At 53.4% G+C, this 136,752-nt stretch overlaps 5 protein-coding genes across 23 annotated transcripts in view; 4 read left to right on the forward strand and 1 right to left on the reverse strand.

Annotated features, from left to right (window-relative positions):
• Positions 1-6,926: 6,926 nt before the first annotated feature.
• Positions 6,927-8,469, reverse strand: LOC309398359 (C2 calcium-dependent domain-containing protein 4C-like). The gene has a single exon (XM_081965180.1). The coding sequence runs from the start codon at positions 8,328-8,330 to the stop codon at positions 7,071-7,073; it is 1,260 nt and encodes a 419-aa protein (XP_081821306.1). The 5' UTR covers positions 8,331-8,469; the 3' UTR covers positions 6,927-7,070.
• A 30,580-nt stretch (positions 8,470-39,049) lies between these two features.
• Positions 39,050-79,221, forward strand: TLN2 (talin 2). The gene is made up of 56 exons (XM_081964881.1): positions 39,050-39,218; positions 39,892-39,989; positions 40,341-40,470; positions 41,260-41,412; positions 41,890-42,032; positions 42,730-42,857; positions 43,702-43,765; positions 45,552-45,656; positions 47,521-47,676; positions 47,762-47,863; positions 48,339-48,415; positions 48,844-49,024; positions 49,146-49,259; positions 49,857-49,965; positions 50,258-50,466; positions 50,582-50,680; positions 50,787-50,954; positions 51,164-51,458; positions 51,798-51,964; positions 52,148-52,276; positions 52,721-52,834; positions 53,292-53,405; positions 53,517-53,651; positions 53,781-53,909; positions 54,470-54,572; positions 56,061-56,269; positions 56,780-56,899; positions 57,262-57,459; positions 58,181-58,320; positions 58,945-59,038; positions 59,305-59,394; positions 59,615-59,737; positions 60,215-60,358; positions 60,815-60,976; positions 61,551-61,691; positions 61,802-61,983; positions 62,225-62,357; positions 63,202-63,303; positions 63,511-63,681; positions 65,148-65,294; positions 66,169-66,270; positions 66,584-66,703; positions 67,332-67,478; positions 67,573-67,739; positions 68,732-68,915; positions 69,453-69,578; positions 70,235-70,351; positions 70,753-70,938; positions 71,965-72,072; positions 72,285-72,390; positions 73,551-73,675; positions 74,924-75,049; positions 75,647-75,709; positions 75,914-76,096; positions 76,241-76,366; positions 76,638-79,221. Exons 1-56 carry the CDS (start codon positions 39,083-39,085, stop codon positions 76,764-76,766), a joined length of 7,629 nt encoding a protein of 2,542 aa, XP_081821007.1. The 5' UTR covers positions 39,050-39,082; the 3' UTR covers positions 76,767-79,221.
• Positions 79,222-95,618: 16,397 nt separating this feature from the next.
• Positions 95,619-114,653, forward strand: TPM1 (tropomyosin 1; the record flags this gene model as incomplete). Of its 19 annotated transcripts, none has more annotated exons than XM_081965167.1 (10): positions 95,625-95,871; positions 96,822-96,947; positions 103,088-103,221; positions 103,937-104,054; positions 104,650-104,720; positions 105,006-105,081; positions 107,175-107,237; positions 107,947-108,016; positions 109,277-109,355; positions 111,709-111,952. In XM_081965167.1, the coding sequence occupies exons 1-10, from the start codon at positions 95,758-95,760 to the stop codon at positions 111,710-111,712; spliced, it is 855 nt and encodes a 284-aa protein (XP_081821293.1). In that variant the 5' UTR covers positions 95,625-95,757. The 19 variants fall into 19 exon arrangements, with proteins under 19 accessions (XP_081821286.1, XP_081821277.1, XP_081821293.1 ...); XM_081965163.1 differs by lacking the exon at positions 105,006-105,081 and adding an exon at positions 105,701-105,776 and having other exon boundaries at positions 95,629-95,871; XM_081965165.1 differs by lacking the exon at positions 96,822-96,947 and adding an exon at positions 97,126-97,251 and having other exon boundaries at positions 95,629-95,871.
• A 2,733-nt stretch (positions 114,654-117,386) lies between these two features.
• LACTB (lactamase beta) lies at positions 117,387-124,138 on the forward strand. The gene is made up of 6 exons (XM_081964882.1): positions 117,387-117,700; positions 118,090-118,156; positions 119,135-119,325; positions 119,469-119,775; positions 120,974-121,139; positions 122,150-124,138. The coding sequence occupies exons 1-6, from the start codon at positions 117,455-117,457 to the stop codon at positions 122,691-122,693; spliced, it is 1,521 nt and encodes a 506-aa protein (XP_081821008.1). The 5' UTR covers positions 117,387-117,454; the 3' UTR covers positions 122,694-124,138.
• Positions 124,139-125,634: 1,496 nt separating this feature from the next.
• The window catches only part of RAB8B (RAB8B, member RAS oncogene family), a 17,791-nt gene continuing 6,673 nt past the window's right edge, over positions 125,635-136,752 (forward strand). The window contains exons 1-3 of the mRNA XM_081964883.1: positions 125,635-125,834; positions 135,972-136,032; positions 136,565-136,625. Of these exons, the coding sequence (XP_081821009.1) occupies positions 125,711-125,834; positions 135,972-136,032; positions 136,565-136,625 (246 nt within the window). The 5' untranslated portion in view covers positions 125,635-125,710. The remainder of the gene's footprint in view (positions 125,835-135,971; positions 136,033-136,564; positions 136,626-136,752) is intronic.

The following is a 136,752-nucleotide window of genomic DNA, read 5'->3' on the forward strand; positions in this document are numbered from 1 at the left end:
AACTTGGTTCCTGTGGCAGAGCAACTAGCAACGGCTTTTAATTATGGATCAAACCTCTCTAACCGGGTGCCCTTCAGATCAGTTGGAGGCTCCTAATCTCAGCCAGGAGATCAATGGGTAGTGAGAGGTGGAGGGGCAGAGTGAGATTTAAAAAGAGAGGCTAAAAGAGGAGAACGGCCTCATTAGTCTTTGTGTATTTTTATAGCTATCGGAGTATCTGGAATGAGCCCGCCTGTTTTGGAAAAGGCGAGGGGGGGGCAGTCCAGTGTTTGTTTACAAATCCTATTGATTGGGGTCATCACGGATCTCTGTTTCCCAAGATCAATGGTATTCACCTTTGCTGGCTTGGTAGTTGGCATTGACAAATTAATAGGCTTGTAGACACACAGTCTACAGAGGAATTGTAAACACTAGGTCAGATATCGAGAATACAAATAGTTACAATAATGTACCCCTTGTTACACCTACAGCCAAATGTGTCTACAAGACACGATAACGAGGGAATCGTATACTTAGCCATTCCTATCAGATCCTCCAGGCCTCAGCAACTCCCTTTCTCCTAGTTGACCTCTATGCTTTGACCCTAGTTCAATGTCCAAGCCTGGCGGTTATGAGCGCCAATTCTCACCCTCATTAAACTGTTGCTTATTTCTCCGAGTCTGGTGCCTGCATTTGATTTCTGGTCTCCCTGGGCCCACAGCTGGTGCTGAGCCATCAGTTGTACCAAGATGTGTCTGATTCCACCTCATGCTGAGCCTTGGATTTTGCTTAGCCAGGTTGGCTTTAAAAACAGCCAATGAGATTTGCCCAAGATGTTAAATCACAAATGGTGGATAAGCGTGGCAGGCTCCCAGGGTGCAGTAAATTATAGTTCATTGGCTACCGATCCGAATGGCTGGATTTTTATGTAAACAAGAGAATAGGTTAAAACCTATTGAACCCAGACAACGTGCCCAGTGTAAAATAGGGAGAACAGAGAGAAAGGAGAGCATTCCACAGCCCTCACTCCAGTGCAAGGGAGCATCGTAGACCATAGCCAACTCTCGCCCGGATGAAGAGGAGCAGCACCAGGCACACTAGAATAGAATAGAATTCTTGATTGGCAAGTGTGATTGGACACACAAGGAATTTGTCTTTGGTGTAGATGCTCTCAGTGTACATAAAAAGACAAGATACATCCGTCAAGAATCATAAGGTATAACACTTAATGATAGTCATAGGGTAAGGATACAAGCAACAAAGTTATAGTCATGCAGTTATAAATGGGAGGAGACGGGTGATGGGAACGATGAGAAGACTAATAGTAGTAATGCAGACTTGGTAAATAGTTTGACAGTGTTGAGGGAATTATTTGTTTAGCAGAAAGATGGCGTTCGGGAAAAAACTGTCCTTGTGTCCAGTTGTTCTGGTGTGCAGTGCCCTATAGCGTCGTTCTGAGGGTAGGAGTTGAAACAATTTATGTCCAGGATGCGAGGGGTCTGTAGATATATTCACGACCCTCTTTTTGACTCGCGCAGTGTACGGGTCTTCAGTGGAAGGCAGGTTGGTAGCCTTTGTTTTTTCTGCAGTTCAGCTCCTGAGGTTGGGGCTGCTGCTTTCTAGCCCCCTCCCCCGGCACAGAAGCATGGGAGCTGTCACAGCGGCTAGAGAGATGCAGGAACTGTCTCACAATTGGAACTTATCAGACGAGGCAAAGCAGTTTTGCCCACTGAAGGGAAGAGCAGGCTCAGGTCTGGTTTATTGCAGCCACAAATGGGCCAATTGGATATTAGCCACAGGGCTTTTCCAGGAAATCTGCTCTTTTGGAAGGGAGGGGGAGAGCTTATTTTTAAAGTATTCATTTGACAAAGAAAACCTGGTGGGGTCTTGTTTGTGGGAACACACAAATCCTTAACTGATTTTCCTGTCTTAGGAACAGACAATATGCTCCAGGGCTCCAGTCTTCAGTGGGTGAGTTGACCTCCTTCTTTGAACCTGGGAGCGGAGAAAGGCAGTGCCTGGTCCCCATCTTTGCCTTCCAGTGTTTCATACTGAGAATATTTTCCATTCAGGAGTTCAAGCACCAACTTGACTGGCCGACAAGAACACTCTTTTGGTGACTCTCTGACCCTGGTGGCCCTTCAGTTGTTCTTAGAAAACATGGGCTGAAACACGTGAGGAAGGCCTGGCCATCTGGATCCCTCCCCTTGTTGGACAGCAAGCAACGATTTGACTCAAAAGACTTAGAAGATAAAGTACTATAATGCAAATATTAACCAGTATTTTCAAAGGATCTTAATATTTCTGTATGAACTGGCATCTCAGGAGGGTAGCTGATAACTCTGCTATTCAAAAACCCCTTTAATCAAGAGTCAAGTACTTAAACAAAAACCTCAACCATGTGCTCAGAAATCGACCTGTACAAAGGTGATGTTTGTTTACAGCAAGAACATTTAGTGGAAATATAAATAAGGAGGGCTAGCTGGAGTCTTGGTGTGCTCAGCGTCCCATTGTTAGGCTGGTCCCTTATCAACCACGGCAGTGGCTGCCCTCAAGCAGAGCTCCCTCCTGCACGTGGTTACGGTTGGTGAAGTGATTGAAACAGAGCCTTGAATGACTGTTGGAGCTCCACAGGCAGCAGGCAGAGGTCAACCGAGAGCTCCAAGGCTGCCCTTTGTTCAAGGTTGAAGGGTAGAGCCCAAGTCTGGACTTAAGCTTAAGAAGCATCTCAAGCTCAAGAAGGAGGCAATTGCCAGAGAAGCCCTCCAATGCTCCTTGGACAAGGGCCCTCCCCGAGCATCTTCTGATCCAGGTCTCTACAGGCCCCTTCCCAGTTAACTGAGATGGTCTGAGGATTGTGAGAGTCTTGGTCTTCTGAAGTCCTGCTTTGATGGCTGTTCCATGAGGGCGGTTATGGCGCTCAGGTACCTCAAATCAGGGCCATCCTGGAGCGAAGGACCAGTGAGCCTGTCTGATTCCTAACTGGGCACGTTTGCCCAGCGGATGCCCCTGAGAGGCTCAGCTGGCTGGGCTCTGTGGGATCTGAGGGGGTCTGGAGGGCAGCAGCTGCAGAGGGTCTTGTAGGAAGTGGAAATGGAGCATGCCAACCCGACGCTTCTGACTTCATCCGCTTCAGGTGAACCCGTGAACTTGGCGCTGTAACGTCTCCCTGCGAAACCGAGTTAAGTAGTCAGCAGGTCCCAGAGGCAGAGTAATTAGATTTCTGCAAGGGATACGTGCGGGATTAGCATAAGCCAGTGCAGCCATTTTTGACTCTGCACATGAGTGCAGCCCCCGTCTTATCTCGGTGTTCCGCCTGCCAGGCTCTGGGCCACAGCAGCCAGCAGCGCCCGGCCTAATTATATTAAGTGGAAACACAAAGAATCAAGATAGATTAGGCATCCCTTGAATAGTTCACATGCAGATCGCTTGGGCAACCCAGGAGGAGATGTTTTTTTTTCCACCCGGATCTTATCAGCCCAGCCTTCCATTTATTTAATGTCTCTGTGTTATGAGTCCATGATTGAGAAATGCAAATGTCCACTTCTGGAAAGGCCGCCTTGTTTTCCTTCCTCCCCCGCCTCACTGAAATCTAATGAGGATCAGAGGGTGGGAAGAGTCACGGGGATTTTCCCAGGAAATGTTGCCCAACGGGGACCGTGGTTTCCGGGAAGCTCTTCCGATGGAGAGGGCCGATGGGGAGAAAAAGGGGGCCGGATGTTCCTATGTTGCTTGGAAAAAGAAGGGGCCCCTCTTGAGGGCCTACTCTAAAGCATGTCTCCCCCCCCCCCCTTTGGGACTTCCCTTTGCCAGGAAGAACGCGCGCAAAGAGCAACAGGTTGTGAAAGACTAGACGCTGCCACCCACAACCACAGCAGCGTTTCTGACTTCTCCTTTCTTGCTCAAAGCTCAATGAAAGGATGGATGTGAGAGCTGGGGGGGGAGCTATTCCCCAACCCACCACGAGGGTCCTCCTGCCAGGGAATCTGAGCCGGTACACGAGAGGTTCTGAATTGGAGCCCGCCTTCCTGCCTGGTGCCACTGCATACGGGGGGGTCATTTGTGGAGCCCCCTGTTATTGCTGCTACCCCGTCCTCTTTCTACTCGTCTCCTTGCTTCAGTAGCCGCTAGGGTTGATGTGCTTTTGAACCAAGAATGAAGACCTCTAGTTTTGCAGGCTGCTTTTTTACTGGCTCTGCTCCCTCCGATCCTGAATACGCAGCCTCGTTTCAAACTGGTCTGCATCTTCCAAGGCAGCTCGCTATAAGGACGGATCCTGCAGGAGCAAAACTAGGCAAACCTCGGGAGCCCTTGGAAGCAGAATCCCTCTAGATAACCACCTCCACCAACCTTCGGTACAGTTGAACGTCTCTTGAGGGAAATCTCATTGTATTTATTTTGCACAAGGGCAATAAAGGCTGTACTATAAATTGGCTTTTGAGGCTTTCTTTAAAGCACCAGTGAGGCCTTAGCAGCCGGTCATCTTACTTCCCCTGGAGAAAATCTATGCTGCTTTCTAGAGCCTTCCAAACTGCCATTTCTAGAGATCAATCAGAAGCTTTTTTACATTAAAGACTGGGACAAGCCTGTCTGGAAGCCATTCTCATGCCTTGAGACCCATTAAGGAAAAACTGGATGGATATCATAATCATTCTCAGCCCGATAAAAGTTGAGGCGAGATTGATGCCAGCCACCTGCTCGCAAGCTTTCCTCTTATCAGGGAAAGGACCGAATCTTTGCCAGGTTCCAGGAAGGTCGCCGGAAGCCAAGAAAGTCCGCAGACCAATGTAAACTGGTTTGAAATAGAAAATAATTGGGTCGCTGAAATTCCTGGCGCCCCACCCGCTTCCTCCCAATTAATGCTGCTAGTGGGAATTGTGTGAGGATTTTCCTTGGAAAGAACGACTTCCTTTTGAAGCAGCTGCCAAAAAGAAATCTGGCATTGGAAAGGAGGCAGGGAAGCCTTGCCAAAAGGCAGCAGCTTTAGAAAGAAGGGCCTGAAGTGGGCCTGGACCTTGGAGGGGATGAATGAGGAGGTGGGCCCTTGGACCACCCTTTCCCACCCGGTCACTGCTTGTCAGCTGGGAATAAAAAGCTGGGATCCTGGAAATCAAGATTGCCCAACATCTGCAAGGAAGCTCCTATGGAAAGGCTGTTCCTGGGGGGCTCCTGGGCCCAGCCGGACTTGGTCCCCTTGGCCTTCCCCCCCTCCCCCAGAGAAAGGAGATGCTCCTTGCGTGTGTCGGGGGAAGCACCTCTGCTCTGTATGAGGCTGAGGCATCCTTCTTCCCAGGCATGATTTCTCTTGGCTCCCCCAACACTCACACACACACACACACACACACACACACACACACACACACACAAACAGACATTTGCTTCTTTTCCTCTGCTAGGTTGTAATTAGTAGCCTGGCAACTGCCTGCATGAGCTTTCTTACCCTGGAGTCTTTGTTTGTCAAGCTGCCCTTTTCCAGAGCTTTTTCTAGGAAAGGTCCCAGACCTTCGCACCCTTTCCTTCAAGATCCTCTGAGGTTCATGCTGGGCAGTTTAGAGCTCCATGGAGTCAAACAGCTGGATCAGCCCAAAGCCTGTCCCCTCCCTGAGCAACCCATTCCCGATTGACACCTCAGGGCTGGCCCCCCCATGCCACTCCTGCCCTCTTGGAAGCTGCCAGGCCTTCCATTTTCCAGCCTCAACTTTGGATCCCCTCACTTGCACACCTGGCTGCTGTTTATCAACACAACAACACCCCCCCCCCCGAGTTATTCGGCCAGTCCTACCTTTTCTGATCCCCACATAGCTCCCCCTGGATGCGCCCCCTCCCACGAGCTATGAAGAGCTGCATGGATGGAATCCACACCGCAGGGCTAATGTTCTCAGAGAGACCCAGGGCCTGCCCAGGACCACTGGCACCATGCTGGCCCAAGGAAGGAGACGGCCAGGAAGCTGGGAAGGAGCCCTCTCGGGCAGCTGCGTGTGGCCAAGGAGATGGAGGCAGGCCCCTCAATTGATCTCCACCTACAGACCTCAGCACCTTAACAGCTCTTTCTGGGGGGCTTTCAGAGCTCTGTTGCTCCCCACAAAGCAGTTGCCTTGGGCCATTGAGCACCTGTTCCTTTCTCCAAGGTGGGGGAGAGGAGGGGGGGGACTCTCCACCAGGTGAATTCCATCCGTTTACCCAGCTTTGCCCAGCCCAAGGTACCTTCTCTGGGAGTCAAGCAGGCAGCCGGGGGAATTGCTGCGGCTTCCATGCTTGCCTTCCAGACTTTTGTCTCTAGGGAGAAGATCTTGGGGGGGGGGGCTCTGGAAGGCCTCAGGCCTCTTCATTTGGGGGGGGGGCGCTCTGGGGCTTTCCAGGAGAGAGTGCCCAGGAGGAGCCTGGGTCCAAGGAGTTTCCCTGGGATTGTTGGCTACCTCATCAAGGGGAGAGTGAGCTGCTCTGGGGTTGGGAGAAGCCCCTCCACCTTTTTTGAGAGCATTTCAGGAAGAGCGGTTTCCTTTGCTGAGAAGGGCAGAAGCACAGTTGGGTCCCCAGGGAGCTCCGGAAAATGAGGCTATTCAGAAGACAGATTTATGCCTCCGCCTCGCCCTCAGTAAGACGGCAGTCTCCGGGCTGATGGATTACTTCCTCTGCTCCTCCTTGAGGCCATCGAGGAAGGAAACAAGGCCTCCTCCTGCTCGCAGGATGAGGCCATTCAGAGACCCAGCTGAGATGGGAGGAAGCCTGGGGAACCACCCCCGAGGTCTTCCCTTCTGCTCCACCCACAGGCCTGAAGGGGCAACTTCCCCACCTTACGCAGATGCGCCAAAACCTCCCACTTTAGAATGAGGTAGATGATTTTACGTTTTCTCATTTTGGGGACTCTTCGCCAGTCCTGGGTGGGCAACTCTGGAATCAGCCAAAGCAGCCCGGTTAGAGTTGAACTCAGGCCTGGGATCCCAAAGGATTCTCCTCTGTGATTTAGGAACCAGAGACATCAGGTGTGCGTATTTAAATAAAATTCCACTTTATTAAAAAAAAAAAAACCCCACAGAGAATAAATAAATAAATAGATCTGGGGGTGGTGGGGGTGTTTGTCCGTGAGTTTCTCAGGTGGCTAAAATCTGCATCAGGGGCACTTCGCTCTCCCCCAGAACCAGGTCCCTCTTCATGTTGCCCCCTTTGTTCAGGGCCTTCATGCGGACGGAGAGCCGGCCCAGGTGCTCCTCGGAGACGCCCAGGAAGAAGAAGTCCTCGTTGAAGATGGGGTTGCGACTCCTCTTGATGACGGTGCTGCGCTGCTTCTGGAGCTTCCCCGGCAGGAGCGAGAAGCTGATGCAGCAGTTGATGCCCTTGGGCTCCAGGGGGGCCTCCCGGTAGAGACCCTCCACGCTGATCAGACGGATGCGCAGGCGCTGGTTGGCGGCGCAGTGCTCGCAGGAGAGGCGCAGCAGCCCCCCCTTGTCCATCACCACGGTGGTTTCCCTGCCCAGCCGCTCCGGCCCGCAGGGGTAGTCCAGGGGGAAGGCAGGCAGCGGTAGGAGTCCGGAGGCCGGCGGGGGCAGGGGGCTCTCCGAAGAGCGACGGGGAGACCCAGGGCTGCTGTCTGTGGAGCTGCCCTCGTCCAAAGACAGGGAGCCGGCCCGCGTGGGGCCGGACAGCCTGCGGGCGCTCCAGGGTTTGCCCAGCAGCCGCTCCTGGCTCCGGGCTTTTAGAAGGCAGCTGGGCCGGGTGGGAGACCTGCCCAGCAGGGGTGAGCCAAAGGGCGAGGACTCGCTGGAGGAGGCCGTGTCGCTGTCCCAGGCGCCTTGCCTGCTGAAGAGGTGCCGGCGGATGGCAACCGGGCTGGAGGCCGGCTCCCTGCCACCGTAGCTGCTGGAGCGAGAGCGGGGCAAGGCCAGGGAGTTGCCGGAGCCCTCGCTGTGGAAGATGGACTCTTTCCTGCGGGTGTGGGGGCTCTCCAGCAGCACGCAGAAGCCGTAGGAGGTCTGGGTCCTGGGCACGTGGGGCAGAGAGAGGGCCGCCTGCGACTGGGGGTCCGAGTTGGTGCCGCCCTGCTCCGACTCCTGGAGCTCCTCCACGCTCTCCACCTGGATGAGGTGGGGCGGGAAGGGGCCGGGGGAGGCCGCTTCCTGCAGGCCCGGCTCCGTCAGGCTGTGGCGGGGCTGGAAGGCAGGGCCGGGGCTCTTGGCCGGCGGAGGGCTGCTCAGCCGTGGAGGGATGCAGAACTCCGGGATGCGGTCCGGGGTCAGGATGTTAGGGAAGGCGAGGGCGGCCGCCTGGCCCTTCTCGGAGGGCAGCGCCAGGAACCAGGGGCCCAGCAGACCGGCTTCTCCGGGGGACGCCCGCATCTTCTCCAGGAACCACATCGGCGCCGGGAAACGCTGCTGCTGCCTGCGCGGAGGCGGCGGAGTTAAGGCTGCCGGGAAGCGCTTCCGAGCGCCTCTTCCCCGGCTTCCCTCCACAGTCCGCAGGGGCGCAGCTACCCGGCTCGCTCTCACAGGCGCTGGAGCGGTTTCCTCGGGGCTGCCGGCGGCTCTGCAGTGGCCGCCTCCGTCGCGGGCTCCACCTTTTATGCCCGGCCCGCCAGCCGCAGCCCAATCGCGGCGCTGGGACGGAGCGGGGGCGTCTCCCGGGGGCGCGCGCGGCGGCGGGGCGGCGCGAGGGAGGCCGGGGCCGGAGCGCTTCCGCGGCGGTGAGTCCTTCTCCGGGCGGCGGTCCGCTGGCGCTGCGCGTCCTCCGACCAAGCGGCGGGTGAAGTCGGGGCGCTCCCGGATGCTGGCCTGGTGCGAGGAATCCTCTTTGGGGGGCGCCCTCCTTCGCCCGTCCTCACCTTGCGGGGCGAAGGGCTGGAGGAGAGCCCCGGAGCCGCCTTTCCTTTCTCCCTGGACGGGACCCGGCGGGAAGTCCGAGCAGAGAGGCTGAAAAGAAGGTCTTGGGATCTGACAGTGGCCAATGACCTCGGGGGTGGGGGGGCGCCCTGTCCTGGACGGCACAGCTAGGGAGGCCCGAGGGAAACCGGAGCCTGTCCAGAGAGACTCCGGGAGGGAAGGAGGGCCTTGTGGGGGAGGGGAGTTGGCAAGACTGCTTAGCCTGAAGAAGAGAAGGGGGCACAAAAAGGCAAAGGGGGCGTTCAGAGACCCTCCCAAAGGACAGCAGTGGGCATAAAGGGCAAGGGGAGAGGCTGCCTTGGGAGGTGAGGGGCTTTTTCAGCGGGGATGATGAAGCAGAGGCTGAGGATGGATCACTCCGCTCTTTAAAAAGACCCCCGTTGGGTGGGCTGCAACACCCTCCTTTCTTAGGGGAGACGTTGCCATTTTTTCGTCAGCAGCCCCATTACCTGGGCAAGGGCTCCGCTGCCTGGGACAGCCACAAGGTCCTTCCCGAGGAGCCTCTGCTACTCCCAATAGTGATGGCTGGCAGCAGAGGCAGGTGGGCTCAGGAGGAAGACCCCAGGCAGGCTCCGTTCCTCTCTTCCAGCTCTGTCCGATGGGCTGCTTTTATTTCCAGCTCCCGAGCTGGAAGAGGGCCGAGATGGTTGGCAAGGAGAGGCATCTTAGCAAGAGAGGAGATTCCTTGGAAAAGCCCAAGAAGCAGGAAATGGTGCCCTCTTTTTTTCCTCCTTTGTGGCAGAGACAGCAGGCAGGCAAGGATGGGGCAGATCTTTGCTTGGGTCAACAGCGCCACCTGCTGGCAGCTGTAGAAAAATGCCACTTGCTGCACCCAAAGTCCGCAGACACCTTCAGCTGAGAGTCAGAGGAACCACAAACGCATCTCGGCATAACAGGGTGCAGGCAGAGAAAATGAAAAGAATTGAATGCATTGTGTCTCCCTTGGGCATCCTGTCAAGCAAGCGCAGCCACAACACTGTGAATTACCTGGCCTTTGTAAGAGTCCTTCTAAGAACGAAACTCCTGCACATTGTCACAAATGCAAAACTCCGCTTACAGAAATTCCAGGTGCAGCTTTGCCCCCAGCTGAGGAACCGACAAGTGGGGGACGTCTTGAAGCCACGTGGCCCATTAGGCTGGGAAAGGCCACTGGAGCTCATTGCCTGCTCCGCATAAAGAAGGCAGGTGCTCTGAGTGGGCAGCAGCACCACCTCCAGGGGTCACAAAAGCCCCCTCCCCATCTTAAAACTGCCAAGATAGAGGAGCCCCAGAACTCCCCACTGGGATTGCAGAAGCAGAGGAACACCGGCTGCCTCTGTTCAAGTCTTCCCCTCTTTCACGTTTTTGCTCTCTCCTCAGCCGAGTATTTTCAATCTCCGGAGCCTGGTGATTTGGGGGGTCTGAGGATACCTGCCTGGGAATTTGGGGAGGGAAACCATTTCCTGCTTGAGAGGCCAGGGCTGGATCTAGGATCCTTGACCCACAGGAATCCCATCCAAACAGAGCTTGGAAAGGTACCAAATTGGAATCAGCAGCCCCGTCTTCATGCCTCAAGAATTTTGTAATTGGGAATGGCCAGGTTCCAGCTGTATTCATTCACAGCATTGGACCGAAAGTTGCAGACCTATAAAATTGATTCATCATCCCTTTCAGTTCTAGATACGGGTGAATTTCCACTCTGGAATCCCATCCAAGGAGCGTCATGGTTTTAATGTCTTCAACAGCCAGGGGAGCAAGGCATCTCTTAATCTCGTGGTAGGGCTGAGTCTGGGTGGTGGCCCTGCGTTCCTTGCAGGAAGTGGTGAGAGCACAAAAGGAGGAACCATCTCGGTGTGATATAAAGAAGTTCAGGGAGTTCAGTCTTGAAAGGGAGACCAATGATATTGTTTATATATTAAGAAGAAACTAAGTTTAAGAGGGAAATAGGGGGAAAGAACAGAATTGTTAAGCTAAATGTTTTCTGTGTAAAAACTGAAATTGAGGATGTATGTGGTTTATAGCAAAAGAGGTTAATAGATGAAAGAGGAAAGGATAATCTGGTTTAAGCTTACAGGGTAATTGGTGATATTGTTTAGATACTAAGAAGTTTAAGATGAAAAAATTGAAAGAGAATAAATTGGGTTGGAGATGGAAACAGAACTATGATGAAAAAAATGTTAATTTGTCAAATTGGTATCATGGATGTGTAATGAACTATTTGAGATGTTAAAAAGTGTGTGTGAAACTTTGGAAGGCAAAGATAAGCTAGAAATGTAGATGGAGCACTCGGACCAGGAAATGGAAGAGAAGAGAGTAAAAGAGGGCTCAATTGAAGAACAAGAATAAAAGAAAAGGAACTAAAAATAAGAAGTCCAGGGAGGAGGAGGAGGAGGAGGAGGAGAGCTTTGGTGTTGGAGAAGACTCCTGGGAATGCTGTGGACAGCCAAGCAAACCAATAAACTGATCATTGAGCAAAGCAACCCAAAATTCTCTCTCGAGGCACGGAGGACCCGGCTCAAGCCAGAAGGAAGGAGGAGAAGAGGCTGAACAGGAACAAGTGACAAGGGGTACCCTGTTGGGAGACCTGAAGACCATGTTGGGGACAGACCCTCCTGGAGAACATTTATCTCTGCGGTCACCAAGAGCATCAGCCTGACAACATGGGGTCAGTCAGTGTAGAGTTCTGGCTTCTTTGAGAAGTCTATATTGCTGGGGAAAGAGAAGGAAAGTGGAAAAGAGGATGACCAACAGAGAGTGGCGGGACTCAATCCCAGGCATGACCAGTGAGGAAGCCACTAAAAGTCTCTTGCTGAACCTTGTTGTCCACTGCATTATTTCTGAGAGAGACATCCTCTTCCTTCCTTTGGTCCTGTGGCCGGTACATACCGAGAGGCAGAAATAAGAATTCCCATAGAATTCAAAGCCAAGGGGCTGAAGTTGGAGTTGACAGCTGTGAGCTGCACACCAGTTGAGGCAGGAGCCTTGTGGAGTACAGCCTGGCTCTGCCGTGCGGTGGAGCTGGGCAGAGAGATGGGAAGCAGCTTCTTTTTAGCACGGCAGTCTCCAAGTATCTCTATGGAGAGAAGACGCCAGTTGCGCAAGGGGTGGGGTGCCATGTCTAACCACTTCTTCTGAGTGTCAGAAGAAGCTCTTTGTGGCTCAGATTTTCAGATGCCTGCTAAAAACATTCTGCATGGAATATGCAAAAGTATCTAAGAGGGAAGGGAGGAAATCAGCAAGGAGCTTGGAGTGAGTGGGGAGAAAGCATAAAACACATGAGCTTGCACTGCTGGGCTATCAGGAATATTTCCCCATCGCCTTGGAGGAGCTAAAGCCGAGGGTGGGGTCTTTCGAAGAGACCCCCGAGGCTCCAGGCCTAAGGTTCAGGCCTTCTCCAGAAAAACCACAAGCCATTTTGCCCCCTCAGTAAATAAAGTTGGTATTGCAATAAGAAAGGTTCCGAGAATGGCATCCTTCCTGGCCTTTAGAAAGAGAATTTAATTTGTTTTCCCTGAATAATAAATAAAGTATGTCAGTCTGTGTAAACGGAATCTTTTCCCCTCCTGCACATAACGATGGGATCAACCGGAATGTGCAAGGTTTGTGCAAAGAGTGTGCAACGCTGGGGCCTCCTTGGCCATCTTGGAAGCAGATGTTCCAACTTTATTAAAGTTAGCAGTACAACAAGACTAATCATAATGGGCTTTGCTGGGGAAACCAATTAGTTTTTGGCAGCTCTCCCAGACAGGAAATGCACTTTGGGGACTGCGAGACTCTCCTTCACAGCTCCTCCGCAGGATCTCGGCATTCAGAGAGAGAGAGTGTGTGTGTATGTGTGTGTGTCTGTGTCCAGCCCAGGGCAGCCACGGCCACCATTTGTCTTGCCAAAACTTCAAAGGCACACAATGGTGTGAATCTCAAGCAGGAGCTGCAGAGAATTCAAATAAAACTGCAGGACAAAAGGCCACCCTACAGATGTTGGCACCACAAAGAGGTATGCCCACGCTGGCACTGATCTGCAGTGTTTTCTCTGAAATCAGTTCAAATGCCACGGGATCGGGGTGGGCAACCTTTGCGACCTCTGGGTTTCAACTCCATGCTGGCTCGGAGGGTCCGAGAATTGAAGTCCAAGAGCCTCAAAGGGCCATAGTTGCCCGGCCCTGCCAAGATCTCCGTGGCTGGCTGGGGGATTCTGGGAGTTGAAGTCCACAGGTCTTAAAGTGGGCAAGGTTGAACATTCCTACTCCAGATTGTTCGGATCTGAATATCTATTCTGGATCCTGTGCAACACCGGGAAAGTTTGCTTGGATTTTCTGCCGTTGATCTAGTATCATGGGTGGATATATTACCCAATTACATTGGACGTAAGTTTTCCAGCACCAAGAATGGGCCCTTTCTGACTCACTAGAAGGGCCGGGGAGGTTTATGACCAGACAGGCAAAGGCCTTTAAGGGTGTAAAAGTGCTTTGTGAGTAAACATTCTGTCTCCTCCAGGGCCCACCCCACCTCCCATTGTTTTGCTGTCTGATTTGCAAAGGTTTCTAGGTGGCAGCTGTGCCCCTGGCCTTAAAACAGGTAAAGATAACAAAGGTCTTTTCTGACCACTGGATGCCCTTCAAAAGCCCAGATGGTTCTCTCTCTGCTTCCCCAACTGCCCTTCCTGCATGGAAGGTTTGTGCGATGCTGGCTGGCAATTCCATCGCAACTTTCTTTCTTTGCAAGGATCGTTTTGTTTTGTATAACTGTTTTTTTTTAATAAAGATTTTTAAAAAGCAAGAAAACAGTAGGACGTCTATAAAATCACAAAAGTCACATAGGACCTTTTCTAATGTATTTAACACCTGGGTGTTTAGGGGAGTCAGAGCCCCATAACCGAAAGGGCTGTGGAGGTCATTGGCCCTTGCAGGATGGCTGGACAGGCTCCGTAGCTGAAACACTGGCTCTCTTTTTTAAAAGGTTTATTATTTTTCCATTTTCATAACATATAAACCACATGCATACTGTTACATAACCAACATTATTTTATATTGTTAAATGTTTACCATCAATTTGTCTTACCATCAACCCCCAAAAACGATTATTGGCTCTTCTGCTCTCCATACACCATATCTGTACCCTATCCATCACTTTCCTCTCTGCTGGCGCTCTCCAGGACCCCAGGTGAAGGAGGCCAGTCTGGTAGCAACTCTTCCAACTAATTAAATGCATCAAAAGGCATCCATTTTTTCTAAACTGCCACTTAAGAAAAGAAGCTACCAGTTAGTGCTGATTTCTTACCATAAACCAGAGTTTACCAAGCTGGGCAAAAATTCTGGGAGTTGAAGTCAATGAAGCTGATGTGTGAATAAAACCAACAGGCCTCCAGGAGAATCCCGGGTGGTCCTGACGAGAGCAGGGGCTTCAGCCACGGTTCCAGCCCCCAGGTGCCTCTGCTCCAGCCTGCTCCCTCCTTCCAGGGTCCTCCTTCAGGTGGGCTGAGCAGAGAGGGAGGAACCTGCGCGCTCCTTCTTCCCTGACCAGGACCCGGCTCCTCTTCCTTTACCTGCCAGCAGGGGGCAGCCTGGTCTTATTTTCCAACCCTCTCCCTGGAGAAAAGGCTTCGGGCGGAGGGAATGCCAGCTTTCTCACCCAGCACCCGGCACAGAGTAGAAGGTCTGCGGTTCCAGACGTAGAAGAGCCTCGGCTTAATATGTCCACAGGCCTTTCCCAGAGACGGACTTACTCCGGGGCTGTGTAGGAGAGCGGAGGCTTTTTGCGCCTCTGAAAGGGCGAGCGAGGTCTTATTCCCACGTCCGCGGGCTCCCCGGGGCTGCGCTCCCACGCGCCCTGCCCGAGATGGAGCCGCATCGCTCAGGCTCTCCTGCTCGCCACTAGTTCCGCTCTGCGCCTCCTCCCCCCCGCCTCGGTGAGAGCGGACTAGCGCCTTGACACTCGGGAAGGCAAGTCGCCCCCCCCCCTCGACCCTCAAATTGCTTCCAGCTGAGCCTGCCGCGCAACGCCGGTTCTGTGCGCGGACGCCCTGGGCGGCCGCCTCGCCTCGCCTCGCCGCAGCTCCCGCCTGGCCGCCGGACGCGGGGAAGGCTTCGCAGGGAGCCGCCGATGCCGGGAAGCCGTGCCCGCCGCCGCCCGGTAAGGAGAAGGGCCTCCATCGCCCCGCACCCTGCTTCCCGCGTCGCCCTCCCCAGGGACCGGGCAGGAGCCCCTGGGCGGCAGCGGAGGCAGAGGGGGGGGCGGGCGGGGAGGCAGGGGGGGCGGGGGTCGCCGGGGGGGGAGGCCAGCTGGCCGGCCGGTTGGTCCCGGGCTGATGACGCGCTTCCTGCCCTCCCTGGGCCGGGGGTCGCCGCCGCCTCCTGCCCAAAGCCCGCCCGCCGCCGTGCGCCGGCTCCCAGTGGCGCTGGAGGCGGCGGAGGCGGCGGCGGCGCGGAAAGGCTCTCGCCCGCTTGGCCCTGCTAGCCGGTAAGGCTGCGGCGGGCGGCGGGGCTGCGCTGGCGGGCCGGCGGGGGCGAGGCGGGCGGCGGCGGGGCTGCTGAGGCTGCAGCGCGTTGGGCGACACCTGCCTCGGGCACCGCCGGCATCCACGCGGCTGGCCGGGCGGGCGAGGGCGGCGGGCGCGGAGCGGGTGTTTCTGAGGGGGCCACGCCGTTCGCTCTCCGGGAGGCTGCCGGTGGGCGCGGAGGATTCAGCCGCCCCGAGGGGGCCCCTTCCGGCTGGCCGCCCCTCCTCCGCCCCGCTGGGGACCAGGACTGGAGCCCCCCCCCCAATGCCTCCCGCGTGGGAGCCCGGAGGAGCCCTGAGTCCCCCGGAGGGAAAGGCCGGGAGCGCTTGAAACCAGCCTGTTGGGGGGGGCTGTGTTGGGGGGGGCTCGGGGCGGCCTCAGGGGGCAACCTGCCCGTCGCCCGCCCCACCGGGGAGCCTGGGGGGGTGGCGCCTTCCCCCTGGGCAGTTGCACTTCTTCACCCCCCCCCCTCAGCCACAGATGGGGGTCTTGGACTCCCAGAGGGCCCCAAGCGGACTGTGGGATTCTGGGAATGGAAGTCCACGCGGCTTAAAGTGGCCAAACGCTGATTTACCAGACAGAATGCTCCATTGTGAGGGGTTGCAATGCAGAGGAGGGGGGGGGGGGTTCTCCTGATTTCCGTGTTCCTGGGGGCAAATAATGCAAAGACACCCCCCCCCCATGGCTTGCTCTTTGTGGACGTGCTGGGAGGAATGGTGGGTGCCCCAATGAGAGAGGCTGTACCAGGAAGAGCTAGCCACCTTTGGGGGAGGGGGCTGGAGAGACCCTCCCCCGCACTGCCCTTGGGTGTCTTGTCCGTCCTCTTGGTGCGATTGGGGACCTTTGATGGACGCCTTATTTAAAAGTTCACAGGGTTGAACTCGTATTAGGAAGAGTCCTCGAGTGGCAAAGCACTGGGCACATCTTCTGCCATTCCTCTGGGGGAAACCTGGGGCTGTGCCCGATGCCGGCCGAGTGGTTGGCAGGTAGCAGCTGTTCTGCAGCCGATGGGCCCGTGTGGGCGCTCCGATCCGGGTTAGCCTTGGGTGGAGGAAGCCGTTTTGTTTGCCTCGATCAGCCCTTCAGGCGCTCGGCCACGTGTCTGGCTTCGTTATTCCGGTCAAAGAGAGCGAACGGTCTTGGCACCAGGAGGATCAGCCAAAGCAACCGGACGTCTGCTCTTCCTCTGCATGTTTTGAATTCTTCAGGTTCAAAAGAGGGAGATTGCTAGATTAAAGGGGTTGTTTTGAGTTGATGTGAGGATGTTAATTGGGTGCTTAATGCAAGTTGAATCTCTGTTGAGGATGGAGCAGGTACTCTTGAAGACATTTTCCTCCCCCCCCCAAAGGCAGGTCCGACTCAGTCCCCCCAAGGGGTCAGGTGGTTCTTGATAGCTCAGCCTCCCCATCTGCCCTCCTGCGCCCCAGAGGATCCACCTGGAGTGTCTCCTTGGCCTCTGCAGAGGCATCCAAGCCCCCCCCCTGGTGGGTTTTCCTTGCCTACCTTGCTGGGGCTCTTGGTGGTGTCTGTGAAGATGTGACTTTTGTGGTGAGGGTTGGGGAGGGGGGGAAACTCTGCAAGACTTGGCAGCTGCCAGTCACTTTCTGCATCCTGGATTTTCATTTAATCGTTCCTGGGGAACATCGGTTCACATCTTGTTAACTGTGTCTTGACTTAATTGGCTTGGTCCTCACAGCCTGATAAGCCATGATGATGCCTTGCTTAGACTTGGATTTGCCCAGGGCCTCATGCCCCAAGCCACGTGATGGTTTAGTGGGCAGGCTTTGCCTCCGATAGCGGCTCCCCAAGGTCTCGGGCAGATCCTCATGGCTGGATCTGGACTCTTTGTCCCCAAAGAGAGAGAAATTAATATGTGGAAGAGGTTCCAAAATTCTCAGCCCATTTTTCTGTGGGAGACACGCTTGGGCTGGTGCACATGATGTCCCAAATATTTTCCATGTGATTTTCAAATGCAAGCCCAGCGCTTTTCTGCTGTGAAGTGTGGCCGATGGGCTGGTGAATCCGATGCGTGCACATCCTTCTCTCCTGAGTGGTGCTGCCCGTGCCTGTAGATGCCTTCGGTAAGGACTGTATCGTGTTGGGTGCAGGTTGCCCACTGCCTGGCAGCCCAAAGCAGCTGAGCTCATACCTGAAGCCCCGGAGGCTGCCTTTCATTTGTCTTGCACAAGAAGACAGTTTCTCTCCTAATCAAATAATGCCTGATAATTAAGTGGAGGCTTTGAGCCAGTGCATGAATATGCATCTGAGTGCGGGGAAGTGGATGAACCGAAGGCTGGTTGGTTGGCATGGTGAATCAAGCACGAGCATCCTTCTTGGGCTGGGAGGGGGGAGGGCAGGGCTGGTCTTCCTGCAGGAATATTTATGGCTTTGAGCTGAAATACAGTTGGACATTTCCGCAGATGGACAGGCATGTGACCCAAACAGCCCAGGGTTTCCTCTTTGACCCCCTGTGCGAAGTCACTCGGTGGTTCGTTTCGCCCATCCCTCCTCTCCTAATGGGGTGTGTTGGCGTTTCAGGGAGGGCACCAGGATTGGGGCCCCGAGCTGCCCTATCCAGCCGGACGCAGCTGGGCAGTGGGAAGGGGGCTGTGTTGCAACCTGGAGCTTTTAATGGAGGAGGCGCCTCTCCTGACCAGGAACTTTGGCAGCTCAAAGGGGGCCTTGCGGATGTATTTTTATCTCATTCTTCGCTGCCAGTTGTCGGCCTACATATCACAGCTATTTTCACACCAGTTATAAATGACCAAGGGCCCCGATCCCCTTATTAGGCTCTCGGCGATCTTTCAGAGTTTGGATGTCTTGGACTCCGTGCCCATCATCTCGGCTGCAGGTTGCTGGGGCTTGTAGTCCAGCACATATGCAGGGAAGGTAGCTTGGGTTAATGGTTGATTTCTTGGGCCACTAAGTCTCAGCACAGCCTTTCCTCCATATCTGGTTGCGTCTGGTTCCTTTTAGGCAGGGGCCTCCTGGCATGGGTTCCACAATCCATTTGTGGTGCTTTGGCTTCCCCTCCTTGTGTGTCAGTCGGGGGGGGGGGGGAGAGCCCTCCAGTCTGCCTTTTTTTGGCCTAGAAATTATTTTGGTCTCCGGTAGGGAAGATGGAACCCAACAACGCAGTTCACCTGAGGACAAATAGCTTCCTTTGAAAGTGGGATCCTTGGTTTTCATCCATCCTGGACGTCCCAGCAGGGGAGGGAGATCTGCAGGGTGTGGTGTGCTTAGCTCCCACCACCGCAGTTGCCCCCTTCCACTTGTTTGACCAAATCTTGGGGAGAAAATAGATTGAAAAAAGGGAAAACCCTTCAGCAAAGCCAGATGACATTCCTGTCTAGATCAAATCTTTGAGGGGGGGAGGAATTGCTGATGGAATCCTCATGTTCCCCCCCCTTTTTGCTGATCCCTGAATTGGGGTGACCTCCAGGCACTTCCCAAAACGCCCTTTAGCTTTGAGAATTACTTTTTTGAGGGTGGGGGGTTGTCTGGAGAAGCTGCCCTCTCCTCGTCACCGCATTGACCTTGAGCTGCTGCTGGGGAAGGCCGCCGTGGCCTGTGTGGATAAATATTTCTCCTTTAAACTGCTTGATAAGCAAACGGCTTTTGTTTTTCCAGGGGGGGGTCTTAATCCCTACCAACTCCATCCCGCCCTCCTGTGCCCCCCCTCTTCTTCTCCTCCCCCCTGCGGACTGCCAGGGAACCCCCAAGTTGCAATCTGCAATCAAGCACCAGCCTCCTCCCACTTGTAATTTGGTGGGTGCTGGGGAAATTGTGGCCTCTTAATTATGGGGAGGAGACGAGGGAGGCTGGAGCCTCCCTGGGGTTTGGCTTTGCCTCTTGGGAACCCATAGAGCGGCAGGATTTGTCCCTGCGTAATTGCACTTTTCATACACATGTTGTCGTGTTTTTGTAAGAATAATTAGCTCCTGAATAGCCTGGTGGGTTGTAATTAGAAGACAAAGCACCTCCACTGCTCTGGGTGGGCAAGCGTTTTCTCCTTTTGGGTCTGCTTGGCACAGCAGCCTGGGTTGGTTCCGCTGGGCACGAGGGCAGAATCCGTGCAAGAAGCCGGGCGTGGGTGGCTTGTGCTTCAGAAGTGCCGCCTTGTCCCCGCAGGTGGCAATGATGGTCTCCGTGGGGGAAGGACTCCACTCATGTGCCCTTCAGCCACCAGGCTGGCCTGGGGTCTCTTGAGTGCCCTGCTTGTCCTCCCTTCTCCAATTCTGCAGATGGGGCCAGAGAATTATTTTGCCCACCTGCCTAGATTTGGAAGCCATTGTTTCAGGTGGAAAGCCCAGTTTTTCAGAATGTGAAGAAGATCCAGCCACCCACGAGACCCAGTTGCCCGTTGAGTCGGCCTGCCTCCTAAACCAGCCCTTCTCTCGGGATACTTTGAGCCACAAGCAATTCTGCAACTTATTCCGACAGATTCAGAAAGGCTTCGTGGCCCCAGAAGGTTGATTTCAATTCGGGGGGGGAGGGGGGCTGTAAATGCTGTCTTGAGGTAGCAGATTTTGGAGTCCAGATTCCTAGAGTCTTTGCTAGCTCTCCTCAGTTAGTCCAACTTTAACCCAGTTTATACTAATCTAACATGACCATTCTTTACCTCCTGCCCTCTAAGTGTTTGAGACTACATTTCCCAGCATCCCCAGCCTGTCTGGCCCATGCTGTGCCGTCCAGGACATCTGGAGGTGATTGCATGAAAGCAGCTGGAGCAGCTCCAGGCTCTGTTTTAAATTGTTTGAATGCAGAGAGCGAAAAATCCTCCAAACGGTCAGATATATTTGCCCTGAATCTGATTTACTTATCTTCTTTGGAGGCCACACACGCTCCGGGGGATTGCTCTGGCGTCTCCTCTCCATCCCTGCAGGAGGAGAAGGCCTCTCCCGGGTCTGCTTTAAGGGTGGGCCTTTTTTTAAAAGAGTCTTTATCAGGATCCTTCCCAGCAACTGAAACAAACCGGTTTCCCATCCACAGAAATTCCCCTTGGAAATCAGCTGCCATTCTCTCTCCCCCCCACCCCGCCTTCAAATTCAGTTGAATAGGAAAGAAGACCCAGGAAGCAAGAATAGCTGGTGAGCAGACTAGTTACGTGTTTCCCCCAAAATAAGACAGGGTCCTTAAAATAATGGGATGTGCTGAAATGAGTAAATTGACATTTGAAGTTAGAGAACAAGAAGATAAACAATTTTATAGGATTTGGGATTTATTTTATTCGTGGTTAGATAAAAAAATATGGTAATGAAAGTTTCTAGAGAATATCTTAAATATAAGAACCATTGAATGATATAGAATATAATATAAAAATATCTTACCACTGGAAATACTAGAGATGGTAATACTAAATTGCTATGGTGTGAATAATCCCAATATTTGATATATTTCGTGGAAAATGAAGAAAAAGGGTGATAGTCAAATAAATGAGGTATAATAATAACAATGTATATAAATGTTCTTGATTGGATAATTGGTGACTTTATATGAAGTGTTAAGGGATGAGTGTGGAAGGGAATGCACAGAAACCTAGTAACCAACCGACACTGTTTGTAAATGAAGATGGCTTTATGTTGTTAGTTTGGTTTGTTTATGTTTGCTTAAAAATAAAAACTTAAAAAAAGAAAGGCGGGGTCTTATTTTCTTTTGACCCCCCGAAATAACTGCTTGACCTTATTTTTGGGGAGGTCTTATTAATTTTGAGGTGCAGGAGGCGGCGGCAACCTCATGGATGCTGCTGTGTTGCAATATTTTCAGGAGGGGCTTATTATCCAGGGAGGGTTTATTTTAGTGCAAGCGCTCAGAAGCCCGATTGGGCTTATTAGCCAGGGTGATCTTGTTTTCGGGAAAACGGGGTACCAGTAGAGGCTGTGACTTAGTTCCCAATTATCTAAATTGAGGCTCCTCTTAACCATAGTTTGGGGAACCAGCTGTCATTGGAGAGATACAGAACATACAGCCTGTGGGGACACACCATAAACTACCACCTCCCCAAATTGGGCCACTTTTAAGACTTGTGGACTTCAACTCCCAGAATTATCCAGCCAGCATAGCTGGAGTTGAAGTCCACAAGTCTTAAAGTGGCCAAATTTGAATACCTCTGCCGTAAAACATCAGGATGGTTGAATTCCTGCGCTGGCCAATGCAAACTCCACATAAACTGGCACTGGAGTTGTTGCCCAACTGGCTAATGCAACATCTGGAAGCCAGCAGCCCAGCTCAAAGAAGTACCAAGAAGCTCACCTGCTCAGCCTTGTTTAAAGACCCAGAGAGGCTCCTTCAGTCTGAAAACAGAGCCACCTTCCCTTACACCCACCCCCCCTTTCCCTCCTTTCTCGCACAATGGAGCCTGCAAAGAGAAATCCCCCCCCCCTTGGAGGAGCCATGAGATTTCTCTCCATGCAGATAAGAAGGAAGATGTTCTAATCCACTTTGCCATCTAAGTGGCTCTTCTCTCTGTCTGCCTCCCTGCCAGTCTGGAACATTAAGATCAGGGGTTGTGACAAGTGGGGGGGGGGGGCAGGCAGGCAGCCGAGACCCAGAGTTCATCCCTCTCTCACACTCACCCATGTGGGACACAGATGGGAAAGTTCACAGGCATTCGGTCCGTTGTGTGCCAATCCCCAGGCAACATTCATAGCAGCGGTTGCTAGTTCTCGGCTCTGGTGTGAGTCGTAAGCTTTGTGCTAGCCCAAACCATGGCTAGTGAGCCCAACTTGAGTGCCAAGGGTAGGGATGGCAGTTCCTCCACCAGGCAGGATGAGGGCGTTCCAGATGCAGCACATCTGGGAAAGACCATCCCAAATCGAAACCCAGAGAGGGAATGTGGCCCCTCTTTGGCCAGTGAGGCAAACAGAAGCCACAAGCCTTGGGAAATCAACTTTCGCTGAGCTTCAACAGGTGCTGAGCTTCACAGGCCTTCTGGTGCTCTGGGGAATCTGGGAAGCTGATGGCCGTTGAGGATGGATTACATGCGCCTGACATGTGGGAGGCAGCTGCACTTCCTCGGAGCAGCTTAAGATGGGGGGGGCGACACCCCCACCCCCGTTCTTATTTGCCACCACCCGTTTGTCCATGAACACCAGGCAGAAATTGGCAGCAGTCTTGAGCGCTTGTCTCTTGTGGTAGAGGGATTCACTCTGACCAGGAGAACAGTCTGGTTGTGCCAAGGAAGCCTCAGCCCCACCCCCACCCCGAGAATCAGGGAGATGAAAGGTCCGTCATCAAGAAGACCCCCTCAGGGGGACGTGGAAGATCTCCACTTCTGGCTTCCCCTCACGAGGTTGTTCTTCACTTGTCATCTTCTCTGATGACTTTGCAGTGGTGCATCCTCAGGTGGTAGACCATACTAAAGCAGCCCCCCCCCCCTCCAAAAAAAAACAACTTGGCAACTTTAAGACTTGTGGACTTCAACTCCCAGAATTAAAGTTGCCAAGTTTGAAAACCTCTGTACTAAACCATGATTGACAGATTCTAACTGCCGAGTTCCTGTAGAATGCTACACCGAAACAAAGCAGTTGAGGTTTGGCTTGAGTGTAATATATGATCCAATTTTTAATAAGACAAGATCCAGATTCATCCACGTCTGTCTCTTCGTACATTTATGAGGATTTGGACCTGGTTTTCTGTTTGTATGGCCTGTCTTTCTTTCTTGAAGCTTAAAATGAGTTTATAGAGAGTTTCCATCCAGATTGGCCAAATCCAGCCCTCTCCTGTCCAACTGGACATTGAATGTAGGTTGACCATCGGATGTGTTCCTTCTGGGGCAATTGTCATTTTTAGCAACTTGTTTTCAATCGTCTCAGAGCATCTTGTCTCAAGAAGCAGAGATTCATTATGTGACAATGGGGGGTGTTGGTGTAAATAGGGGGCTATTTTATTGCCTCTCCAAGCTGCAGAAGCCTCTTGCAAGCTTCATTCTGTTCCCATCTTCTCTCTCAGCTCTGTGACTGAGACTCTGTTTGGGGTCACCGGCTAACATACACAATGGGCCTACAGAAGCTTGTTAAACTTATTCTTAAAGCAAAGACAAGGCTGCTTAAGCAAGATTGCCTTTTATGGAGGGAACTGTTGTTGCAGAGCGGGGAGCACGTTCAAAGAGAGTGCGAGGGGGAACAAAGCCCTGCTCCATCGGCATTTTTGGAACTGAAATGTTCAGTTCATCTTCCATCAAAGAAAAGAGCTATTCATATTGCTCCATCACTCTTGGATGGCTACCTTATAAGCGAACAATGTGGGGCTCCCGTTGAACACGGGGCAAGATCCATATTGCTCCCTATTTGCTGATATTAAGGAGGGCTTTTATTTAATTTCAGCTTATTTTCAACAGAAGAGAACATCTGCAGCTCAAGGTCGAACTGTGACGTCCTTGGTGCTCTCAGAGCTTGGTGGTTTGCTGGCCGATGTTTCATTACCCGACTGGGACTGATGCACTCAAGATGTTAGCGAGTTTGGTAATGAAACATCGGCAATCCAGAAAGCACCAAAGAGTCCACGCTTTGCCTTATTTTGCGTCCTCTTTCTTGAGTTGCAGGATGGCCTCTCCCATAGGGATTGACCAGGGTAGAGTTTGGTAGGCATACTCACGGCACAGTTCTCCACTTCAAGTTCAAATTTGTCCTGACCTTAAAGGGAGGTAGAAACAAAGTCATACCATTCCCCCGAATTGAATTATTTAATTGACTACCAAATTATTCTAGTAATCGTTCTTTGTGTTATAACTGGATCTGCTGCCTTGGCTGGGATGGATGGGCATGCAGACCCCACAAGCCTGGAGGGTCCCAGCTGAGGACGGCTTAGATTAAGTTTGCAGTGGGTGCCTCTGCTACTTTCCCCGAGAAACCTGCCTCTTACTCCCTTGTTCAACGGCTTTCTAAAGGCGCACAATGCACAAAGCCATCTCTTTGACACATGGATGGGAGCGTTATGGAAATGGAAAGAAAGATAACATTGTTGGCATTCCGGAAAGCCACACATGGGCTGCTCAAGGCATCGCGATAGGCATCCTCGACGTAGTCCTTAAGTCAACAATGATGTCCTTGTGCAGAGTCGGGTCCCCTCTGGTCCCAGCAGCTGGCCGGGATGAGGCCGATTCTTCTTCATGGGGACATTCCATTCCACGTCCATCTGGGCGCCAGCGGAGGCTTGGATGGGGGCAGAGGGGGGCCATTTCCATTGCCAGGAGAAATGGAGCGCAATGAGGAGCAGGAAAAGGCAGCATCAGGGGTGGTGGGGCAGAGATTTGGGATGGGGAGTTGGACTCCCATTTAGACTCCGTTATTCAACAAGGTGACGACCGAGCATGGCTCTTCTGCGCTGACTGTCGAGTGCTTCTCTACTGATGTTTTCTTGCACTTCTTAGTAGTTTTATTCCACCTTCCTTCATCGTGGCTGGTGCAGAATCCTCTCCAACCAGCAATTAAAAGGCTGCCCATTCGTTCCTCTTCAGAGTCGCCCAGGGCGTCAGTCTCCTTGCCCTGCTCCTTTTGCAGGACTGTTGAATGTGTGAAGTTGCCAGACTGATGGGCTCTGCGTCTTAAGCAATATAAATTTCAATAAGCCCGGCCAAAGTATTCTTTTTTTTCAAATTCAGAATTAGCAGATCAAAGCCGGTGGAGAATAATCTGCTCAAAAGCAGGACGTTTGTGCAACTTGGCTCAAAGTTCTTGCTAATTGAAGGGGGGAGACTTTGAGAGGTTTTTTTTTCCCCACCTTCCTGTTAATGAGTGAATTGCCTGCTGCTCCCTTTGGTTGAATTGCCAACTGGTCTTCCTTGGGCTGGTCGGACCTCCAGTCCCCTCTCCAGCTTCCTGGGTTTATTGATCTTTACCTTGTTGGCTTCTTTCTTCTCCATTTTCCTTGCCAAAGGACCTCACAGGCTTTTGCCATCTCCTCCCAGCCTTCCTGCTTCTGATGCAACCCTCCGGCGCCCATTTCCACTCCAGAGTCCTGTGTTGGTGGAGAGTGGCCACAGAGTGCTGGAGAAACGTGCCTGGTGGGGAGAGGGCAGTGGCCACGTGGGAGATCCAAAGCAGAGGACTTCTCTGCCTGGGCGTTTTCTACCAGCACCAGAGCGAATCCGTCCTCCAGCCCAGAAACGAAGCAAACTTCTACATGGCCTTCTCAAAATTGGCTTTCTGTTTTTGAACTCCTATCACACGCAACTGCAGGAATTCCTGATGCAACTTCATGGAAGTATGTTATTCAATTATTCAACCAAAATAACTGAACGAAATCTTTGCCTACAGCATCCTCCCCCCAAGGGAGTTTCCTCCGAATTGTATTGTACCCAGCCTGCGGAGTTGTGGGCCTAAGTGCTCCAGTGGGGAATTACGCCAGCGTGTTCCCACATGCCAGCGCTGGATGCAGTAGAGTCAGTGGGTGGCTTGCATCTATTCCTTCTTGAAGGGTCTCTTTTCCAATTTGGGCAGCTGCAATGGCGAGAATCCGTTGGCAGGAGCAGCACCAGGCAGAATTCAGATCCCTGGTGCCTTCTGATGCTGAGCAGAAACCGGTTTATTCTTGGCCGTCTCCACCCAAGTTTATTTCCAGCTGCAGTCAAGTTCTTCTGATGCCTCATTGTTTGAAATTGGCCTTGAGTTGTTCTGGAATCGAATTCTGGGTGATCAAGCACGGCGCCTCTACTTGCACAAAAGGCACTCCAGCAGTGAAGAAACTGTGGAGGGAAGATCACGGGGGGAGCTGGGAGAAGGGGAGATGATGCTGCCCAAGTGCCAGGCCCTGGAAGCCAGCCAAGTGCATTAAGGGCACTTCTTATCCAAAGAACTTGGTTGCAAGTTGCAGGTCCTTCGTAGAAGAAACGGACGATCGTCCAAGCCAGTTTTGCAGGACCTTCAAATCAATAATCTGGGCTACCAAAAGTTCAAAAGGAAACGGCTTGTGGTTCAGGCTGTGTCCGTGGATCCACATTTGTGTGCAAGGAGTCTCAGGGACTAGATATTCTGGGAGGGGTGCTTCTCCTCCTCCCCCTCGCAGTTGCGTGTTCTACATAAGAGCTGTTCCGAGTTCCTGCATTGCTGAGCAGACATTAATAGCTCTGCAACCTGAAACCTCCCCGCCTTGCCCTGTATTGTCGCAGCGAAATCTACTTTTGCAGAAGCAGGTCTGAAATCCCCACACTAAAAAAGAGGCTCCCTTTGCAGCCCCAGAGCAGCCGGAGAGAAGATGCTTTGAGCGGGGATAGGAACTCCAGAAAAGAGATGGCTTGGTATCCTGCAGACACGACCTCTTGGTTGGTGTAGCCAGGAAGCCGCTGGCAAAGTTTGCGGCATGGACTGACCCCTCTGATGGCTTGGTGATCTTCGGAAGGGATGCACCGACCTCTGAGATGGTGCTGAGTTACTTTGCTCCTTTTGGAGGAGATTCCAGAGCTCCAGAGGTAGGTGCTGCGAGATCGAGAAGGGAAAATGCCACGGCCACTGAAAATGCCATTCTGCTATGCAAGCAATTGAGGCCTTAGGGCAAGGTGGTTTTTTTTGGGGGGGGGGGGTGTGCCAGAAATACTGCACATGATCTGTATGGCCTGTTGAGCAAATGACAAAATCTCCCTTCTAATTTAATTTATATTTCATGGATTTGAGCTGAAGAGTGTCTGTAATGAAGAAGGCAATCTGTTCTGTAGGATTTTTTTTTATACTAGTTAAGGTTAAAGCAACACAAAGGCACCAAAATAATTAAAAACAACCCCTACCTCTCCATTCCTGGTGCCTCCAGGGCCTTGTGGGTCTTCCTTCTCCCCCTCTGCTTTCTTTTCAAGCTTTGAAGTTTTCTCTTTGAAAGTCTGGAGGTCGCTGATCTGATCAGTAGATAAGCTGAAGATTGGTGTCCCTCAGCCACAGAAGAAAGATTGTGGGGAGGGGGCAGCATCCCGATTCAAGGGGGGTTGCAGGCAGCTTGGATCTTGGAGGGCCATGATTGCAGGAAAGGTTCTTCTGCTGAAGTCCCCATGAGATGACTTCAACCAGGGACCTGCTTGTAGAAGCACTTACATCGTCTCCTGTTTGGGGCTAAAAAAATGCCTTGGCCTGCTCTATGCTGGGCTTACAGCAGCAGCACATGGCCTTCTGAGCAGAACTGGGAAGCCCTTCGGAGACATTTCAAGCTCTTTGGGCCTGACAATTAAAGCCAGAGGCTGCCAGTGGGTGTCCCAGCACCACCTCTTCAGAACATGAGCTGTGCCTGCTGGATGGGACGCCTGTCCCACCTAGTCTAGCCAACAAGAGGCTTTGAATCTCCCAGCAGCCCCATGGCCATCGTGGCAAAAAGATGTTGATTCCCAGAGCTTCCATGAATGGTTCCAATTTGTTGTGAAGCCAAAACAACTCTGCATACAAGGTCAACCGGACGGTTTAAGCAGTTGCCCTGAACATCTGGAGAGCCCCAGACCGAGAGGGGGGGATGTAGTAGGCAATAGTTGAGCATTGTTGATAGTTGGGAACCATTACAAGACTGGAGTTCTTCTTGCAGAATACCTAGACTTCATTTAAGATTTGTGTCCTCTTTTAGTGTCCCGTTGGGCATGACACCTTGCTAGCCTTGTTTCGTTTGAAGAAGCTAAGCAGGGTTGGGCCTGTTTGGTACTTGGATGGGAGACCCCAGGCAACAACTTCCTGGGGTGTCTGTGAATCTTGAGACGCTGAGCTTCTCCTGAGAAGGCTCCTCTGAAGCTTCAGGCAGGAAACCACCCCATCCCTGGGGAGGGACGGTTCTGCTGTAGCCAGCAACACCCCCCCATGTTCAACACCTGATGGAATGCGGTGGCCCAGAAGTTGCATCCCTCCACCTCTTCCAAGGCAATGGAGGCTTTTGGTTGCCTGAGAGCGGTGAACACGGCCTTCAGATGCCAAATTATTGTTCTGGAGGCAGGAAAGAGGCCTCTTGGAGCAGACTCTCATCTGCCAGCGTGACTCACCTGGGCCACCTACGCGGAGCAGAGGCCTTTGCACACACACACACACACACACACGGCCTGGTCAACCCCCAGCATTGGCCATGGTTGCCATGGGGAATTCATCCTTTCAGGGAAAGAAGTAGAAACAGCAGTGCTACATCTCCAAAATTGCAGGGGGAAATCGAGAGAGAGAGAGAGAGAGAGAGAGAGAGAGAGAGAGAGAGAGAGAGAGAGAAAGGGGGGGCAAAGGGGTCCCCTTAGCCTCCCCCCTGCCTCACTGTCCAAACCGCCGAGTGAGGCTCCTGGGTGTCCCTCCTCTCTTGCTTCAAGGGGTCATTTCCTGGGGCCAGAAATAATGACATGATGGGAAAGAAGTCTAAAGAAAGTCCCTCTCCTTGCTGGGAATTGGTCTTTCTTTTGATCTCCTAAATTTCAGATGGGCTGTTTATGTGGTGTTTCTTTTCTGCCCCCTCCCCCTTTCATTCTCTCGTCCGTCCACCCAGGAACCTCTCAGACCAGGGGTCCCCAAACTTGGCTTAAGACTTGTGGACTTCAACTCCCAGGATTCTCCAGTCAGCATAACTTACTCTCTTGTCATCCCTTCCTCTGCAATCTCTCCACTTAGATCAGAGGTCTTCAAACTCGGCCACTTTAAGATTTGTGGACTTCAACTCCCAGAATTCTCTAGCCGGCAGAGCCGGCTTCAAGTTGCCAAGTTTGAAGACCTCTGTCTTAGACCAATCTGCCTAATCCATCATCTTGTGTCCACAGTCGTTCTCTGGTGTTGCTCTTTGAGGCTCTTGGCTTGGCTCAACCCCCAACCCTGCCCGTCCAAGGGTGGTGGAAGGCAGCCAGCCCTGAGCCCGATCAAGACGTTGCCTCACCTCCATTGCCTCTGCTCCGTTCCCAGCCCTTTCCCACTGCAAACTCATTATTCCCAAGAGACGGATTTGGAGTTAATGTTCTGCTCTCTGGCTTCGGTTTAGCAGGAGTAATTATCACATTTCAAGAGTCGATGGCTGTAACTTGTCCTCGGCTGCGGCACGTTTTGGAAATTGTATTTGTCTTCTCGGCCTCCTGGGAAGACGCTTCATAGTTTTTATTGCGTTTTTGGAGCTATGTTCCAAGGTTTTGATGCCCATCCAAGTTTTCCTTGTGGCAGGGGTGTCCTCCTCCTCCTCCTCCTCCTCCTCTCAGTTTTTGCATGAAGGCCTCGTGCCAGATTCTTCTCCAAACCATAAACTCCTCCCTTGCTCTTGTAACTTCGATATGTATTCTGTGGGGCTTTTCATGGAATGATAAACAAGGTGCAGAGTTAAACCTGGTGGTCTCCCGTCCATTCGGGTCAGAGTTGGGGCTTTGGGGCATCCAGTTCAGTTCCGTTGAGCAGAAACTGTTTTCAGTGGAAGGTACTCAAGTTGAATCTTTTCTCCCAGTAAATGTGGTATTTCACCAGACGGTTTGAAGGGCCGTTGCTTGATTACCTCCCGCTAAAATCCCCTGAGATCTTTTTGGGATTTCACATCCAATGGTCAATTTCAGGTGTGGCACAAAGTGCTGTTAAGTTGCAGCCACAGCTGTGCATGCATGCTTGCATCCCGGGTTGGAGGGGGACAGTGATCAAAGGAGACACAAGCTGGTGCAATTTTTGTTGTTGTTGTTGTGATAGGGAAGCGCAGACGAGCTGCCTGTCTCCACTCTCGGCCTCTCCTTTCTCCTCCTGCGGATCCCCTTCTCCTCGGCTTCAAATGCAGCTGCTGGGTGGGGGGCAACCGCCTTTGACAGTTGGGGTTTCTTGTGTAATAGGCAGAGGTTGTCAATGAGCTCATCCTGATCCATTATAAGCCCTCTGGGCAATCCACTTGCTTACTGGAAGTTGCTTCCCATGGGATGCCCCTGCGTGCCAGCCTCCTGCTGGCTGGTCTCCCCTTGTCTGTCCTGGAGTGTACCAGCTGTTGGAGGCGAGGGCTTGCCAGTTCCTGGTTGGCTCTTTACTGTCTCGGGCACACGATGGCCCTTCCCACACGTGCCAGCAGCTTTTGCCTCCTCAACTGGACTAGAAGGAAGCCAGCTTTTCACCAGGAAGAGGGCCAGCTCTGGGGCTGGGCTACCGTGGGCTTGGATGGAGGCTGGAGGTAGGGCAGAGGGAGTATAGCTCTCTCTTCAGAGACAAGACCCTGTTCTCTCTCCTAAATCTTCTGAATTATGGGGGAATTAGGGTGCGTGTGTGTGTGTGAGAGGGAGAGAGACCCCAGCGTGTCCGGGTGATTCCAGAGAGCCCAGGGAGGGAGGGGTTTGGTTCCTTTGGGGTCCTGAAAGGGTGGAAGCTTATTTAGATCAGAACTAAATTTAGGTGAGGCAGAGTGGATGGTGGCCCCAAATGGAGGCTGTGTGCTCTTCCCTTTGCTTGCACCAGTTTTAGCACATAAGGCCACGTGTGGCTCTTCCATCCCTCTGCTGCGGCTCCCTGTCGCCAGTCGGGGCCACAATTGACAGGGCTTTCGGTTAGGACAGGTAGAGGAAAAAGGATGCCGTGCTAGGAGGAAACTCTATGGTGGGAAAATCTGGTCAGCTGCAGAATTGAACCGGGGGCGGGGGGGCTTCCGGTTAGGGCCTTTGTGGCTCTTTGAGTGTTTAAGGTTGCCCACCCAGGGGCTAAGCCATGATTTATTGCAGGAGCTCCATTTCTGTGCCTTGCAGAACACTCTGATCCACGATGGTTAACTAGGTCAAAATACAGCTGTCTCTTTTGTGCTTAAGTGTTTCACTCGAATGTAGCCTCGGTGTGTCAAAAGGGGACCAAGGGTCAGCTTTGTTCATTTTTTCATGAGATCGGAGCCTCCAAACATGGATAGGAGGCAGTTGAATTGCATGGTTAGGGTCTTCACTCATTCTCCATTTCAAATTGATCTGTCTTGCTGCAGAACTCCCTGCCACAAAACACAAAACCGTGAGAGAAGCGTAAGAATTTCCCCTTATTCATGTTGCCTAACCAGGAAGTAGAATTACAGGGCAGAACAGTTGCTTCTGCACATCTGGGCTTCGGGGGGGGGGGGGCTGGAGGAACAGGTCCCACCTGCTGCCCTCTGGCATTCCTTCATTCCCACGGAGATTAATTGTTGACTTGCCATCCTGTCGCCAGGTGGCCAAATGGGTCTCAATTCCTGCTGAAATTCACCCTCTGAATTCGATGGGAAATCCTTGGCTTGAAGCTACTTTCATGCCTTTGCTCAGCTGATAGGTTGAGTTAAAAGTAAGGCAGCATCTCAGGATGTCCACCGAACCCCAGTTGAGCCCAGCTTAAGAGACTTTCTGGGTTCTTTCTAAGTTCTGCCAGGTCTCATTCTCCAGTTTGGGTTTTCATGAAGCCTCCGGATGGAGAAGGACCAGCGCTGTCTAGTGTCTCCCAATCCTCATTTTGGGCAAAGAATAAATATTTATTAGACGTCTGTAGCAGTTTCTTCTGTAGTTCCTTAAAACAAGCATGCACGTCGTTTTTTCACAAAAGATCCAAGGAAGCAGATCAAAACGCCCAGTAAGCTTTTGTAAAATAAATCAATATTTTGGTCATTGTGTTGTTTTCTCCCCACCCTACTGGCGCCTACACAAATATACTTTTTGAAACCCTAACAGATTTTTTTTTGGTGTGTATGCAAAACTCAAGCTGTTTCCCTTTATTAGTTGAAATATTCCCACTCCAGAAAACACACACGAAATGTAATTGATTTGTTTCCCTGCAGTAACCATAATGACTGTGATAGGTTATGCGTTCTGTTCCCCTATTTTGCTTTCTCTGTTTCAACTGGAAGAAAAGCAAAAGAAAATCTAGGATTGTCTTTGCAGAGGCGGAGGGAGGCTTTTATATTTGCATTTATATTTATATTATCTTTGCAAGGAAATAGAAGGAAAAAGAAAGCATTGTAGGATATGTTGCGTGGTTAGGAAGTTGGTAACTGGGATATGATAGGTTACCCATGGTTTAATACAGTGTTTCTCAACCTTGAAGATGGGTGGATTTCAACTCCCAGAATTCCCCAGCCAGGTAAGCTGGGAGTTGCAATCTACCTACCTTCAAGTGGCTACGGTTGAGCAATGTTGCTCTGATTAGGCAGAGTCCCACCATGCTTCACGCGAATATTTTGTGTCTTCCCTTGCACTATCTACACCAGAGGTCTTCAAACTTGGCCACTTTAAGACTTCTGGACTTCAACTCCCAGAATTCCCCAGCCAGCTGGCTGGAGAATTCTGGGAGTTGAAGTCCAGAAGTCTTAAAGTGGCCAAGTTTGGGAACCCCTGATCTATACAATGCTCTCATAGGGCCTGTTTTGCAGCCTCAGCATCTGGAAATCTTCCATAGCAGCCTGTGTCGGCTTTAGCTGTCAGACCTGGTTAAAAAAGGCTCCTTCCAATCTCCAATTACTGAGCTGCTTTCTAGACCACCACATCTCTCAGGCCATAATTTTAAAACTCAATCTACCACCATGTTGTCTGGGGTTCAGTTGGCCCGTGGGCATGGATGTAACCTTTGGGGGAAAGAGGGTTTTCCTTCTCTTTCTCAGTTTGGGTGTCAGGGTGAATTGTCTCTTGCAAAAAGGCTTTGCAAACCACCCGCAACTCCTTCCCTTCTGCACATTGTAGGGAAGTGGCATGAAATATTATTCTTCTCTTTCCAGGGGAAGGAAAGCAGCAGTGATTTTCATCTTGATTTTCAAGGCACCTGCTTAATTTTCTGGCTGACAGAATGCCTTCCCTTTTTCTTTCTTTCTTTCTTTTTGGAGCTTGCAGAATGCTGAAGGAAGGTGGAAATAATGGTTTGACCTGACACAGAGAGGGAGAAGGCCTCATCCTGCCTCAGTGGACCTTCTCGTGACATTCCTTGGGCAGCTGATTGCCCGCTGTGGGGAAATGGGGCTGAGGGTGGACCAGGCAGGTCTCTTGGCTCATTCAATCTGGATGCTCTTAGAACAGAACAGAATAACAGAGTTGGTCCCTCCCTGGAGGTCTTCTAGTCCAACCCCCTGCCTAGACAGGAAACCCTATACCGTTTCAGAGAGATGGCTATCCAACATCTTCTTAAAGACTTCCAGTGTTGGGGCATTCACAACTTCTGGAGGCAAGTTTTTCCACTGATTAATTGTTCTCACTGTCAGGAAATTTCTCCTCAGTTTTAAGTTGCTTCTCTCCTTGATTAGTTTCCACCCATTGCTTCTTTCTATTAAACTAGACATACCCAGTTCCTGCAACCGTTCTTCATATGTTTTAGTCTCCAGTCCCCTCATCATCTTTGTTGCTCTTCTCTGCACTCTTTCTAGAGTCTGCACATCTTTTCTACATTGTGGCGACCAGAACTGAATGCAGGATTCCAAGTGTGGCCTTACCAAGGCCTTATAAAGTGGTATTAACACTTCACGTGGTCTTGATTCGATCCCTCTGTTGATGCAGCCTAGAACTGTGTTGGCTTTTTTGGCAGCTGCTGCCCACGGCTGGCTCCTATTTAAATGGTTGTCCACTAGGACTCCAAGATCCCTCTTGAGGTTGACCTGCTTCCCGTGAGCCCTCTCTCTTGTTAGGATGGGAGCAGTTGGGAAAGCGACATTCTCCTCAGGCATGGTGAATTCTAGCAGTTGAAGTCCACCCATCTTAAAGGGGCCATGTTGGGGAAAGTGTCTTCTTCTGAGGTGTCCTGTGACCTTCAGATTCTATGGAACAAGGCGGTGCCTCAGCTCATGGAGAGCAGACTCAAGAAATTGGATTCACCCTGATCCAAAATTCCTGGGAGATGCTGTGCGTTTGAGCTGATTTTCTTACAACACCGGCTGGGGTGATCCTCTGAGCCACCACTCCCCTCCCAGCTATGCTGAGCATCTTCCGATGGAATTCCCTCCTTCCCTTTGGTGGAAAAGGGAGCATAATTTTTCGCTTCCTGGATTGGAAGCAAGCGGGCTTGATCCAGGTTCAAAACACTCCCAAAGCATCAAATGTTCCCTCGTGTGGGAGCAAAATCTGCTAGCGTTGATGCTCAGCTGTAACATGTAAGTACCGAGTTGTTAATATTTAAGAGCAAACTTTTTAGATAAATCTGTTGCTGAGAAAATTGGGGAAGATCACCAAGTCTGAGCTCATGGTACAAAATGTAGAATTTGGTCCCAGGAGGGCAGTATGTTATTTCTTTCAGAGGAGGAGAATGTCCTGAAGAGAGACTATTATTCATTATAATGACTTTTTTGTTGTTGTTGTTGTTAAATGAAAGGATGTGGAAAATGCTTACCAAAGAATGGGATTTGTGCAAAGGGAGTCCCAAAAGTTAAATCCAAAATTTGCCCCCCTGGAATCTTCACCAATAAGGGGTGTGCGCAGGTGGGTGTGTTGTGCTTGCACATCCACTAAGGAAGTCAGATTGAGACCCTTCTGGACCATATGCAGAATTAAACTTTTTGCATGTTTGTGAGCCAAAGAGTTTGGGCCAAATCTGGTGTTTGGAGCTACGTCTGCTTTTGGCGAGAAACCACTTTTGCTTTGGGTAAAATCCAAGAAACTCAAAGTTTTCCTTTCTCCCCAAACGACATTTTGTTCTCTGCAGAGCGAAGGTGCATGCTTGTTTGCTAGATTTGCACCAGGGGTGTCCAACTTTGGTAACTAAGACTAGTGGACTTCAACACCCAGAATTCCCCAGCTAGCATGGGGATTGTGGGAATTGAAGTCCACAAATCTTAAAGTTGCCAAGGTTGGACACCCCAGCTTTACCTTCTTGTATTTCTTCCAGTGCTCCACAGTCTTATTTCTTTCCATGAGAAAAGACATTTCTTTTTTCTTTTCCTAAGGAAAGGCGCTTTTACTTGTCATGAGGATGTCTTGTAAGCGTTCTTGTAAACTTCTTTTTAACTCCTCTGCTCCCAAACCCCCTTCTTGCACCCTGAAAGAAGGCAGGGGCTCAGGGCCAGAATGGGCCACCTTCAGATTTCTTGCCCCCGGGCCCACTCGGCTCAGCCACTGTCACCAGGGGAGGGCTGAGCTGCAGGCCTGGCACCTGCCGAGAAAGAGCATCAGAGCGGGTTTCTCCAACTGGAGCAGCTCTGGTCCTGACTGAGGCTCGGCTGGATTTATGGCTTCCCACGTCTGCTAAATTCTTGGCTGCTTTGTGGGGCACGAAATTGAACTGCCTGGCCACGAGATGGGAGCCACAGTGCCAGGATGAGAGGCTGTTCCGGGTGATGCTTTTTGGAAGATGAAGTCCCGTCTCGGTTCTGTGCACTGGAAGGGATTTGCTGCTGGCTTATTTTTGAGAAGTCGCTCATAAATAAGGGAAGAAGGAGAAATTCTTGTCAGAGGAAGCTGGTGGGTTCCCTTGGGCACACCGGCAGCTATCCAGCTCGTCTGGGTGCCAACATTGAAATGCAGGCAGTGGTAGAAGCTCTTGATTAGTAAGCCAATTCTAAAACAATTGATTGGTTGGTGAAGTTGTGGGTCCTGCATCACTGGAGGTTTTCCCAAAAAAGGGGCCTGATAGCCCTTTGTCCAGAATGGGATGAGGACTCCCGCAGTAGGCTGGGGGGGTTGGACTAGAAGACCTTCAAGATCCCTTCCAGCCCCATAATTCTGGAATTAGCTCTTTCCCATGCCCATCCTGTTCTGAGTCGTACTCCTTTGGTAGATAAGCAAAGCTCTGGTTCAAGAAAGCAGCCAGCAGGCCAGAAACATTAAATATCATCCGTTGAGGATCCAGAGTTGTGAGGAGGGTGGGTTTATGGACATCTCCGTGTTGCCACTGTGGTAGCAGCCTTTGTGCCTCTTTCAGAAGGATATCACTGCCCTAATTTGTCCAGGGATGCCATTGATTTTCATAGAGTCATCTTCTTCAGATGCTCTGAACGTAGTTTGCAACGTTTGGAAAAAGAACACCGTTGCAAACGGACATGAAGTCTGGAGCATTGATTGATTGTTTCCCTTTTTATCCATAAAGCAGCTGTGTCTTCTCGGGCTCCTTGGCTGCTTCTGGCCTCTCAGAGATCAATAGGGCCTTATTAATTCAGCATTTCTCTGCATTAAGATGCCTCGCAACAGCTGATCTCAAGGAGCTCAAATCCTTGACAAAGACGTCTATTTCCTGACAAGAACTTTCCAGGATAAGCTGACATCACTGCCCTGTTGCAGATGAAAGTTTGACAAGGGGAATAGATTTGCATTTTTAAGTCCTCCTGTGGGGCCAACATCTGCTTCAGCCTGAACAGAATTGACTCTCTTCAGTCAGTCATAAATTGAGCGGCTGAAGGAGCGGCAGTTTTTTGGCCACCGAAGCAGGACCTGTGCGGTGATGTCTCCTCAGGAGCCCTTGAAATCTCCTTCCCTGGGATGCCAGCAGCACCTGCACGGAGGCCAACGGCAATGAAACAGGCTCCACATTGACTTCATAGGGATAGAATCACATGGTGGTTGCAGACGGCTGATTTGTTCAAAACTCTTCCCACCATCCAACCTCTGAAGAAGAAGAAGAAGAAGAAGAAGGGAAATGGGGAGGGGGGATTGTTGTGAGAACCTAGTGTGGTGTTGGAGGGACCAGACGTCCTCCAGGTGTGACTGGCAGATTTCTAGTCCAAGGTTCCAGTTTCCTAGTGCAGGGGACGCCAAACTGGGTGACTTTAAGACTTATGGGCTTCAACTCCCAGAATTCAGCCAGTGCATGCTGGCTGGGGGGGGGGGGTTGCCCAGTTTGGAGACCCCAGAATCTAGTGAGGGGAGAACCCCACAGTCTGGAACTGCCACCCCTCCCTTTTCATCCGATGGCAAAAGCCCTTCCGTGCCCCAAAGGCTTGGGATTGAGAGTTCTGGACGATATTCTTTGCCCCTTTTGGCAGGACGTGTTTCAAGAGCTCAGAAATTAGAGCTGCAACTTTTCTTTTTGCCCAGTGGAGTCTTTGATTTTTTTTTTTTTAAAGCCAGATGTAGAGTGTGGAAATATTTGGGAGAAGTTGCAAGATGCGGAATAAGTGGTAAAAGGGGCATGACAGGGTTGGAATGAGCCTTTTTAAAAGTTTTTGCTAATGGAACGCTTCTGGAGAGTTATCATTTGCTGGCCTCTTGCGCAACTTTGTCCCCTATTTAGCCCTTGGGAAGGTGGTGCACCTTTGCCAGCGCATGGGGAGATGCCAGCAGGCAGCAGCCATGGTCCTCCTTCCTGAGCATGTGAGGCATTCCTGCCTTCCATCCCTGGGTCTCCCTCGCCCATCAGCTGCAGCCTCTTGGAGAGCAGCATGATGTAAATGCCTAAAACTTTCCAAAACTCTGCTGGGTGTTGGGGGGGAGTAATCCCTTTCTCTGCGGGAAGGGCCTCCCTCTGCAGGGACCCCATCTCACACCTCTTCTGTCTGGGTGGGAGGGAGGCTTTGCTAAGCCCCGGAGCTGCTCGTGCCTTCCCTCTCTTGGTGGGCTGCCTCTGGGACCAGGCGTGGTGGCTGCCCATCCTGGGATCGGCCGCTAGAAAGAATGAAGCCGGATCTCTCGGAGAGCCAGCGAAGGGCAGCCTTGACAGTAATCAACTCCAGCTTTTAGAGAGCTGCTTAAGTAATAGGCTGAGTCATATCCTAGAGGGGGAGGTGTGCTTTTGGCTCTCTCTCTCTCACACATGATGAGAAGGTTGGGCTCGTTTTGGGACTCAACTTCCAACGGGTTGGGTCCTGCCGGGCTGAAGGAGGCTTCTGGGCCCTGGTGCTGTTGGACCAAGGGTTGTTTTGGGATGAGGTAGAGCAGGGATGGCCAACCTTTTTCTAAACCTGTGCCAAAACTGTGTGTGCGTGCATATGCTGCATGCACCACACCCACAATGCAATGCGCCCCGCCCACCTGCGCATGTGCACACGACCCCCTGTGCATGCATTCATGACACATACACACCATGTAGGGGGGGGGGGTTCACTCTCTGCAGGCTTCAGGAAAGCCTCTGGAGCCTGAGGAGGGTGAAAAACAGGCCCTTCTCTAGGCTCCGGAGGCTCTCCTGAAGCCTGGGGAGGGTGAAAATGGCCTCCCCCGACCCTCCGGAAGGCCAGAAATCAGCTGGCCATCAGCTGGAGATGACGGCTCTCGTGCCGGCAGATATGGTTGGGCGTGCCACCTGTGGGATGCGTGCCATAGGTTCGTCATCATGGAGTTAGAGCATAAGATGCCATAGGTTCGTCGTCATAGTCCTAGACCTTCCCCCTTCCTCTCCCACCACAGCTGAGGTAGAGGAGGAGGAGGAGGAGGAGGAGGAGGAGGAGGAGATGTCTGCATGAAGCCAATGGAGGAAGCCCCCAGCCTGCTTGGAGAGCTTTCAGTGACTGGTTAGGGCTTCACGTAAATCCTAAAGTAAGACTGAAAGCAAACCGACACGTCCCCATAAAATTCCAACTAATTGTAATCTGGACCGGCTCTGCTACCGCTTGGCATGGAGTTTGACATTTTAGACGGAGAGAATGGATGATGCCAGGGGTCTATCCACATCATAACATCACGAGCGATTATGGTAGAAGTGGAGTTCAGTGGCAGAACATTGGCTTCCCCTGCAAAAGATCCCAAATTACAGATCAAAATGCGCTGAGTAGCAGAGGAGGGAAAAAATGATCTGGAAGCTTTCCGCTCGGCTGTTGCTAGCCAGCGTAGGTACCACTGGCTCGACGGGCAACTAATGTTGACATCTGCTAAGTCGACGTCCCAGAGTGTGAAATGGGGGTGATAGCAGGGGGGGGGAAGCTTCGGAGGCATGAGAAGGTCTTGTAGTTGTGATATTTTTCCTCCATGCTCATCCAGTGTTCTCCTTTGCTTCTTTTGAAGGTGAGATAAGAGCCCCCCGAGGGACCCAGCACCATGGTTGCCTTGTCGCTGAAAATCTGTGTCCGCCAATGCAATGTGGTGAAGACGATGCAGTTTGAACCCTCCACTGCAGTCTACGATGCCTGCCGGGCTATCCGCGAGAGGGTCCCCGAGGCTCAGACAGGGCAAGGTCAGTCCCACGCTGGCCCCCTTGAAGCATCGCCTGCATAGCAATGTTGTAACAAGGAGGGATGCTTGAAAATTGCCCTCCTCAGTCTGTGGGATTAGGGAGGAGATGGTAACCTGTGGCCCCTAAACAGGCAAGTGAGCCTGGAGAGGCTCTGGTTGCGGGTGAGTTGTTAAGATGAAAGCAATGAACAAACCAACCACAGACAACTTCCCATGGCTGAGAGAGAGAGAGACCAAGAAGGTTCTGAGAACATGGCCTCCGTGGCAGCTTAATGGGGCAAGGAAAAGGCAGGTGGGCATAAGGTTCAGAAGACCTTATGCCACAGATCCTAGACGATCCCTAACTGCAGAACAGCAACAAGCCTTCGTTCCCTTTGCAGAAGCAGGACTGAGCCTTCCTTGCTTCCTCCCTCTCTGACCAATCCATTCATTGATCCGGGCATCGCAAACTTTGAAGCCTGCAGAATGAAGGGAGCCAATTGTAGCCAAAGGGAGAGGGAAGGAGACAGGCGTGAGGGAGAAGGGCAAGGGAAGAAGGGGACGAGAAGGGCCAGCAGAAGACCAGGGCTAGAGAAGGAAGCTGAAGGCCCCGACAAACTTCTCTGCTTGACTGGAAGGGGGACACCTAAAAGAGCGGGCTGCTTCTTCAGCTACTCTTCCGTCTCCTTTCACAGCCTCTGACTATGGGCTGTTTCTGTCCGATGAAGACCCACGGAAAGGCATTTGGCTGGAGGCCGGCAGGACCCTGGATTACTACATGCTGCGGAATGGGGTAAGGCTCTTGGTTCCTCCCAGGGAAGGAGAAGGAGGCAAGCAGACCAGCTAGGCCTATTGATGGAATAGCAGTTCAGATAAGCCGATAGTCTTGCTACCTAACTGCCCGTGGCAGCATCCTCCTTGAGTCCACCTTCACTCTTGGTGACCCCGAGGACAAAGGCTTCCCTGACAAGAGGTCGGGAGTGGTTCCTTTCAATTTCCCTCTGGGCCAAAACCCTGGGAATCCCTGGAGGTGCAAGTCCTCGGGGGGGTCTCCTTGACTCTCTCTCCCCCTTGCTTGGGTGTGGTCAGGATCCATTTCCAGGTTTGTCTCGCCTGTGAAATATTTGGGTGGTTTACTCCCTAGGATGTTTTGGAATACAAAAAGAAGCAGAGACCCCAGAAGATCAGGATGTTGGACGGCTCCGTGAAGACGGTGATGGTGGACGATTCCAAAACGGTTGGAGAACTTCTGGTGACCATCTGCAGCCGGATAGGTAGGATAGAGGATGGCCCGCCAAGGAGATTGTCCCCATTTCCCACAGAAGAGCAATCAAATCTCCCCTCCAGACAAAGGGATCTGAGGGGGGCAAACCCCACGGGAAAGAGGGTGAAAAGTCTATGAAGTAGACTTTGTGGCAGGCCGTGGTAATCAACCTTCAAGAGTGGCTTCCAAAAATGACATTCCAGGAAATGTGGGGTTTCCTTTGAGCCAGGCCATAGTTAGTTGGCCTCCAAAAGGGCCTTTTCACGGATTGAGAACCTGTGCTGGGAATCCCTTGCTCTGTCTCTCTTCTGGCGGCTGTCTATTAATTGGGTCTGTAGTGCGATTGGTTATCATCTGGAAGATGGGTAGCCCTTGGTGTGGACTGAAGGAGAAGGCCCTGCCTCTCCTAGGTCTGCCTTGATTTGAAAGTGGGCTGTGAGCGCCGATGTTAAAGTGCAGCCTACTTTCCTGGAGCTCCCAGCCACCAGGTCATCCTCTTAATTAGATGTGATGCTTCAAATTCTCTGCCAGAAGAAAGTCTCATCTTTTTTTGCTGCTGGAGGAGCTGAAGTCCTTGTGCCTGTCCTCTATTGCACAACTCTGTTGTTTGCTGGAAGAGGAGAGGGGCACTTGGAGTTCTGGAAAGGCCAACATTCACCCATGGTAGTTAATGGCAGGGGAAAGGTCCAAAGAACTGCTCTTTCTTGTGGCTTCATCAGGGGGTTCTGACCCACAGACTTCTTTCCAAACCATGCCAGTTCTTGCAGCTCAGAAGAATGACTTTTTTTGCATTTTTTAGGCATAACCAACTATGAAGAGTATTCCTTAATCCAAGAAGGCAGTGAGGAGAAGAAGGAAGAGGGCACGGGGACCCTGAAGAAGGACAGGACGCTGCTACGGGATGAAAAAAAGATGGAGAAGTTAAAAGCCAAGCTGCACACCGATGACGAATGTGAGTGGCTCCCTCGGATGTTGAGTGTTTCCCAGGGACGAAGAAGTCGTCTGTGATAGAATGGGAGTGATTTCATAGTAGCAAAGCTTAAGTAGGAACATCTTAGGTTTGTACATAATCTAAGGTGGAGGCAGATACCTTGAAATGCCCACGCTCTAAATCTAGGGTTAAAATATATATTTTGAAAAATATATTTTTAAATCTTGCTCTGCATTTTCTCCTTCCTAACTTGGCGCTGCCCAGTTCCCGTAATGATTCGTAGCCAAGCCCGGAGGGCAGAGGTCTTCAAACTGGGCAACTTTAAGACTATGCTGGCTGGGGAATTCTGGGAGTTGGAAGTCCACAAGTCTTAAAGTTGCCAAGTTTGGGGACCCCTGCCGGAGGGAATCATGGGAGCTGCAGTCCAATGATCTGAAGGAGGCTAAGCTGGAGAACAGCTGTGAAATGATCTGCCTCCTTCTTCTCTTTCACCCCCAGTGAACTGGTTGGATCACAGCCGAACGTTTCGGGAACAAGGGGTGGATGAGAACGAGACGCTGCTTCTGAGACGGAAGTTCTTCTACTCTGACCAGAATGTGGACTCCAGAGACCCCGTCCAGCTCAACCTGCTCTATGTTCAGGTGTGCCGGGGGGGACAGGACAGGTGACCCTCTTGCTAAGGCACCAGCTGGTCTGGTCAAAGGCAGTTTGACCCTCCTTGATTCAGCAAGCCACACATCTGCACATCATGTTCAACCATGACCTGTGGGCGTGAAGCCATGGACAGTGGGTTCCAACCCCCCAAAAAACTAGGTTCTTGCAGAGTTAGACTAACTAGATCAGAGGTCTTCAAATTTGGCAACATTAAGACTTGTGGACTTCAACTCCCAGAATTCTCCAGCCAGCATAATTTACTCTCATGTAATCCCTTCCTCTGCAAACTCTCCACTTAGATCAGAGGTCTTCAAACTTGGCCATGTTAAGACTTGTGGACGTCAACTCCCAGAATTCTCCAGCCAGCTATGCTGGGAGTTGAAGTCCACAAGTCTTAAATTTGCCAAGTTTGGGGACCCCTGAACTAGATTTATTGAAAGGAAAAGAGGGTTTGGTTTGCAGACTCCTGGAAGCCGGAAAGGGGTATTTTAGCCCCATGTATGAGTAAGTCCATCCAGGTGAGGCTTTTTATTCCCACTGAGGCTGCTTTGAATGACCTCTTACAGGTGCTCCTGCTCATTTCCTTTGGAAAGAAGGGAAGTGCTGAGTTTCTTGGGAAATGTGGCCAAGGAGGAGTCGAGATCTTGGGGCCTGATGTGGACTCTTTCCCCGCTTGCTTTCTAGGCCCGGGACGACATTCTGAATGGTTCCCACCCGGTGTCCTTCGAGAAGGCCTGTGAATTTGGCGCTTTCCAGGCACAGATCCAGTTTGGGCCTCATGTGGAGCACAAGCACAAACCTGGCTTCTTAGAGTAAGTGAGGCTCTTCCCTTGGGGGCTAACCGGAGCTGGGCAACTGCCTGCACAATGGCTTTAGCCCCAGGGCTCTTTGGGGACCACCCCCACCCCTCACTTCCCCCACCCCCAAGATAATTCCAGCATTTGTTGCTGAGAAGGCTGGGGGGGATGTCTGGGCCCTCATTTTTCCAACCTTAGGAGGACAGAAGGCTGAGTGAACCTTTTAGTCAGTCAGGATCGAACTGCTGGCAGTAGGCAGAATTAGCCTGCAATATTGTATTCTAAGGGAAGGGAGGGAGGACTAGCAATAGCACTTGGACGTATATACCGCTTTGCAGTGCTTTGCAGCCATCTCTAAGCGGTTTACAGAGTCGGCAGAGTCTCCCCATCAATTTTGGCTCCTCGTTTTACTGACCTCAGAAGGATGGAAGCCTGAGTCATCCTTTGGCAGCTCCCTTGAAGGGTTCCTGATGCTGCTGATGTTGAATGATGGGGGTGATCTTCATCAGGTTTTGCTAAAGCAGCTCCACGGGATTTAAATAATGAGGCTTAATCATATCTGGAGGTTTCTGCCTCTGCTCAGAGTCCAGCTTCAGAAGGCTTGATGGGGGGGGGGTGAGACCCCCTGGGGCCTCGTCCCCACCATTTGCCCCCAGGGTACTTTCTTTAAGGAGGGAGGATCATTCAGGCGTGTTAATAATGGAATAATCCCAACTGGCCAGCAGCTGGACTTCCCTTCCCAGAATGCCCCAGCCAGCCTGACTCCGTGGATCCTTTCCCCAATGTGTCTCCCCAGCTGAATGTTTTCCAGTCGAGAGAAGGAGGCTCCTTCATTAATTGTGACTTCTTGTTCCTACAGTCTGAAGGAATTTCTCCCCAAAGAATACATCAAGCAAAGAGGAGCCGAAAAGAGGATATTCCAGGTAATTAAAAAGGGACCCTTCTACCCCAAGCGGGGAGACAGCGTGCATCTCAGTGGTCCTTTTCTGTGCGTGTGCGTGTGTGGTTTGTGGCATTCTGTCAAATGTAAAGGAATCAGGTGTGTTCTTCCTCTCTTTTGCTCCCTTTGGCAAACTTCCTGCCCTAAATTATAGTTTTGTGTCTGGTGGGAAGCCCGGTTTGCCTTTCGGTGCCTTCTCTCCAAGGCAGGAGGGGGTTTGATAGCGTTTGACTGCAGTGTAGAAAGCAGAGAAGGAGGAGAAAGTTTTTTTTTGGTTACATATTTGACTTCTTTTATAAACAGAGCGTTGGCTGGGTTTTCCCCCTTAACATCTTCTCATATGCTTCGTTCATTTTACATCATCTTTCCATTTCCAATTTCAGCCCTATTATTTTCTTTCCATGTTTTCCATCTTAGGTTTAATTTCTTTCTTCTTAATAGATAAACAATGTCATTATTTGTCCCTCCAAGTTAATCAAATTTAACATTTCATTTCCATCTTTTATTCTACTTTACTATAGGTAACATATGACCTCAGATTTAATTTTGTATAATAAACATTTCACTTAGTTAATTATCCACAATTAATAGTATTCATCTATTTCCCTCACATCATTTTAACTATATGCCATTAACAATGTTAAGATCTTTCATTTTATTCTACTGGTGAATCCTTTTCCTTCTTTCCTCCTTTCCTAACCGTTTTCTCTTGGTCTCTCAGGAACTGAGGAAAAGGGAGCTTTCTGGGGGTGGAACTGATCACCGGTTTTAGGGGTTTGGGCTTCTGCTTAGTTCTGTGCATCGTGAGGTAAGATGTGGAAGGCCCTCAGAGAGCTAGAAACCCTCGTTCTCCCGAGGCGTCTTCTTTTGACTACTAAAAGCATCCAATGCAGCTTTTCTCACCAAATGCCCTCCAGATGTTTGGAGCTAGAATTTCCCACCATTCTCAGTCAGTGGGAACAGTGGGAACCCTGGAAGTTACGGACTGATACAGCTGGTTGGGAAACAGCTGACGAAAAGCATGGGACTTCATCTGCTCGGTCAGGATCTGCCACCTTCCCCAGGGTGATGCGTTCCAGATGTTTTCGATCTCAATTCCCATCATACCCAGGCAGCTTCTCCTGTGTGCTGCTTGGGGAATCCAAGCATGGGTTAACTTTGCCCATTAGCCTAGAGACTGAGTTATGTAACGCCTCCTCTGACTGGGCTAGTTCAGTTTTTAAACTCAGTTCAGCCTAAAGAGACGGAAAATAATTTGCTCTAGGATAATAGATAAAATTAACTCATTTCTTCACGATTCCTCATTATTTGGACTATTTACTTGTGAAAATTGGTGAAGTACAGTTCGCGTTGTTTGGCTGATTGGGCAGGCGACAGTTTATTGTTAGCCTCGACTCCGCTCGGCACCTCTAACAAGTCCCTTGCGGCTCTCGCGGACGGGGTACTTATTGCCTGCAGAGGGTCGCAGCCGCCAGCTTGACTTGCGTTCGTGTTGCGGTTGAGAGTCGGTTCGCCACTCTTGCGCCGGAGCAGGGCTGAGAAAGGAAGGTCAGACAGGGAGAAGATGGCCAATTCCAGCTCATAACCTTGCTCAGCTGGGGCTGGTCTGAGGAGACATGGCAAGTTATGGATCTTTATAAGCAAATAAATTAAGAAGTTCAGAGGTGACTCTCTCTTTTAGCAGCACCTTGAAAGTCTACCTGTTCCACAACAGCTGAGGCCTTCTCCTAGGAGGTTTCAGTTTGACGAAAATAGTCCTTTTACCACAGGAACACAAGAACTGCGGAGAGATGACAGAAATCGAGGCCAAAGTGAAGTATGTGAAGTTGGCCCGGTCTCTGAGGACCTATGGAGTCTCCTTTTTCCTGGTGAAGGTAGGATTTGGGCTTGAATTAAATTTACTCAATGAGATTCAATGGTTGGTGCTTGCAACGTTGAAGAATATGCTTCATAAGACCTGGCTAAAGAGTTAAAACCTTTTTCAACTCAAAAGGTTTAGAGTTGAGGGAAGAATTGAAAAGACTTTCCTTTCCTCACTTGGTCTTGGGCAAAATCCATTCCCGAGCTGGATCGATACATCGGAATGATTGGACTGGGTTGGTCATCATGTAGCCAGAAGCCAAATTATCATAAAGCCAAATCTTGACTAGTCCAAACACTGAGTAGACTTGGAGTAGGAGTCGGCAACCATGGCAACTTTAGGATCTGTGGACTTCAGCTCCCAGAATCCCTTACGCTGGCTCAGGAATTCTGGGAGTTGAAGTCCACTGGTCCTAAAGTCGCCCACCTCTGACTTAGAGAAATCAAAACATTGGCAAGTCTGATTGACATTTGGGCACCTCGTCATAAAGCCAGATGAGAGGGAAGGAAACCCATCCCTCTTTGCCCTGACATTGAACTGGGACAAATTTGAATTTGCAGTGTGAAGCTGCCTGATTATTCATGATCTTGGACCCCACTGAAAAATTAGTAACCAAGTTCTGCGTTGGCTGAGCCGTTCCCGCTTTGTGTTTCCATCAAATCTTCCCTCTCCTGATTGAGAACGTGGCCTTTTCTGGTGGAGTGGCGCTTTGTGGTCAGCCATTTCCTTTCCGTGTTCCTTTCGGGATCCATTAGCCACCTTGCAAAGGAGCAATTTGTACGCCAGCGGTTTTTCCCAGAATGCTGCCACACAAGCTGTGGTTTTTCTCACACTCAGAGTCCTCCGATGTTCTCCTAACAGGGGACTTCCAAATGGCACCACAGGGCACCAGGGGAAGAAAACAATTCGGATAATTATTTGACGGCAGCGATATGCTGGGGTTCATTCAATTAAAAACACATATTCCATTTCTTTGAAGGCTTTCCTTTTTTTCTTAGGGCTGACTGAAGCAAATGGCAATTAAGTCATTTCGGGAACAGCGGTGTGAAATGTCTGGCTGTGATCGATTTATGAGAGGAGGAAAGCAGAGAATTTAAAAACCTGTTTAACGAATGCTCTGAACGTTTAATCCACTCTGCTTTGAATAAATTATTGTAACTTGGGGAACGGAAATGAATTATAATAGCAGGCCTGGCTTTCTCCTTTTAGACTTGTTTTACTGAAGGTCAACCGCTTGCATTTCCTCAAAATTTAGTTGCTGGACTGTTCACGTTCCAAAGCAGAGCAGTCAAGATCAGAGTCCATATCCCAATTAACTTATTTTTCACTTATTAAGACATGAGCTAGAAGCTCCTTTTCTGGAGCTGTGAGCCAAAGTGAACTGTGCATATAATGCACAAAAGAGCCCACCAATGAACTTGGGACGGGAGCTATGGAGGAAAGGCTGTGCTTTGGGGGCTTAGAGGGAAGGCCTAGAAGGGGAAAGGGGCCGGGGGTCTCGGAGATCATGGGGGATGTAGGGAAGGGGGCTGGGATATGGGCAGTCTTGGCTGCCACTCAAGGCAGGGGGATTCAGCACCAGGAGAAGGAAGGGTTTCTCCACACACATTAATCTATAGCATTTGCTGCTCTCAGATGCAAACATAGGTTTAATTTTTGAGAGCGGTAGGAGGTTCAGGCAGTCCAAAGGGGACCAGGATCAGCGCTTCATGACTGTTTCCTGCCTCCCGTGGGATGGAATTGTGCGGCCCCTTCTTGGGTTCCACCTGCTTGGCTTCTGAGGAACAGCAAAGGTGCCCTAGATAGGCCTTCAGCTGGATCTGTCCTCAGGAGCCTCCTTGCGTTCTTCCAAATTCCCTTTTGGTTTCCCTTCGCAGGAGAAAATGAAAGGAAAGAACAAACTGGTGCCACGCTTGCTAGGAATTACCAAGGAGTCGGTGATGCGGGTGGATGAGAAGACCAAGGAAGTCTTGCAGGAGTGGCCTCTGACCACTGTCAAACGCTGGGCGGCCTCACCCAAAAGCTTCACCCTGGTAATTCGTGGTGGTGACGCCGAAGAAAAGTCTCTCCATCTGGGCGTCCCCATCTTGATGCCAATAGTGCTGTGTCTTCCCTTAGGATTTTGGGGAGTACCAAGAGAGCTACTATTCAGTACAGACCACTGAAGGGGAGCAGATCTCTCAGCTGATCGCTGGGTACATTGACATCATCCTCAAGAAGGTACGACCCTTCGGCTTCCGTTGGGGGGGGGGGCTGCTCCCCCTGACACCTTGGATGTGGAGGAGGAGGGGCAGCCTTGAGCTCTGCATCTAGGCAGCCATCCCAGGCGCCTGCCCCAAAACTGTCCTGCAATGGGGGATGGGGGCATTGGGTTGGGGGTGGGAGGGGCCTTTGGGGCTTCCCCTCTGGCTTCCATTCCACACCTGTGTGAAGGGAAAGGGAGCCTCTGTCCCAGCCAACAGGGCCTTTGAGGGGCTGGAGGTGGGGAATTGCCCCGACCGTGAGCTGAGCCTGGGGCAACTGGCCAGAAGCCTCTCTGGACAGCCAAAGGCCCTGGGATTAGAGCCCCGGGTGGAGCCTGGAGATTCCCGAGTGGGCTGGTGGGTGTTCAGACCCCTTTGCAAAAAGGTGGGGGGGGGGTTGAATTCACAAGACCCAGGAAGGGAGCGAAAGCCTCTCTTGGCCTTTTCTGCAGAAGCAAAGCAAGGATCGCTTTGGGCTGGAAGGAGACGAGGAGTCGACTATGCTGGAAGAATCCATCTCTCCCAAGAAGTAGGTGGAAGGGGGCTGGGCCGCTTCCCCTCCGGCCTTTGTGGCAAAGCCCCCCGAGCTGCCTTGACCCTTTATGCTACTCACCTCCTTTCAATGAAAGCTGCTCTCCTTCCCCCCGCCGAGGCTTTCCTGCCTCCCTTCCTTTTTGCAGTTTGCGTCTCTCAAACACGGGCCTCCTTATTGGGGCGTGTCAGATAGGAAGCCCCCAAGGGGGTGCAGGCTTTTGGGGGCCCTGGAGCAGCTCATCAGGCATAGGTGTGTGTGTGTGTGTGTGTGTGTGTAAGGGTGTCTTTTTGTGGAATGGGAGCTGGTGCACAGCCCTGTTCCCAGTCATGGAGAGGAAGTGTGGGGTTGTGCCCCAATTGCTCCCCACGGAAAGGATCACGGAGAGCTCCCTCCCCAGCCTGCTTCTGCTCTTCCTTTGGCAGGTCAACGATTTTGCAGCAGCAGTTCAACCGCACCGGAAAGGTGGAGCATGGCTCCGTGGCGCTTCCGGCCGTCATGCGCTCAGGCTCCACCGGCCCCGAGACCTTCAACATGGGCAGCATGCCTTCCCCGCAGCAGCAGGTGACGGTTGGGCAGATGCACCGGGCCCACATGCCCCCTCTGGTGAGCCCCTCCCCTCCCCCTCTGAGCAAAGGGGGAGGGGTCCCTGGTTGCAGAGCCCCGCTGGGAAGCCCCCCCCCCCCTTGCAGGAGAAGCTCTGCTGAACCTGGTTGGCTTTCCTCAGACCTCAGCCCAGCAGGCTCTGATGGGCACCATCAACACCAGCCTGCAGGCTGTCCAGCAGACCCAGGCAGACCTCACCCACGTCGATGACCTTCCGCCTTTAGGAAATGACATGGTCAGTTGGCTTCGGGGGAGTGGGAGGGTCGGGCAAGGGGAAGACCCTCTCTCCAAAACCAAGACCGGCCTGGGGCTTCTGTTCTCTTCCTCGCATTCAGGCTCCATCAGGCAGCCCTTCTGTGTCTCAAAATGCTTTCGTGCCTCTGAACATCACGGTCCCTCTTGGCTGTGTTCTGAGCCTCCTGTAGCAAAGTCCTTGGTTCTCCATGTGTGAATCGGCCCCTCCGGGTCCGATAGCTCTTTCTCCCCCCAGGAAGAACAGGCCTGACCCAGGGAAACTGTGTGAAATGGTTGCCCTTGTTTGAGGGGTCCCAGCCATCCTTCTGGGGAGCCCTGGAGGTTTCTTAGCAACCAGAGCGGACCTCTAATCACAATTCCTGCCTGGTGAAGCCTTTTCTGAGCTGCTGATCTCCAGATGTGTGGAACTCAATCCCCAGAATCCTTCACTCACTTGGCAATTGCTAAGGATCCTAGCAATGGATCCTTGATGGCCACCAAGTTGGAGAAGGTTGTCTGAGGATTAGCAAACTAGAAGTTAGAAAAGGATGTCCCACTTTCTTCTAAGTTGGCTTTGGTGGTCTCCCTTTTTCTCCAGGCTTCCAGAGTTTGGGTCCAGAACAAAGTGGACGAGTCAAAACACGAAATACACTCTCAGGTGGATGCCATCACTGCAGGGACAGCTTCCGTGGTGAACCTTACAGCAGGTAAGGGGGCCACATGCTCTGTAATGGTCCTATGAAGTTGGGGAGTGTAACGTGCATCTTTCCAAAGTTCTGAAGGAAGCATCTGTTGACTTTGGTCAGCCTTCCCATCTCAGTGGGGCACTCAGGAATAACCCCATGGCTTGCTATAAAGCCCGAGGGTGCTTGGGGCCAAAGCAGAAGATGCTCTGGAACAGCCACAAAAACCCATCAGCCAGACCCACAAAGACTTTGAAGGGTGGCCTCTGCAATGCATGTAGACGTAGGGCGTCTCCTGGTCTGCTCTGCTTGGCAGGGGACCCGGTCGACACAGACTACACAGCGGTGGGCTGTGCCATCACCACCATCTCCTCCAACCTCACGGAGATGTCCAAGGGGGTCAAGCTGTTGGCGGCTCTCATGGACGACGAGGTCGGAAGTGGGGAGGACCTGCTGAAGGCCGCTCGGACCCTGGCAGGGGCCGTCTCAAACCTGCTCAAAGCGGTGGAACCGACATCGGGAGAGGTGAGGCCACAGCCATCGTTGTGGAAAGGACTTTGCTTTGGCGGAAGGGCAGCAGCTGAGAGAATTTCTCTTCCTTGAGTAAAGCTGCCATTTTCCCTACTTTCCGTCCTTCCAGCCCCGCCAGACTGTTCTGACCGCAGCCGGCAGCATCGGCCAAGCCAGCGGGGAGCTGCTCAGGCAGATCGGGGAGAACGAGGCAGACGAGCGCTTCCAGGTGAAGCTCCCCTGGGCCCCCACAACCGATTTCCCTACCAGGAGGCCCTGGGATGATCCCAGCCTCTCTCCCTCGTGCTCTGAGCCCTCTTTCCCTCCTTCTCCAGGATGTCTTGATGAGCCTGGCCAAAGCTGTGGCCAACGCCGCCGCCATGTTGGTGCTGAAGGCCAAGAATGTGGCTCAGGTGGCCGAGGACACCGTTCTGCAGAACAGGGTGATCGCGGCTGCCACGCAGTGCGCCCTCTCCACCTCGCAGCTGGTGGCTTGTGCAAAGGTGCGTCCAGAGAGGGATGGACAAGGTACTTCTAGCTCCTTGATGCTGCCCAGCTGTGGAGAGCTGGACAGACATCAGTGGCCTGCTGGTCAGTTGGTGGTCAGGTCGAAAGAGCCCCCGCCCTGCTGCGGCGGCCAGACAAGCCTTCACAGACCAGGAGCCCTGCGCCCGGCTGCTCACCCCTCCTGCCTGGATGTGCTTTGCTGCAGGTGGTCAGCCCCACCATTAGCTCCCCGGTGTGTCAGGAGCAGCTGATTGAAGCCGGGAAGCTGGTGGACCGCTCCGTGGAGAACTGTGTACAGGCGTGCCAGGCTGCCACGGATGACACTGAACTGCTCAAGCAAGTCAGCGCGGCAGCCAGCGTGGTCAGCCAGGCCCTGAATGACCTCCTGCAGCACGTCCGCCAGTTTGCCAGCCGGGGAGAGCCCATCGGGCGCTACGATCAGGCCACCGACACCATCATGTATGTCACCGAGAGCATCTTCAGTTCCATGGGGGATGCCGGTAAGCATCTTGGCAGTTTTGGACTCCCTCGGCCCCTCCGTGCGGGAGAAGCAAACCTGCCCACTCAGCCTCTTGGTCACCCAGCTGGGTTGGCTGCCAGATGAGCCCCTTCCTCCCCTGGTAGAGCCAGAAATCGAACCGGCTGCCTCCTGCAGGCAAAAGAAGGCCTCTGGCCCGTGCCCCAGAAATGGGGGAACTGGCTTCTGTGGCCCTTGGAAGGCCTCGGGATGTTGCGCAGAGTATTTCTCTCCAGGCCAATCCCTGGGAGTCATTGGTTGGGAACCATCCGATTTAGAGCCCCAGAGAGATTAAAAAACCAAACTTTTAATCCCGTTGCAGGGGAGATGGTGCGGCAGGCCAGAGTGTTAGCGCAAGCAACTTCAGATCTGGTGAACGCCATGCGCTCAGACGCCGAGGCAGAAATCGACATGGAGAACTCGAAGAAGCTCCTGGCAGCTGCCAAACTTCTCGCCGATTCCACAGCCCGGATGGTAGAAGCTGCAAAGGTACCACAGGAGCCCAAGAGCACCGGGGTGGCTGTCAGGGGCTGCCAGCTAGTGCTTAATTTTGGGAGGTGACGGGATGAAGTCAGTCCCGGGGCTCCCCCTTAGCACGAAGGCTGAGGTGGGCCTGACCCCTCCCAACTTTCCTCCTTGCAATTGGTGTCTCTCCCCCACCCCCCTCCCCAGGGAGCTGCTGCCAACCCCGACAACGAAGACCAGCAGCAGAGGCTGCGGGAAGCGGCCGAAGGGCTCCGAGTGGCCACCAACGCAGCTGCCCAGAACGCCATTAAGAAGAAGATTGTCAACCGACTGGAGGTGAGACCTTCTTCTCCTCCTCTTCCTCCTCCTGGGCTGAGAGCAGACCCAACGTTTCAGGCAGCTGCTTTCTGCCCCCTCCATCGGATGTGGGGGGGGGGAATACACAACTGGGGATGAGAAGGCCTGTTTTATCGGGCCGGTCAGCCTGGAGATTTGGGCCCCCTTGCAAGGAGGCTGCATACCAGCCTAACCCCCCTGCAGAAGGCCAGCTGACGAGGAGGCTTCCGTGAGAGCAAATCTCCAGAATGAGTGCGGGTTCAGAAAGGGAAAGAAAGGTTTTCCTTTCCAGGGTTTCAGGACGGGGTCCATCCTGCCAGCCTTCCAAAGTCTTCCAACCTGGTGGTCCTGCCCCCACCCCTACCCCAGTTCTCCTCTGCTGGTCAGGGACCCTCCCCTTCTCTCCTGCCCCTCCAAGGCATTTCCGGAACCTCCTTCTTGCAGGTGGCAGCGAAACAGGCCGCTGCAGCCGCCACTCAAACCATCGCAGCCTCGCAGAACGCCGCCATTTCGAACAAGAACACCGCGGCCCACCAGCAGCTGGTCCAGAGCTGCAAGGTGAGGCCCCTCAGACAGGGAGGAGGTTAGAAGAGGGAAGAGGAGCTCCAACCTGTCCATGACGAGGTTTGACTTGAGGAGTCCCGAGAAAACGCTCTCTGGACAATCCCAAGAGGCCTCCTGGACAGCCGGATCTTCATGCGTTGGAAGCTGCTCCATTCTGGATGGAGCTGTTTGTCTTCAGCCCTCCAAGGCCTCCTTCACACGACCTCCTTTGACTGGGTCTCACAGGGGTGGAGGCAAAGCGTCTTCTGAAACCTCCACACTGGAACTAAATGAGCAGCCCCTCAACCCTCACCTGGCTAGACTTGCCCCAGCCCCTGTTTCTGGCCCATGTTGTGCCAACTCTGCCCCATTGTCCACTCTGTGATAGGAGGGATTGTCCGGTTGGGCTCGGCCTTCAGCTGTCCTGTTGGAGAGCCAAGTGGGCCGCCTTCTTTTTTTCTCCTCTGGGCAGAACGTGGCTGACCACATCCCGCAGCTGGTGCAAGGTGTGCGAGGGAGCCAAGCGCAGGCGGAGGACTTGGGCGCCCAACTCACCTTGATCAACTCCAGCCAAAGTTTCCTCCAGGTATGCGGGTTGGAGGGAGGGAGGGAGGGAGGGGGCGGGGTGGCGAGGGGCCTCGCTCTGCAAGAGGGAGGGGCCACCAAGGCCACCTGTGGTTGGTCTTCCTTTCCACAGCCAGGGAGCAAAATGGTGGCTTCAGCCAAAGCAGCAGTGCCAACTGTGAGTGACCAGGCGGCTGCCATGCAGTTGAGCCAGTGCGCCAAGAATCTGGCCACCAGCCTGGCGGAGCTGAGGACGGCTTCTCAGAAGGTGGGCAGAAGCCGCAGGAGCCCCCCCCCCCCATGCCTTCCCCATCCGTTTCCCCCCCCTTTTGGAGGGGCTTTGTGCTTGTGGTGAGAGAGTTGTGAGGATGGGCTTGTTCATCCCTCTTGCGCTTAGGCACACGAAGCCTGTGGCCCCATGGAGATCGACTCGGCCCTGAACACTGTCCAGACGCTGAAAAATGAACTGCAGGACGCAAAGATGGCGGCTCTGGATGGGCAGTTGAAGCCTCTTCCGGGGGAAACGGTAAGCAGAGGAAATCACATGTGGCTTAGACTGATTTTTTTTAAAAATGTATCTACTGTAAGAAACAACGGGGTATATAAGGCGTACCAAGATTTCAAAGAGGTAAGTAAGGAAAACAAGAGTTTGTCCTTGGCAGGCTTCAGCAGCGCTGGGGGAAGGCAAGAATGCCCTTCCTTTTGGGGAAAAACGCTTTTTTCAAAAATGGGGTGCAGGGGCTTCGGTAGGCCAACAATGACTGTATTCGTGTATAAGACGCACTAACATTTCCACGCTCTTCTACAGGAGGGAAAGGTGCATCTTATACTCTGAAAAATACGGTACTAACCAAACTAAAATTGGGGGGTTGCATTTGAATGTATGTTCAGTTCCTTCTCTTTGGAAGGAATAATAGAAGCCGTGACTGGCGAGAGAGAGGCGTGGAGAAGGTGCCCTTTTCTGGGGCAGAGTTGAAATATTGGGTGCCACTCTTGTGGGAAGGAAATCTGTGCCAGTCTCAAAGGGCGCCACCAGGGGGCCCTTGCCACATCTGGGAAGGACGCCAGGTTCTTTCTCTCCCGCAGCTGGAAAAATGTGCCCAGGACTTGGGAAGCACCTCCAAAGCTGTGGGCTCCTCCATGGCCCAGCTGCTGACCTGTGCCGCCCAAGGCAACGAAGATTACACAGGTACAAATGCCCTTTGCCCTTTCAGCCATGCCACCCCAGGTGAGGCCAGGGGGGCAGGAATCCCTGCCGTGCCAAGTCATCTCACTTCGGCCCCTTGCGTACAGCCAAAGGGAGTTTTATGGTTGAGAACAATTCATAGACGTTTGCAAACTATTCCTAAAGGTGAGGCCCCCCCATGGCCTTGATAAGTGGGGGGGGGGGCAGCTTTCTCAGGAAAAGAATATCTTGCTGGCCGCCTGTAGTGGGCAGAGGCTGAAGGATCTCTCCAGGATCTCTTGCAAAGGGTCTCATTCCAGCCCTTTCTAACACACAGTTGGAACCAGACTTTGAATCAATGTGCATAAAGTAGCTCTAGGGACCCGGCATGGTGGGGTGCTGTGACCCAATTTCCTCTGGGCCGCACATTTCAATTCAGTGAGCCCCCCCCCCCCCCCCCGCGATGCTGAATCAGCTGTTTATTTCACCTCGAAGTCAAGGATTTGCACGAGGAGATCCTCTTCTGCAGCGGCCTTGGGGGGCTCCTGGCCGGTTAGCAAAAAGATTTGGGCATCAATGAAATGCTTTTGTGTCGCTCGTGTTGCCTCTTGGCCGGCTTGTCCAGGGGAGATTTCAAAGTCGATGAGGCTAATTAGGAGGGGCCTCCCTGAGCGGCCTGGGTCTCTGGGCACTCATTTGAAAGCTGCAGAGAAGCTACAGAGATTTCCAAAGGTGGGTACGAAATGCCCCCTCCTTTCTGGGAAAGGCCTATCCGCCCACTGGTGGGCTTGCGGGAAGAGCTCTTGGCTTTGCAGAAGGCGTTGGACGCATGCTCTGCTTCGGCTTCCTCTCTGCCCTCGGTACCCCTGGAAGTTTGGGGTGATCCGTGAATCGGGAGCAGGTCCGAAGGCTTAGCTGGGAGAAGAGGTGGTGGGCCTGCAACGGCACGACAGGCAGAGACCCAGAGCTGGGAGGGGCTGCTCTGACAGCGCATCCTTAACCAGAGGAACTCACTCCCACTAGAGGTGGGGACAGCTTTGAAAGAGATTCATTGGCAGGAAACTAGCCAAGGGTGGTTGATACGAGATGGCATATTCCCTCCGGGTCTTATTCATGATCTGCTTATTTTATGTGCCCCCCTATTTTAGCCAACTCTTGGCAATTCACGTGAATAAAAGCCGTACTCAATAAAATGCAGAAAGCAGTGGGCAATAAAGGCAGCCATGGGCCTCCTGCCTTGTAAACTCAGCTTTCTGAACAAGGCCGTCCAATCTTGGGGTGGGGAAGAGGCTCCCATGGGGGGGCGGGGGGGATGGGCAGCTCCAGAGAAGCGCTGCCTTCTCGCTTCCCATCTTGTGATTTGGGCTCCAGGACCCTGGAATCTCTCTGCAGAGGAGACTGGCCCTCCAGATGCCCTCTGGCCATGGGGCTCAGCCTCTCTTCTCTTCTCCTTGGGACAGGCAGGGCCGGCCTGGAGGCTGCTGACCGGACTTCCCTGCCTTCTTCCTCCAGGGGTGGCTGCCCGGGAAACGGCCCAGGCGCTGAAGACCTTGGCACAAGCGGCACGGGGTGTGGCCGCATCCACGGGCGACCCAGCCGGGGCCCGCGCGATGCTGGACTCAGCGTGGGATGTGATGGAAGGCTCCGCTCTGCTCATCCAGGAGGCCAAGGAGGCCCTGGTGTCCCCGGGGGATGCCGAGAGTCAGCAGAGGTTGGCCCAGGTGGGCACAGAGCAGCCGAAGAGAGGAGGGGCTGCCGCTCGTTCGCTGCCCCACCCAACTGTCACCCACACCAGAACCACTCCTGGCAAAAGGGGCCGTGTGGCTGTGGCTGCTTGGACTGCCCCCTCATCTGCCTTCCTGGCCCTAAATTCTCCCCGAGTCCAGGAGGGTCTGCAGGCTGTGCACTAGAGGATCAGGCCAGAGTGGAGCCATGGAGGCTCCTCTTCCCATGTTTCTGTGTGTTTGAGATCTGTAATCCCTCCCCAGGCAAGACCCCCTCCTGAATCCCTGGAATTCTCCTTCCCTCTGAGCCCCCGTTGTTCCCCCCTGCAGCCCAGTTGCCTCGGCTTCCTTGCTGGCGAGCCTGCAGCCTGCTTGTCCGTGGCTTCAGAGCGCCTCTGATCCAGCCCAGGGGGCTCACCTGTCAGGGCCTCCGGAAAGGAGGCTGGGGAGTCTTGGGGCTGGTTGCCTCCCTCTGACGCCTCTCGCCTGGCGCTGGGTCTCCTTTAGGTGGCGAAAGCCGTGTCCCATTCGCTGAACAACTGCGTCAACTGCCTCCCTGGCCAGAAGGATGTGGACGTGGCACTGAAGAGCATCGGCGAATCCAGCAAGAAGCTGCTGGTGGAATCGGTGAGCCGTGGCCCCCGTGTTTCAGGAGGCCACCTGCCCCTTCCTTCGCAGAGCCCCTTTGCCGAGGTTGCCAGGGCAAGCGGAGGGCTCCCCGGAGGGGCTTTGCGTGGGTCGGCCGGGCCTTTCAAAACAAGGGTGGAATAAAACATGGGGGTGGGCTTCCGGCCTTTGCGTTGCCCGGGGGCGAGGCTGGTGTCTGCGTGTGCAACCTGGAGCAGAACCCCCAGAGTCTTCCCCTGTTCAGCACCGCCTGTTTCCCTCGGTGGCTTTGTTGAGGGTGAGGGGGCAGGGCAGGGCCCTCGGGTGTTTGGGGACGTTCCAGGGCCCGGCCACGGCTTCCTGACCCCACCCTCGCCTTGCAGCTGCCCCCCACCTCCAAGTCATTCCAGGAAGCGCAGAGCGAGCTCAACCAGGCGGCGGCTGACCTGAACCAGGCGGCTGGAGAAGTGGTGCACTCCACGCGGGGCCAGAGCGGGGAGCTGGCAGCCGCCTCGGGGAAGTTCAGCGAGGACTTTGATGAGTTTCTCGACGCGGGGATTGAAATGGCCGGCCAAGCTCAGGTAGGTGCCCCCCCTCCCTGGCAGAGTGGCTGCTCTCTGGGCTTCTCCTGCTGGACCTTCTGCTGGGAAGGGGTCTCCTGGGGACCTCTCGGCCACACCCGATGCATCCATGCAGCTTCCCAAGGCATTTCATGGCTGATGCTTTCTCTGGGTCTAATCTACCATTGCGGGGTTTCCTAGTGGCCTCCTTCCCAATGCTGCTCAGCTCTCTAGCCATGTTTGACCACTAAACTCCTGCTTAGGGTCCAGAGCGACATGCTGGACCCCAGGGCTCTAGGAGGGTCCCTGCCCCCTTTGCCCTCGCCCCCTCCATCTGAGCCGCTGGAAGCCCAGCCTCTGGGCTGGCTCTCAGCCGCCTCCTCCTCCATCCTGCAGAGGATCGTCCCTGCAGCCTCACTGGCCCATCCTTTGTGCCCGGGACGGATTTGCCGGGCAGGGCAGCCGCTGGAGCAGCTGTGCCTGGTGGTTCTTTGTGCCGGGCAGAGACGGGGCTGCCCAGGGGGTGGGAGGCTCTTTCCCAGTCAAGGCCCCATTGTGGAAGCCTTGTCTGCTCAGCTGGGGGTCCTTGCGGTGATCTGGGTCTCCGTCTGCACCGCCCCATCCAAGGGGGGCTCCCCCCAATGCTGCTGGAGCCAGGAATAGAGTGGGGGGATGGGCTCTCTGGCCAAGCAGTGACACCACCACCACCCCCGCCCTCCCCGGGGCCTTGTCTGCTTCACAGACCAAAGAGGACCAGATCCAAGTCATCGGGAATCTGAAGAACATCTCCATGGCTTCGAGCAAGCTGCTTCTGGCAGCCAAGTCTCTCTCGGTGGACCCCGGCGCCCCCAACGCCAAGAACCTCTTAGCGGCCGCTGCCAGGTGGGGGCTGGGGGGGCTGGGGCAGCAGGGCAGGGAGTTGGCAACCGATGGTGGGGGGCTTCGTTTCTGACTGGCTTCCATTGAGCAGGAGGGGAGGGGAGAATTGGGGAGGTGGCTGGGGGGCACAACTGCCTGCTTCCATCGGTGGGATTGCAAAGACCCCTCCTAGCCTCTTGTTTCTCCAAGACAACTTTGGGGCCTTTCTGTCCATAGTGCAGCCTCCCTTGCAGGGCTTTGGGGGGGGGGGTGAGTAGGGGAGGGAAGGAAAGAAGGATCCTGTGAGGAGCACCTGGGTGGGACAAAAGAAGGACGGGAGAGAGGGACAGACAGGCGGAGGAAGAGAGGGACGGAGGAAGGAAGGAGTGGGGGAGAAGGGAGGAGAGAGGAAAGGAAGGCAGAGGAATGAAGAAGAGAGGAAAGGAAAAAAGTTTGGAAGGAAGGAAGGACAAAAGGAAGGAGGAAAGAGAGAAGGGAGGAGAGGGAGGGAAGGAGGAGGGATGAAGAAGGGAGAAAGGGAAGGAAAGGAAGGGTGACAAGGCTGGAAGACGACTACAAGGCTCCGGGGATGATGGGCAGGGCTGCTCTCGGGAGTCTTCAGCTTCTCCTCCTCCTCTTTGTCCCCAGAGCTGTCACAGAGAGCATCAACCAGCTGATCACCTTGTGCACCCAACAGGCGCCTGGTCAGAAGGAGTGCGACAACGCCCTCCGGGAACTGGAGGTCTGTCCTGGGCTCCCCACTTTGCCCTTCCAGGGGACTTTGGGGGGGGGAGAGCGTGTGAAGCACCCTGTGGCTTTCCCCAGGAAGAGTTTTGCCTTGCGAAGAAAGCCCCTCTGAGCGCTTGGGTGACGGGGGGATTCCTGCCCGTCCAGGGGGCCAGAATTGGGGGGAGGGGTCTGTGGGCCCAGCCATCATCCAGGGAGGCTGTCCGGGGTCAGTTGGAAGGCCTGGTGTTGACTTGGGCTGGGCCGCTGCTCTCCTTCCAGACTGTGAAGGAGATGCTGGAGAACGCCAGTGAGCCCGTGAGTGACCACTCTTACTTCGACTGCATTGAAGGCGTCATGGAGAACTCCAAGGTAGATCTTCCCAACTCCCCCCCTCGGGAATCCACCGCAGGGGGGGCGGGGGGAACATGGTGCAGATGGGGGGGGAGGGGAACTGGAGGGAGGGGCCCAGAGGGAGCTCTTCCCAGAAGCGGGGAAGGGCTGGATGGCTCTTCCGGAGAAAAGAAAGGGGCCTGGAGGTCTTCTCCGGAGAGGCTCAGGCATGGCCTTCTCACACGGGTTCTCTCCGAAGGTGCTGGGGGAAGCGATGGCCGGCATCTCCCAGAACGCCAAGACCGGCGACCTGCCTGTCTTTGGGGAGTGTGTGGGAGTGGCCTCCAAGGCGCTCTGCGGTCTGACCGAAGCGGCAGCTCAGGTGGGTTTGGGTTGGTGCTGAATCCACGGCGGGACCTCCTGATTCCCCTCCGGCCCCTTGTGGGCGCTTTGCAGGGGTTTGGGTCCAGGGCGTCATTGGGGCGGAGGTGGCATTCGGTGAGCCTGCGGATTTTATTTTGCCCTGGTCACTCTGGGCCTTCCGAAGGAACCACAGTCAGCCCAGGTTGCCAGGTTCGTAGTGGGGCAGCAAATGCCAACCTTCCTTGAAGACGGCTCAGGCGGGGACCCTGAAATCCCCCTCCCAAGCAGTCGTGGAATAGGTGGCATCCGGCATGAGGGCAGCTCTTCAAATGGGCTGGCCGAAGACCCGCTGGGCCTTTCCCTGGCCTTTGGGGGCCCTTGGACCTCTGCTTTGCCTCTGGACCGTGACTCCTCTCTGCTTCCTTTCGGCCTCCTTCCTCAAAAGGGGCTTGGCGAACGGCCTGTTTCACACACACCTCTCTTGGTTGTCCCCTAGGCCGCCTACCTGGTGGGCATCTCGGACCCCAACAGCCAGGCTGGTCAACAGGGCCTTGTGGATCCCATCCAGTTTGCCCGCGCCAACCAGGCCATCCAGATGGCATGCCAGAACTTGGTGGATCCAGCCAGCAGTCCATCCCAGGTAAGGCTCACACAGAAACACACATACACGCGCACACACACACAATTGTTAATGCTCCCAAGGTGGTTTTAAGAAGGAAAGAGGCCCCTTGGGCAGCAGAAGGGGAGCCTCTGCAAAGGCCTTTCCGATCAGAGGAAGCTTTGGCTGGACCTGGGACCTTGGCCAAGACCTGGGTCTCTCCTGGGTCACCTCTGCCCTTTGGCATCGCTTTCCACCTGCTGGCTCCTTGCGCGTGGAGTGCCTGGGGGAGGAAAGATTTGACCTTTCCCAAGGCGATGGCCTTGGTCTCTCCTTCGGCCTCCTCTGACCGACAGCTGCTCCGCCTTGGCTGAAGCCGAGATAGACCATTCTGGCCCCCGGATCCTTGAAGAAGAGGGACCTTGGTCAGGGGGTCACTCCCTGGAGTTCAGGATTGTAAAGCCCTGCGCCCCCTCCCTCCCCCTCTGCCCGTTTCAGGTCTTGTCGGCGGCCACCATTGTGGCCAAGCACACCTCCGCCCTGTGCAACGCCTGCCGCATTGCATCGTCCAAAACGGCCAACCCTGTGGCCAAGAGGCACTTCGTCCAGTCGGCCAAGGAGGTGGCCAACAGCACGGCCAACCTGGTGAAGACCATCAAGGTGGGAGAGGCAGGGCAGCTTCAAGCCCTCCAACAGAGACAAGAGCAGGGGGGGGCTATGAAAGAAAAGACCCCCCCCCGAAAGGTGTTTCTGTGAGGGAGGGAGGGAGGGAGGGAGGGAGGGAGGGAGGGAGGGAAGGAGGGAGGGAGGGAGGCAGCAGAGGGCAGGCAGGGAGCAATCCCTTCGTGAAGGGGACATTTTCTGGCCCTCGTCTCCAGGGCCTTCCGGGTCTCCTGTCACAGGAGAGAGAAGCTGGTTTGGGGAAAACCAGAAACCAGGCGTGAAAAGTGGGCGGAGGGGAAACAGCTTCCTTGGGGGGATTTTTTAAATGTTCTGCCTTTATCCTGAGATTCCTTTCAGGCGCCTTATTGGGGTGGGATCCTCCCCATCATTCTGCTGTCGGTGGGTTATTTTTTAGTGCCAACCACTTTCTGAAGGAGGTTTGGCGTAAGTTCAAAACAAATCCTAAAATCCCAAATTGGTCTTCAACAATGAGTTAAAACAAGCCAGTTGTGATAAAAAGAGAAATCTCAAACAAATTGAGCTCTAAACCGCATCTGCTTCTCCTCTTCAGGCTCTGGATGGAGACTTCTCAGAAGAGAACCGGAGCAAGTGCCAGACTGCAGCTGCTCCCCTCATCGAAGCTGTGGAAAACCTGACCGCCTTCGCCTCCAACCCTGAGTTTGCCAGCATTCCTGCTCAGATCAGTGCTGAGGTGAGGGCCCCTCCGACATGGGGGCACCACCCCAGCCATGAATGCGAAGGCCTCCTTTGCAAGCCTAAACACCCGGGAAGGAGCTTGCTCATCAGGTCGCCTCTTTCCAGGGTTCTCGTGCACAGGAGCCCATCCTGGCTTCAGCTCGGACCATGCTGGAGAGCTCGTCTTTCTTGATCAAAACCGCTCGCTCCCTGGCCATCAACCCCAAGGACCCCAACACCTGGTCTGTCCTGGCTGGACATTCGCACACGGTCTCCGAGTCCATCAAGAGCCTCATCACTTCCATCAGGTGGAGCTCCCTCCCTCCCTCCCTCTCCTGCATGATTGGTTCTGTGTCGGCCCCGGCTGCTCTACGTGTCCGAAGGGCCCAGGGGCCCCAGTGGACGTGCAAAGGCAGTTCGGTGTGCAAAGCAGAAAGCCAGACAAGGTGGTAGGAGAGGAATCAAGAACGCGAAATCCTGAAAGCGACCGTTCCCACGCCGGGCATCTTCGCCACAGGCCCAGTTCAGTGATTCTGTTGTTTTCTGCAGGGACAAAGCTCCGGGTCAGCGGGAGTGCGACCACGCCATTGACGGCATTAACAAGTGCATCAGAGACATCGAGCAAGCCTCCCTCGCCGCCGTGAGTCAGAACCTGGCCACCAGGGATGACATTTCTGTGGAGGTAAGGGACACCAGGTCTCCTCCACCAAGGAAACGAATTCCCCACCAGGTGTGAGTGGGGGGGGGGCATCTCCCCTTCCAATGCAAATTGGAAGAGCCATCGACTGAACGGAGGAGGAGGAGGAGGAGGCAGCGCTGTGGTATAAACCAACTTTTTGGGTACCAGGGACCTGTTTCATGGAAGACAATTTTTCCATGGACTGAGGAGGGGGGACCAATGGGGAGGGGAGGGGCACATAACCTAGATCCTTTGCGTGCCCAGTTTTGCTTGCCCATTACTCACCTCCAGCTGAGCGGGCCGCTTCCTTACATGGAATGGGCCCCAACTATGTTTAGTAGAGAAGTAAAGAAGAATTTCCCCGGAAATTCACTACAGATGAGCAGAGTTGGCCCAGGTGAGGTACAGGAACGTTGGTGGATTGCAAATGGGGGAAGGAGGCTCCTTCAGGGCTCGGCTATGGGGTTCACCTTTTGCTTTTTGGTTTATACACACACACACACACACACACACACACACTCTATTGAAAAGACAGTGCCATGTCAGGATAACAATTACAAATAAAGCAAAGCCAAAGAAAAATCGATAATAAATCTTAATATTTTTAACAAGCTAATAACTATAACAATAATATATTTACAGTAATTATAATAATACAACCAATGGAAAAAAGAAGCAAGAGAAAATGAGCTTTAACTAAATTTCTACTTGCATGACGTTCACCTTTTGGTGAGCTGCCCAAGGAGTAGCTAGGAAGCCAGAATCTTCACCCACGGGGCTGTTTTTACCAGCTGTCTAATGGTTTGTGATGAGAAGAGGATGACCGTTGCCGTGGTCTGTCTCTCAGGCCTTGCAGGAGCAGCTGACCTCCGTGGTCCAGGAAATTGGCCATCTCATCGACCCCATTGCGACGGCAGCCCGAGGGGAGGCTGCTCAGCTGGGACACAAGGTAGGAGCTCAAGAGGTGGCCGGGGTCTGTTCTCGGGGTCCCCTGAACTGTAGAAATGGCAGAGTTTCTCAACCTTGGCAAGTTTAAGGTGGGTGGACTTCAACTCCCAGGATTCCCCATGCTTCAAAAGGGGTGGAGGAATCCTGGCACCCGTCTTAGAAAGGGCAGCCTAGCGCGTCTGACTCTGGGGTCTCCTGGCCTCCTCAGGTGACGCAACTCTCCAGCTACTTTGAACCTTTGGTTCTGGCGGCCGTTGGCGTCGTCTCCAAGCTGATGAGTCACCAGCAGCAAATGAACCTGCTGGATCAGACCAAGACCTTGGCGGAGTCGGCCCTCCAGATGCTCTACGCGGCCAAGGAAGGAGGGGGGAACCCAAAGGTGGGTTCTGTGGGTGGCGCTGGGGGGGATGGAGCAGGTACCGGAGGGGGGCAGATCCGTCCCAGCAGGGAAGTGGCCTGAGGGGGCCTCTTTGGCCGTGGCGGCTTCCCAGTGAAAGGTGAATCCTTCTCGGCTCCGCCAATGAAGCCTCGCAACCCTCCTTTGGGGAACACGGTGGAAGCCCCGCAGAGTGGGGGCCTCTGGAGGCGGCCGGGGGGGGGGGGGGTTGGCTTTGGAACGTGGCTCCTTAGAAGAAGAAGAAGAAGAAGAAGAAGCACTGCGGACATTTTAAAAATCAATGGGCAGATGAAGGAGATCAGTTCCGAGCAGCTGTTGTGTTTGCAGGAAGCTTTTAAAACAGAAAGAAACACTTCAAGCTTCAGGATAATCTGGGTGGCTTTTTTCCACTATTAGTCCTCAACTTATGGCTGTAGTGAGAGCTGCCCATCATGCCTGTAATGGTCGTAAGTCGAGGACTATCTTCTTCCTTTGCACAGTATCCTCAACCGACTCTTCACTTGCACACAGATTTGTGCAACGGAGAGCCCGTCGTTTTTCAGCCTTGCCAACCTGAAGATGGGGGGGCCTCCCCCTCCCCAAATTCCCAGCCAGCCTGGGCTAACTCAGGATAACGGGAGGTTCCACTTGACAAGGGGGGAGGGAGCCACTTTATTCCCCGAAACGGCTCTCATTTGTCAGAAGGAAATTTCAGCAAGGAAACATGAATTTGCATGTTTCAAGTCTAAAAATACGCTCCTTGGGAGCAATCTGGTTTCAGACGCCGGTAGGTACACGATGAGCGCTGTGGAGAATTCCTTCCCTGCCTCTCCGGCAAGGGCCTTTAATTAAAAACACAGCAATTCGGTAATCAACTCCGTCTGATTAGGCTCTTCCGTCAGGCACTCGGGCAGAAAGTCTTCTAACTGCTTCTTTTTTTAAAAAAAAAAGGATGCTCAGAATAAACTTTTGAGGATCGGATATTGGGAAGATATTGGGGGATTGAAAACTTTTTCAAGAACCGCTTTGGACTTGAATGTGGGGGTTGAAATTCCAAACGTCACAAAGAGTTTGACACGGTGGAAGCAGTGACCCCCAGAGAGGGGATGGCCTCCCCTTGCTGCTAGGATCCCCCCGATGTGGATTCCCACGTTGTGGAGAGGTTTAGAATGGATGATCTTGGTGGTCCCTTCTGATTCTAAGACCCTGTGACTAAATACTGGGGCCACTCTGGACAGCTGCAGGAAGCTTTTAATTCAGTGTGTACCTGCCCTCCTTTAGGGTGGCAGTGGCAGCAATCTGGAGAGGAGTCTTCTTCTTCCTTGCACCTTCCATGCTCTGCTTCTAGAGGGACACGAAGATCCGTCGGTGTCCCACATCTGTCCCACCGGAGGACGTGAGGGGGCTCCGTGCTCCTGGCTGCATTGGAAAGGAAGGAAAGGCTGATGGGTCTCCGTTCTCCCTCCCAGGCGTCCCACACGCATGATGCCATCCTGGAAGCAGCCCAGCTCATGAAGGAAGCCGTGGATGACATCATGGTGACCTTGAACGAGGCCGCCAGTGAAGTTGGCATGGTGGGGAACATGGTGGATTCCATCGCTGAAGCTATGAGTAAGGTTGGTGAAGGACTTCTCGATCCATTGCTGCTTCTCCTGAGGGGCCCACGCAGCTTTTTCAGGGGCATCCAAGGAGGCTCAGAGCAGGCTGACAGCTATCCAACTTCTTCGCTTCTTTCTCAAGTGTTCTAATAAGCATTTTTTCTCAGCGGTTTCCCTATTAATATGTTACTTGTTCAAATAGAGGAAGGGGCTTTGGGGAAAATGCATCCTTGCCTTGCCGTCCTTCTCCCAGGCAGGTGGAAATTAGTCTTCCAACTGGGTGGCTCTACCCAAAAAAATGAAGTTGCTTCAACTGTTTCTTGCATCTTGGTCATTCTCAGTTGGCTCTTCTAGGTGATGGGCAGTGATGTTGGACCTCAGCTCCCATCACCTGAAGCTGGTGGCTGGGCTGATTGCGAATTATGGGATGTGTAGTCCAGCAGCTCTGGAGTGCCCCAGGTTGAGGTCTTCTCCTCTCCCTCGCTGAGAATCTTCCCTCAAGTATTTTACCAATGGTTGGAGAGAGAGAGAAAGGAGTTTAGAAATGAAGAAAGCTAAAAAAAATAAGTAGAAAATACACTTAAATAAGATGAAAACTGTTAGCATGTGTATGATGAGAATAATGATGTTTAATGTTGATACGATATTATTACTAGAAAACATTAAGAAAGAAAATGGAGAGTTTTATGATGTTTAAATGCTCAATATATTATAATTCTACACGTAGGGAAATCATAATATGAATGTGAAAGATGTGGCAAAAGAGGAACCATGTTGCACAGAGATGTTTGTGCCCAGGCGACACACGGCATAAGGAAAGAGGGAAGGTTTATTTTTGTAACTAAAAAATAATGAAACTCTTAAAAAAATATTCCCCCTCTCTGCCACACAGCTGGACGAAGGGACCCTGTCCGATCCCAAAGGCTCCTTTGTCGACTACCAGACCACTGTTGTCAAATACTGCAGGGCCATCGCAGTCACAGCCCAAGAGATGGTGAGAGAAGGACCTGGGCCTCCCTGACCTCGCTTTTCATTGAAGGCAGACCCGTCCCTTTGCTCAATGTCCAGAAAGGGGGTCTTTTGCAAGGGACAAAGGAGGAACCTGGAGGGGCAGAACCAAACCTTCCACCTGCAAGAAAATCCCTCCATAAAACGGGTCAAAATACTGGAGGAGACCAGCAGAAAGGCAGGGGAGGCAGGGAAATTGGGGGCAGGGTCTTCCAGAGCTCCCATCGGGTCTTCCGGTTGGTGTTGCAAGGCAACGTGGTGGCAAACGAGGATGCTCATCCTTCTCTCCGTCCTTTCAGATGACCAAGGCGGTCACTAATCCAGAGGAACTGGGAGGACTGGCCTCACAGATGACCACCGACTACGGACACCTGGCTTCCCAGGGCCGGATGGCAGCAGCGACTGCGGAACCAGAGGAGGTCTGCCATCTTTGTCTCCCCTTAAGTACACCAGCCCCCCTCCCCCCGAGGGGCTGTGGGAAACAATACGGCCACCGTAGATCTGGGGGGCGGCTGCAGCGGTTGAAAGTGCTGCATCCCCCCCTAGACTGGGAAGCTCCCTTCAGAATGCAGAGAATAAAATCCCCCTTTCGGACTAAAAGCCAACCTTCCTTCTAATTTGGGGGGAAGAGAAAACTGAGCAAGATCAGAAACCTTTGGACTTTTCCCTTTCGTCCATTAGAGAAAGCTTTCCTTGAATGAGGCTTTTCCTTCTTCTCATCTACTTCCTCTCCGTTGTTCAGATAAGCTGTTAGTCCTGGCTTTAATTTGCTTTTTATTCTACAAGAGCCGCAGGCATCGTGATAACAGACAGTAATATAACGCTGGCTCTGTATTAAAGCAGACCAGAGGGGTGTTTTTTAGTATTCCTTAAGCTTGTATGAAGCAGCTGGAAGCCCATCTTCAGCCTGGGCCTTCCAGCACAGCGGCTGATCAGCTTTCCCTGCAGCCCTTCAGCTGCCTTCCCTCCCTCTCTGCTTGGGGGGACACCCACAGCATGAGCCTTTTCACCGGCTGTTCTTCCATCTGCCATCTTTGGGCTCCACAGATAGGGTTCCAGATCAGAACCCGGGTTCAAGAACTTGGACACAGCTGCATCTTCCTGGTCCAAAAAGCTGGGGCTCTGCAGATATATCCAACCGACGCCTACACTAAGCGGGAATTGATCGAATGCACCCGGACGGTCAGCGAAAAGGTGGGTGCTTCACCCGGTGGAACCTCTCCCGCCCTTGCCTCCCTTCCTTCGATGGGCCATCCCTGCAGCCACCTTGGTCCCTTCTCTTGGACAGGTGTCCCTGGTGTTGTCGGCTCTCCAGGCGGGGAACAAGGGCACCCAGGCGTGCATAACCGCTGCCAGCGCCGTCTCCGGCATCATCGCTGACCTGGATACCACCATCTTGTTTGCTGCGGCCGGGACGCTGAACGCCGAGAACAACGAATCCTTTGCCGATCACAGGTGAGGCTGAGTACGTAGTGAGGGAGGGTGGGGGGTTGGGTGTAGGTTTACTCTGAAATTGTTTGTGGGTTTGGAAAGAAGCGACAATGTAGAGGTTCATGAAGAAAGTGCACTCAGTCGTTGGTTTAATAGTAGTAGCAATACCACTTAGACTTATATACCTCTTCACAGTGCTTTACAGCCCTCTCTAAATGGTTTACACAATCAGCATATTTGCCCCCAACAATCTGGGTCCTCATTTTACCAACCTCGGAAGGACGGAAGGCTGCGTCAACCTGGAGCTGGTCAGGATCGAACTGTCGAACTGCTGGCATTCGGCAGAGTCAGCCTGCAGTACTGCATTCTAACCACTGTGCCCCCATTACTATTAGTAGCATTAATGTGATGTTATTCAAGACCCAAATTTCAAGTGAACTGCATTGTTGTATTCCAACTAGGATCCATTTGGACTGCAGAGAACTTGTGTCTTGAATCAGTAAACTCAGAAATAATTTTAATTTCTCATTTGGCCTAAATGAGACACCACCACCACCACCCTTTCGTCTTTAAACTGCAGGCAACTTGGTAAAGATAAATTCTTCGTCTGTAAAGATAAATCTTAAGAAAGACAAACTATCCCAGAACTCAGAACCCTGCACCTGGAGCTAAGAAATAAGATGTGGACCTGCCTCCACTCTTTAGAACTAATTTCAGAGTTAATTACAGTAACAGTTTTTGGAAATTCTGATTGTAGCTGAGCATAAATCAGAATAATTGATCTATTTTTAAAGTTCATATCAGCCACCCAATGTGATTAAAGCTAAAAGGGAGGTAGAACGCAAAAGGAGGATTCAAATGCGAGAGAGGCAATCAGTCGGAAATGCCCTCACGAAACCGGCATAAGCAGCTCCCACTTCTTTGCCCCCCCTTATGCCAAGGGAGGGGAGGGGCTGCCTGATTCGTGCCTGCTCCTACACTCACCCCACTGCCTTCCGCCCTCTTCCTTTTCCCAGGGAAAACATTCTGAAGACGGCAAAGGCTTTGGTTGAGGACACCAAGCTGCTGGTCTCCGGAGCTGCCTCCAGCCAGGAGAGGTTGGCCCAAGCAGCCCACTCTTCGGCCAGCACCATCACGCAACTGGCAGAGGTGGTGAAGCTGGGAGCAGCCAGCCTGGGCTCAGATGATCCTGAAACACAGGTGGGTATGGAGGGGCGTGATGGGATAGACCTACCCCAGGGTTGGAAAGGGGGGTTGGGTCACCCCCAAATGGCCCAGAACCTCTGGGCTTCCATTGGGCTTCTGAAGCCAAGCTGTGTGAACAGAGAGAAGTCCTCTGAGCCAGGGCAAGAGTCCAGAGATCGGGCCAGGAAGTCTGGGAGCCTGCAAGTAGCTAGTATTTGGGTTTTTTATATATATTTATTATATTTTATTATATTTATTTATTTATTTGATTCTTTTTTATTAGTTTTCTTGTTTGAAATGAGGTTTTTATATTCTGTAAGCTACCTTGAGTCGCCTTGTGCGAATAGGCGGCAATATAAATTCAATAAACAAACAAACAAGCAAACTTTTATCAGATTTATGTAGCTGCCCGTCTGACTAAAGATCTGGCTGTTGAAATGATCCCCACCTGCTCTCTAACGCTAGTTGACTTTATAAGCTGACATATCCTCCCACTGAAGGCCAGAAGGTGTGGAGAACGTCTAGAGCCGCTAACAGGCCCCGTTTTGACAGGTTGTGCTCATCAATGCCATTAAGGATGTGGCGAAGGCCTTGTCCGACCTCATCGGGGCCACCAAAGGAGCCGCCAGCAAGCCAGCCGACGACCCGTCCATGTACCAGCTCAAGGGGGCTGCCAAGGTCTGGGAAAAAATGTGCTTTCCTTGTCAAGCCTCAGCCAGGTTGCCCACAGGGGCCTGCCCTGCTGCCTCCTGCCCTGGCTTTCCCCCAAACTCCCACCGCTGGGAAATAATGGCCGGCAGCTGTTTCAGGCGCACGTGGTCGTCTTTCTCATCCCTGGAGCTGCCTTTCCCCCCAGGGGAGAATTGGGCTTTTGGCTTCTCTTGCAAACAACTGTGAGGTCTGCAGATGGCGCTCCGTCTGAGGGAAGTGCGCACTTCTGTTCAGGCTTCGTTCTTTCTTAAGCTCGTGAGGACATAAGACATGTGACACGTTTTATCCCAAGGCTTTTGTGAAACTTCTGCCAGGTTGCTCACTTCCCCCACCCTCGACCAGCCGGGGCCTCCTCTTGCAGCCTCCCAAGAGAGATGTTGGCTCAAGAGATCCCCGTTGTTGGGGGTCCAAATGTTGGTCCCGAGAGAGATTCCCTAGTGGCCCTTTTCTCCATCGGCCATCCCTCCCTCCTCCATAGTGGGGCTGGATTCCCCACATGGTTGCCCAAATCCTGTGGCTGAAGCTCTGCACCCGGGAAGGATCGGCCCTGCCTTGCAGAGGGCCTCCTTGGTGGCCAGGGAGACGCTGCTGCAACGCCTTCCTTCTTCCTTCCTTCCTCCCAGGTGATGGTGACCAACGTCACCTCCCTCTTGAAGACGGTGAAGGCAGTGGAGGACGAGGCCACCCGCGGAACGAGGGCGCTGGAGGCCACCATAGAGTACATCAAGCAGGAGCTCACGGTAGTCCCACTCCCAGGACCCGTCCCCTTGCAACGTTGCAAAAGGGAGATTGATGGGGGTGGGGAGGGCTCTGCTTTCCAGCTGAGCATCGGTTTCTGACCTTCCCTTCGAGGTTGGGGAGCAAAGCAACTTGGATACGATCCTGCCATTCCCGTGGCTTCTTGCTCACGGCCTTGGGGGAGCCTCAGCGTTGCTGCCCTTGTAGAGGAAGGGTCTCAGTTCTCCCCTGGGCTTGCTATCTTCAACGGGGATGGGCACTGTGGTCCTTGCACCAGGACCTCCCTTGGCCCCTTTTGCATTCAGCCTCCCCTCCCCCCTCCCTGGCTCCTTCCAGAGGTTTCCTCAGCATCATCCTTGACCTTCCTCCCCACCTCCCTCCCTCCCTCCCTCCCTCCCTCCAGGTGTTCCAGTCCAGGGGTGTTCCCGAGAAGACCTGCTCCCCCGAAGAATCCATCCGGATGACGAAAGGCATCACCATGGCAACGGCCAAAGCCGTGGCAGCCGGGAATTCCTGCCGGCAAGAGGACGTGATCGCCACGGCCAACCTCAGCCGCAAAGCTGTGGCCGACATGCTGGCCGCCTGCAAGGTAAACTCCCGGTTCAGGGCTCCCGGCTGGGCTGACTTTCAGAGATTATTTTCTCAAAGGGCGGATTTGCATGTGAAAAGTGTTTGTGGGTCTTGCGTGTTGCCTTGGGGGTCGGTTTGTCTTGTTCCCCCCCCCCCCCCGAGTGATTTTCTTTTGAAACGAACATGAGTGGCTTCGCAAAGGGGCTGGATCCGTTCCCAGAGACAGGCCTCTTTGGGGCTGGGGATGGGCAGAGGAGTTCGGGGCACAAGGCAGAAGCGGGGGGGGGGGGGGGATGCGCCATACCCCCCTGGACTCAGTTTAAGTGATGGCAGGAAAGAAATAGGGCTGCACAGTGATTCAGAGGCTGTGTGTGTGTGTGTGTGTGTGTGTGTGTGTGTGTGTGTGTGAGAGAGACAAATAGATTTGCTCACTGCTTGGAGCCGCAGAGCCCCAACAACTGATTCTGGGGGCATCCCAAGGACCAAAGGAGTTTTGTTTGAGGACGGGAATGGGGAGTGAAAGACACCCCCCCCCCTTGGAAGCAGCCCCAGCCCTGGGAAGGGTTGGTATCCCATCCTGGCCAAGAGACGGAGAGTGTGAGCTCAGACCGCAGGTCAAAAGTTACAGGCTGAACTTCCACTTCTGGTCAAGCTTTGTCCCTGGGGGGGGGGGGAATCTCCTCCCACGTGCCCAGAGCATCTCTGTCGCCTGAGGGTCTGGGGTCTCCCCCTGGGGGGAATGGGCACGTGGTTTGGTGTCTCAGAAGCCCAGCGCATTTCGGGTTCGGTTCTCAAAGCTGCTTGCAGGAAATGCCTGGGGAAGGGGCCGGGTGGGGGGCTGAAAGGGGAAGGCTCATTTCTTGGGGAGCGCTCATGCAGGATGGGAAAGCTCCCCCCCCCAATCAGTTGAGCAGGAGGGGCGAAGCATCGACTGCCCCAAAGGCTGTGCCAAGACCCAGCCTGGGCGGGCACCTTTTCGTGTGGCTCCCCCACCTCTCCCAGGAGCTTTGGCTCCCCCTGAAGGGCTCCATGTTCTGCCCCACAGCAAGCCTCCTCCCACCCGGATGTCAGCGAAGACGTGCGGCTGAGAGCACTACATTATGGGAGGGAGTGCACCTTGGCTTACCTGCAGCTCTTGCAACACGTCCTGATGGTAAAGAGAGCTTTGCCCCCCCCTCCTTTGCCCCTTCCTGACCAGGGTCACTGCTCTGCGTTGGCATCAGGGGGCATTTTGTGCCGGCTGCCCGATGCCTGGTTTGGGCCAGGCCAGATGAAGAGAAGGGGGACTTTGTAGGAAAAACAGGGAGATGCTGGGGAGACCCCCTTTTGAGAGCCCTCCTCCTCCCTCCCCTTCAACGCACGCAGATTCTCCAGAAGCCCAGTGCCGAGCTGAAGCACCCTCTGGCTGCCTTGTCCAAGGGGGTCGCGGGGGCCGTGACGGAGCTCATACAATCGGCCGAAGCCATGAAAGGTACGTTTTCTCCCCTGCGGAAATTACGCTGGGAGACGGAGGGCAATGCAAAAAATGCTGAGTCCTTGAGGAAGGGGCTCTGCTTCAGGAGTTGTAGGACTGTCCCGGGGGGGGGGGGGGGGGGCTCCCAACTCAGTCTTCAGTTTTTAAAAGCGGCATTAAAGTGGAGGCCAGAATTCAACGCCTGTTGCGTTGTCCACAGTATAATCAAATCAGTGGCACCGTTCGAAACTCAGGAGGGCTGGAACCACGTTGGCCTCCTGTGGAGATGGAAGGAAGGTGAGGGGGGTCCTTGCCTGGGCAGGGGCTGCCCCCCAAAGACGCCTCCTGTCCTTTATCCCCCTCCTGGCTGGGGACACGCATGGGGAAAACCCCAACCAAGGGCCTTGCATAGAAGTCAGCAGTCTTGGATCTAAATGGAGGAAAAGAATAATCATCTCCTCCTAGAAACTGCCTAAATTTATCTAGATTTAGAAGCTGAGCAGCATAAACCCTCTTCGGCCTTTGGAAGGAGACCGACAGAAAATCCCAGGGCTGCCGGTTTGTGTCGGCCTTACTAAGTGGACTAGATAGGAAACCCACCAGGTGAGCGAATGCTACTACCTGGGCGGAAGGTTTCATGAACAGAATCTTCCAACTGGCAGTCCGGTTCTTCTCCCTTCTCCTTGACAGCCCAGGAAACTAGGGAGGGTCTCTTCGGGGCTTCTTGCCCACCCACCACCCTGCTACAGGCTAAGCTGCCTTTTATCTGGCTGTCCCCTTGGCTGGTCTCATTGCCTTGGTCCCTCCCACGTCCGTCGCCCCTAGGTGGGGAAGCCCAAGAAGCCCGGTTGGGGCTGGGGGCAAATGGGTGGCATCCAGGGGTTGGGTTTGAGTGGAGGGTGTCTCCTGCCATTGCTTCTGTGCCACAACCTTCTCCGGTATCTCCTTGTGACCTGGTGTGGCATCTCTTCACTTGCAAAAGGCCAGTGGGCAGGCGTGGCTGCCCACAGAACTCCAGAGGTGCCAGGAACACAACGGATGAAATAAACAAGACCACGGAGGAGGAGATGTGAAGGCTGCACAAGCTGCACCTGTCTCCCAGCTGAGAAAATCAGATGATGGTTAGTTTAGTTGTGAAACAAGCTAGGATAACCTGTGTTGCTGTCTACCATCCCCAGGGACCGAATGGGTCAACCCCGAGGACCCCACTGTGATTGCCGAGACGGAATTACTCGGAGCGGCGGCTTCCATTGAAGCAGCTGCCAAAAAGCTGGAGCAGCTGAAACCCAGAGCCAAGCCCAAGGTGAGCAAGGGGGGGGGGGGGGCTGCAATCTGGAGACCCTCTTCTGGGGAAGTACCCCCCCCCCAGCAGATGCTCCCCTTTCTAAGGGTGGGGAGATGCAGGTGGTGCCCTTGGATGGTCTTGGCCAAATGGGGTTGAGAAATCAAGGACCCCCAAAGAGTTGCTTGGGGAAAACAAGAGAAGGGGCCTGGCCGGGTCTGTGCCAACTTGTCTGCAAGGGCTGAAGAAGAGGCTCGGCTGAGGGAGGGGGGCACCTGCCCCCACAAGAGAGGCCCACGGTGAGGAAACTCCAGCAGGACATGGTCTGTGGCTGCCATCTCGGGCCTCCCCATGCCATCGGCCAAAGCGGCTGCTTTCCCACGACCGGCCACATCAGAAGAGGCCACACACGAGTGGCTCCTGGCACAGCCCACACTCCTTTTCTCTCCTGTGTGGTCACCCTGTGAGGCTCTTTCGATTGGACTTTCCCGAGGTAGCTTGAGACGGAAGCCGGTGCTCTGCATTGGTCCGGAGGCTTCCAGTCGGTTGAGAGAGAGAGAAAGAAAGAGAGAGAGAGAGAGAGAGAGAGAGAGAGAGAGAATCTGGAGGGGAGCAAATCCTCCCTCCCCTTCTTGCCTGCAGCTCATCACGTGGGATAGGAAACCTTCCGTGTGCTTCCAGCCGAGAAGCTCTTGGGGGCAGCAGGAGACATCTCTTGCAACGGAGACCTTCCTTCCCTGAGGCTCCCCGGCCTGGGCTGGAGGGTGGGCAAGAGGGACCTCCCCCTCCCCCCCCAGCTTCCCCCATTGAGCAGGCCTCTCCTCCTCCTCCTCCTCCGCTTGACCCCTACCCAGGAGCCTTTTTTGTCCTGCAAGGCTCTGTGTGATATGTTTGATATATTAGGTTGTAATTTAGCCCAACTATATATCAAACATTCCTACGGTGTCTGGCTTTGTCTCCGGGGTTGGCGTTGTTTTCCATAGAAGACCCGGCAGGAGGCAATAACAAATTCCACTGAGGGGTTTTGGAGGAATTTTGGCAGATTCTTCTGGTGGTTTTTTTCCCCTCCCTCCCAGACTGGTGTAAAGGTTGCACAGGGGGGAGAGAGAGAGAGATGCAGCCAGGCCCTTGATTTAATGTTTCATCTATTGGCTTTGCCTTCTCTGCTGCTCCGTTCCAAGAGGCTGGATCTCCGCATGGGGGGATGATTTGCACGAGGTGGTCAGTTGTGGGAAGGGCCAGCCTGATGGGCGCCTTCTCTGATTGCAGCAGGCGGACGAGACCCTCGACTTTGAAGAACAGATTCTGGAAGCAGCCAAGTCCATCGCTGCCGCCACCAGCGCCCTGGTCAAGTCGGCCTCTGCTGCCCAGCGAGAGCTGGTCGCCCAAGGCAAGGTGGGTGTCCGAAACCCCCGCCTGTGGGAAGCTCCCTGAGTCCGTTCAGCCTCTCTGTCCGTCTGCCCCGCCTTCTGAGCCTTTCCTATTTTCTATCAAACCCTTTTCTGCCCCACAAATCCTGGCCACATAGATCTCTACATGGTAACCTTTCCCAGCTCTATGGATAAAATCCCCAGGGTGGCCTGGATGGCTTCCTGCACGGGGCTGGCCTGAATTTGCAGCTTCATGTGATCGGTGACCCCAAACCCCGAGCAAACCCAGGGAGCCAGGGAGAGAAAACGAAGGCCAGGGGTGGCTTTGAGGCTGCCGTCTCCTTGGGTTGGGCAGGGTCAAAGTGTGCCGTTGGATCCTCTCTGGAAGACAAAGGATTCCTCAGAGCAGCTTCTCAAGCTTGGAAACTTGAAGACAGGTGGACAGGTCAATTCCCAGAATGGGGAACACTGGAACGGTTGACTTCCACCCATCTTCAAGGAGCCAGCTTGGGAAATGCTGCTTTAGAAAGCAAAGGCAGAAGCAAAAAAGGCTTCCCGTTTTATTCCCCCAACAAGCCCCCTTGGAAGTCTTTTGAAGGGCTTTTTCCATTTGGGCTTCCAGGTGGGGGCCATTCCGGCCAACGCCGCCGATGATGGCCAGTGGTCTCAGGGACTGATCTCTGCGGTGAGTCTCTTCTGACACCTCCATCCATGTTTGAAGCTTTGAGGGTCTTCTTGGGGGGCTGGGGGTGGTTCCCCTCCTCCTCCCAGATTAAAGAAACCCTCCAGGAAGAGTTGAGGAAAGACTCCGGAGAGGGTGCCTGCCCTCCTGTGGCCGGCCCAGTTCCATGCTCAGCTGGGGCCTGCCCTCTTCGCATGCCCCCCACAGGCCCGGATGGTGGCAGCTGCAACCAGCAACCTCTGCGAGGCAGCCAACGCCTCGGTCCAAGGCCACGCCAGCGAGGAGAAGCTCATCTCCTCGGCCAAGCAAGTGGCCGCCTCCACGGCTCAGCTACTGGTGGCCTGCAAAGTGAAGGCTGACCAGGACTCCGAGGCCATGAGGAGGCTGCAGGTGAGCAGGCTCCACAGGCAGGGATGGGGGGCAGGCTTGAATCGGCCCCTTTCCTCACAGGCCAATGCACACAGCGCATAATTAAGGTTACGCACGGCCTGGGTATAGCACACTTTCCGTGCCGTGTCTGCTCTCCGTCCACAGGTGGCGGGTAATGCCGTGAAACGGGCATCGGACAACCTGGTCAGGGCAGCCCAGAAGGCGGCCTTTGGAAAGGCGGATGACGACGACGTGGTGGTGAAGACCAAGTTTGTGGGGGGCATCGCGCAGGTGAGCCTCTCTCTCCACGCAGCTGCTTCCCTGCCGCCCCCCATTTCTTATGGGTGGAGGCCGTAGGAGGAACGATGGCCTGGCTGGGCCCTGGGCAGGAGCTGGGCCTGGGAGACGACAGGGCAGCTTCAGAGGCTCCCTTGGGGTTTTCAGGCACCGCGTGACCTGGACGCCTCCACGGGAAAGCTCCTTCGCGGGGGGGGGGGGGAGGTTAAGTGGGTTTTTCCATCCCTTGGACTTCCGTAGCACCGTCCTTGCCTTCCTTCCCCAGATCATTGCAGCCCAGGAGGAGATGCTGAAGAAGGAACGGGAATTGGAGGAAGCCCGGAAAAAGCTGGCCCAGATCCGCCAGCAGCAGTATAAGTTCCTCCCGAGCGAACTGCGGGAAGAGGAAGGCTAAGTGCCCGCAGGGGTCTCGCTGGGAAGAAAGTGAGCTGAGCACGGGGTGGGGGTGGGGGGCGGGGGAGGAGCCTTGCTGCAGAGAGACACTGCCGAGCCCTTGCCAAAATCTGGGTTTGCTTCGGCCACAGCCTCTTGGCCAGCCCACCCCGTGGAACAGTGTTAGGGTACCCCTGTGGCCCCCACCCCTGTCCCCGGCCTTTGTTTCTTGCATCTCAGGAGAAAAAGAGCTTGTCTCTCACAAGCGGGGAGATCAAGTCAGTATTATAACATATCCTGAAGTCTCGAACTATTTATTATCCTCTCTGACCTGCCTGAAGGACTTGGGGCTCCTGTGGGGAAGCAGGCCGGAGGCGTCTTTGACCTGGAGAAAAGCCCCCCCCCCCTGGAGCTTGGGGGCAGGGGGGGCCTCTGCCGGTGTTGGGAGACGGTTTCGCGAACGGAGGAGCCCTTCGCAAGGAGCCCTTTGCACTAAAAGTCCTCCATTCAGCACATTGTGGGCAGCGGCCCCACCTGCACCCCCCCCCAGGGTTGGACTCATCCTGCTTTCCGAGGGATGCCCGTTCGCCCGTCTTCCTCCGGAGCAGAGGGAGGGCACCAAACACAACGTCTCAGCATTAAACACAACCGTTTTCCTCTCTCGTTTTTGTGGAGGCTTTGTTTTGTGGGATGACTGACCTGGCCCCTCTCTCGATATTTCACCGCTGGGGACATGGACGGGCCCAGGAGATGGATGTGGGCCTGGGACGGCACCGCATTGTGTCCATTAAAGCTGCTCTAGGATTGTGAGTTCAAACTGGAGGAACCCCTGAGGACTAGTAACGTCCATATGGGTCTCTTCCGCCCCCCCGCCCCCTGCAAGTTTTGCTAAGGGTGCCAGACGCCGGTATTAGGAATTGCAAAGACCCCCTCTACATATTTAAGACCTAAACAATAACGCCAGGCTGTATTTTCCCAGTTGGTGATGAGTGAACCATTCGCTCCTCAACTCCAGCTTTTGAGACAAAAAGCCTCCCTCTGAGGGAGAGGCTGCAGTTTCAAAGATGCTGCAATTATTTTTCCTTTAATGTGACATAAAATCTTATTCAGCAAGATGACTGAAAGGAGGGCAATTCCTTCGTATGTTCTGGCTGAGCCCCCTCAGTCACCCAAACGGCTGGGCGTCCAGAAGAGGGGCTGCAATTCGTCTCGGGGGGGGGGGAAGCTTTCTCAAACCATCCTGAATGCCTTGAAGCTTCCTTAAGCATCGTTGCCCACCTGGTAACCAGCCGCTCAGCTCCAGTCATGGGGAAGCCCTAAATGGGACTCGGGCAAAGTCTTCCAGCCTCAGTCTGGCCGAGGGAGTGGGCAAAATGCTCAGGCTGGGCGCTGGAGACTCTCAGCCGGGGATCTTTTGGGTGGGAGGCACCTGCATGCCAAGCCATAGAAGCCGGGGTAAAATCTGCTTATGGACTCTGTACTCCAGCCTATTTATGGTCCATGTGGATAGAAGGTCCGACCACCATGAAATGTGCCACCAACCAACTCAAAGTAGCCACGCCCGGTTTCTGCCCCGCAAGAACCCCTCCCCCCCACTTCCTGCAGGGAGGAATGTCCTTGTTTCGTAAGGGTCCCCATGATTGGCGGCTCCCAATCATGCCACCTGATCACGGGAAACGGATCGCCGGATGGAAAACCCTTTGAAAGAATCTCATGTAGTTTTGGGAAAGGATGCTTCTCTCCATCGAGAACGTTTGAAGGACCGGCTTTTCTGGACAGATCTTGCTTGTGTTCAGCTTTTGTCCATTTCCCACCCCACCCCCATTGTAAAAGTTACACCGAACGTTCTCCTGACCTTGTGCAGGAAATGTGCAGAAAACGGGGTGTGAGGCTTGGGGCCCAGAGGCAGAGAGGCCAAGCAAGGGAACCAGCGACCCAAGGCTGGAGCGAGAGAATTTCCAGGTGGGGCACATTCTGGATGCCGGCGATGTTTCCTCGGGAATCCTCCAGCAAAAGAGCCAAGAGCTTTAAATTGTGGATGGGTTGAATCTCTGGTGCTTCAGTCAAAAAGGGAAACGGCCTTTGAGGAAGGAAACGCTCCCTAAGTTCTTTAATCAGCCCCCTGCTCTTGTCCACTAAAATCCCACCTTGGGGCTCGGCCCTTGGCTTCCTGAAGAAGACACCTGGTCAGCCGTGGTGGAGTGTGAATATGCCCCCCTTGGAAGCAAGAGGGGTGGAGGACTTGCCCATCAATCAACCCAGGAAGCTGTTGCAGGTTGCGTTGCTGGGCAGCCCTGGAGCACCTGAATGCAGCCGACGCTCCTTTCGTGACCCCCAGACTTCTGGGAGAGGGAGAAGAGGAAGATGGCCACTGTCCAAAATGGCTCTCTCTCTCTCTTGATGTTACACTGTATGTTTGCTCTTTATCGGGCCCACAAAGCTCTTTTGTATTTACCCTAAATAAAATTTTGAACCAAGTCGCTCCTCCTCTTCCTTCGTTGCTCTCATGAACCCACCAGCAATTCTGCCTGTTGCGTCTGATCTGGGGTTCTTTTAGAAAATGCTGGGCACCCTCCTTCAGTTGAGCACCTTGGGTCAAGGAACTTACCTTACACAGGAGGAGGAGGAGGAGGAGGGGAGGGTCCCCCTTGTGGAGAACCTTGACACTTGTTGCCTTTGTGTTCATTTGTGTAATGGTGCCGAGGGAAGCAGTGATCCCTGATCCTGGTCAGAGGCTTATTTGTGTCAAAGCGGCTTCCCCTTTTGGCTACTACAGGTGTTCCAATTTGAGCTGCCCTTGAAGGTTAGGTTATTTTGAAGCTAATTAGCAGATCCTTTATTAGGAGAAACGTAAATGCAGCATGTCTTGGGCAGAGTGAGAGCTGCGGAAGCCGGTGTGGACAAGGGAGAAGAGCCACCAATGAGCCCCAGGTTTGTTTATGCACGGCAGCATTGATGCCCTGAAGAGGCCAAATCTTTGCCCCAAAGAGTTTCCAGTCTCAAACTCTGGATCAGCGGAAGAGGAAAGAAAGCCAAGCGGGGTGAGCAGAGTAGAATAGAATATAGAATTCTTTATTGGCCGAGTGTGGTTGGACACACAAGGAGTTTGTCTCTGGTGCAGACGCTCTCGGGGAAGGACAAGGAAAACATTTCGGGGAATGGTCCAAATTCTGAGTTGCCCGTCTGATCCGTTCTTTTAAGCCCCTTCGGAGGAGGGAAAGGGGATATGCTGAAAACGAGGCACTGCATTCCCAGCATATTTGGTGAGGCAACTGCCCTGTGCAGGAAAACTAAGCAGCCTCAGTTGCCGGCCAGTCTTCCAAGCTCAGGAATTCAGAAATGCTCGGCGTTTTTGCGGCTGGCCGAGGGGCATTCCTGAGCCGAGTTGTCACCATCTGTGGTGCTCCAGGTTGGGCTGGTTTGAAAGAGGGAGGGGGAATCGCTTGTCTGGCACTTGCCATTTTCTCTCACAAGAGATTTGCCTGCCTCACTTCCCAGGTTCAGGGCCAAGGTCTTCTGGGTCGTGGGGCTGTTTTTTGTGCTGGCAGAAGGCAGCTGTCCGTCATCCTGCTTGTTCTCCATCCCGGAAGCATCACAGGAGCCAGATCAAAAGGGCCTCTGAAGGGTGGGGCGTTGCGTGTGTGTTGTGGGGGGCAGGGTTAACTGTCGGTCAGCAGCTGGTTCTGCCCAAGCAAAGAGGCCCGGGTGGACTGAGCAGGAGCGGGTTGCTTTGCCTTGGGCTGACCTGATGGCTGAACCAGCCGTTATGGCTTAGAGCTGTGATGACCAACCTATGGCATGCGTGACAGAGGTGACGCACACAGCCTTCTCTGGGCACATGTGCCGTCACCAATTGGTCTTCGCGGGCTGTTCCTGGGGCCAATTTCAGACTGTTTTGGGGGCGTTTTCAGGTCATTTGTGGGCCATTTTGGGGGTGTTTTCCAGGCCATTTCACTCCGTGCCAAAAAGGTTCACCATCACTGGCTTAGAGGAAGCGTGTTTCTCAACCCAGGCCGCTTTCAGGTGGGTGGATTCCGGCTGGCTGGGGATGCTGGGAGTTGGAGTCCACCTCTCTTACATTACCCAGGTTGAGAAACCCTGGCTTAGAGTTGCAACCTTTCCACATGGCGCCAGGTTTAGCATTAGGGGTTAGTTAGTGCTACCATTGCCTTCCCGAAGCAAATGCTGGGTGGGGATGATGGGATATGTAGTTGGGAGGGAGGGCAAGCCTGGGAGGGCTGCCCCAGGCAAGTGGCTTGAGCCCACTCGCATCTTCAGGGGAGGGAAAGGTTCTGGCTCCCCCCCCCCCCCGGCCCTCCAAGCGCTCCACTTTGTCCTCTGGAATCGAGAGTACAAAATGCTCTCACGTCATGCGCATAAATCAGCTGCTTCCCTCGGAGGAGAGCGCTCAGAGGGCCAGAGAAGGCTGGGTTTCCCCTGGGTTCCTTTTGAAAAGGGAAAATTATCCTCCCTTGACATAAAAGTGAATTATGGCTTTCTGTAGCCAGCCAGGGTCCTCCTGGTCCAGCATCTCGCAGGCCAGCCAGGAAGCCCCCCTCAGGGCCAGGGTGTGGGGCGCAGCCCTCTCCAGGGCTTGGCTGCCCCTGTAGCAGAAAGGGGGCAGGATCTGCTTCCTTCCTAAAAGCTGGGATAAGCCCCTGAAAAAGCTGCCTGGTCCAGGACGGTGGTTGGGGGGGCAGGATCTCTCAGTTCAGTTTCCAAATATGGCTTCTCTCTTAAAAGATGGAAAGGCCTCTCAGAGCCCCCTCCTCAAGCTCTCCTGGGCTTGGGCATCTGTAGCCAAGGAGTTGGCAATGCCCAGGGTTTGCCCTCTCCAACTGCCACCTTCCAGGAACTCCCCCCCCCCGCCTGGGTGCCTCTCTTGGGGGGTGGAGGGGTTGTATTTACTGAATGCAAAGGCAGCCAGGGGTACAAAGTGTCGTCCCCCCCACCCCCACCCCCCCGGTCGCCAAGACACAGAGCAGAGACTGCCAGGGGGTAGAGGAGGGGGGCAAGGAGGGGGGCAGCGTGATCAGCTCCATATTAGGGTATTTTGCTCCCGCGTGTGCGTCTCTCTCCGGATGGGGAGCTCTTCGCCTCAGGCCCACATTCCAGAGGGGCCCACGGCAGATGTCCTGCTTTCAATCTTCTCCAGGGGGCGGCTGGTTAAAGGGGCTGCTCTCCCCTTCGGAGGTGGAGGGGAAGGCGGGGGTTCCAGAAAGTCTGGGGCAGGGCTGTTTTTAACATGGGGAGCGAGGGAGGGAGGGAGGCCAGGCAGCTAAATTGACATGAGGTCCCTCACTTACTCCCTTCCCTCCCTTCCTTCTCCCTCACAGGCAGGCCCAGTTTGTGGCTTTAGCAGCTACTTCATCCTGCCCCAGTTTTGTGACCTCTTCTGGTGATGAATTGCCTCAGAACTGGTGGCCAAGCCTGGTTGCCTCACTGGAGGAGGCTGGAGGGGCAGGACTGCCTGGGGAAAGATTCCCATCGCTGTGGGACCCACCAGGACCCCCAGAGCTCCTCTCGCCCCTGGCCTGCCTCCCCAGAGAAGGTCCAGGAGTGAGGGAGGGGGTCCTCTCCTCTCACTGGGCTCAGCCTGAGGGTCCCGCTTCATCCCTCACAGCCTCAAAGGGGCCTCCGAGGGGGGGGGAAAGACGGAGGAGGGTGAAACCCGGCTCTTCCTTTCTGACCAGGGAGCCCCTCCATCCATGCCCGCAGGAGGTGCCCCCAGGAACACCCAACCCACACCCACCGCCCACGAGGGAGCAAGCAGCTGCTGAAGCCCTGGGAAGTGCAGAAGGCGGCAGGCTCACGTGATTCACTGTCCCCCTTCTCAAATCATGGAAGTCCCTGAGCGGGAAGATCTGATCTCTGCCAAGGGGGCAAAGGGGGCTTCAGCCTTTCTTCCCAAACCACAAAGCCTGGAAACATGTCTGCCTGCCTGCCTCCTTCGCCGACCGCCAACTCCAGAGTCCCCCACAGCCCTTTGCGTGAGAAGCTCCACTACCAATACAGCCCCCTCCCCACCCCCCACCCCCAGGGCTCCTTGCAACACCCAGGACCAGAGCTGGGAGAGAAACTCCCGAATGTAATTTCATTTTTTAAAATTGAAATTAAAGATTGAAAACTCTTGGATGATTTTGGTCTCCAGCTGCAGGGGAGGCCTTTCCTTTCTCCATGCTCCTCCCATTACAAAGAGGGACCCCCTCCTGCTGCCTTCCCCCCCCCCTTCTCTCTCTGGCAACCTTTGGCCTAAAACAGGGATGTCCAAACTTGGGAACTTTAAGACTTGTAGACTTCAACTCCCAGAATTCCCCAGCCAGCCAAGGCTTCAACTTGGGGCACCGGGAGGGAATTAAAGCCCCTTCTGTCCTCCCCCCCCATCTTTTCCACCTGCATGGAACTGCCTGACACCTGGAACAATCTCCCCCAGCTTTATTCCAAACTTGGGGGACAATAATTGCCCTCCAACTAAAGGCCAGTAAGGAAAGGACAGGAGCTTAAGCAAGCCTCCATTAGCTGAAAAGGGCCCACTTCCGGTTCCCCCCCCCCAGCCGCCCCCCAGGGCCTGCCTGCTGCTGAAGCCTCGGTGCCCAGTGATGTCCATTTAAGGCAGCTTAGGAGGCGGCTGCAGGTAAGGTGATGTCATCCAGTTAATTGCAGGTTTTTCTCTCCTGGGAGGGGGGCGGGGGGGGGCTCGGATGATCTCATGGGCAGCTGTTACATAAGGCAACTTGGCTTAGTGCACAGGATTCGGTGGTTTTGCCCTGGGGTTGTATTTTTGCACGTTTTGATCAGCGGAAAGGCAGGGCAAGGTGATGACGACGGGGAAAGGAATCCGGACTTGGCTTGATCCATTTTGACCAACTGGAGAAATTTGTTGGGATCTTGGGTTCTCAGGTGGGCATCTAAGGGCAGAGGGAGACCTCCCCTCCTGCCTTCAGCAGAAGGGAGGAGGCAGGAGGTGGCTCCTCCACCCAACCGGTTCCTGCAGTCCCCGAGGGAGGTCTGCCTTTTGCGCTCTGGAGAAGCCTCAGCACCCCCGAGGGGAGAGATTCCTGCCACAGGGGCTGGGGGTAGACGGTCACGTGGTTGAAGCAGCTCCTTTGTCCTCCATGAGGTTCTCTCCCTGGATGGAAAAAGGAAGATCAGCTATTTGACTTCATTTTACTTTCGTCCTTGGTGTGGATTCTGCCATGATAGCTTATGAACCAAGGATAATGGCTTCATGTGATGTATGGTGAGGCTTCTTCAGCCCCCCATTCAGAAAACAAATCCTGGCTTAGTGTGACGTGTGAATTCAGCCCGGACATGAGACGGGGAAGACGCAGCTTCCATCCAACTTCCCTTGGCTGCATTCAGTGACACGCTTCCCCACAGTTAATGCAAAGAAGGACTTACCCCAAACAACCAGCGTTCTGGGTTGGCATTGCAAGTGGAGCTTTAACCTGGTTGCACAAGTGGGTTTGCGCAGCACCCCAGGCTAAATCGTGGCTGTAGGTTGGCTTGCTTTCTGTGGGTCGTCCGCAGGAGGCGAGATGGGCTAACGCTAAGCTCCTGGATCACTTCCAGCTCCTGCTTCCCTCTGCAGAGCCGCTGCTGAATCCGGCCTCCACAAGCAGCCTGGGCAGGGGCAGCCTTCACTATAAAAGGCAAACTGGGACATTTGTTTAGGAGTTGTGAAAAGTGGAGAATGTGCCAAGGGGGTGAAGAGGAGCTCCTAGGAGATGAGAGTCTGCTCTCCCGTAGCCCTGAGCAGGGAGTGTGGATGTCAATCAGAATAGAGCTGGAAGGGACCTTGGAGGTCTTCTAGTCCAACCCCCTGCTCAAGTAGGAGACCCTAGACCATTTCAGACAAGCGGCTATCCAATCTCTTCTTAAAAACCTCCAATGACGAAGCACCCACAGCTTCTGGAGGCCATTTCTGTTCCTCTGGGCAATTGTCCTCACTGTTAGGAAGTGAGTTAGGAAGTTTCTCCTCCTAACAGTGAGTCCCAGGTGGGGAAGACAAGCAACGAGGCATGTTGTCCACCGCCAGCTCATTTCAGGTCTTACCTGCTGGGTCCCAGCCTCACCAACCTGTATCCCAGTTTTGGCTCCTTGGTGTTTGATCAAACTGATGTGGTTAAACCTTCTCTAGCAAAGCAGGCTTGCCTGGAAATAGTTGCAACCTAACCATGGTAGAGCACTAAGGACCGAGGGTGTAAAGGCATACTGGGACTATGGCGTGGCTAGGGAGCATGCCCAGTGTAAGGCTGTGTGGCTCCTATTGACCTCAGGGCGGCTGGAACACACAGGGGGGTCCCTTTGTGAGCCCAGGGAGGCCTGGCCACAGGGAGATGCCAGAGCCCTCTGCTTTCTGGGTGTTTGCCCAAACAGTTGTGTTGGCACCCCAAGCTGAGGGCTTGGGGACGTTGGGCACTACCCTTTTGCTCCAGCAGAGGGCGCCCCCAACCCCAGAGTAGATGCCTAAATGCAATTCAGTTTTCCTCCAAGGAGGAAACCTTGAGGTGTGGTTACACAGTTCTGCCTAGCCCTGGAGAAGACAAGGTGGCTCCTTGGATGGCTTTCTCCTTTTGGGAAACGCAGGGATGGCCAGGCTCCGACCGAAGGCCTGTGGACCCCAAAGGGGCTCCGTTCTGTTGAAGAGACGTCGTCCCCTGCATCTTCTCTGGTTCCCAGTACAGGACAGCTGGGCTCTTGGAGGTCTTGACCTCCCCAAAGTAGCCCAGGGATCCTTGGTCCCCAGCCAGCCCACCCTTCCAGCTCCTCTCCGGCTCGGCAGAGGGCTATCCCTCACTTCCTGCTCCATCTTGAGTGGCAGGGAGGATCAAGCTCAGCTTCCCCAGCTGCCCCCCCCCCAATGGGATAGATTACAACTCCCATCCACACAGAGGGTAAGGCATGATACTCTTACACATCACCTTTAGCCTTGGTTTATTGAGTCAGCCCTAATGGACTAGGTTCACGCATGCCATACTCTAGAGTTGCCCGATGGCTAGTAGGTGCAGTCAGAACTAAAGCAAGAGAGCAACGTGATGGCTTAGTGGGCTGTGTGAACCAAGGGTGACAGCCCGGCAGATGTGGCGGGGGCCAGGCTGTCTTAGCGCAACTGTGGGGGCTGGGATGCGAGCACCGGCGGCCCGATCAGGCAGACTCCCCTCTTGTCCGAGTGTGCCGCGTTCTGCTCCTCCAATGTGCTTCCTCTGTTGGTTGCACCTCCGTTTCAGTTGCCCTGACTCTTCCAACGTCAGCTCAGAGTTCCTTTCTAAACCGGAGTTCAGTTCTTGACACAGACTTTATTTTGGGCTGCTCTTGAAATCCTATCCGGCTGTGTGCATTCTAAGGAGTGAATCCTGGCCAGAAGGCCTCTATGAAAGATCTCCGTGGGCTGCTCTCCCTGGTCAGATGGGCTCTCGGGAGGCGCAGAGAGGAGCCTTGTGTGGTTGTCCTGAACTTTGGGGGCAAATGTGAACAATACAGGTAAAGAATGCTCAACCTGGTACCCTCCAGGTGTGGAGGACTCTTCTCCACAATCTCCACTCCACACAGGTCTCTGTGTCATGTTGGCCACTTTTCTGGCCACTCCTGAGGTTCTCCTACTTCAGAGGCAAGATGTGGGTTCAAGACTTTGCCGCTGGCCTTCGGCAGCTGAGGCCCTGGCCATCCGGTGCCTTTCCTGCAGTTCCTTCCCCTTTTCTTCTCAGCCTCTATAAAAGGGCTGTCTGGTCTCCAGCTGCAAACTATGATGGATGGTTTCAGTTCATGCCTGTTGTGTCAAATCATGTCCCAGGAGGGCTGGCACCACAGGCCTCCCAGGCCTTCTTGCCCAAGATAAAACCCTTTGACCCCACCTTTGTTTTGGGAACTCTTTCAAGCATACTTGAAGATTTCGGAAAGCTTCGTTCTTGGGAAACTTTTGGGGAGCCAAATAACAGATTCCAAATGCAGCTGAAAATATTCTGCACCAAGAGCTGCGTGATGGGTTGGGGAATTCTGGGAGTTGAAGTCTGAAAGTTGCTGAGGTTGAGGAAGACTTCTGTGAAATGGAGCTGCTGGCATGGAGGCTGAGATGCTGCAGATCCTTGTCACTCCCGAGAGGAGCTTTGGAAGATGCTCCAGACGGGAGAAGAAGCAGCAGCAGCAGAAGAGAGGAAGGGCTTGGAGGTGGCAGATGCAAGGGGCTCCAAGGAGAAGCTGCATCCCTGCTTGGTTGGGCTGGACCAAGAAACCAGAACACTTTGATAAAGAAAGACACAAACGTTTTATCCTCGGAGGACTGGCTCCGCGGTACTCTTGGATCTGACTGGAGGATCCCAAGTGCCCCGAGGATGAGGAAGGGTCCATTGCCCTTCCTTCCCTCCATCCTCCCGTGCTTCACCACTCCTGCCATGGCCACCACCAAGCCCCTGATGCACCTCAATCGGGCCCACTCCCACCAGTGGCCCCACCCGGCCAGCAGAGCCCCTTAATTCCTTCTCAGCCCTGAAGCTGAAGCTGCCTTCCCAAGATCCCAGTTTCTCAGCCAGCCCACTGAGGCTGCCGCGGCTGCCGGCAGGTGCCAACGCGCTGGCATCCCAAGCGTGCCGGGGAAAGGTGGGTGGCTCTGCCCATTTTGGCTGGAGACCAACTGAGGGTTGAGGGTGGGATGGACGTCCAAACTGCAGCAGTCCACATCCACCTGTGGCTGCTGGTTGGAGGAGGAGGAGGAGGAGGAGAAATCAATCACAACAATTTTGCCCAGCATGGCTGGCTGGGGAATTCTGGGAGCTGAAGTCCGCCCTTCGCTGAGGTTGAGAAACGCTCTGAAGGTCCCCAGGCCATCCCTGAAGGGCTCCTGATCTGCTGGGTATCTTAAGCAACGAAGCAAAGTTTTGCGAAAAAGGGGATTCCCATCCATCTCCAGCATGGCAGGACGGACTGCAAGCAGGCGCCTGAAAGTTCACGGGAGGAAGTGATTAGGTCGCCCTTTTTGCTCCGCTTTCTGGTGAGTCAACCCTTGAGGGGCCAAACCCCCATCACAGACGGAGAAAAGGCTGCATTGGATGGTGGCGGATTTGGCAACCGGGGTTTGAAGGACAGAAGACGTGAAATGCCTTCAAGCCGAGCCTTGGAGCGGATGTGGCCGCCAATCACCGCGCCTGCCAGTTGCGGTGCGCCTTTGCTGTTTTGCGTGGGTGTCTTATTCGTCTACTTGAAGTGAGGAAGACAAGAGTAGCTCTGTTGGGTCAGGCAAGGCGTATCTTGTCCGAGACCCTTCTGGGGCTTCCTTTCTGGCAATCCCAACCCTCCTCATGAAGAAGATGAGCCCGGGAGACCTCAGAGCTGGGGGGGGGGCTTGGGGGGAGCTGCCCCCAACTCAGAGGGTGGATGGGCTGCTCTAACACGCCTCAGGAGCCCCCACCTTCATGAATGCACCCAATCTCCTTTTAAAGGCATCGCCACGACTCGGGTGAAAGAATTCCAAGATTTTGAACCTTTTGGTCACAGGCAGTCATACTTCACATTTTCCTCCTGCCACCTTCCCTTTTTCTTTGTCCTCCTCATTTTCTTCCTGGGCCTTTTCCACGGGTGTCCTTGACCTTCTCCTTGGCTATTCCCAGGCAGCTGGTTTTTTATCACTCAAAAATGCTCCCTGTCTGCTAGGAAGGACAGAATTATGAAAATAAGACCAGAAGCCAACAGCTGGGCGGCTGACGTGAAATGTTATGTATTCCTCAGCAAAGGATTTCTTGGCAACAAACATGATTCCTCTGCTTCTCTCAGACCATCATCTGACCCTTAGCCTCTTTTAAAAAGAGATCCATGCATATTTTCTATCGGGGGGGGAATCTAAGGCCACTTCCTGGCTCTCCTCACTTTAATTTCATCGCTTGGGCCAATTCTTCACCTTTGGCTACGTCTCTTCTTCAAAGGCAACAAGGAGGTAGCTCCAATATAGATGGTGGGCTGGATTTCTAACTCCCAACTGGCAAGCAACTATTGCCCCGGATGGGCCTAGGAGAACCAGGCTCCCTCTTTCAGTTCCAGGTTCTTTGGGAAGTTTGAGCAGAGGAGGCAGCAGGAGCCTTCCAGCCTTCCTGCTTCTACTCTGGGGAGAAATGCTGCGGGCAGCCCGTTTTTGAATGAAAACTTGTCGGTCATCCTTCAAGCTGCTGTCTTGAAGCAGAAGTGGCTTCCATCAACTTGGGTGGTTCTCCAAAGTTGATCCTCACCATTTGCTGCTTTTTTTTGTCCCCACAGTTCTGGTTTCAGTTGAGTAGATGCTCCTTCTTGGATGCTCTCTGGGCAGGTGGCGGAATGCAAGAGTGCCAAGGCTGCTTCTACGCATTGTACCCTCCCTAGAGTGAGAGGCCAACTCTCTCGCTTGAAAGTGAGCCCGATGGCCTCCACTGCCAAACCCGCCTTCTCCTGCAGCGCAGTCTTGCCCTAGAAGGAAGAGACCACGAAGCCAGCACAAATATTCTGGCCTTGTGGGGAGGAAACTTTATTAGTTGAAGGATTCTTTTAATTACAGCCGGTCCTCCCACTCAGGGCTCCACGGCATGACTGGCTGAAACCCTGGTGCCCTCAAGGGCTCTCTGCATCTCCTTCTTCTTCCAACGGTTCTTCCAGCTCCTCCATTTGGGGAGAAACCCATTTTGAAGGAGATCCCTCAGGGAATCCCTTCCTCAGAATGGAGAAAACAGATTCTGATTCTAAGTGGCCCCTCTGAGAGCTCTTTTGCTCTGGGCTTCTCGTCCAGGATTCAGGGAAGGGGACGCGACCCCTCTCTTTCTCATCCTTGCTTGAGCAACGGCCGGACTCGGCCTGAACTCTCCTCACCATAACCGGTCGTGACGCTTACAGACTGACACACCCAAGAACGTAACTTGATTCTTCAGGACACCTTGATCCGCTCACCCAGTTCAAGCCTCAGCAGGCAACTGGTTTTGTCTGGGCCTCCAGAAAACAATTACAATCCGAGTTGCCCATCCTCTTCCTTCTGGATTCCAGCTTCTTCAGCCACCTGCAGTCTGACATGAAGGAAAGTCAACTGAAGCTGACATCACCCTTGTGAAACCAGCGGCCTCTGAGTCATGCCAGACCAAAGCTATGGTGGAAGAGCCATTGTTGACTCGGCTCATTGTCCTAGAGGGTCAATGGAGGCTAAAATAGATGGGGGTGGAATGGAGCTGCTGCCTGGCTTCCAACTGCCGAGGCCTGTTATTGGCAGGGCTGAAGCGATGTCCTCCCACCGCCAGATCCCTTTCCCTTGCAGATCCCCCCGGGGCGAGGGGTGGGAGAGGTGGCCTTGGTGTTAAGCCTTTGGACGCACAACAATGAAGCTCCCGGATGCCACGCCTGCTTGGTGAGCCATACGGCTGCTCTTTTGACGGCCATGGTTAGAACCTCAATGGGGGGAGATGGCGGCAAGAGCCCCCATGGCCACTCATTACTCAGAAAGTCACATTTGGAAACCTGAAATGTGCACCCCGTTCTTCCCGTCACAAGCAAAAGACTCTTTGGGGAGGATGCATTCCCAAGCATGATTAATATTCTATTAGTGGCCAAAAGTCAACTCCACAATGATCAGGGCAATATTCTCAAAGTGGCTCTGCTGAGCCCAGCATGGAAGAAATACAATACAATAGTAGAGTTGGAAGGGACCTTGGAGGTCTTCTAGTCCAACCCCCTGCCTAGGCAGGAAACCCTATACTGTTTCAGACAAATAGCTATCCAACATCTTCTTAAAGACTTCCAGTGTTGGGGCATTCACAACTTCTGGAGGCAAGCTGTTCCACTGATTAATTGTTCTCACTGTCAGGAAATTCCTCCTCAGTTCTAAATTGCTTCTCTCCTTGATTAGTTTCCACCCATTGCTTCTTGTTCTACCCTCAGGTGCTTTGGAGAATAGTTTGACTCCCTCTTCTTTGTGGCAACCTCTGAGATATTGGAATAATGCTATCATGTCTCCCCTAGTCCTTCTTTCTCTTAAGCTAAACATACCCAGTTCCTGCAACCGTTCTTCATATGTTTTAGTCTCCAGTCCCCTAATCATCTTTGTTGCTCTTCTCTGCACTCTTTCTAGAGTCTCCACATCTTTTTTACATCGTGGCGACCAGATGCCGGCCTTCGTGTAGCAAGAAGCGAGGGGGGCTCTTTCTCGCCTTCTCATAATGCCACAGGAGGAGGGTCCTGGGATGGGAACCTGGGAGAAACAGAGGCCAGGAGCTCCAAGGCAGGACTGGTTTATGGCATGCTTGGCCCCCAGGAGCCATGACAGGCATCCTTTGGCACCACCACCGTAATGAAACTAGGCCAGGTTAGGCAACCTGCTGCCCTCCAGGCCTCCCGGCTGGCTCCATGAACCCGACTCCTTCACGGTTTCACGCTCACGTCCCCTCGTCCTGCTTTAGGAAAGGGAGAGAGGGACGCTCCAGGCTCAGGAGCCACTTCCAGGTCTCCTCTGAGCAGTGGAAGGAGAATGTTTGTCAGGGAGCAGATGGTTCCACTTGCCTCCTGTCTGTGAAATCTTGGCAGAGTTTAGAAACGGACCTGCCAGATACCAAAGCAGTGAAGCATCCTCACCCAGATGTGAAGATGGCAGGTGTGCGCTTCGTTTTTTAACAAGGATGGGCCAAAAGCAGTGCAGGCAGAAGAAAGTCTCCGGGCAGCACCAACCCAGCTGACTTCTCCCAGCCTGCCTGCCGCCTCCTGGAGAGGAGGGCGAGGAAGGAGCCCTGGGCTGTCAGCCATTAATCTTCCAAGTGGAACATCTTTAGCTCTTGGCCATCTTTAGATGCTTGTAACGTAATCGCTTCCCCTGAGCTGGAGAGTTAAAGGGAAATTGTTCCAGCCTCAAGCGGAGAGACACCAGCACAGTCCCCCCCCCCTCCCGGAAGCTTCCGTGCTGCAGGTAAAGTTCTGGGCGGAAGATCTGAGGAGGAGCCTGCAGCTCCCCTTCCTGGCCAAAGAAAAGGGCCCCCATGAGAAGGGCACCAGCCAAGCCCACCCGCTTCTCCCTGCTGGTTTCAGGGCCTGGCTCTGTGGCGTGCTGCTGCTGCTCTGCCCTCGCCTTGGCACCTGAGCCACCCTCTTGAGTTACAGCCTTGGGCAGGTGCACCCAGCTGGGCTATAAATATCCCCAAGAAACTGAACAGGCAAGAAGGAGGCGTCTTTGGGGAACTTGGCTGGCTGCACGAGGCCAAACCTGCCAGTTTGCACAGAGCTTTGCCCAGGCCAGAGCCCTTCTTCAGGGCCCTTGACCAACTGCTTGGGGACAGAGCCAGCAGTCCGGGTTTTTCACCCTCACCTACGTCATCCTCACCCACGAGGCAAGGGAAAGGTTTCATGGGATTACTCCTCAGGCTTTTTTGCCCTCCCACCTGCATTTATTGGTCACGGATCTTGTGGAAGCAGCCCACCATCAAAGGTTGGGTTTTTGGTTTCTAAAACCAGTCATGGGCCAAGGCAGACACAAAAGGCTTAGTCAGTTGGAAGAACCTTGGCCCAGAACGGGTGGAACCTGCCCATCCCGGCGGCAGTAGGAGGATGTCTGCGCTACACCGCCAGAGAGGATTCAGGGCAGGCAAGGGGCAGAGTCACCTGGGCACAACTGGCTTCATGGTCTAGGCAGGTGTGGCTCTTCCCAAGTGAAGGGGGAATCAAAGGGCCCGATAACCAGACTTGGGAATTTCCCACGCCACAAAGAGTTGAGCTGTGGGTCCCATTCAGACAGGGGGACCTGCCCAGCAAAGGGAGGGAGCAGGGGCCTGGGTCTCTGGGCAGAGCAGCCTTCGTTTCCTGGCCCCTCGGCCGCAGCCGCCTCTCAGAGGGCTTGCAAAAACCCTAACCCTAACCCAGGGGTCTCCCAGGAATTGAAGTCCACAAGTCTCAAAGTTCCCAGGTTTGGAGAGTCCTGCCCGAACCTTTCTGCAAGCCCTTATTTTAACTTTCATGGACCAACAGCAATAAGCTTGAGATGCAGAAAAGGCTCCTCTGGAGGGCTGGAGCTGGTGGCCTTCGGAGCAGCCTCCCCAGACCCCTCAAGTCCCAGTTTGTCCCCAGCTGCAGGATGGAAAGATGGAAGGGAGACCAGACCGGGTGCAGCTTCTTCAGGCTGCCAAAAGGGCCTTTTCGCCCAGAAGCGTTGAAGGGAGGGAGGGAGGGGGGAGGGCTGCTCCCCGTCCTGCCTGGCTGCAGCAATTGTTGGCTTTGGAGGAGGTCAGAGAGCAGAGCTCTGAAGCCCCCCCCCCAGCACTGGCGTTTGAAAGGGGCTGCTGAGCATCGGGTGGTGGAAGGAAGGCCCCGGGGGGTGGGGGGGGGCAGAGGCTCCCTGTGCTGCTCTTGGGAGGCGCTGCGCACGTCTCCCGCTGAAGGACTTTTCCATGGAAGGTTTTAAAAAGAGCACAGAGTTTCCAGGGTTGGCCCGGCCACAGGAAGAGGCTTCCTCCAAGAAGCCGTGGATCGTGGCCACGGGAAGACCCAGCGGGAGGGGGGGGCTGACAGTCCTGGGTAGGCAGCTGTTTCTATTGGGAGGACGGATCCTGCCCTGCTGCTGCACCGCTTTGGTGAATGTTTTTCAGGAGCAGAATCACCCCTGGGATCAGCTTCTGTTTCCCCATCTTGAGTGACACACCCGTGGCTGCCTCTGGCACAGCTGGAATTGCGGGGGGGGGAGCAAAGGCAAACCCAACAAAGCTTGTTTTCTTCTGCTCCCTGGACCTCCCCCCACCGGCCCTCGCCAGCTGCTTTGTGTCGCCATGACTTCCCTCTCCCGCCCTCCCAAGGAGGACCCTCCGTTCCTCCATGGCGATCCCTCCAGGCAGACTGAGGCATGCTTGATTGTGCTGCCCGCCTTGCCAGTTGGAAGGGAACACACACACACAAACACACACACCCCGCATGTTGAGCTTGGCCCCTGGTAACTCACAGAGGCACCCATTTCACTTTGGCAACATCCTGGAAGTCACCGGTTGCTCCTCTAATGGGATGTTTGTTTGGGGTTCTCAGCCTTGTTTGCAGGCTCTGGATCTCCTGGTGGTCCACCATCCGGATTGCCCCTTATGCATTTTGCACAGCCGAAAGCAGGTGCAACGGCAGAGATGATGGGCAGGGGAATTTCTCCAGGGGAATCTGAGAGCAAATGCTCTCAACAAAAGGGGAGTCCAGTTCACCCATTGTCATGCACTGGAGCCCAACCAGAAAGGCTGCCCTAAGGGGTCTGGTAGCCCCCCCCCCAATCTTTTCTAGCCCAAATCCAGGTTGCCAATTTTTGGCACCATGTAGGATGGGATTGCTGCAGGGACCTAGACAAGGAATGCACCTTGGGACTTACTAAGCCTCCCTTTCACAACATACAATTTAGTAACCTCTAACAAACACCAATTCCCCAGGATCCTTAGGCAGATCCAGTTCTGGGAGGAGACCTCCTGTTGCAACCCAGGATGAGTAAATGTTTTGGCCTTTTGGCCTTCCGGGCAGATAGGATGCCTGCAAAATCATTAGACGGAAAGATAATTAACTCCTCCGAGGGTGAATCTTAAACTCACAACAAACATTTTTCCGGGTTGAGAGCCATTGGTGAAAGCTCCTTCTGACTCTGCTGAAGAAAACATCTGGGCGCTGGGCAGAGGCCGTTGCGCGTCACAGAGGATGCAGTCAGAACCGCACCACTGCCAGGCAGGCGCGGAAAGGGACGGGTTGGGGCAGGGAGAGCAGCAGGGAGAAAGGGAAGGGATCCTGGAGCTGCTGCTTCCCGGGAGTTCAGCCATGCTTCCCGGTGCCCAGGATCCGCACTCGCCCACCTCGCCCCGTGGCTGGCATGGAGCCTGGCTCCCTCAGCCAAGAGTCTGCATTGCCGAGAGGGGCTGGGATGCTCCTGGGAACCTGCCCTTGGGAGGGTGAGTGAGCAGCCTGCACAGGGAGCTGCTTCGAGGGCATGGGGTCGGTTTCTCCAAGTGGGCTGCTTTAAGATCTGTGGACTTCAACTCCCAGAATTCCCAGCCAGCATGCTGGGAGTTGAAGTCCATTCTCTTAAAGTTGCCATGTCCCAGAAGGTTTAGAAAGACTCAATAGTGACGGGCGGCAACTGCAGCCAAAGTTTAATCTGTGGTGTGACACCCCCACCCCCTCCAGAGATGATCTTGACAGACTAGCTCCCCTCTCTGACCCTGGCACGGCAGGTTGTGCCAATGCAGCCAAGGCTGGTTTACTCAGAAACTCCTTCCGGGGTTGGTGGGGAAAGGCAGCTGGGTAACCAGGGCCTCCCTTTCCCCTTTGGGGTACATGGCCTCTCCCTGCAGTGAAGGGAGCACCCCAGCACCCCAACACCCTTGTGGGGGAACTGGGAAGCTTTGCCTCCTTGTTGTGGTTTCCTGCCCGGGCATCCATGAGTGCCCAGAAGGCATGCAGGGCTGGCGCTGCCCCTCCTGCCTTGCCACTTTCTCCCGAGTAGAGCTGATCGGGGTGGGGGGCTTCTTCGGATTTCAGCCTCTCCCGGAGAGGGTGGTTGGCACCAGCCCACCTCCAGGACCCCCGTTGCAACGCCGGCGCGCCTCCTCCTCCTCCTCCTCCCCTCTCCCAAGCGAAGCTGCGGTTCCCGGGTGGGCGCCGGAGGAGGAAGCGGCTGGCGACGGGGATGCGGCCCCCGCCTTTGCCCCTCTCGTCGGGGTAGACTCTGGCCAAAGCGGCGCTCGCTCCCTGCTTCGGCCGTCGGGAGCGCCAGCCCTGCGAGGGAGGCCGCCGCCGCCCTGCCCTTCTTTAGGCATCGGCCGGGGCAGGCGGGGCGGGCGCGGGGCGGGCGCGAGCGGAGGGGGCGGCGCGCGCGGGGCCCGTTCCCAAAAAAGCATTGGCTGCCCGGCGGAATGCGCCCCCCCCCGCCCCGCCAGGGTACTTAGCCGCCCGCGGCCGCCGCGGAGCCGCTCGCACTCCGTCCAGCTCCACCGTCCCAGCGCAGCTCCGCCGCCGCCTCTCCTCCTCCTCCTCCTCCTCGACGGACTTTCGGCAACTGCCCCGCAGCCTCCGCCGCCATGGACGCCATCAAGAAGAAGATGCAGATGCTGAAGCTGGACAAGGAGAACGCGCTGGACCGCGCCGAGCAAGCCGAGGCCGACAAGAAGGCCGCCGAGGAGCGCAGCAAGCAGGTGGGCCGCCCCCTCCGGGAAGGAGCCGCCGGGTGCGCGCCAGGCACCCCCGCTCGCTCCGGACGCCCCGAAAGAGAAACCGGAGGCCGGGACAGGATGCCCGCTGCGCTTCCCCCACCGCCCGCCTCGGGACTTGGGGGGAGGGGGGACTCGGCATCTCCCTCGGCGGGGATTTGGAAGAGCGCGGGGGGGAGGGGGGCGCTGCCCTCCCTGGGCTGGGCTGGGTCCTTCTCCCGGCCGAGCCCCCCCCCCTTGAATTGGGGATCCTGGATCCCCGGTAGTTGGTTGAACGGACGGGGGTGGGCCGTTTCCGAGAAAAAGCAGCCAAGTGGGTAGAGCCCCGTTGGTGGGAAAGAGCCTCTCTCTCCCCCGTCACAGGAGGAGTTGGCTCCTGGAAGGTCAGATATGGAGCCCAGACTGGGGCCAATGTAAGCCTCCTCCACTTGATGCCTTGCAGATGTGTTGGGACTACACCTCCAGTCATTCCCAGCTCAAACAGCTGGGATTTGAAGCCGCAGCTGGATGATGGAAGGTTGGGGGGGGGGGGGACCTGGCGGTACAGGCTCTGGGGCTTCACCCAAAGTCCAGGAAGGCAACTGACTTGGGCATGGAACCCAGAGACCTTAAGGCAGCCTCCTTTCCCAGCTGGCCTGCTCCCACACAGGCTTGGGGAATCTTCCACCTGGCCCTCTTCCTGCAATAGGCTCAACCGGAGTAAACTTGCTTTCCCCTCCTCTGGAGTCGCAGTTCCCCTGGTCATGAACTTAGCACGCGGGTAGCTTCATTCAGACAACACTCGGGGTCCCAAAAGCAAGCAACCCCAGCATCCACCTTAGGCAGGTTGTGGTTGGGAAGGCAGCCCCGAGGAGGGGGCAGGTGGGAGGGAAGGCCGGACCGTGGGGAGATTAAAAGTGCTTCCTCCTCTTTTTGCCTCTGGCCTGCGCGGCTAGTTGGAGGAGGATATTGTGCAGTTGGAAAAGCAACTGCGGGTCTCGGAGGACGAGAGGGACCACGTCCTGGAGGAGCTGCATAGCGCCGAGGACAGCCTCCTCACCGCGGATGAGAAAGCCACCAAGGTAGCCTTTCCAGATGCTCTAACCTCCTCTCTCTCTCTCTCTCTCCTGTTTTCCCCCCTCTGTCCTTCTGCACCTCTTCTCCTTCACACCGTCTTCACGCCATCGCATTGCCTGCTGCACCCCCTTCCCCTCACTGCCCCTCATCACCCCCCTCCCCCGGTCCCCAACCTTCGGGCAGTTGGAAGATGACCTGGTGTCCCTGCAAAAGAAGCTGAAGACCACTGAAGATGAGCTGGACAAATATTCGGAGTCCCTGAAAGATGCCCAGGAGAAGCTGGAGGTGGCAGAGAAGAAAGCTGCAGATGTGAGTACTTCTCTAAACCCCCCTCCCCCAAGGAGCATGTGCCCCCACCTTTCTGCCTCTTGGTCACTCAACCTCTCTGCATGCTGGACTCGCCACCAGCTGTGGGGATCAGCCCGCCTGCCACGACCCAAGAGGGCATGAGATGTGCATCCATCAGCCAAGAATCCTGGACACCTGGGTAGCTCCTGCTGGTCCAGATGCCCAGCCGGTATTGTTGCCAAGGAAGCAGCAGAGATGTGTCCTGCTGTGGCCCTAGGAGCCATACCTGAAGCTCTTTTGGGGAAGGTTGCTTGGACATCAGGCCGGAGCCCTCGGGTGTTAAAAACAAACAGCACCTTCCTCCCAGAACCAAATCCTTGGAAATGGACAGGGGTTCCCATGCGCGTAAGAGACCCTGCGGCACCCACAGGGGTGAGAGTGCTTGTCTGGGCCAGCAGGCCTATTCAGTCCTTGAGCCGAGATTCCCATGTGGGAAAAGGTACCCAGAGGACAAATGCAAATGCCTCTAAGGGGCAAAGATTGCCCACGGATGCTTGATGCCCAAGGCGTGCCAAGAGGTTTCTTGACGTGCCAAGGAGAGGATACTTGCTGGGTCGGCAATCACTCAAGGCTGGGGAGAGACCCGGTGGGTGGGGGTTATATATAGCTCAGCACTTTATATGGAAGAGGGAGCTCGCTCTCTGTCTCTCCTCCACCCACCTGTCTAAGTATTAAATCGTCCTATGGCTGTAGCCCTCAAGCATTCCCGGCCCCACAGCCTTCCCTGCAATTCACTCCAAATCTGGGCTGTCGGCCCCTTAAGGTTGGGGGTGGGGGAGTCAGACATCCCAAGCAGATGATGTCATACGGAGGACTACCACTCTCTTTAAGGGAAGGAAAGCAGCTCTCCCAGGCCTGGGAGAAAGTGCCATGGGGGGGGGGGGTGTCACGTGGGGGTTTAAGGCCCAGCAAGAGCAGCCAGCCAGAGTGGAGGAAAGATAATCGGGGCAGAGCAAATGGGCGCTGCCTGGGAGCCTTTCGGAAGCTTGAACTTTTGTCCAACTCCTTGTGGTTCTTCCCGGCCCAACTGAAATCTGACTTCATTTCAACTTTGGAACCGCAGAAAGTTGCTCCTCCATGAGAGGCTGCTGTGCCTAATCTGGCTCAAATGCGCCTGCCTTCCGCGCTGTGGCTTTTTCGATAGATGGGAGTCAGCATTCCAGCCAGGCATTTATTTAACTTGTTCAAAGGAACCGCAAATAGATCCCGGGGAAGATATTCCTTATAAGGAAGAGAATGCAGACTATTTTGAAATAGCTTGTCTCAGTTAAAAGCAGGAGAGAGGAGGAGGGGGAGGGGGAGGGAGGGAAGGAGGCCAGAGAAATGCTACCGAATTTCCAGAGAGGAGCCTCTGCTGTTTTTTTCCCCCCTCCAGGGAAAAAGATTTATTTCTTTGTAGGCATTAAGGGGAACCTGGGGTCTTTTTCTTCTAAGTAGTGCCCAGGTCTTGCCTCTCCTCCTTTTGGCCCTTAAAAGGGTTATTTTGCAGAAAGAGAGAGGTGGTGACTATAGGGCTGAGGGGTGTGGTAGGTGAGCAACAGCTGCTGGGACAGATGTGCAGGAGGAGGGCAGAGGGGGTTGCCAAGAAGAGCTCACCTTTGCTGGCGCGACTGGGCCATGACTCATAGCTCTGCTCAGCCGTGTGTCTTGCATCACTTCCGTGGTGGATCCGGACTCTGCCTGGGGGGGAGGAGCAGCCAGCCTGAGTAACCGTTGGGCTGGCTGGGAAGGTGTGTCCCCAACTTCCTAACTGCACAGCTCCTCTTTCAAAAATACCTTTCCCCCTTCAGGCTGTAACCTTGTAGATCCGAGGTTTTCAAACTTGGCAATTTTAAGACGTGTGGACTTCAACTCTCGGAATTCTCCAGCCAGCTTTCTTTAAGTCCGCAAGGCTTCAAGTTGTCAAGTTTGGGGGTTGTAAATCCAGGGACCCTGCCCCAACATGCTGCATTTGGCAAAAAAAGTGGGCCGGGAGGCTGCCAAGAAGGAGCCCTCGTGCTGCCTTCAAAGTCAAGATTCTCCAAGTGGTTTTCTCTCCTGGGGAAACTAGGAAGGGGGCGGGTCTGTTACGGCAAACCTTGGTTCGGTTTAATGGGATGGGGGTTTCCAGGTAAAGACAGCTGTGTCCTGAAGCCCCCGGCCCAATTATAGCACCGGTGTGGGTTCCCAAGGAGGTGGATTGGTTCCCTCCAGGGGCTTGCATGAGAGGCCGGAGTCAGGCTAGGGAAAGTCATCCCTATCCCATGGCCTGTAATCGGTCCTGGCTGGGCACCTTCTGCCCCGTCAGCTCTTCCTCGCCCTCCTGGCCAACCTTGCGGCTCATGGGACTGAAGCAGCCGAAGGGGCGTTGGGGTTGCCAGATTCTCATCCTTGGCTATCTTTAGCTGCAGTTCCTCCTGGCGGATAAAGCAGGAGGGGGAAATCTCTTTTTTTCTCACCCATATCTATGGAGAGGAAAAGGGGAGGAAGAGATCAGCCGGCAGAGCGGACAGAACTGGGCTGGAGGGGCAGAGGTGACCTGGCTGAGGGCTGTTGGCTTTGTAGTCCTCACCAACTGAGCCCAGCCCCAGGTTGAGGCTCTTTTGGGGTAGCGGATGAGCCTCCTGTGGGCTTCCTGCTGTTCCCATGGCTTCTCTGAGTGTGTGTGTGTGGGGGGGGGGGGGAATCTGGAAATCTCAGCCTCCCACATCCTTCCACATTGGGAAAGCCCTGAGGTCATCACTACTAAGCTCTGGTCCTTGAAGGTGGTTGCAGTGGAAGCAGGTTTCCGGCCAGCTGTGCCCTCCCCTCCCCCCCCCCCAGGTTGTAAACGGCCTCCTTCCCACTTCTCCCTTTGCACATTCATTCCCTGCTGCTTTCACGCCGGTCCTGGGGATTTCCTCGGGAGTTGTGCCTGCTCTCAAATGATGCCATTTGCGCCCTCTTGGTTTCTTGGAAACAGTCTCCCAGGGAAAGTCCCCAGATTTCTTCCCAGGCTCTGCAGGTCTCCTGGAAGTCGATTTTTCCACTGCAGTTTTTCCATGTGGTTGTTGCAAGGCAGCTGGAGGCACTGGGCGGAAATGGGGGGGGGGAGTCTGCCAGGTGTGAGGAGGGGGCGGCCTTTCCCCAGCACAGGAACTGCTCCTAAGGCCGGTCTGGGGCCCCCAAGAAACTTCTCAGACTGGCCCGTTCTCCAGGATCCTCCGTCCCCAAGACAGGCTCCCTCCTCGTGGGCTGCAGTTGCACCAGATGAGCCAGCAAATGTGATGCCCACTTAGGTCCCCGAGTGGGGGCGTCTGCCCCTCCCCGCCCTCCGTGGGGCGCTTTCGAGGCGGTGGTCCTGCGGGTGCTTCGCCGCCTCTGGAATCGGGGGCGGGGGGCGGGGGCGCCGCATCATCGCAGCCGGAGCGGTGCGGTCGCCGCCGGGGGCGTCCAGGCGGGGCTGAGGCGGGCTGGGAAGGCGGTCGCTGCGGCGCGCGGAGGCCGGGCATCCCGCCTGTTGCTGCTGCTGCTGCTGCTGCTCCTCCCTCCCTCCCTCCGCCCTCCTCCCATCCTTCCTCCCTGCCCGGCCCTGCCCGCCCGCGCCTTCCTCTTCCTCCGCCCGCCTTCCTCCTGCGCTGCGGGCCCGATGGCGGCGGGGCTGAGCTCGCTCGAGGCGGTGCGCAGGAAGATCCGCAGCCTGCAGGAACAGGCGGATGTCGCCGAGGAGCAGGCGGGGCGGCTGCAGCGAGATCTGGACGAGGAGCGGGCGCTGCGCGACCAGGTGAGACGGACGGGAGGGACAAAGGCGCCCCCCGGGCCGCAGCCCTCCGGCCACCTGGGCGCCTCCCCCTCTTCCTCCCCCTCCGCGCGACGGGCAAGGAGGGCGGGCGGGCGACCCACGGGGGATGCCGCCCTGGCCTGGCCCCCGCAGGCAGCGCCCCTTCCCCGCCAGGTGCGACCTTCGGCCTCGGCAGGGGCTCCGGGCTCCCCCTTGCGGCCTCCCAACCTTCGCCCCTCCAGATGGGAGCTCCCCGTTCAGGGTCCCTCTGGTTCCAGGGGCTCCCTGGAAACCTTCCTCAGAGCCGCCCCTCTCCCCCCCCCCGCCCCTGGGTGCTTTCTCAGACCTCCTGCCCCCCGTTTTAATCTCGTACCCACCACGAGCCTTGAGCGCGCCCCCCCCACTCCCCAGGAAGGAGCGCCTGGTGAGGGTGGGGTCCTTTCCTGGCACCTGCTGGGCTCCTCCCAAGGGGGAATGGTCCAGGGTGCAAAACCTCCACCCCGACTCTGTATATTCCAGACCCCAACTGATTTTAGGGAAGCCCACCGTGGCCAGGAAGCCCTCAAGCCACTGGGACCAGCAGGAGCCTTTAACTGGGAGGCCCAGTCTGGCTGTAAAGCTGAAAGGCTCCCTTTGAGTCCCAAAAGACAGCCGTAAGGAGGGCTCTTGCTTCCTGGGGCGGCTTTTGCGGAGGCTGAAATCGGTTGGCATCTGGGTGAAGGAGGAGGGGGTGCAAGGGGGTTAAGATATGGGGCTCCCTCCCTTTCTCTGGTTGCAGTTCAGACCAGGAGGCCTGTTCGGCTGAACCCCTCTGGGGTCTAAACGCCCCCCCCCCTTTAGCCAGGTAGCCTCGGGGTTTGAAGGCTGACCTGAAGGGGCCCCTCCCACCTGCCCCCTTGGCCAGCCAGGGGCCTGGACCGAATCCGGACCTTCTTTCCAAAGACAGAGGCTCATGGGGATTTGGAGGGGGGGGGAGTGTCTGTTGTGGGGGGCCTGGGTTGAAAAAGGGAAATGGTTGCTTTCAAGGGGGGACCTGAAGATCTTAATCCCTCTTTGGGCCAAACTCTGCCAGAATCTGCCCCCTGGAGCACAGCGGCTGCTTCTCTGCTGGCCTTGGACGTGTCCTTTGGGATATGGGTATTTTTGTGACTATATAAGGAAACGGCTTTGCTTTGTGGAAAATGGAAAGGGATCATAATTGGCCCTGCTGCTTTCTCTTTGGGAACAGGAAGTAGGAAAGCAACCTTTTGGCCTCCAAGGGACGCAGCCAGAAGCCTTTTGGGGTAATGATTAACAGGAGCGCCATCGTTTCTCTTTCCCTGGGGGGGAAAGTATGCAAGCAAGGCCAATTCTCTTGTGTGCTTTGCGTTGGGGTGTCCCCGTCCCCCCCATTCCCCAGATGTGCTTTGCTTGAATTAAAAGAGGCTGAAGCAGCCACTGGATAAACTTGGCTGGGAGCTGATCAAGGGAGCATTCAAGAGGACCATTTCCTGTAAGAGAACTGTCTCCAATCTTGGTCACCTTCAGCCTGGTGGACTTCAATCCCAGAATTCCCCAGCCAGCATGCGCTGGCTGGGGAATTCTGGGAGTTGGAGTCCACCAGGCTGAAGGTGGCTAGGTTTGGAGCCCCCTGCTGTAAGAGAAGAGCTTTTGCAGCTGCTTTGTCTTTTCTCATTGGGCTCGTGGCTTCCTTCCTGTGTGGCCTGAGCCAAAAGGTGCAGACGTGTTCCGGGTGGCCAAGGGAGCGTGGCTGTTGGGTAGTTTTAGGAGGCAGAGAAGAGGATGATGCAAATTACACTGGCTGTGTGATCTGCTTTCATTCGTTGGTGTCGTTCTCTCTGTAGGAAGACGGTGCAGAGCAAACCGTCCAATTTTAAGTTAAATTGCGGTTATTGCTTAGTCATTTTTCTTCTCCTTTCTTTCTTGGCTGTGAAAAGGAGAGAATGGACAGGCAGTGGCAAAACCAAGGATGTCAGGTGGGCGGGAGGTTGTTTAATGCCACCCTCCTGCCCACTTTGTAACCACGAGCATCTTTCCTTCCTCCCTTCCTGCTCCCAGGCTGAGAGCGATGTGGCTTCTCTGAACAGGCGCATCCAGCTGGTGGAGGAGGAGCTGGATCGTGCCCAGGAGCGCCTGACGACAGCCCTGCAGAAGCTGGAGGAGGCTGAGAAGGCGGCAGACGAGAGCGAGAGGTGAGGCTGGGCCCCTTGGCATGGGGTGCTTGGCTGGCACAGAGTTACGTCCCTCGGGATAATAGTGTGTCCTGGTGTCCTTTGGGTTATGAGTGGTCTGGCCTGTTGCCTTGAGGGGAACTAGGTGAAACATAGAGATGCAGAATGGGAAGGGACCTCCGAGGCCATCAAGTCCAACCCCTGCACATTGCAGGATTCACTCTATCATCCCCAATGGGTGGGTCTCCAGCCTCTGTTTGAAAATTGGCAGTGAAGGGGAAGAAACCACGTAACAGGACAATCAGGGACTTTAGAGCTGTGTCTCTCAATCTTTGCAATTTTAAGGCGTGTGGACTTCAACTCCCAGAATCCCCCAGCCAGCCTCCCGTCTTCAAGAGAAACACTGCTCTAGACATATGTTGATTAAGGAGAGACTCTCTGCCAAGGTTTCTCTCCCACACGCACAAACACAGGCACACACGCAGGGGAGAGGGGGGCAGAGCGCCGTCTGAGCACTTGCAGAGTGGGCCGTGTGGAGAGACAGGTGATGGGTGCAGAAGCCTTGCAGGGTGGGCATCTTCCCCGTGCCCTCCTCCCTTCCCGGGGCAGCCCCTGTGCTTGAGCTAGGAAGGAAGGTGGCATCTGCAGCCCTTGAGGTCAGGGGCAGCAGGGTGGTTGTGGCCCTGGGTCGGCGGGGCTTCCTGGATTTGCCCGTGACGGTGCCCTTCTCTCCCAGAGGCATGAAGGTCATTGAGAGCCGGGCCCTGAAGGACGAGGAGAAGATGGAGATCCAGGAGATCCAGCTGAAAGAGGCCAAGCACATCGCTGAGGACGCCGACCGGAAGTACGAGGAGGTGAGCCTCGGCTGACCCTAGCCTGGCATCTGGCCGGCTGTGGTGGGTGCCTCCGAGAGACTATGGGAAGGAAAGGGCGGACCTCGGGCGGCCGAGCTTCAGGCATTGGGGCAGTCCCACCAGGAATGGGCAGAGGAGGGGTGGCAGCCGTTGGCCAGCTCCTGCCTGCTTCTCTGCCCATCCGCTTGCGGTTTCAGCGCCACGTTTGAGCAATCGGGAGCAACCTGCTAAGGGCCCCCACCTGCCAGGAGGGGGCTGACAGTGGAGCAGCCCCTCCTTGGAAACTGCCTGACCCCAAAGTCTGCACAGACTCTGGAAGCCAGTGAAGACATGGCTCTTCCAGAGAGCTTTGGGGGACCAACGTCTGTAGTGCCACCTCTTCACTGTGCAACTTCCAACTTTGCCTTTTGATCCTAACGTTCCGCTTGTACCTCTGAAAGCCTCCCGGAGTTTCAGAAATGCATTTTAGGAGGAGGCAAAGCCGTTCTGCAGGGCTCCGTTGCTGGGAATCCAGCCCCCTGGAAGGCACCTATTGGCTGGGGTGGCCCCTCCCAGCTTCATCCCTCCCCCCTTTCTGTTTCCACGGCGGCTGTAGGTGGCCCGGAAGCTGGTGATCATTGAGAGCGACTTGGAGCGTGCAGAAGAGCGGGCTGAGCTCTCCGAAAGGTGAGTCCCGTCCCCCCCCCGGGGGCTGCTGCTGCTGCTGCTGCTGGCCTTGCGCTGCTGTCCGTGGATGTGGTGGATGTTCTTTTGGCCCCCGCCGCAACCGTGCCCGGCTGTGCGCCCCAGCGGAAGGGGCTGTGGTGTGTGTCCGCCTGCCTGTGTTTGCCTCTGTGTGCTTGCGGCCGTGTCGGAGTCAGGGGGAGCTCTGGTGTGGTTTGGGTCACTGCATGTCACTGGCTCACTGATTTTTGTGAATGGCTCTTGTGCGTTTCCTGTGTCCACTAACAGCCAAGTCCGACAGCTGGAAGAACAGCTAAGAACCATGGATCAGACCCTGAAAGCGCTCATGGCGGCCGAGGAAAAGGTACTGGCACGCATCAGCGTCCTTCGGTGAATGCAAAGACCGGGCTTAGCCGCAGCCCAAACCTTGCGGCTGAGGTGCCTCTAGCCGCACTGCTCTCGCCTTCTTGCTGGCCTCCTTCTTTGCGTCCTTCTGCTTCGCTTGAGTGGCTGTTCTTTGTCTCCAAAAGCTCCGATCGGATGCGTGTGTTCGTGGAAGCCTTGTGGCCGTGACTGAGCCCCAGGAAAGGAGCTGGCCTCTCTGGGACCCCCGGGGTGCAAACGAGGCTGACCGTGGCCTCTGCCAGTAGGGCTTCCAAAATGCCCCAGGACTGCCAAACAGCCACCTGCTTGCCAAAGGCTGCTAGTTTGGCTGCCTTTGATTAGAGGAGAGGGGCTCTTAATTGGGAGACGCTGCCCCTCAGCTGCAGGCGAGAGCACGGAGGGAAGTTTCTCTCCGTGCCCCTTGAGCGTGGTGGCAGTCTCGATTTGGTGGTCCCAGAGGGGTGTAGCTGCTCCCGAGGCCCTTTCCTTGAGCTTTGAGGTTCCGTTTTCATTTTTTCTCTATCTTTTCTCCCCCTCTCTTCCTGGGCTTGTCTGGTCTTCCTCCTGTCCCCTTTCCTGGCTGCGTTCCCAAATAATAGCAAATGTGCTGAACTTGAAGAGGAATTGAAAACTGTGACCAACAACCTGAGGTCGCTGGAAGCTCAGGCGGAGAAGGTAGGCCGAGCAGGGAGGAGCGAGGCGAGGTGGGGAAGGAAGCGGCTGCCCCCAACACAGGTCTCACCTTCCGAGTCCCACTTCGCTTTTATGGCCCCCGAGTGGATGTGCGGCTTCGTTTGCAGTCAAGCAGTTGGCGGTTCTGGCAACCGGAGGATGGATGGGCTTCAACTCCCAGAATTCCCCAGGCAGCATAGATGGACTCCATCCCTCCCTGGGTGGGGGGGAATTCTGGGAATCGAAGTCCACGGGCCTTAATGTGGTCCAGCCGAGAAAGGCTTCTCTTCTGGACCGCTCTGGGTTTAATCTCAGATCGTGGCATCTGGGCAGCCTGAAATAGCCAGAAGGGCCAAGGATTAAAGGTAGGCCCTTTGAGGGGGTCTCCCATTTGGACTCTTAGGGGTCTGATCTGGCAGCGAAGCGGAAGGAAAGGCGCCACATGATTTCATTGATCTACACACCAAGCAAATTTTCAGGGTGGTTTTTTTAAAAAAAAATTCCCTCCGGCTTTGTCACAAGCCAGGTTTGTATCAGTGGTTCTTCTTGGCCACCCAACTCAGAGGACCCCCCAGTTCAATCCAGGCTGCTCCTCTTGGGTCTGCCCTGCTCCGCTTTCTCAGAGGAGAGAAAGTGCTTTTCCTCCCCTGAAATCGAGAAGAGGCTCAGGGGCACCTCTGCCAATGGGCTTCATCCTGCAAAGCCCCCGAGCCTGGTTCTCCTAAGCAGCAAAATCAGAAGTGAAAGAGGAGCTGTCAGCCTTGGAGGGGGGGGGTCTCCGCAGGAGTGTTCCTCATTCCCCAGGGGCTCTTCCGGTGGTCCAAGAGCTCCCTCGGATGCCTGTTTTTCTTCCGGTTTGAGTCCCAAGAGGCCCACGTCTTCCTGCCTCACAGCCTTTGGACAACCAGCGTGCAAAAAAGGGAAGCCCGAGGGGCTGTCCCGCTTCGTGCTGACGTTGCCCTGGGCTGAGGGAGGGAGGGAGGGGGGCCCTTGCAGCCCTCCAGCTGCCGCTTTAAGTGCTGGACGGCCGTGCAGCCCAGATGGTGGGCATCCTGGAGGAGGAGAAGCCATCCATTTTGGGGGGGCTCGGGAGGCCTTTTGAGTTGGAAAGCTGGACTTTTGGAAGCGGTGGCAGGCCGGCATTCTTCAGTGGTGTGAAAAACATCCCCATGCCCGAAGGCCCCCTCCCCTGGTCTTCCACCTTGACTCCCCCCAGCAGATGGGAGTTGTAGTCCAGCATCCGTGGACAAGGGCCTGCTCCTCTCTCAGCCCTGTCTGATCAAACCGCCTGCTTGATTCTGAGCCAGCCACCCTGCAGGGCTCCCCTTGTGCAACCGGTTTGGAGAGGCCTGGCATGGTTTCTCACGTCGGGCGTGTTGTGTTTTTCCTTTCCACTTGCAGTACTCTCAGAAGGAAGACAAATATGAAGAGGAGATCAAGGTCCTGACTGACAAACTGAAAGAGGTAAACAGCCCCAAAACAAGGAAGTGGGTTTTCTGGAGGAGGAGGAGGGGGGTCAACATTGCTGGGATATTTTTTTTTTTTTTGCCTCCTGGAATGCTGAGGTGGCCCAGGGGAGTGCCAGCCGCTCAGGGTGTGCAGAAGTGGGTTGTACTTTGCCCCAAAGCCAAACTCCATTCTTAATTTTAACCTCCTCCACATACATACATACATATATTTATAGCCCTATTTATATTTGTATTTTATCTGTGATTTATTGTGGACTGTACACCGCCCCGAGTCCCTTTTTGGGAGAGGGGGCGGTTTAGAAATGTGAATAAATAAATAAAATAAATAAAATAAATTAATCCTTAACCCTTCAGTCAAAGGAGAAAGACGACCTTCACTGAGCGCAATGAAACCTTGCAGAGCTCTTATGTTGGGAATATTGCATGAATGGGGGGGGGGGGGAGGATTCCCACTCAAGTCATATCCTGAGGGCCTCATCCAGCCCATGCGTCCTCTGGCCAGCTTCCCCGTGCTCTTTTGGGGCTGCCTCTGATGAGAGCCCCCCTCTTTTTCTGATGGGAACAGCTGAACACCCCTTGGGCTGCTTCACCTCTAGTGTTGGCATTGGGGGCAATTCTTTGTATCCAGGGAGCTTTTTCTGGGGGGAAATGCCGTGGGGGGCCCAGGCCGCCTCCTGACCCACTTGCGTGTGCTTTGACCCCAGGCTGAGACCCGAGCTGAGTTTGCAGAGAGGTCAGTAACCAAACTAGAGAAGAGCATCGACGACTTAGAAGGTATGTTTCTTTGCCTGCCTTTGTCCTTCTCCAGCTGCTGCCCTGAGGCCACCTGGGAAGCCACTGCTTCACACGGAGAGTGGTGGTGGTTCTGGTCAGTCTCCCTGGAGATAAAGGGTGGGAGGTTTGAACATCTTAATGAACGTAAAATTTGGGGTGAATATTGTATCCTCCAGACGTCTCCAGTTCATTGAGCTGCATATCTCGTCCCGCTCTGAGTTTCCCCTCAATTAGGAATCTCAATAATGAGCTTAATTCCCAGATGCCAATAAGTGGTGGTCACAGTGGTTTTTGGGTGGCAACCTCTGACTTGTTCGTGTGGGAACAGAGTTTGGCTTTGCCCACCTGGATGGATGGGATCCCTTTGCCAACGGTTGGGATTGTGCTTTTTCCTGTGGAAGAATTTCATTCTTACTAGACTCACAAGGTCTGCTGGAGAAGGCCAGGATAGTTGTTGGGTGGCGGCTGCAGTGCCACCCGGATCTCTCCTGCCAAGGGGGGGACGAAAGGAGCACTTGGGCAGATACCAAGTGGAGGCCTGCAAGAAGCCCAGCGGCTAGGGCTGCCCGCTGGGACCTCAGCTTTGGGGTGAATGCCAAGGAGGGAGGAGACAGGCTCCCCACGCTTGGCCTGTAGCCTTGTCCTCATGGAGGACCTCAGCTTGCCCTCAGTTGAGGAAGCTTTCTGGAGGAAGAGGCTCTTTGAAAAGTGGTCCAGAACTGGAGATTTAAGGAGGAAGTTGAGTGTTTGGTGGAGAAAATCATCCAAACTCTCTCCGGTCTGAGATCCTCCAAAGATGGAGAAGTGGGGTCTCTTCCCCCCTTGAGCACCAAGCGGGTCCCCAGAGGAAGGACCCCCTCAGGGCCGTTTCCTTCTCCCTCTCCCAGTTCCCCTGCCCTGCCTCCGTGCAGTTTGGGGTCTGGCAGCCAGGTGCTTCGAGCAAGCACCCCACCGAGGGCAGAGGGGCCTCCAGCTAGAGCCAGCCTTCTGGGGACCAGGCCCACCCAGAAGCGCCTTTCCTGCTACACCCCCAGAATCCTTACTTTCCCGTCTGCCAGCTTGGCTTTTTCTCACTCTTATTTTGTGAAAGCCCTTTTTTCAAACCCTCCCCCTGACCTCTCTTGTCTTTCATTCCACTCTCCCTCCTGCCGATGCCTGCACACCCATCCTCCCTGCTCCCGGCTTGATTTCTGGACGGTGCTTCCTTTCACCACTGCCTCCTCTTTGCACTCCTTCCACCTTTTCCTCGGCCACTCTTAGACGAGTTGTATTCCCAGAAACTCAAGTACAAAGCAATCAGCGAGGAGCTGGATCACGCCCTCAACGACATGACCTCCATGTAAATGGCGCCCTGTTTTCTGCCTGTGCCTGGTCTCAAGTCAGCCTTGCAAAGTCACGCGGCCCTTGCTCCTTCTGTCCTGTACATTGTACGTGTGAGCGTGCTCTTTAAGCACCACCTGTTTTTGCAATTTTCCAGTCCTCAGTGTTCTGGAGAGGGCTGGCACAGAATGCAATTGGCAGGCAGCGGGTGGCATTGCCCGCTATTCGTGCAAACACTGTTGAGTTAGCCCTGGGCTTCAGCAGCTTTCCGGAGTCATTTAGCAGACTCTCTAATGAGAGGGCAAGAGAGCAATAGTAATGAACTCTGTGAGATTATTCTGAATTAAGGATGAGGGAGCAAGCATTTTGCCTGGACAATGCAAGGCAAGGCTGACTTGAATGTGTGTCTCTTCCTTTCCTTTCTCCTGTTTTCCTGCACTTGGTTCTATCCTATTTTCTTAATCTTTAGTTCCTCCTTTCAGTTCTCTTCCGTTTCAACGTTTCTCGGCTTCTGCACCAAAGCCCACCTACTCTTCCGGTTGGCAAGCCAAACCTTCTGATTAAGAAACTCCCCATAAATAGAGGCATTTTTTAGCGTCAGATCCAATGAGGTCCACAGTTTCTGGGTAAGCTTTTTTGTGGAAAGTGCCTGCTGCACAAGAGCAAATTCTTCAGCAGGAAGAGAGGTGGTGTTTCTCCCTGGAGTGGGGTCTCTGCATTTGGCAGACGGTGGGTGCCTCTCTTGCTTCTGTGGACCCACACAATTTGCAGCAAGGGAGCCCCCTCAAAGTACAATTCCCCTGAAAATCCCCTTTGCTTTTGATTTTAATTAGGCAGCAGCCAAGGGTGAACGAGCACGTTTTTAGCAGAATAATATTGAGACTACTTGTCAAGGGATTGTCTTTTGAAAAAGTATAGTATTTATTCAAAAAGTATCCCACCTTTTATGTGTTAATATATTACACATCTACACCTATTAATATGTGTTTATTGAGAAAGTTGTAATTATCCAGAAACTATTTAAAATGTATTTTTCGGGAACGTTTCGCCAGAAACGGTGGGGTACAACTCCCTGTGGCCATTTTAGTCTAGCACAAAAGTTTTAGTTTGTGTAGTCCAGCACAAGCAGAAGTCCTCAAGTTAAAAAGTGTTTTTTAAGACTTTTTAAAAATCCGTCAGTCATTTCAAGTTTATTCTATGTAAGAAATGCTAAACGGAAGTCAGTTGTATCTGACCCATAACCTTCCTACTAACCCGTGTGAAAACGGACTGTACTAACTTATTAAAGAGGGAAAAAATCCCTAAAGCTAAGTGCCTGCCTGCATGAGATTCATTTACTGCTGTGCAGAGGTGCAAGTTGTTTCGGAGTGTGGAATCTAATCTCAGAGCTGAATTATGCTGGAATGATTTGCATTCTCCTGGCTTAATTGACAAGCAACAATTAGCCCCTAGTTTGCCATTCAGTGGTTTGTTTTTGTTGTTCCCTTGGATTCCCAAAGTTATAGTCTGAATAATCAATCCTCTTTGTAGGTCTGGGTTCCCTGCATATTTGGGAAATTCTGTATATGCGTGTTTAACATTCCCAGCTGGTTGTTTTCTTTTACAAATCACGGCATCGTGCAGGTGATGGGATGGGATGTGGCATGATTAAAATGCTGTTAAGAAAAAGTGGAATATTTTTCCAAATGCTGCTTGGAAGGTCCCCTGAAAGAGAGAGCGATCTCCCCCTGCTTAAAATGGGGTTGGCCAAGGGAGGAGAGGGAAGCCTTGGCTGGAAAGTGGTCCCTTATACGGAGCTTGCAGGGGCCAGAGAGCGAAGGCCCACCACGGACTCCTAATTCCCTCCAGACCTGACCCGTTTCCAAAGGATTGGGGGGGGGGGGTTCAAAACACAGCTCAGATTTAACTACTAAGCAGAGATGTGTGTGTGGGTGGGGGGGTTTAATATCCATATCCACTGACTTTGGTTTCATGAAAGCTCTGCAAAGTCAGATCTTGGAGGCGAAGTTAAAAGGACGAAAGATTCGATGCCCATAGAGAGGGCTGCCTCCAGGCTGGCAAGGTCCCCCTTGGAGGGCTTTGCTCCCTCTCCCTCTCCCAGGGGTCCCATGGATGCTGACCGAAAGGTGTGGGGGGGGAGGGTTGTCGTAGGGCAGATGCTGTTTCCGTTATCCTGGTGCATTTTTTCTCCTCTGCTCTTCCTTTCTTTCTTCCTTCCTTCCTTCCTTCCTTCCTTCCTCCCTCCCTCCCTCCCTCCCTCCCTCCCTCCCTCCCTCCCTCCCAACCTTTCTCCCTCCCTGCCTCCCTCCCTGCCTCCCTCCCTTCTCCATCTGCTCTGCCATTTTTATTTCTTCTTTTTTATCTTCATACAGATAAGTGTCTTTGTTTCACTCCTCCCAAGACCTCTCTTTCGTCAGCCTGGGTGAACCATCTTTTCCAAGCTGGTACCTGCTGTCCAGTTCCTTGCCCTCCCCTCCCCCTCCCCCTCCTCCCTTTCCTCCTGGGGCTACTCCCCCACCCCTCCCCCGCCCTCCTCTCTCCCCACTTTGGGCCTTTCAACTGTACAGGAACTCTACAACTTTCACTGTAAAATAAATGAAAAATCCCGACGTCGTATCTGTTTTGCTGCTCCTTTTGCCTTTTATTTATGTCCTCCATTTCAAGTATGAATAAAGTTGAAAAATTTGCTTTCTTCTGTTAGGGATTCATTCTATTATTTTCCTTTTTCACCCGCCTTTCTTTTTTTATTCTTTTCCTCCCCCTGCCCCTTTCACAGCTCTTCTGGCAGGACGCAGCCCATGCAGGGAGGGGGTTTAGCAGCTTCGAGGGGGTGGCAGGGGTCTCTGAAGGGAGGGGGCTTTGCTTTGGTCACTTGCTGGATGAGCAGCCTGGTCTTCACTTGGGGGGGGCGTTGGGGGAGGAGCCAGGACAGGAGAGGAGGCTGGAGTGGGTGGCTTGGGCAGAGTAGAAATCCTTGCAATGGGGAATGCGCACCTGGAGGCCCCCTGTACATCTGGTGGGGGAAAAGGCTGGGGAAGATGGAAGGCCACTGGCTGAAGTGGGCTGGGCTGGGCCTTAGCCTAAGCCATTCTGGCTCTATCAATAAGCCACAGTTGGGCTTTGACCAACCCCAAACCGGATTAGTGTAGAGATGGTTGTGACCTCGTGAAAAGCTCATCAGTCCCTGCTCCTTTTCCATGCATGGGCCCTCGATCCCACCTCCTTCCTCCCTCCCCCTGGTGGAAATCCCCGCGGCTCTTGAAGCCCAACCTGGAGGCTCCTTGAGTGGCCTTGTCTGGGGCCATTCCAGCAGCTGAGTCAGTCCAGAGAGGGAGCCTCGGGGAGCTCCCCCAGCAGCAGGCCAGTGTGGTGGACCTGCTCCCACAATAGGCTACTTGTCCTCTACACAAAAGAGCCTTCTCTTGGTCTTCTGCAAATTGAGGCTCTGGCCTCTTCAAGCCTCCCGTGAAGTTCTGGAGATCTTGCTCGTCACATCCCCTAAAGAATCCAGAAGAACCTGGGTGGGGGACTGGGGACTAGCCAGAGTCACCTGCACAGAACCCAGGCCCGGGAGTGTCTCGTGTGAGAATTGCAAGCAAGGTCTTACGTAGGAGCTCACAGGGATGGGGAGGCAGAGATAGTTTGAAGACTCTGGGTGGGCAGAGCAGATCTTGGACCAGGACCTGGCTGCCTCCCTTGCTGGAACCGACCGGTCCTGCCTTATGGTCACCACCAGCACCTGCCCAGCCCTCTCCCTCGTAGAAACCAGTGGGAGAGATGGGTTCCCCAAGGGGCTGAGCGATGCGTGGCCCACCATTGATGGTGGAACTGCCTTCCTTTCTTCCTTCCTGAGATGCTTCACCGAAGGAGGCACAGGGCTCCTGCCTTGGTGTGTCTGATCTGTCCTACTAAACTGACTCTATGGAGTGACGTTTCGGGGCTAACCCTTTCCCTCTAACCGTTTCTCTTCTCTCTGCCTTTTTCCTTCCTCCTCCTCCTCCTCCTCCTCCTCCTTCTATCCGCTTGCCGACTTGCACAGACCAGCTCTACCAGCAGCTTGAGCAAAACCGGCGCCTCACTCATGAGCTGAAGTTGGCCCTGAACGAGGACTAAGCTTCCGTGCTTCCTAACCCTTCTCTCTTGACTCACCTGCCTGCCGACTGATGCCAGAGGCCTGTGTCTGCTGCCGTTTGGGGCTGAAGCTGGGGGGGCCTTTAAGGTTCTGTCTGGGCGTTTCCTTCTCAGCCTTAAGACGGGCTGCACTCTGGATCACGGTCTGATTAAAGGAGACCCAGGCGTCTCCTCCTTGGGAGGGGTGGTTTTACTAGCAATTCTGCTCTGGGGGAGGGGGGGGTGCTGAAATTGGAACCGTGCTGACGTTTGCTTCCTGTGGGGCCCAGGAATGAGATCTCAGCACTCACTTTTCTAGCCCAGGTCAAAACAACTTTGCAGCCGGGCAGCAGGAGGGGCCTTTTGTTGGTCACCTCCACTTGTGGTACATTTGCATCGTTGTGAAACTGCTGTTGCTGTGTTGATCGTATGTGGATCTCGAGCTTTTGTGCTTTTTTCTCCCATCACAGACATGTATTTAATGCCTTTCCTACACAGTATGCATGTGACTTTACACTAACAGCTATTGTGAAAGCTGCTTCACTTTTCCCCAGCAGCAGAAAAATCCCTGAAATTTCCCTAGCAGACAGATAGCTGCCTCTTTCCTTCACCTGCCACGTGGTTGCCTTCTACCATTTCTGCAGTCCTGGTGGAGTAAAATTGCAAAATGCTTTGGTCAGCATTTTTAGTACATGGATTTTTCTTTTCTTTCTGCTGCAACTTAACTCTCTCCCCACCTTTTTAAATTTGTGATAGAAAAAGAAGGGTAGATTTTCTTTCTTTTTAGAAGGCAGGTTTAGTCAGCCAGTTGCCACAGTTGTCAGCATAACTGACAAATCACCAACTCCTTTAGGTGTTTAAGGCGCTCCGGTTCTGTCTTAAATACGCCACAACAAGTTTGACTTGGCCAGATCCGTTTGGCGCAGAGGCCTGGCTAAAAGGTGCTTCATGCCTTTTTTGATTCAAATACCGACTGCCACAGTGAAGCTATGCATAGGGGTTTCACCGCAATGTTTGCCTTCCTGATGCCTCCAAATGACTCCTTTTCATATTTTTTTTTGACCCAAAACAGAAAAAGTGGCTAATGCAAAAGAAGAAAACTTCAATATGCATCAGATGCTGGACCAAACTCTACTGGAGTTAAACAACATGTGATAAGTCCCTTAGCTGGGATGAATGCCAACATCAATTTCGTTTCTAGTTTTTTTTTAAAAAAAAAACACCCCCCGCTTGCCATGAAACCCCTTGAAACGTGTCCTTATTTTATCATTCCCGCTTCCCCCCCCCCGCCCCCTTGCTGCCACAATCATCACAGGCCTGTCCGCTCTATCCAGGCGTGGAGTTGGGGAAAAGATTAAGAGGGGAAGAAGATGCAGGAGTTATGGGGGGGCATCTGCTGCTATGGGGTGCCCTTCTTGGGACTCCTGTTGCCTACGCTTTGGATGGAGTCGGTTAATGCCAATTGTCTGCAGGCTCCCAAAAAGATGGGAATATTCTTTTGTTAGGATTGCCAAGGTAGATCTCCTTCGGTTTAACTGTCAGGGATGCAGGGCGAAGGGGAGGGAGGGGATTTTAACCTGCTTGTCTTGAAAGAAAAGTCAGCCACGCCGCCCTCCAGCCCCTCCCTGGAAGACCCAGCACTTCGCCCAGCCAGGAACTCTTTTTTTTTTTTCCTGGAGGGGCCTGAGGCTCAGCATGAAAAGAAACTTTGAGCATCGGCGGCATTTTGGTCTGCGGAAGGTTCTGTGGCGGCTTCGAAGATCTGTTGCGCTTGGGAGTCATCCTTACCTTACACGGAGAACTTCCCACTGCAGTTTTTGTGTTGTCTGAACCAAATACCTTTTGGTGTCTGCCGCCTGTTTGTTTGACACGCCTTTCCCTTGTCTTGTTTTGAGCAGTTTTGGAGAATCATTTCTGTATGTAAACATTGTATAATTGACGATAATGGAATAAAATACACACTCTAGAACGTTTTTTTTTAAAAAACACACAACGGTTGTAGCCTTGTGATCTTTATTCTGTTCCCATCGTTGGAGGTTTCCAAGCCAAGGTTTGAGGATCCCTGCTGGGTGGAGAGCAGAGGTTTCCAGCCTTGGCTAGGTCCAGATGGGGGGATTTGGCTGGGGAATTCTGGGAGATGAAGTCTACCCATTGAAAGTTGTCAAGTTTGAGAAACTCTGGTCTTCATGTTCCCCTTCTTGAACCCTACGAGTCTAGGACAGCGGAGTCCAACCTTGGCCACATTTTAAGACCTGTGGCCTTCAGTACCCAAAATTTCCCAGCCAGCCACAGGTCTTAAAAGTGGCCATGGTTGGACACCCATTTCTAGGGATTACTTCTTGCAATGCGGTGCGATAGCCAGGCCCTTAGCTATGGGACAAAGTTAAACTTAATGAAACTAGACTTTGTCTAAACTGGAGATAATTTTGGCAAATGATAAGTGATTCAGCTTCATGGGGAAAGCGGGAATGAGAGTTAAAACAACAAGTGGTGCTAGGGGCCCCATCTGGTCTGCATTTTATGGCATGTTTGAAAATTGTTTGGCCTGGCCTGGTGCCGAAGTCGAAGGGTTTAAAACTTAATTGGAATTGCATTCCCCTTCATTTCCTGGATTCTGCGCTAGTCCAGTCCACGGGAGTGATTGTGAGTGGCTGAAATAGCTGGCTGCCTGTGCTTTCCTCCTCCCTCCCCCAACAGGTCATTGCTCCTTCTGTTGACTTTCGGGCTAAAAGGGCAGAAAGCACATCCCTGGGACATTCCCCTTCGTTTTAACCGGCTGTTCAGTGAACTCAAGACAGCCCAGAAAGGACTCCAGAGACAATAAGCCTCCAACTCTTCTGTTGTCCACGAGCACCATGAAGGATGGTCTGGCCAAGGGTGGGACACGTTGCTTCTGGCCCTGAAGCAGGGGCACTTAATGGAATTGAGACCACATTCTCTGGGGAGCCCTTTGCACTCACATTTTATTCACTCCTGGCCGAGGAGGGGCTTGTATTCAGGCAATACATGAAGACTCCTGTATTTAGTAACCGCAATTGGGACTGGCTAGTTGGTTGTTAAATGAAGTGGTCACTAAGTGAAACGGACACCACTTATGATCTGATTTCAGCTTTCCTTTGATTCATTGACCTGCCACGATTGTAAATGCAGAACTGGTCGCAAAGTGACTTTCCCCCACTGTCGTTAACTGCAAACAGTCGTTAAATAGCACCAGCAGCCTGCGAGGCTTGGGCTATCCCATGAAGCCCTTCCGGCCAGCGGCCGGAGTCCCAATTCAAATCACTTCCACTTGGCTGGAGAAGGCACATTCTTGGCCCCTGCTATGCCCAGGGTTGCCTTTCTCTGGAGCTCCGTGGGGAAGGGATGAGCAGGTCTCCTGGGTCCCCCCCAAGTCCAAAGCGGAGCAGCCCCAGGAAAAACAACACTGAAGGCGGGTGGGACTCCGGCTCCTAAGATCCCCATTCTCCACCCCCACAGATGCCCCTTTGGGAGGGGGAATGATGCTCAGTCTGCCTCCTCTCTGAAGAGCAGCCCACGATTGGACTGGGAAGGCAAACCTCGCACCTTCCTGGCTTGTAGGCACCGTGGACTTCAGCTCCCAGGATTCCCCAGCCAGCAAGGAGGGGGGTCCTGGGAGTTGAGATCCCTGTCCACTAGACTAGTACTAAGCCTTAGTGGCTGAGCTTGACAACAATGTATTTGAAATAAAACAGCAACTGGAGGCATTGCTTGGCCTTCCAAGGCAGGAAAGGGGAAGGAAAGCTCCAGCCCCGCCTTCCTTGGGGCGCCTACACGGAGCCTTCCCCGCATTCCCAGGCGAGCTTCTCTCCCTGCACCGATCGATGCCCTCGGCGCTCGATCGCGTTTCCTGGGGAGGGGGGGCGCTTCACCCGGAAATAGGCGGCTGGCTTCGCTCGGGGAGCGGCTGCTCGCGCCTGGAACGCCTAGCAACGCGGGCGGGCCTAGCCGGGCGCGGAGCCTGCGCCTAGCGTGAGCCCGCAGGCCGGGATGTGGCTGTTCCTGCGGGGCGTAGCGGCGCGGCGGGCCGCCCTGCGACTCATCGGAGGCCCTTTACCGGGCGGCGGCGGCCCCGGCGGTCGGTGGCCCTTGTGGCGTCTGGGCGTGGGGCTGGGCCTGGCGGCGACCGCAATAGCCGTAGCCGGGCCGGAGAGGGACAGCGAGGAGCGGCCGCCCAGAGAAGCGGGCTTCCAGCGGGCCGTCGTCCGGAGCAGGGACCTCCTCCAGCGGCTAAAGGTCGGAGGGTAGAGAGCACGTACTCTGAGCATGTACAGAGTTCCCCCCCCCCCAGTAGGGTGTCCGGCTGTCCAGGCGCCGCTCATTCGCTCCGAAGCTTTTTCGGAGGGGCTGCTCGGGGCCTCTGAGCATGTGCCGAGTGTCCCTCCTGGGCCGGGGCAGAGCGCTCTTGGCATAAAGGGGCAGGGAGGACCAGGCCGAGTTTTCTTGAACAGGGCCCAAAAGACGGACTGACTCCCCCTTTTTCCTCCCTGGAAAAGCCCTTTGCAGACCCCCCTCCCCCCTTCTCCACCCCCGTAGACGCCCCTCAGCTGCCTCCCCCCTACGCCTGGTCATGGGGGGGGTAGTGGGGAGGGGGTCTCGGGCTGAACGAATCTTTCGCTCCCCAGGACCAAGTGGGGGTCCCCGGTGTGGTGGTTGGCGTGTCCGTGGACGGGAGAGAGGTCTGGTCGGAAGGTGAGTCGGTGGGTTCCCTTCACGGGCCCAACGGGTAGCCCAGCCCAGTTCGGACGGCGAGGCACCAGAAAACTCAATCGGAAGGCTTAAGAATAAAACACCTTCTGGAAAAATCCGTAACCATCACAGGCCCCCTTAACTGGAACTGCTCTGAAATTAAACGGCTGCTGGAACAAAAGTGTTTTGTTTACAGGTTATAGTTATAAATTAAAGATAATTAAGTGGAGTGTTTCCAGCCCTACTTGCCCTGCATAATGAGAAAACATTTGGCCAGTTGAGGGTGTTTGGCTTTCTAGCTTCCAGTCTTGTTTTCAGAGTTCAGTTGCCTCTTCTGTTAATAACATGCATGCTTTTTCAAAGCAAAATTTAAATTATTGTCTATATGCTAATTCTAAATTTTCTGGGTGCAATTAAGAAGTGTATTGAAAATCGTTCAGCTTACATATGGTTCATCCTTGTATAATATTTATGAACTGAATTTAATGGATCTAATAAGACTTGCTCAGGAGATTCCAGTCTGGTGAGCTCAAGCCGTTCCTGCTTTGCGATGCTTATTTTGGCTTGCCAGGCAGCTGGCATCCCTTAATTTTGCTTGAGGAAGTCTGGCTTGTACCACGGGTGACCTAGGATGAGATAATTCATTTGTCTTCAATTTTGTTTTTGTCTCTTCCCCCCCCCCCAAACAACACCCAGAGTTAATTGGTGTTTTTCTGTATGTTCCTGTTGAACCAATAGAAACATCTGGGGCACATGTGTTCTTGCTTTAGAGTACTGTATATCATGCCCTTTTCTCCTTATGCTAATTTTTTTAATATAGTGCTGATTCTCAGTGGATCAGAGAGCTGTTCCACTTGTGCAAACTATTAGGCCAAGAAGATACCACCATTGCTGATCTTATGGGGGGGAAAGACCCTTTGATATTTAGACCATTGTGGGCTCGGGACATCCTTAAATAATGGGCTCCCGATTCGTTTAAAGGTGTAGGTTACGCTGACCTGGAAAACCGTGTGCTCTGCAGTCCAGAGACTGTCCTACGAATTGCCAGCATTAGCAAATCTCTGACCATGGTGGCTGTTGCAAAGCTGTGGGAAGAAGGGAAGCTGGATTTAGATACTGCGGTGCAGAAATACGTTCCGGAATTTCCTGAAAAAGAATATGAAGGTGAAAAGGTAAATAAGGCTGGTTATTCACAGCAGCAGCGTCCAAAAATCTCCTTGGCCACGTTCCAGTGGTGGAAATATGTCATTAACCTAATTTAATTATAACTCACATAGATGACATCAAAATGAATTTGGGTCTTTTAACAATTTAGGTCACTATTACCACAAGGCTGCTTGTGTCACATTTAAGTGGCATTCGCCACTATGAGAAGGATATTTCTAAGGCCAAAGAAGAAAAAGAAAAGGCCAACAGAAAAGCCTCAAGAACAGCAGCTTCTGCTGAGAAAGAGAAAGAAGACAAAGAGCCTGAAAAGAGGGACTTGGCTAAAGGCAAGCAGGCAAAAAGTGGGAAGAAGAAAAGGGAGTTTGAGCATGAAGAGTATTATTTGAAGGACAAATTTGAGCACGTGATTGACTCCCTGAACATCTTTCAAAATGATCCTTTATTCTTTAAACCAGGTGAGTTGCTAATCTTCATCCATCCAGACTGTAGGTAATGGAGTCAGTTCACCCTTTGTGTTAAGCCATAGAGTAGTTTGTTTGGTGCCTGCTTATTTAATAAACCATCAAGAAACCATTGTTGAGTGGGATTTGTGTAGCCCAGGGGTCCTCAAATTTTTTGAACAATGGGGGGGGCAGACCAGGTGGGTCTGGCTAGGTGGTCATGTGACTGGGTGGGCGTGGCCAATTTAGCAGTACATTTTGCCTTTTTATTTGCTCAACCCAAGGAATCTATTTGTTTTAGTCTCCCTCCCCCAAAAGGGAAAAACAACTCAAACTTTCTTGCCACTTGCCTAACTTTGTTACAATAGCAGCTTCAGGCTTCTTAAAATAGGCCATTAAAAAAAGAATAAAACAAACAGGATTTCCTTCAGAATAACTCCTGATCTTATGTTTCAGATGAACACACAATAAACCAGACTGAGAACTGCACCAATTAAGACTGCAACTAAACCCCCCAAGATGGGCATTGAGAGACATTGGAAGAAGGCGAGAATCAACCCACAAACACACCCAGCCTCCAATAGTGAATTAAGGAGGGATAATGGTCCCTCAGACTGTTGTGGGCCAGACTATAGTTTGAACAAAAACATGAACAAATTTCTATGAACACTCCACATGTCTTCATTTATAGCGCAAAAAACATGAAACAATACAATGTTTAAAATGAAGAACAATTGTAACCAACATAAATATACTACTAATTCAATGGGAAGTGTGGGCCTGCTTATTTGGGATTACAGGGCTAAAGGTCTTTTAAGCCTGGAGGAGAATTCACAAACTGATTTGCTTTTTGCCGCACTTGTGCAGGTGTTTATACACACATGAATATCTACCAAAATTGTTCAGCAACCAATTTGGTGGATGTACTTTATATATAGGAAGAATCAAAGCAGTCGGTGAATTCTCCTTCAGGCATTATACTGCGGTTGCATTGGAATTAGTGTTAGCAACTTCAGCTGATTTTGAAAAGTATCGGGGCCGGATACTTTGCACTGGCAGGCCGTAGTATCTAACCTCATAAACTTTATAAAGTATACAAAAATATGCTTTCTCTCTAAACAGATAGATCCCTTCTTGAGCAGACTTAGACTACAGACCATGTCTGAGCTTCCGTAACCTAAACTCTTGTGTCTTCTCTTTTGCTTCCTTCAAGGTAGTCAGTTTTTGTATTCGACTCACGGGTTCACTCTCCTTAGCGCTGTGGTGGAGAGAGCTTCGGACCAGAAGTTCACCGACTACATGCTGAAGATATTTAGTGACTTGGGCATGGGATCCACAGGGTTGGATGAGAATGAGCCTCTGATATACAACAGGGCCAGGTAAATAGCCAGGCATGTGTCCCCATCTCTGCTCCTTCCTTTCAACTGAATAGCGAGCTGCCTTCTGTTGCATGGACAGATGTGTGTAAAAAGAGAAAGGGCTTCTTTTTGCTCCCTGTATTGAACATAGTTGCTTCAAAAGGACAGCTGCTCACATGTCAGATATTTGGTGATTTGGAATCAAACTGAGTCTCTAGGAGATTTCTTTGGAAAGCCTGTCAATCACATCATGGGTATAAACCTCACAGTCATCATAATTCTGTTTTAGTGAAGGAATCCCGTATCACCAGAGAGCACTGCCATCTTGTGGCTCTCTTCTCGGTACCCACAGTCAACTCCAGGGAAAAGAGACAATCCGCTCAGAGGGAGCTCTTGAGCTGCAGGATGGCTTTTCCCAGATGCTGAGCTCAAGAGAAAGAGAGAGGGAAAGTGAAACCTGATAGATCATTGAAACCCTTGTCCTGCGGTTTTCATCTGAGATTTGTATTGCATTGGTCCTCTGTTTAATTAATGAGGTTTACCTTCCTTCGAAACTGCTTTTTTTGCAAGAGGATGGAGCACACCTGATATAGAGCTCATATTCCAGCATTCCCCTGACTGGCATACTGCCTCCTAAGTTCTTTGTTGTTGTTTTTTCTACTTTTGATGAAGGCAGCCTTGGGGTGGGCTCCCTCCTTACTGTGGCCCTGATGTCTGAAAGGACAGCATGCTGTTTTCCTTGTTCAGTTAAATGAGGTTGGATGTACGAGGTTTTTCCAGATTGTTAGTATGGCTTTTCTCTGCCAGGCAGAGATTATCCAGAGCATTAGAATACTGCTTATTAACTGCCCAGCACTTCTGTGTTTCATATGATTTATTGGGTCGCCAATTGCCATTTGGGCAGGGAATTCTGTCAATCTCTACACATCAGAAATAATCCAATGGCAGAAAGCTGCTTTAGCCTAGCAAATATATGAATGGATTATTTACTTTATGCTGTGAATTCATCGAGCATCCTTGTTTCACTCCAGGTATTACATTCACAACAAAAAAGGCCATCTTGTCAACGCCCCCTATGTGGATAACTCTTACAAGTGGGCTGGTGGTGGCTTTGTGTCCACTGTGGGCGACCTTCTCAAATTTGGAAATGCCATGCTTTACAGCTACCAGCTTGGGCAGGTAAAAAACCCGGCTGCTGGACTTCTTCCTGGCTATCTCAAGCCTGACACAATAGCAATGATGTGGACCACAGTCCCAAGTACGAGAGCCTCCCAGGAGAGTGATTACGCCTATGGAATGGCCTGGGTCGTCGTAGAGAAGAAGCAGGAATATGGCCACTGCAAAGAGCAGCGACACTACACCTTCCACACTGGTGGGGCGGTAGGAGCAAGTAGCGTCCTACTCATCCTTCCTGAAGAAGGGACTGCCAGCGGTAGCTGCCTGGTCCCACCCCAGGGCGTGGTCGTCACAATTATTTGTAACCTGCAGTCTGTTCACCTTGAGGGCATTGCCTTAAAAATTGCAAAGGAATTTGAAAAGGACAGGTTGGAGAAGAAATGTGGAAGACTTGAGTGATTACAAGCATCTGTAGCCCAGGAGGCTCCTTCTCTCCCTCCCTCTCTCCCTCTGTGTCTCTCTCTCTCTTTAAGTGGATAGTGCAGCATTTGACCATTCATGGGATAAGCAGTCCTTCATTGAGGGGACAGGAATGTAGAGTTTTTCTGATTCAAGTAGTGAAAGGCATTAGCCAAATACATGTGCCAATAGGACAGTCCACCCCCTCTTCTGCAAATTGTGAAGCACAGGCTGTATGCTTGCAATGGGAAGTTTTGCACTGCAGTGAAGACGGCTCTTGGAGAATTGCAGTCATGGACAGAGAGAGGATCTCACCTGGCAAGGTTTGGGTCTCCATGGGCCTTTGCAGGGGGGATCCCACCCGGAAGACATCTTAAAGCAAACAGTGAATAAAACTGCTTTCCCTCGTGGCTGAGGCAGTTACTGATGGAGGCCATTCTACCAATATGCAAAATTGATGCAGAATATCATGCCAATACCATGGAATCGGCTGTCCAAGATAACTTCAAGCCTCAGAGCAGGTGCTGGCCTTGGAATTCTGCTTGGTGGACTATTATTTTTAATAACTTGCTGCCAACCTGGGCATCAGATTGTGATTGCTCCATGTGATCTAATATTTGATTCCTTTTTTTTCAAAAAGAGAAGATGAAAACAAGTGTCTTAAAACTTTTCAGGACTGTTTACAAAGGCTGCACATTTATATGTGTTAAGCTCTGCTACGTAAACGGAGACTGCTGAGCAGACATGCAAATGCAAGCTAAAGACTTTTTGTCTGGGAATTTTTAAAAACAAACTCTGCACTTTCCAATTTGTATTCAAGCTGTACCTCTGATTTGGGGGGCCGGGTTCTTTCAGAAATTTTGTATCCCAGAATTTCCCTGGAAGTTTATTGCACTGTATAGGTGTCCATTAGATGTTTTCTGTTTTTATTAAAACTGTCAGTTCCCTTTATATTATTTTGGAGTTAGGAAAACTAATCAACATTTTGCTGATCTTGCCGGTGAATTTTACTCTGAAATTTGTCTCAGATTTTTAGCAAAGATTTTTGCATCAACCTTGGTCTTGCATAAATGCTAGATTTACATTAAAGATTTGGATTACAATTAAAGTGACTAGTTCAGGAACTAGTGCAGAGAAGGTAGATTTTGAAGAGGATAATCTGTTTTCTTCCATAATGGGTGGTTAATCAGAAACACATTCTATTCCATGTTAGAAATATGGAATGATCTATTAGTGTTATTGGTTTAAGTGCCAAATAATCATATTTTCCCACGTGTTGCTTTTAAAAAGTTGGACACGTGAATGAATGGTAGTTAAACCCCGTTTGACTGGGGGGATCCACCAACTGCTTATGCTGGCTGCTGGTAATGTAAAATTGTATTTAGATTTTTTTAAACCCGATTAGCTTCCCTTAATCAATAAACACTTTATAATGTTTGCACTGTTCAACTGGCTTTATCTGTTCCTTCCACTGAACAGCCTGCTTTTCTAGGAAGGGACATAGAGCACGGAATCCGGGAGACCAAATTGCTCCTTTCCTTGTATCAGAGTAACAAGACCAGATTACCTCTACAGGAAAAGGGGAAGATGATCCTCTGGTGGCATTAAGTATCTGGCAGACGGATTCAGAAAAAAGAAATGTCATGTTGGATTCATGTTTTTCATTTCAAAACGCTGATTTTCTGTTTTATCCACGGGACGGTCAACCTGATGTTCAGAAAACCAGCCCAGACCCCAGATGACAAAACAGCTGGATCCTAGGAGAGTTAAAATTTAAGACATGCCAAATTCATGCCCAGCAGGGGAAGAAGAAACCCATCCATCAGACTTTTACAGCAGAAAGATCTGCTTCTCCAAAGGCGCCAATGTTTGGCCCTGGGTCTGCAGGCATTTCTTCTGTACGCTGAAATAAACGGGTCTTTACAATGAGCCAAACGGCCTTCCTTGCTGGTTACTCATTTCAAAAGGAGCTGGCACAGCAAATGTGCCCAGGGGTGGCAGGGAGCCAAAGCCTAAACTGACAAAGCCGCCAGCTGAAAGTCGGGCAATGGGCTCTGGCAGAGTTTTGCAAGGCTGCTTCAGTTTCTTGGGGGCAATTTGTGACCATTGAAAAGAGGCGCGTGGCCATTCAGAGGGGCAACTCCTGGACACGCGTTGCATCATAGAAGCAAAGTCTACAATGGCTAAGTACATTAGGAGAGCCACCCTCGTGTCTAACGTGGTTTAGGCAACTGCTAAGCCAAAACCAGCCCCACCGGGGAGAAGATCTGGTGGGGGTCCTCCCTCCCCCCGCCTATCCGGCCACGCCCCCTCATGACCGGCAGCAGTTTCCTCCCGCCCATCGCCTTTAACCCTTTGTGCGCCCCCCCCCTCCGAAAGGCCCGCCTGCCTGCCCATCTTCTGCTGGGACGCCCTTTTCGCTCTGGCTGGGGCTCCAGCGGAGTTTCTTTTCAGCGCCTGCGAAATGGGGGATTCTGGGAGTCGATACCCTCCCTCCAACATGGCTTAGAGCAGAACTCCCCAAAACTTGGCTACTTTAAGACTTGGGGACTTCAACTTCCAGAATTCTCCTGCCAGCAGAGCTGGTTGAAGTCCACAAGCAGAGCTGGCTGGAGAATTCTGGGAGTTGAAGTCCCCAAGTCTTAAAAGTAGCCAAGCTCGGGGACCCCCGGCTTAGAGCCTGCGACCGCTTCTCTTCGCTGCCAAAGCCGGCGAGGCTCCCCGTGCTCGGCTCCAAGGCTTCCTTGCCAGGCGAGGATCGGGCAGTTCGGGCTCGCGCGGCACAGCGGCGGAGACTCCACTCGTCCAGCACTGAAGCCTGCGAAACAGCCCCATCCCTTAGGGAGGCCCCGCCCTCTCGGCCTTGGCGCATGCGCAGGGCTGGGGGAGCCGCCTCGGACCACAACTCCCGTCATTCCGCGGGAGCCGCCGCGTCCCGGCGCGCGCGTCCCGACCCCGCCCCGCGCTGGCGCCCGCCCCCCCCCGCCCCCGCCCGTCAGTCGGCGGCGGCGGCGAAGATGGCGAAGACCTACGACTACCTCTTCAAGCTGTTGCTGATCGGCGACTCGGGCGTGGGCAAGACCTGCCTGCTCTTCCGCTTCAGCGAGGACGCCTTCAACACCACCTTCATCTCCACCATCGGTGAGGCCGCCCCCGCCCCCCGCCCCCCCTCAGGCGCCGCCCGCGGGGGACTCCAACTCCCATGGCGCTGGGGAAGGGAGGCAGGGCGCCCCCCTTCCCGCTGGCCTGGAGCCTCCCCGCGGGGGTCGCTGCCGCCCCCGCCCCACTCGCCCGTCCCTTTGGCCGAGGGCAGCCTGGGGAGGGGGCGCCTGTAGCCCCCCCCGCTCCCTTCCTTCAGGGCTGAAGAGCCTCTCCGCGCCCCCCCCCCGTGCCCAAAGGGGTCCCAGTCCTGGTGCCCCACTTCGGAAAGGGGGAGACAGGTCGGGGGGGCGCTCTCCCCGCCCCCGTGGCCTCCCCGGAGAGACCCCTGCCCTGGTGGCCGTGTCTGGGCCGGAGGGAGCCAGGTGGGGGGGCTGCCCCTCTTGGCAGGCTGTTCCCCTCCCTTTGCCCCCCCCCGGCTGCTCTGCCAACTGAAAGAACCCCCCCTAGGGGTGTCTTTCGTGTAAGGGGGGCGTTGGAGAGGGGTGGCACAAACTAGTACCCCCATCCCTCTTTGTCACCCGGTGGCTTCCTTGTTGGCGATTGACTTTGCAAGGCAGGCCGTCCAGGAAATGCATCTGAGCAGGCCCGGGGTCCCTCTGGGTGGGCTTGGGGAGGGCCTGCCTCCCCCTTCTTTGGGGGGTGTTTAGGGGGATGGGGTGAGAAGGCGGGGGTGGGAGAGGTCTGAGTCACCGTGGCCTTGATCCCATTCGGTTCCTAAAGCAACAGTTTTCAAAACGCCATCATTTCTTCATCTGCGAAGGCAGCCCCAGAACTGCCCCGGTGTCACCTTTGGTGCGCAGCCCCAGAGCCCAAAAAGCATTTGGAGACATTGTAACTGGCGTAGTAAAAGGGAGAGCATTTTCCTGGCCAGGGGCAATGATTACTCCATGTGATAAGAGAGGAGAAACTCCCTGGAGGAATCTTTGAACTGCCTGGGTGACTTAGTTGCAGTTTGTGCTGTTTGCTTAAAGTAGAATTATTTTCTTTTTCTGCCAGATAGCCGGGTTTTATTGCTTGAGCTTTTTATATACAGATTTTACACCTTGGGTGCTCAGTTCTTGTTTTATTTATTTCCAATCATGGTATTGATCCACTTAGCAGTAAAAGCCATCGGCCCCCTGGCGCCCTGTACATCTTTTTTGCTCTGGTCTCAATTTATCAGCGGGGTGCCCACTTCGGGCCTACAGAGGCTAAGACCCGAAGCATTGGGGAGTAACATTTGGCTTGGTTGCTACACAAAAGCAGAGTCTTAGCAGGACCACTGAGCTTCGCTGATCCAGAATTTGTTTTTTGGGGAAAAGGTGCAAGAGATTCATTGTTTTGGTCCCAGGTTTACTTGAGCTATTTCAGTCTGTGTGTCATTTGTTTCAGTCCAAATAGTGAAGAGTAGATGTACACAACTGTGTTCGTCTTGAAAGGATAACGCAGCCAAAGCACCAGCAGAGAGGAGCAAAACGTCCAACTGACAATAGGCAATAGGTCCAACTGACCTGAGACCAGTGGTGAAATTCAAATGTTTTTACTACAGGTTCTGTGCATGTGGCTTGGTGGGCTTGGCAGGGAAAGGATACTGCAAAATCCCCATTCCCAGCCCACTCTGGGGCCAGCATTTGCCGGTTCTCCAAACTACTCAAAATTTCCGCTACCGGTTCTCCAGAACCTATCAGAACCTGCTGGATTTCACTCCTGAGACCTATTTTAGAAACTTCTGAAAGGGAACTTGATTGTTGCGCCAAGTAGTTCAGCTCCTCTATTGACAGGCTTCTCATGTTGCACTCATGGTGTGTGTTTTGACTTCGCCTGTAGCAGGAAGACCGGGCTTCAGAGCAGAACCTTTCCCAGCCTTGCCTTGTTTGCTCTGAGCTATACCACCGGATGGACCCCAAAAGAAGGTGTTGCCTGGGGGGGGGGTCTTGTCAGCAGACCCTTCAGGGAGGGAAGTCCCCAGCACAGCCGCTGTCGTTTTGGCTTCCTCAGAGCACGGTGGCTTCCCAAAAAGGCTGGCTTGAACTTCCCATCCAACATGAAAGAGAACAGTTGACTCAAGGAAAGGGTCTTCCGTTGGTTCTTGCTGAAATGTCACAGTGCAGAATGCTGAGTGTCCAGAAATTATCAGGAAATGAAAGGCGTTACAAGAAAAATTGCTCAGACTGGATGTTGAAGGGCGTTAAGCAAGCATGAATTCTTTTAGCAACCAGTCCTGATCAAAAGGCTTCATGTCCTCTGACATTTTGTGGGGGTTTTAGCTTTCCTGGCATATTGTTGTGCTAGGGATATAGATAGAATATCAGCCTGTGAGCCTTCTAACCGTTGGGGCTGTTCCTGTGTGCCATGGAAGAAAATGTTAATTACTCAGCTACTGCAAATGGGGTTCCTGTGTGGTGAAGCCTTCTGTTAATCTAGCCTTTCTTCCTCTTGAATTAAACGCGTCCCTCATGCCACCAGCGCTCTGCATTCTTGTCTAAATTATCTTTAACAAAATGCGTCCCAGACCGATTAAGGTTGTGGTTGTTTTGAAATTTGGGGTGGCGGCGCATTGCCCGTATTTATTGTGCTTGAAAATATCTCAGGCTGGTGGGGGAATTCTGGGATTTAAATGGTCCTGGTCTACTCCTGGTCTAAAGGATTCCTTAGTCAACATAGGCTCCCATCAGGGGTTCTCCCAGCATTACTGCCAGTTCAGTGCGTGCACGATTTTGGCGCCTGAGCACGGTTGCCTGTGAATAGGTCTGCGTGTGCACAGAACATTTTAAAAGGTCAAAAAAAGATGTTGCGGCGACGGGGGATCTGGTTTGGATGCGTGGTGAGCCTGCTGTCCCTACTGGCTTGGCGACCCAGTCGCCGCTTCCACTACTGGTTCCACCGAACCGGTAGGAACCCACCTCTAGTTACCATGCCATTAAACTCTGAGAAGTTTCCTTGAAGTCGGGTTCTTCCGAGGGGACGCATAGATGGGATGTCGCATTTATTTTGGTTGAACAGAGAGAGGATGCGCGGGAAAAGCCCGCCCGCTAGAACCTTCTGGTCCTCCTCCTGAGGCAAAATCTATCGTTTGTTGCTGGGAGACATTTTGAGAAGCCTCGGCTGCTCTGTCTCCAGGCGTGGCTTGCTTCTCGTTCTTCCTTTCAGGCTTCATTCTCCCGCCTCACCAACTTTGGTGGGCCGATGACCTGCAGATGTGCTGGACTACAGTTCCCATCCCCAGCCAGCATTCCATGAGCCCAGACCCTGACGCAGCTCTGCGCATTTCGTGCAAGGGCTGTTCTCTGCAGGCAGGATTTTACTGCTTCCTCCAGGGGAAACTCTCGCTCTTCAACTAATCTAAAGGGGAAGTGAAACTTGACAAGATGGCCTGCAGCTTGCTTCAGAAGCTGCTCGCTCATTGCACCCACTTCTAAAAGTTGCCCTGAAGTCTCCAGGCTCCCTCCTGACCTCCTGGCCCAGATAGCGGGGCTGTTGGACTGCTGCGGCCACCCCACTCGGGTCCCACCCACTCGATTGGCTGATGAATCGATTCCTGGGCACTGGGCGTCCTGGGGAGGTTCAGAGAAGTTGGAAGCCTCTCTTCTCTCTTCAACAGGCGAGTTTGTGGCTGGCAGCGGTCAGTCACCTGGCTTGGGTTGCGTGCAGGGCTGTCCCGGCTCCCTTGTGATCTGGGAGGGGTTCAGATTGAGTACAGGAAATTGCCGACTGGGACACAAATTTGTAATGTTTACATTCTTATCCAAGATGAGATCAGGATTCAACACAGTGTCCGTAATGTGGCCTGTGTGCTCAGAGGGCTTTTTCCTCTTGGAAATGGGGCGTCTGGATTTCGTTTTCCCCATTTAATTCTCAGCACTCTAGAGCAGGGTTTCTTAAGCTTTGGTAACTGTAAGACACGGGGACTCCAACACCCAGATTTCCCCAGCCACAAGCAAGGGATCCTGGGATTTGAAGTCCACCCATCGTAAAGTTGCCAAGTTTGAAAAAAAAAACACTGCTGTAGAAAATGTATGGAGATAACAGGCCCATCTTGAGAGAAAGCAAACAAAATCAGTAATTGAGGCCTTGCTTTAGAAACACCAGTTTAATATTCTTCATGTTTAATTTAAATTTAACAGCCCTGAACTCTTAATAGTGAATGAATATACTTATAACACAATTGTGAGTTACAGGAACAAAAATAGCTAGTCCAATTTAATTTTGCACGAGATGCTTCCATTTATGCAAGTTTTTCAGCCTACGACGACTTAACGCGTTTTAAGAGATGCTCGTCCCTTTCCTAAGAGGAGCATCCTATTAGTATATGTGGGGGGATTCAGAATGATTCCGCTATCGTGGCAACTTTCCCCAAAATCTGTGCCTTTGAAAGAAAGGTATTCCTCAGACAAAGTGCCCACCTGCCCTGGGTTTTCCCATGCAAGACCCGCCTGGCTTAGTCCATGGCTGGCCTTGGGGACTCTGAGGCAGGAGTCCTGGAGGACTGTTGGCCTTTCTTTCTTCCCCGCCTTCTGGCTCTGCTTCCAGGGTGAAGCCCTGGCACCCTTTGCCTCCCCCGTTTGACAGATGCCCAGCAGCTTCATCCCCTTTAATTGGCAGATGACGCTGCCTTTGATTCTGTGGGTCTCCTTTGACTGAGACAAATGGCTTGTTTAAATACTCATTAACCTTAAGAACATTAGGCTCCTGCCTTCAATTCCTAACATCTGCTGGGTGGAAAGCGAGCGTGTTCCAAAGAATAGGTGCAAAACGCCTGCTGTGATTCGAACACTAGGCGCTGTTTTATGGTTGTCTGGCATCTCTAACAATTATATTCTTGTTTGACCCTAAACTCGAGTTCTGATCCTGTTTCTTGATAGGAAACATCTTTGGTTATCTATTAACTTTGAACTGTAGGCCGTCATGCACAATAACAAAGCAGTTTTTAATCCTGCTTTTTGCCTAGAAGGTTTAAGTGCTTCAGGTAATCTGAGGTGGCCTCGCTTGAGATACTCCAGCTGGTGGGCTGGGACTCTTACTTCAAGGAAGGGTCTCGAGCCCTTGTCAAGGCAGAACTGACTTTGACTCAGGGAGCTCCGCATGGCCTCTCCTCGGAGTAATAAGAAAGGCAGGTTTTGAACAGGACATGTTTCATTCTTCCATTTTAATCACTACTAATATGCCATTGCAAAACCACAAAATATAACTCTGTGTGTACCACTAAGCTCACTTTTTGGTTGCCTGAGAAATCTGGGCCTTTTTCCGCTGAGCATGCCTCTGCTGTGATCAACCTTAGAAAGCTGGCCTTCCTCCATCCCGTTATTAAATTTGGGCAGCTGAAGTGTATTGATATTTGTTCTCAACATAAAAATCATTGAGCCTTATCCTCTCGTTTCTGGTGTGGTAGCAGAGCAATTTATATTAACCATATTTAGGTAATGACCAGAGCACAGAACGATTTCCGTCTTAAGCAGATCCATTTGAATTTTCTTTTAGAGCCGTGGAATCTATTTTCAGAATTGGGCTGCAGTAGGCATACAGAATTCAACATGTTGATTTTACTAGGATATTCAGGTTCTCCGTTGTAAAACATGAAACTTTCTTTTCCAATCTACCTGTTAAAATGAAGAATGGGATTCCCCCCCCCTTTCCTCCCCCCCTGCTCTTATTGGGCTTGAATGAGACTGGAGAGCTGTTTGGGAGATAACAGATGAACCAACTCATCTTATTCTGACTCACAGGCTGCAGGCGGGGTGGGGGGGGCTGCTGATCCTCCAGGATGGTGGGTCTGACTTGCTCTTCGCATTTGACCTGGAGCCCCCTCTAAAGGGGGAGAAGAATGCTCCATAGATGCCAAACACAAGGGCAGCAACGTCTCTTGAAGGGAAAAGTCCTCTCTGAGAAGAGAAATCGGCCGGCCCTACGAACTTCCTCTGCCTGCATTCCTCCCTGCTGAAGTCAGAGTGGAATCCCGAGGCATCTGGATGGAAAGTTACTTGCATGCCTGCATTTCTCTCTGAAGAACGTTCCGGCTGTTGAGAGGTCCCTGCTGCCCTGGGAGAGGGGCACCCACAATTACGGGGCTCATAGTTTGAAGAGGAGCCTCGCGATGGAGGCGATGGAGAACCCGCTGGTTCCTTCGATTGGACAGCGCTCCTGGGAAAGTGTCCTGTCTGGGAGGGGTTCCTGGGAATGTTCTCCCACCTTTAGGAATTTGCCTGCAGTGCTGCCGCTTTGCATAGTGTGAAATGCATGCCATGACTTCCCCCGTGTGTTCAGCAACATTGCATTACTTCTCTGCTCCTCTGGTCTAGGTTGACAAATTAGGGTGCACGAGAGGCACCAGATAATCGAATGCAATGCCAGGACTTTGCCAGCCTATGTCAATGTTAAGGGCAGAGAGATCCTAAGCTCTAATGAGGATTCCACTGCTTCCCTCTAGAAAAGTGATCCAATTCACTGTGCTAGTGCATCTGTGGCTAGCAATTGGGTGAAGTGAAATTCTCAGTCTGTGATCCACAAGGATGGTCCCTCTGTCCAGTTTAAAGGAAACAACAGGTTTTGGAGTGCCTTGACCACGGGGGGAGGGTCTGTGCAGTCAAGCAGCACTGCTTGAACCCACCTCCTACATTGGGGCTGGCTTTGACGGCTACCTAGAAACTACAGGTGGATCAAACATACCTCATTGGAGTAACACCTATTCTATGGGAGCTGCATTGGCTACCAGGGCTATTCGTTACTGTGGTTAATAGTGGTGTAAGGATACAAGAATAGAACATCTGTGCCTATTTTTCCCACCCTTTGTGTGCGACAGGATTAATTATGCCCTACTAAGTTTAAAGAGTTCTTTCTTTTCCATTCTTCCATCTTCAGGAATTTGTGGTTGAGAGCCCAGTAAACAGATTATTTGCAACTTCAGACCGTAATGAGATGAGTCCTTTTCTAGGTTGTCACCCAATTCCCTGAAACCGTGAAGACGATCCCACAGCCGGGGAACTAATGAGCTCCTATCACCCGGAGAGCAGAATAAACCTCCGTGGGACTTTCGTGTCTGTGGAATAAGAGGAAATGTGTGAATGGGGCAGGCCGGATGGCCCTGTGGGGCGTATTGAGGTATAGCAAGAGGGATGCGTGCTGTGTGTCACCACCTGCTGGGCTGCCCATCTGGCCGGAGCCTCTGGGTGCTGCACTGGCTGTTCCCTTGGAGTTGATCTCTACAAGAAGCCCTTTCTATATTTGGGAAGGTCAAAGTTTTGCTCCCCCAGAAAATTCCCCAAAGGGCAAATCTACAACTGGTTGTCCCTGGTCACATGACCACGGCTCATGGTGTGTTTTGCCGGTTTCTGACAAAAAAGCCCATTCAGATGACTTGGCCGGCTGAGAAACCGCCACCTTCACTTAATGAAAAGGCTGCAAAAATTCTGGTCACATAGGTACCTCAATTTATGACCGCAGTGACTTATGGCACTAATTCCCAGCTTGTTTAAGGTTGTAACTCCAAGGCTACCTGGATAAGGAAGAGGCTACCTGGTCCTTGCCACAGATGCATTGAAATGGAAGGTGTCTTCTAGTGCTGGGCTTGGTGTATTTTATGCCACTCTGTATCCCCCCCCCCCCCGCCCCAAAAGACCTGTGTGCACATGCAAGAACTGGTAGGCACAGCAGGGCATGACAATCAATACCAGGAAAGCCAGTGAAACCATCCTTTCTGTGGCATTTAGCTTTTCAAAACATAATTGAAACCAGCAAGTCATCCTTCGTGCACCTCCCTTCGTCAGGTGTCGATCATGCCAGTCTGTTTGTCGGCGGCTGCACCTCACAAAATCTTGCCTCTTGTCACAAAGCCACAGAGCGAGGCTCCTCCCCTCCTGCCACGTCAGCCGCCGTCCCATTGGGCATTTTGTGGGTTGATTGGCATGGTTTTCAGAAGAGGCCAGGCAGATCGAAATCCTGCATCCTGCAAGGAGGAAACTTCCCTTCCAGGACCTTTGCTGGGTCCTAGTCTCTTAAATGGCCTTTAAAAAAAGCTGTATTGTTTTTTTTACCAGCTTGTTGATGGGCAGACTGGGAATTGAAAGTCTATTGTTTGCAATGAAGGTCTAAGCCAGAGACGGGCAACTGTGGCGATTTTATAACCTGTGGAGGTCAACTCCCAGAATTCCTGAATCAGCTTAGCTAGCTCAGTAATTCTGGGAGTTGAAGTCCACAGGTGCTAAAGTTGCCATAATTGCCCACTATGGCCATAAGCGGAAAGCTGTGCGTGGGAAAAGTGGACTTTCAGCCCCAGCCAGAACAGGGACTCCCTTCCCAGCCTGGAAGTGCTGCAGGGGGAAAGGAAGAGGGAAGGCTGAGGCTTGGGAAGCATCGGGCTCTTCCTTGACCTGCATTCCTTCCGTCAAAGCCGCTCTTTGTTCTTGTTGCAAATTCCTGCCTGTGGAATCTGTTCGGGTCAGCAGTGTTCCTCTTCAGTGCTGGGGAGAGTCCTGGCTTCCCCCCCTCTTCCCCCCCCCCCCCGGTTAACCTTGAGCTCTTTTCCCAAAAGCGGTCCTGGCACCAGAGGTGGTGAGGGGGGGGTCTGAGAGGAGCCCACCCAGGTGGCTGCAGATTGGGAGGACCCCTTTCGTGCCCCCACAGGCGCAGGGAGCGTGATGCCCTTGTGGTCCTTGGGAGCCCTAAAGCTGTAGACTTGGCCGGGAAGTTCAAACAATTTTGGAAGGAGGCGAGGAAACCACTTCCGTCCTATTGCTAAGAAGATTCATCTCCTTGCCTGCGCCACCAGCAGCCGTCAAGCTCCCTTCTCAGAAGCACTTTCCCTTTGCCCTCATTGCGAACGGACCTTCTGTTCCAGGAAAGCATTGAGAACAGGGCCGGCTGATGTAGCAGCCAGCTCTTCCCTTCTGCGCCTCCAAGCAGGGCCAGAGCCCAGGGGTGAAATCCAACAGGTTCTGGAGAACCAGCACATGCCACCTCTGGCTGGCCCCAGAGTGGGGAGGGAATGGGGATTTTGCAGTGTCCTTCCCCTGCCACGCCCACCAAGCCACGCCCAGAGAACCGGTAGTAAGAAGATTTGAATTTCACCACTGCCGAACCCCTTTGGCAGTGGGATCAGCACCGGTCAGTCAGCCTCTCGCCCTTCTTGCCTTGCCTTGGCCTGGTTCTGCCAAGATCCTTTGTAAGCGCATCAGAGTTTGGAATCGCTCCAGGAGAGGCGGCTAAGCCCAGGTCTTCAGTCTTTCATTCCCCTTAAAATCAGGCCGTGTTTCTCAGCCTTGGCAACTTGAAGACCGATGGACTTCAACTCCCAGAATTCCACAACCAGCCATGAGGACTGTGGAATTCTGGGAGCTGAAATCCACCTGACCTCAAGCTGTCCAGTGGCCCAACAAGACATTCGGGCAGAGGCTCCAATTTGGCATCTTTCCGTGACTCTGCATTCGCTTGCAGAAGCAACCAGCCAAGCAGCTGAGAGGCTCAGCTCTAAGTTGGGCTGGTTCCTCTCCCCCAACGCGTCTCTTGCAACCTGCTCCTCCGGAAGCGGCCGCCAGTCAGCAGGCCTCTCCTGCTGATGGATGCAGCGGCGCACCACTTCCTGTTGCTGAAGGGAGGAAGCGCCAGTGTGTGGCTCATGACAGCCCCTTGCAGAGAGCTGCAAGCTTTAGTAAGACTTTCCATTGTCGCCCTGGAAGAAAAAGAAAGAAAACTCCACCAGGCCCCACGCTGGAATCCGTTCCCTGGGAGAGATTTAAACCAGCTGAGCTCCGAGGAATCGCCCAAAGTTCCTTTTGTAGCTACAAAAGTGTACATTTCTCTTCCCTGTGAGTGGACAACAAAGTCTTTGTGGGTTCTACAGCTGCATCTCTGCTTAAAAGGAAAAAAAAACCATTTGCAAAAAAGCAGGAATGTTAGGCAAGGTAGAACTGTGGTTTAATTTGAGTTCTTTATATCCCCAGCGGAACCAGGGTTACAATTAATTTAAATAGTGAGTTTTGTTTTGAAACAGTTCATCCAGAATTCACTTAATAAGGAGGGGGGGGAGATTTGTGTGGGTTTGATCCCGAGGGTGCCTCGCTTGTTCTAAGTTCTCGGGTCCAGGAAGGTGTTGCAGCAAGACAGAACTTACGTCTAACATAACTCCCCTCCTTTTTATTTTTTTAGGCATTGACTTTAAAATCAGAACAATAGAACTAGATGGGAAGAAAATCAAGCTGCAAATATGGTAAGAACGCAACTGGCCTGCACTGCAGATACAGGTGGGAGCTTCTGAAACGGAGGCCTTCCTTTCTGAAACTCCATGCAAAAGTGTCTTTGAAGGCTTAAGAGCTGGGCAACGCTGGCAGGGTTTCTGGGCTGGCATAATGAAGCCTCCTCGGGTGTGGCAGTCAATTGGCCTTCTTGGCTGTTTTGGAGTTTCTCCAAGAAACCTGGATTTAAGGCACCATTTAATCAGCATTTAATGGAAATCAGAGCAAGCGAGGAGAAGGTGCAGGAACCTATCACTGGGGGGACTGGGGGGACTTGGGGGGAAGCCAAGGGATGGGGCTGTTGGCTTGTCAGGCGCTCAGTTGGAGCCGGCCTTCAGTCTGCAACTGGGCTGGGCTCCAGGTTCTGCTCAGCCAGATTGTGGGTAGAGTTTCTGTGCCAGGGTCCAGCTGAAAATCCAGCTGTTTGAGAAAGGCACGAAGCACTGATTTCCCCTCTGCCTCCCCCCCCCCCCCCCGCCTCGGTTTGACAGTGTATTTGGTTTTCAGGGACACTGCAGGCCAGGAGAGATTCCGCACCATCACAACAGCCTATTACAGAGGGGCCATGGTGAGTAGGCGCGTTCAGGTTCACCTAAGCTCACCCTGCCGCAGCCCATTTTCCACAGCAAGGCAACCCCTTGTGGGCTTGCTCAGGAGGAGCAGAGTCTGGGGCCTTTCTCAGCCCTTCAACCCCC

The sequence above is a fragment of the Natrix helvetica genome, assembly GCF_964273705.1.
Source record: "Natrix helvetica genome assembly, chromosome: 12".
NCBI lineage: Eukaryota > Metazoa > Chordata > Lepidosauria > Squamata > Natricidae > Natrix > Natrix helvetica.

What these genes read in the sequence shown, in the direction of transcription:
- LACTB (XM_081964882.1), top strand. Translation starts at nt 117,455, where the DNA reads ATGTGGCTGTTCCTGCGGGGCGTAGCGGCGCGGCGGGCCGCCCTGCGA. An exon ending in ACCTCCTCCAGCGGCTAAAG is followed by an intron (nt 117,701 to 118,089) that starts GTCGGAGGGTAG and finishes TTCGCTCCCCAG; the next exon opens with GACCAAGTGGGGGTCCCCGG. An exon ending in CTGATATACAACAGGGCCAG is followed by an intron (nt 121,140 to 122,149) that starts GTAAATAGCCAG and finishes GTTTCACTCCAG; the next exon opens with GTATTACATTCACAACAAAA.
- TLN2 (XM_081964881.1), top strand. Translation starts at nt 39,083, where the DNA reads ATGGTTGCCTTGTCGCTGAAAATCTGTGTCCGCCAATGCAATGTGGTG. An exon ending in TTGACATCATCCTCAAGAAG is followed by an intron (nt 47,864 to 48,338) that starts GTACGACCCTTC and finishes CCTTTTCTGCAG; the next exon opens with AAGCAAAGCAAGGATCGCTT. An exon ending in GGGATGACATTTCTGTGGAG is followed by an intron (nt 62,358 to 63,201) that starts GTAAGGGACACC and finishes TCTGTCTCTCAG; the next exon opens with GCCTTGCAGGAGCAGCTGAC.
- LOC309398359 (XM_081965180.1), bottom strand. Translation starts at nt 8,330, where the DNA reads ATGTGGTTCCTGGAGAAGATGCGGGCGTCCCCCGGAGAAGCCGGTCTG.